Source organism: Diplotaxodon limnothrissa, linkage group LG14 (genome assembly GCF_057381915.1).
Source record: "Diplotaxodon limnothrissa isolate DT_005_m linkage group LG14, D_limnothrissa_male_GT1.1, whole genome shotgun sequence".
Classification (NCBI taxonomy): domain Eukaryota; kingdom Metazoa; phylum Chordata; class Actinopteri; order Cichliformes; family Cichlidae; genus Diplotaxodon; species Diplotaxodon limnothrissa.
The window spans coordinates 11,185,649-11,329,827 of NC_140609.1; positions in this window are offsets into that span (position 1 = coordinate 11,185,649).

Consider the following 144,179-nt stretch of genomic DNA (forward strand, 5'->3'; position numbering starts at 1 on the left):
AAGCTCGTGGAGATTAATGCATAGACATTGATTAAACCTGGCTAAGAACACAAACATACGCAATGAAGATCAGCTTGCTATTTGTATGAGTGACAGAATGGTGTGAATGTTTAATAAAATACATATGAGTTTGAAGTTGAGGAATAACTCAAAGAAGCTATATGACAAAGGGAGTGAGTTATGGAAAAAACAAAGAAGTGATTAAAGTAGTTTTAAAAGCGTGACTTAACCAGTGATCACCATAGAAAGAAATAAAATAATTTAATAAGTTGGTAATGTTTAAACATATGTTTCTCTTACAGATGGTTTGAAAGAGGAGTGAAAGAAGCCATCTATGTCCACTGTGAGCGACCATCTTTGAACAGAGGCGGGGGTTTACGACACCAACTCTCTGCCATCTATAATCCAGTTTTGAGATCCCTTCCCAGACGCCTTAACGCCCACTCACATCCTTGGCCATCTGACCTCAGGAATTCGCATGATAAGGTGGGGCCAGGTTTCACAATGAACTCACCCGAAACTCTGGCTGATTGGGACCCACACCCAGTTTCACACCTTGGCTCAGGCGATTAGAGGATCATCAGGGGGTCCTTTTGTCCCTCTGTGGGGGGTTACTCCCACTAGGTTTATATCTGGGACTCTCCACCATTTGACCTTAGAACTGAAGAAGCTTCTCGGATGAGAGGTGAAACATCTTCAAGTAACTTAAAGAAGTCCAGACGCTTTTCTTTGCAAGCTTCTTTGACTACGATGACCTGGATGACTGAGAACCTTCACAGACATATGTTTCTCTTGTTACGGCAACTTATTGAGATATGACTCAGTATGCAAATTAGCTGGAGTGAGTGGTGACGAAGAAGCTTCCTGTGTGTGTGTGTGACTGAGGCTTTCAGGGGAGGAAGCATAGCAGAAAAGGTTTGATTTCTTTTTGATTTCTAGAAGAAGTGGTTATAATGTAGGCTTACACATACAGATAGTACATAGATTTATTTTAGGATAAAGGGGAGAGCTTATACGTAGAAATGATTTTTATACATATTGCATTTTGTGCCTTAAAGGAGTTGTGGCTCAATTCGTCTCTTGAGGGTCACGAGCCTTTGGCTAGCGCTATGATTGGCCAATCTACTGTGAGGATGATATGAGTTATTGAAGGATTGCACATGCTTACAGACATATACTGTATATGTCCATAAACACACATGACAGTATTGATTCCAGGCAAAAGGCCTCAAATTCATTTAGCATTTAACTGAACTTGAGCTGGCCCTGTAATAAGTGACAGAAAAGAGGAACTGGATAGGAGTTTCTTGCTTTAAAGAAGGACCAAAGGAAGGAAAGCATATATTTTGGTTAAGTCTGATAAACTAGAATTAGAAGGTATTGTTACATTAAAAGGAGCAAAATGAAGTAAAAAGGCTATACCAAAAACAGGTTATAACATAGGAAATGTGAGGTTTAAAATGAAGTTAGTGTTAACACACAGGAGTTGTTTCAAGGCAGCGTTTAGCTATGATGAAATTTATGCATGAGTAATTGCTTATATGCTTAAACTTAATTGATTAAAGTGGTTGTTTTCTCTTGGATCCTTTAGTAGAATAGGCGCTTATAATGATTTTCTTGTGAAAGGTGACTTTAGATCAGAGTTAAGGAACTTGCAGCAGCGACAGTTTTGTGTACAGGATGTTGATGATCAGATAAGGCAACAGGAAACGTATGCAGGGACGTGAAAGCAGCGCTTTAAGAGTTTTAAAATGATGAGTAACGTTGAAGAATAAATACAAGTCAATAAGTCAAGAACATAAAGAACAAAATGGTGATGGTTAATCAACTGGACATAGTTGTGGTAAACAAACAGGAGAAGACGGCCATAATGATCGATGTAGCGGTTCCGAATGACAGCAACTTTAGGAAAAAGGAACACGAGAAGCTCAAGAAATACCAAGGGCTCAGAGAAGAGCTCGAGAAGATGTGGAGGGTGAAGGTAATGGTGGTCCCAGTGGTAATCGGAGAACTAGGTGAGGGGGCTCCCAAGCTAGGCGAGTGGCTCCAGCAGATCCCAGGAACAACATCGGAGATCTCTGTCCAGAAGAGCGCAGTCCTGGGAACAGCTAAGATACTGCACAGGACCCTCAAGCTCCCAGGCCTCTGGTAGAGGACCCGAGCTTGAAGGATAGACCGCCCGCAGGGGCGAGGGGGGAAATTTTTCTTCTGTTTATACATATATATATATATATATATGTGTGTGTGTGTGTGTGTATAAGTGGGTATTTCACAAAAATTGCGCTCACCAGGACAGCTTCACTAAAAGTTTGGAGTCACAATTTTTCTAATGTATACTTATAAAGAAATAAATGTTCAATGCTGATAAGTAGTGTATGTTTTGTGTTGTGAACCAACTGACCAATTGCTGTACATACAGGACAAATTTAGATTCAGTATAACACAATTCTTCCAGAATTATTGTGATTATACATTTATATATTAGTGAATGTGCAGTGTATAAATGTTTTTAAATCCACAAGACAAACCTCATCCACAAAGGGTTTTGTGGATGGGTTTCTTCTTTTCTTTGGGGGTGGTCATCATTAAATAGATGGGAACATACTAGTGGATGGTGTGTAGGATGAATGTTTTGCATTTGCAGACAAAAAGTCCTTTAGAAAAGAAAGGGTGGCTGAACAATGGTGGATGCCAGCTGGCTTTAATGACACTGGCTGCTACCCCCGCTCATCCCAGTCAGTTTTTGGCACATGCTCATCACTCTGACTCCACAAAAGGAGTCAAATGAAGAAGCACCCATCTGGAAGTTCTAATTCATACAGCTTTGGATAATGACTGCTACCTGCAGGACACAGACAAATCCACCAGCCTCTTGACTTACCGAATGTAGCATGAAATATTAATATGGATGCACATTTGTTTTGTTTTTTTGCTTTTATGATATGTTTTTACTTCCATACTATATTGTTATAGAGTCACCAGACTACCACCCACTGACCACATAATCCTTTAATTTTTAAAAATCATTTTACACTGTAAAATAAATAGAACACTTGAGCGATTACAAAAAAAAGGAAATCTGTTGCATGCAGTTCTTCCTTTTCTTTTCTTTTTTTATTTACATGAACTTAAATTAAGATTAAGTAGGTAAGTTCCTTTAACTTTTCTAACTTTGTAGAATTTAAGATTACATTTCAGGTCTAACCATTTAGTCAATTATACATACTCAGGTTGTTAAAACCAACCGTAAGAACATCAGTTCAGACTGATATTAGTATTTGAACTCAAAACCCACTTTTCACAAGTTAAGGTACAGTGGAGACTTTACCTTGGAAGCAGCACACTAGTCTAAAAAGGTATTTTTAATCATTTATTGTAATGTGGACCGGAAACATGTCAATTTATTAAAGCAGCTGTCCAAACTAGAACAACAGTCATGACAGGTAGTGACTGCTGTTGCGCTGATTTGACTGACAGCTGCTTCAGGTCTGTTCAGATACGTCTGTTACTCAAAATCTTCTCTTCTAGCACGACAACAGCACTGCAACTGTCATCGCTTCGATTGACTTCCTTTCACTGCAGTCTAAATTGGATATCCTTGAAAAAACACAATAAAATTAAAATGTAACCTGATATTTCTCACATTTTCATTTTTAAAATCCACAGCAGAGGGCAAGACAAAACACCAAAATTTGAACTATGAAAGTATGCACGTGTCTTTTTTCATCTCTTCTGTTTCTATAAAGAAATGTGAAATATAAAAGTGACTACAAACAGCTCATTACTTTAAAGTGAAGACAAAGAAATCACTCTCTGTAGGTATAGCTCATCTATGTTGGGGAATACACTGTGAAATGGTCAGTGTTTCAATCTGTCTTAAGGACTAAGTAAAGCACTATACAAATACAGCCGATTACATTCAGAAATGTTTGGATGTTAAATGTTCTGAGAACATTTATGATATTATTGCTTAACTTGGGACAATTCAATTCATGAAGTCATTACTAGTTAACATTAAAGGAATGGTTGGCTCAACAGGGCCACAGTGTTGAAGAGAAACCTAGGGTTGTTCTTATTTTCTTCAACCATTGAAGATTAGGGAGATGTTATAGCTTTACAGAGGGATTTCTTTATAAAGCAGCAAACATGTATCTTAAAAAATCAGTGAAGCTCCTGAAAACATTTGAATCAGGAAATATTTGTCACGGACCCAGCTCTGGAGGACTCGGGGGTCCGTGAGCAGTTTTGACTGTTATTATTATTATTATCGTTGTGTTCCACTCATTATATGTATGGGCAGGATGTGGGTGTGTGGCTGGAGGATGGAGCACAGCCACCTGCAGACCTGATGGGTGTGGCCTCTGCGGGGGAGCTACTTGGGAGAGTGTTGGAGCTCCCGCCGGTGTGGGATCATTGCGTTGTCATCCCAAGTTAGTGTGTGGCAGTGTATAAGAGTGCAGTTTGTGTATGCCCGCGGGGGTCAGTGTTGACGGCTGTTTCTGTGGTTTTCCTGCAGGTGGAAGAGTGGACCAGAAAGGCAGCACGCACGGGGTGTGCGGAAACATGACAGCGGGGAGCACGAGCACAGACGTCGGAGGGGAGCACACACACGGGAGTCAAGGGAGCAACGGGGATTTATTGTGTTTACAGCTTTCACTGTAAATAAATTACACTGGGTCCTCATTCCCCATATCCCCACGGTCTGGCTGGCAGACCGTGGGGATATTTTAATCTACGGTACAGTACATGTATATACGGTTAAAAAATATTCAGCTCTACAAAGACAATGAGAAAACAAGTGAATCTGTTGTAGAGATTCATGTGTTTGACTTGATGTCATCCGGACATCAGGAAGCCACACAAGCCTGGATGCTGAAATTTGATGTCCTATGAAGCAAGTTTATTATGTGCTAATCATTCAGACATTCAGATCTTAGTCTTCTTTTAGTCTTAAGAAAACGGGGTTTCATGATTAATGGCTATTTGTATGAGTGGCTTTTGATTAGGTGCTGAAGCACAGGTACATTTACACTTACAATAAATAAATAAATAATTTAATAGGATAAATAATAATTGAACCTCACTTCATTTTAGGGTCCACCAACCACACACTGTAAACATTTCACTGTATGATACAGTTTAAGTAGAGACATTAATTCTAACAACAATACTACAACAACACTAGTTTAAGTGGACTGGAAAAAAAAAGATCCAAGAGTAATTTGTAAATTTGTGTGTCTGTGAGGCTTTACTGTAAGAGGCTGCTTATCGAGACACTTTCTCCTCTTTGTAGCTGAGCAGAGACAAACAGTTGCTCCAGAGCGCAGGACGGTACGCTACACAGGATTTAATTTTAGATTAGAGGTGGGTAAGGACTTTAAAAAATGATCATTCTTTTGGGGAAAAAAACTCATCAAAAGCAGATTAGTTACATCAATTCTTAACGTCTTTAGCTGAATAATCCCTTTTCAATGTAAGCACTGGGGTAAATTATGTAGTAGCATTTTATCCCCTTTCAAAGCCCTAAAATGAAACACTAGAATTAGTTTTACTTTAAAAGGGCACATCATATTTTTTGTCTCTTTTTCAATTAGTTCTTACCAGACATTCGTTAGCTCTATTCAAGATGAAAACATCAATATCCGCTGAATCAGGAATAGAGCATCTGTAAATGGCAGTCATTTTTCAAACTGTCCCTCACAGAGTAGGTGCTATAAAAAATTGCATAACTGTTGCTGTTTAAACTTTAGCTGAAGATGAAAGTGTGGGCTCTACAAACATCTCAGACAAAAGGACTTAGAATCAAAACACAAATGGTAAATGGCCTGTATTTGTATAGCGCTAGTCCCTAAGGACCCCAAAGCGCTTTACACATTCAGTCATCCACCCATTCACACACTGGTGATGGCAAGCTACATTGTAGCCACAGCCGCCCTGGGGGCGCATTGACAGAGGCGAGGCTGCCGGACACTGGCGCCACCGGGCCCTCTGACCACCACCAATAGGCAACGGGTGAAGTGTCTTGCCCAAGGACACAACGACCGAGACTGTCCAAGCTGGGGCTCGAACGAGCAACCTTCCGATTACAAGGTGAACTCCCAATTCTTGAGCCATGATCGCCGATGTATAAAATAGACTGGTATCATTATTATTATTTTTCCCCAAAAAATAACAATATACACAGTGCTCAAATGGACTTCAGTTCTCATGTAGGAAACCATAACCCGGTTTTCTCAGGCATGGGATGCAAAGCTATGCATTTGCTTGGTCATCATCAATAACAAATTTTTGATTCAGAGGCTTCTTTCATCTTCCATTAAATATCTTTTTCATATGTATATTTCTACAATAAACAAAGCATAGAAAAAAATACTACTCCGCACGTATCTGTCAGTATTTATCCCAATTTATCCCAATGCAAAATCAAATAAATTCATTAGTGCTCAATAAGTACAATATGTTTGAAGATGGAAAGATTGTTTTCTCAGAAATGATTCATCCATAAACCTTTCCAATCCGAAAGAGTCAAATGTCAAGAAGTTAAAAATGTGAGCATAGAGCACATTCATCACTTCAACGGTGATTCTCCTGAAAACAAGGTTGACATTTTCAGGGTTGACACTCAGTTCTGCTGTCAAGAACTGCACATAATATTTTGGTTTTCAGTCTGGTTTTCCATCCTTTTAATAGAAATCTTCAGAATATACGCTTTACACCTTTATAGTCTCCCTTTTCACCGATACTGAAGTTGGAATTTTGACTCCCTGAGGTGCAGTCAGGCTGTGCAAGACAAGGACACACAACTATTACAATAAAAACAAAAGAAAACAATTGTTTTTAAAAATGGAACAACACTAGCTTTAGTTGCTTTTTCCCATTTCTCGCTGCAGAATTCTTAAAGATGCAATCATTTATAATCTGTGTTTCTATGTCTACATGGTCCTGATTTACTAAGTGGAGCAAATTAGCGTGAGGCTGATATTAAGCGTTACAAAAAACAAGCAGACCTGATACAGAAGCGAGTTGTCTACTAAGAAAAAATTAAACAGTGTCAGAGCAGATTTCAGAGATATGGTTCTCATTATCAGTGAGAGGTAATATGATTTTGACATGAAGCTGTATTAGATGTTATTGTTGATGTATGTGATTAATTAATAATAATACTGATCATAACTTCATGCTGCATGATAACACACTATTCCAGCATATAAACCTGAAGTCCATGCGTAACCGCCAACCGCTGAATGTGCAGAACACAAAAACATACCATAAGATCCTGACCACATATATTAGGTTTCTGAGCCGTGTGTGTTTGTTCTGGATGCCATTTCAGGCTACGGGAGTTTGTTAAGGTTAACATATCTAATTCCCATTAACTGCTGCAAAATTAACCGTATCAAACACTTAAAAAAAAAATACACAAAACATGCACTGTGTAGATATGTGACTGAAAAACCTGAACACTGTACCTTCATCATCACTGTATAAAGTAACTTGGCTGAATGTAATACCCAATGCACCTTTTAAAGAGCCTTCAGACAATTGTTAAGAAATGACCATAAGAACTTGGGTGCCCTAGCATGTGGACACAAGGGCAGGAAACGATTGGAAATATAAATCATTTTGAATGAAATAACACATTTATTTTGATTAAAGTGATCCTATCAAGAAACTGAATGAAAGTAAAGCAAAACAGGTACATGGACTGTGGTCTACCTGTTGTGATTCTGGTTTATACACTAACACCACCTCTTAAAATGTCTTATCAACCTTCTCGGAACCATGTGCTCTTCCATTCAGTACAGCACTATTGTCACAGCCAGTGCGTGAAGGAATCATTGTGAAATTTCTGCAAATCAGAATCAGAATCAGAATCAGAATACTTTATTAATCCCGAAGGAAATTAGGGTTACAGCAGGCAGCACGCTAATGGCGCATGCGCACTTACAAAGGAACCTTCTGACCAACTTTACACAAACATCACATTGGGGAGACATGTCAGAAAGGTAGGCTGATAGGAAAAAAACAACGAAAATACATAACATGAGGTAAGAGGAGGAGAAAAAAAAACTCCACTCAGACTGAGCTCCTAGTGGGAGAACAGTTTGATAACAGAAAAAACACCTCAGCACAAAAAGCACATGACTATCAATACACCATAGAAACACAAGACAAGCAACAGGGGCGGGTAAAGGGTAAGAGAGAGCCGGCAGCATGTCTGCGCTGGTCCAGTCGACTGCCATCTTCCCCGGTAGGGCACAAGCATCGAAGGCGTTTGGAAAGGGAGGGGGGATCAGTGTGTGCATATCAGTGTATGTGTGTGTGTGTGTCCAGAGTTCAGCTGAGACAGTGTCCTTCGCCCCACCAGGCTAAGTAAACAGTCTTCCAGCCAAACCAGGTGGCCTTGCATGGAATGGGGGGAACAGTCTAAACACAGTCGTTATCAGGGTGTTTTGTTCAGCTCCAGCCTTGAGACCGCAGCTGGCGCCGAAGGGGTCTCCGCATGAAGTGATGGTGCTTTTTACTTTAGTACGAACAACTCATATGAATTTCAAAGCTGTTCTAACAGTCCAACACTGGTCTCTCAATCTCCCGTTGGAGAGCCGTGAGCTTTCTATGATGTTATCCAAACTTACGTTCCGTGATGTTGTCATTCTTTCTGCTGAAAGAGCAGGTTCTGAGAACTCACGACCGCAGTGCACTTCCCAAGATTTGATCCAATTTGTGCTTAAAGGTGTTATTCGAGCTAGCCCCTCCAGATGTAATCCAGTTTTTCACTCAGAGGCCTTGTTCTGAGTATTCACGGCAGCCGTGCGTTCTCCAAGATCTTCTCCGTGCTGCACTCAATGAGCCCATTTTGAAAACTCACGCCTCATCCCATCCTTTCAATCCCAGCGGGCAGCCTTGTGGGGGTTTGAACAGCCGGTTCCGCTTCCTTAATTCTTCGATAAGCCAGGGCCAAGCCAGCTCCGATCAGCAAGAACCCTGTTATCATGGTTCTGAATAGGTAGATTTCTTCAGCAGTCAGGCTCACCCGAGCCCAGACTTCTCGTTGAGAAGGGGTGTCAATTGCATTCAGAGACCAGTTGATCAAATCCATAATTCCTCTTTTAGGTTTTAGAGAACAGATTGTGAGAGAGTGTTCAGGGAAAAGTAAGTAAAAACACAAGACAAGGACATAAGAGGCTAAGCAGGGAAGATAAGGGCGGGAGAGGAGAAAAGTGTGACCGCCTTCGCTGAGAGCCAAATCACATTGAATGCCAGCATCTTTGACAAAACAGCAATATTACACACCCCAGAATGAGAACTAGATGCTACAAACTCCAGCAGTTGTCTTCACTCTACCTCTTGGTTTGATGTGTCCGGATGCATGAAAAAAAACAAACAGGCTAAAGGTCCTAAGCAACACCAGCTAGAAGGTCATTTAGTAATTAATCCAAGTTTGAAATGTATGACAGCAACAAAAGGCGATATGATCTACAGGAAGAACTTGGTCAGTGGGTAGGTGTGTTCATGAACAAGCCACAGTACTGCAGAGAGAAAGCCAATGACACCACAAGAGCAATGAACTGGCATGAGTGGGAAAAGCATCTATTTTAAAAGCAAACCTTTAGCAAAACAAGGCTCAGGGAAGGCATCGTTCTGTTGGAGGTGAAGGAAAAGCCAAACAGACACTGCATTTGTCATGGTTAAGATGAAAGGTCTATTGGCTATATCCCAGATGAATCACGGTGATTTATTATAACTTTTACAATTATATAAAAGCTTGAAAAACTGTTGAATAAGCTGCTATGCCTTAGTGACCAGAAAGGTTCATCCATCCTGTAAATCTCCAGTGACTTAGACCGACTTAGGAAAATTGTGATACAAAAACAAATGTCATTCTATGAATCACCAACTGTATTCTGAAAGTGTTGCAATTAGAAGTCATCTTCAGCATGTGAAGACTCAAGGTGTGTGAGAGGGTAAAAAATAAGGGAAGAAGAACAAATTATAAACAAAAACAATGTTATATAATTATTTAAAATAATAACTACTGTTAATCAGTGTCAGAAGCTATTTATCAAATAAGGCTATATATATATATATATATATATATATATATATATATATATATATATATATATATATATATATATATATATATATATATAAGCATATATCAGGCAACTGATACAGACATACAGAAAAAGACTACATTAAGTTACTTCCAGTTATCGTAGCTGTTGTGGAAGTTTTCCATTTAAATAAAGCCTGCAGATGAGCGGTGAGCGGTAGCTAACATTCTTTAATCAAAACAAAAAGAACAGACAAAACAGGCTTGTGGAGAGCCTGCATGATCGCGGGGCAGACGGTCAGCAGAGTCCAAAATGGCTCTCAGTTAAATACCTTCTCCAGGAACAAAAGGCAGTACACAGCTCTTTCACACCTTAAGGTTCACACTCCCTTGCTACCTCCCAGAGTCCTCAAAGAGACAAAAGATTCTTCCTGTGGAGTTGTCTGCTTCCCCCCAACTTCCTTACTAGACCCCCACCATTTGTCTTACAGTATGAGTGTGAGACATGTTAAAATCCAGTGGCACCAAGGCATTATACAATAAAATAATGTGATTAATATATAAGTAAAATAAATTCTTATACAGTAGCTAAAAGAGGTTCTGCGAGCTATTAAATCATTGGGATGTACTCGATATTTACACCTTTGAACAACAGCTTCAGTACTCACCATTACATGTGTAAAGTACTTAAGATTACAAGGCAGTAAGAAAAAAAACGCTGATGTATTTCAGCAGAAGACTTTCCTCAGCATTTCTTATACACATGTGGGTGCAGCCATCCTTAAAACACCACTGGGACCCAATCTCTAACAGACACAGGTGGCATCAATCCATAGTTCATCAACATGCAACACTGACAGTGCGCATAAATCACTGAGATGTGTATGAAACAACACACCGCTAACACTGTCTGCAACACATTCGCTGACAAAAACAAACAAAACACTTGAATAAACTACTTTATCAAACTAATCATATAATAAACAAACTGAATGTGAATAAAAAATTCATTATCCACCAAATCGTTGCACTGAAGCATGAAAATCAATTATATAGCTTAGAATCTTTTTGCTTTGTTTTTGACAGAGGTTGTACTTTCTTACTTTCTTTTTAACATGAATATACATTTATTATTTACCTCTCATTCTCAAAGTTTTTTTTTACCCATTTATGTTGTTTTATTTTCCTTTATTTATATAGCTTTCATTTTAAGAGTACCAGCAGCTGTGATCCTTATTCACAGGAGGAGAAGAAAGGAAGTATAAATAGTTAAGTAAAATAGACAGACTTTGTTTTCAACTGCTGGTGTAATTGTTCAACTTTCTGGAAGAACAAATTCAAATTCAAATTCAAATTTTATTTGTCACGTACACAGTCATACACAGTACGATATGTAGTGAAATGCTTGGACAACTGCTCGGGACCTAAAGAAAACAAAAAAGGAAAAGGCTATGAATAAGATAGGAAATAAATATGAAAAATTAAAAAGGGTAAATTTAACTAGGAAGGAATAAAATATAAATTAAGGTTAAAAATGAAATAACTGTACAACACAAATTAGAATGAAGGGTAAATTTAACTGGGAGAATAAGATAAAATATATAAATTAAAGTTGAAAATAAAATAACTGTACAACAAAATACACAATATAGAACTATATAAGAATGTATGAAGAAATATAAATAAATATATACACAATAACAGCAGCATATACACAATAACAGCAGCGTGATTTAAGTAATGAAGTGAAAACAATGTCCAGAAAGTCCAGTGTGTGTAAGAACTGTATGTGTGGGTCAGTACTGTGTGGTGGTGTGATTGAGAGACCGTATCGCCTGCGGGAAGAAGCTCCTCCTCAGTCTCTCTGTGTTGGTCTTCAGGGAGCGGAATCACTTTCCTGACCTCAACAGAGAGAACAGTCTGTTGTTGGGATGGCTGAGGTCCTTCACGATCTTCCTGGCCTTGGTCCAGCACCGCCTGCTGTAGATTGAGTGCAGGTCAGGGAGCTCGGAGCGGATGGTGCGCTCAGCTGACCGCACAACCCTCTGTAGAGCTCGTCTGTCCTGCATGGTGCTGTTCCCGAACCAGGTTAAGATGTTTCCCGTCAGGATGCTCTCTATGGTGCAGGAGTAAAAGTTCCTGAGCACCTTGGAGGGCAGTTGGAAGTCTCTCAAGCGTCTGAGGTGGTAGAGACGCTGACGGGCCTTTTTCACCACGGTGTTGATGTGACAGGACCATGACAGGTCCTGCGTGATGTGAACTCCGAGGTATTTGAAGCTGTCCACTCTCTCCACTGGGCACTCGTTGATGACGGGGGTCTGGTAGTTCCTCTCCTGCTTAGTGCTGAAGTCCACTATCAGCTCCTTTGTCTTACTGACGTTTAGAAGGAGGTTGTTCCTCTGGCACCAGTTCTCCAGATTCCTAATCTCCTTCAGGTAGGCCGTCTCGTTGTTATCAGAGATCAGGCCCACCACGACGGTGTCGTCAGCAAACTTGATGATGGTGGTGGAGCTGGTAGTGGCCACACAGTCATATGTGTACAAAGAGTACAGCAGGGGGCTCAGAACACACCCCTGGGGGGCTCCAGTGCTGAGAGTGGTGGAGGCTGAGACATGTCCGCCCATCCTTACTGCCTGTGGTCTGCCAGTTAGGAAGTTGGAGATCCACTGACACATAGATGAGCTGAGTCCCAGATGCTCCAGCTTGGTGGTGAGTGTGGAGGGAATTATGGTGTTAAATGCAGAGCTGTAGTCTATGAAGAGCATTTTAACATAATTCCCCCTTCTAGTGTCCAAGTGAGTGAGTGATGTGTGGAGGAGATGAGAGATGGCATCGTCTGTGGAACGATTTGGACGGTAAGCAAACTGTAGTGGGTCCAGTGTGTCTGGTAGTGAAGAAATGATGAAGTCTCTGACCAGGCGTTCAAAGCACTTCATCACTACTGAGGTGAGGGCTACAGGGCGATAGTCATTGAGAGAAGCAGGGTGGGGTTTCTTCGGGACAGGAACAATGATGGACTCTTTGAAGCATGTGGGGATCACCGACTGAGATAGAGAGATGTTGAATATCTCAGTGAACACAGGAGCTAGCTGGTATGCGCAGTCTCTTAGGATACGACCTGGGATGCCGTCTGGTCCTGCTGCTTTCCTGGTGTTCACTCTCTTGAAGGCTCTCCTTACTTCATGCTCGGAGATGATGAGCACGTTTCCGGTGCTGGCAGTATCTTCCTGTCTGCAGCCGTTAGCGCCGCTAACACTAGCATTGTTGGAGTCCTTAGCTGCAGCCTCGAAGCGAGCATAGAAAGTGTTCAGCTCGTCTGCCAGAGTCACGGCCGCGTTCGTCATACCGGTTGTTGGTGCTTTATAGTCCGTTATTGTCCTTAGTCCCCGCCACAGGCTCCTAGAGTCACTCTGTTGGAGTTGTGACTCTAGTTTCCTCCCGTAGCGCTGCTTCGCCTCTTTCACCGCCCTCCGCACGTTATATGACGCGGCTTTGTACGGGTCCATGTCCCCCGTCATGAGTCCCGTGTTGTAGGCAGCGGTGCGGGATCTCAGAGCGTCGCGGATGGTTTTATCCACCCACGGCTTCTGGTTGGGAAACGTTGTGATAGTCTTTGTCTCCACGGTATCATCCGCTAGTTTCCCGATGAATCCCACAACCACTTCCGTAAACACGTTGACATCATCATCGGAGCTGTTTCTGAACATGCCCCAGTCTGCGTCATCGAGTGCGTCCTGTAACGCGGCCACCGATTGATCCGTCCAGCGCGCGACCTTCCTCTGAACCGGAACTTCCTGTTTCAGCCTTTGTTTGTATTTTGGGATGAGGAAGATGGCGGCGTGATCAGATTTGCCAAAAGGAGGGCAGGATTGTGCCTTGTAGCCGTCCTTGACCGTAGTGTAGCAGTGGTCCAGTGTCCTTTCACCTCTGGTGGGGCAGGAGATGTGTTGATAAAAGTTCGGTGCTGCGCGTTTGAGGTTGGCGCTATTAAAGTCCCCCGTCACAATAAGCGCAGCGTCCCGGTGTTGTGTCTGGTGCTGTGTGAGTGCCTCATGCAGCTCGCATAAGGCGGTGACCGTGTCCGCTTGTGGTGGAATATAAACGGCACTTATAATGACCGATGTAAATTCCCGAGGTAGATAAAAAGGACGACACATGATGGACAGTAGTTCCAGATTTGGTGTGCAGGAGCGTGTGAGAGGAACAACATTCGCACTGTTGCACCAGTTGTTGTTCACCATTAAACACACGCCGCCTCCCCTTGACTTCCCCGAGTCCCGTGTCCTGTCCATGCGGTGAACCGAGAAGAACTCGGCCGGCTGGATGGCGTGGTCCGGCACCGCTGGGTTCAGCCATGTCTCGGTGAAGCAGAGGAGATTGCAGTCCCGAATGTCTCTCTGGAACTTTACCCTGGCCCTGAGGTCGTCAAGCTTGTTCTCCAGTGACTGGACGTTGGCGAGCAGGATGCTAGGCAGAGGTGTGCGGTGTTCACGAGCTCTCAGCCTGTTCCTGACGCCGGCTCGCTTCCCTCTAGGCCACCGCCGCTTCCCTTTGTTCTCCCTCAAGATCTCACTCGGCCAGCTCGGATCCGGAGTTAAAAACTTCGAATTGTGAGTACATTGTAAACCAATAGAAACAAGAGTGTCACTGTCATACCTAATGTACCCAATGGTGGTGATTTTGCCGATTTAGAAACGCTGAAAACTAACTTAAAAAACCAAGACAAAGAAAAAGTGGTCGGAGCAGTCGTGACGGCAGCCGACCTCACCGGCGCCATCAAATCAAGTGATCAACAATGATTCATGAGAAAATACAGTAGAAATAATTAAACACGGAGTGCTTTGATCCCTGATGTAATTATGTTAGCAGATAAAAAAAAATAAAAATCACAAAAAATTACCACAGGTTAGCAAATGGATCACAAATTCAGGATACACTACCAATGGACCCCTACAGTCACTCTCATTTATATTATCATGTGATTTATTGTTAATTTTCAGCTCACCATCTGCTGGAGCATAATGGAACGGAACAATGGAATAAATGGAATAATAACAACCATGACAGTCAATACAGCTTATAAAGAATAACAAAAAAAACCCAAAACAGAAAACCCCTTTTGTTTAACAAAACACATTTCTTTGTATTTGTTCTGGTTATTTATTCTTACTGCTGTGGCAGTTTAATTCTTAATAACGTATTTAAATGTGTAATTAGGGTAAATATGACAAAATATGTGAGTTCAGCAATGATAACACAGTAGCCGTGCGGTTCTGAGGGTTAAAATCACTGTTCATATGAAGACCTCAGTCTTGACATTGTACTCACAGGAGCCAAAGGACCTGCTCCTAATGTCTCATTGCCAATGAGATGTTATATTTTCTATATTCACATGTTATGTTCTTCCTCTCTCTGTCTCGTTCTCTCGCTCTCTCCTACTCACACACACAAGGAAACAGTTACCCGCAGAGAAAACCATCAAAGTGTTTCCTCTCCTCCAAGATGCATCCATCTGCTGTCTCAGTGGAGCAGAAAGTGTTGGTGTGTTCAGTGCAGGAGAATGTTATTGATGCAGTCACAGATGTCACTGTACCAAGCAGCTTGGATTAGTGTACAGAAGTGGGTGTGAGTTTCAGCTTGTCCTGACGATACCAGAGTTCAAGTATATAGGCAGCTCCTTGAGTTTTCTGAATCACTAGAGAATTTCTGATTTGTGATATTTGTTATCAAATCAGTAACTTTGATAGGAGTGGCAGAAATGCAAAGTATAGTGTGTGGGTAGGCAGGTGGGGGGGTAATTGGACATACCCTCACAGGAAATTGCTCAGATGTAAAACATTGCAGTGCAGGATACAGAAGACTGCATGTATTGCATCAATGTCGGAGTGTCTCAGAGCATTGGTGACACTTGTTCTATTTTTTTTTTAAATGCACCTACAAAATTACAAAATGTTCACTAGACAAAAGAGTAGATTTTGAATTTGGTTTTGCCTTCTGTGAATATGAACTCTGGTGCATAAACTGAGCAGGATGTTGGTGATTAGCACTCATGCCTCACAGCAAGAAGGTTCTGAGTTCAAATCGGCTGGCTGAGAACTTTTTATGTCGAGTTTGCATGTTCTCCATGCGTCTGCATTGCCCTTCTCTCGGAACGCAGCATTCCTCCCACCATCCAGAGATGTACATTGTTCGGATAACTGGTATTTCTAAATTGGCTGCAGGTCTGAATGTGAGCACGAATGGCTGCCATTGGCTCAATTTTAGCGCTGTGTAAGACTGAATTGGATGAGTGGAACTAAATGGATGGATGGATAAACAAAATGACAAAAATATGAAATATGTATGAAATTGGGTAGCTGGAAGTTGTGCAAAACTCACAGCTCCTTTCAGAATTAGGCAGCAAAGCAGCTCTGTGAAGATGATTTGTTCTTGGATAAATATAGTCAAAGAAAATGTAGAAATGTTTGCAGCTGTTTTATACTTTCCATAAAAATACAGTTGCTAACTGACCCGCCTTCTTAAATCGTTGTGTGCTGCAAGTGCCACAAGGCTTCTGAGGGCTTATCTGACAGGTGTTCCTGAGTGGGGGAGATGCAAGCTCAACACCAAAACTGACTTGCTGAGGCACTCCCATCTTTTTTTAAGATAATGTAACAAGTTTATTCTGGAAGTAATTCAGCAGGAAAAAAAAACTAATTAACGCGTATCAACTCCAAGTCTTCGTCAAAACTTCCTCTGTTCTTCTTCTACCTTTGTAATGCAAACATTCTACACTTCAAAACAACATCGCTAACATTAACGGATGCAGTACACGCTGCCTGCATCTACTGACAGAAATGTGAGGAGGGTGCTTTACTGTTTTTGCTGAAAAGAGCTGGAGAAGGACAGCACCTGATTGTTATTCAGCCATGATGTTCACTTTACACAGAGTATTACCCCCCAAAAAACAATGCCTACACAAACACATCTCTAAACTGTGATTTTATACTGTACACAAAATTGACAGTGACACTGAGAAAACACTAGCACAATCACTGTTTCAGTCTGAAGGTATCTCCAGTGCATATGTCCATCTAATGCTGTTTGATGGCACAAAGGTTCACATTTCAGCTACAGCCCAGTGTCAGTATGGGGGCAACGCTAGCACAGCTATCTGGCAGTTTCTGCTGTCATAGAAAGTAGGAAGCTGATAGGCTACAACAGGAATACAAAAAAAAATGAACAGCAAGGTCATAACTCTCAAAGTCGCATTGCACCAGTATTTATTTGTTCCATGTTTGGTCTCGTTATCGCTATTATCATAGGGACTCATAATCTTCATCTCTCACAAAGAACTGCTGACATTATAACCAGGCAGACCTGCTGTTTCTCCTTATTAGAATTCTTCTAAGTTGTTGAATGGAACGACAGACAGACTTATCTGTGAAGAAACCCCATGTCCAATCTCATTATCATCTGGAAATACCAAGCAACCCTTTGGACACACTCACTTCTTCTTTAAAGAAACAAAGAACAGCAAACCTGCTGAGAATAAGTGATGGAGATACTGGAGAATGTTTTTAAATCTATCTTTATTCTTTTTTCTGAAGAAAGTCACTAGACTTACCTGCAAGAGAAACAGAAAATACATGCCCAGTTAATACACGCATAATTAAATGTTATGGGAAGCGTCTTAATTATTTGCGCATATTAGTGTTGTGATGGTTTTTGAGAGAAATTTGCCCGAAATCTGTGCTGCAGCGAAAAATGTAAATAAATAACAAGGATGATAATAAAGTCAGCTGTGATCTTGTCTTTCTCTATTCTTTTGTTTTGTAGCCCGAAAGACTTGAACATCAATTTGCTTCAGTAATGTAACATTGATTTGAATTATTGTTACTTTTGATGATAGGTGCCTTAATTTAGGCTGGTAGTTGGATCATTGCAGAGATGTTTTAGCATAATGCACACAGAAAATGGCAGACGATGTAATCATTTCAAAACAAAGACTTTTTTTGCTTCTTTTTTCTTTTTTTTTTCTTCCTTTAAGGTAAAGAACTACATCAGACAGAGCGATCATACAAAGCGAGCCATTCGACTGTCAGATGCATTTTGAACAAAAAGTAATACAGCCTTTCTCACCAGCGCATAGTATTTATTACACTTTTATGTCAGTCACCCATGCCTGAAATAGACTGCAGAAATTTAAACAGAATTTATGCTACACTGAAAAAAGAACATGACCGCACAGTGAGCTTACAATCAGTCATGTTTAAAAAAAAATGCAAACTAATATATAGTTGCATATTAAGATCTAAAAGCAAATGAGAAACGGATGTTTCTCCTTTCATTAAATGTTCCACACCAACAGTTTTCTGCCCTTTGACTGGATGCTTCCACTCCACATAAAGCCAGAATTTCTAGCATCTGAGCTGCATACCTCAGCTAGAGGGTGGAGTCAGTTTTCATCGTTAACACATTGAAAAGAAGCTCATGTAAATTGAGCCAAATTAAGTGGATCTCTTACTCTGAACACTGTTTTTTGTAAAGTGCTTCATAATGAAATGCTCTCAGGGAACAGATGTGTTATTGAAGCGACTGAATCATTATAAATGGTCCAGATTTAATGGATTCAGCATATTCACAAAGAAATCAGCATTTTCTTCACCGAGTTCCCTGCTATGCTTGCCTAGCTTTCTAGTGAATGTGCTATGCTCACCAAAACCACCTCCTCTAAACACCAAATTTACTTCGGTTCAGCCCCTTACTCTCCCAGAGTGGAGAGAATGGTTACGCTTTCAGAGGTCTTTCTCTGATGAAGGTGAACATGCTAATAGCATGGGTTTAAACACCGCTTATCTGCTTAAGCTTCCAAGTCAAGTCAAGTCAAGTCAAATTGCTTTATTGTGCAGTAGTACAGTACACAGTGAAGCAAGACAACATTGGTGCTATATATATAACAGGCAATCAAAGCAGGACTACATGCAAGTGCAAGTGCGCAAAGGACTGAGCACTGTGCAAAAAGTAACATGATGTATGAAGGTGTGTGTGTATGATATTGTGCAGATTCCCTTTGTATGAGTGCATTCATTGTGCATTGGTGACACCCTCTTGATAAGTGCCTGCAGTACCTTCTTTTTCACCACCTCATCTGTGCTTTAAACATCCTGACTCCAACACACTTTTTCAATTTTTCTCTCAGATAACAATCAAGATGTCTAAAAAACCTCCTCTGCTGTCATTGTACTTGGGACATATCTGTAAAACAACAAATCCTCACACAATGATTATGACATGGCAAAATGAGCAAGGAGTAGCCCCATTATCCTTCCTGTAGGATGAAGTATATTGCATATACACCCTGTGCATGTCACTGGACAGCAAGCATATTTTCACTCTTAGCACCCCAGAGTGAAAACATGCATCCGGATAAAATATTTTATCTCTATTAGAAAAATATTAGTACCAAATATCGGATGCACGTAATCTACCAGCATCTTGATGACTGGTAGTGGTACACTAGTGGGCAATGAAAACAAAAACTGACAATCATTTCTGTTTCAGACAAAGACTCATCACCACACTGACAGAGAAAAAGGACTTCATAAAGTATCGGGCTGTTTCCACATGAGCCAATAACTCACTCATAAAGTCCTGAGTGTGGATCTGTTGATGGCTAACTCAGAAGTGTTGTGTCCCAAAGCAGATGCTGTTGCAGACAGGACACGAACTGCTTATCTATGACTCAGCTTGGTGCATTCCAGGACTGCCATTGCCAATGGTCTAACAATGTTTTTAGTGAAGCGTAACCTCTTCAAAGTGGATGGAGTGCTACTGCTCTCATCATCGGTGGATTCATCACTGCCGTTAGATGAGGATATCCGCTCGACGGTCTCCTCTTGTGCTTTCTGCTCTTTCTTGTCATGCCTCACCCTTTCAATCGAGAGCTCACAATGCACTAGTCATGCATCTCAGGTGTGCCACACAGTTTGTGAATTATATAATCCAAAAAAAAGAAAAAAGTTATAGATCAGTCCACACATTTACACTGTTTTGTTTGCCTGTCTTAGCTGTGTTCACACTGATGTTTATGTGCAGATTATTATAACTACAAATTTTGCTTACAGCAGTGAAGTTAATCAACAACTAGAGTTTAAAACTTAAAATGGGCTATGCTGGAAGAGCTACTTGGTTAAAGTCAAAGTAAAAAAAAAAAAAGGTCTACCATGTGGTGACAGATGCCGCGGCAGAAGATAAATGGCTCTTCGCATAAGAAGCATATCATGAAAGCGTGGGACCATTAACGTCGTAAAGATCACATTTCATACTGTAACCTGAAGTGAGTCTCCCTAAGGGAGGCACTGCGAGCTGTCACCCACACAGCTAAAGAGCAGACACATACTGCCTGGCAGAGACTGCAGACTACGCACCTCTCTCACATCATCCCTCTTTCAGCTTCATTCACCTCCCTAAGAGCTTCATTTCATCTTTATCTTCCTTCTCCGAGAGGAGAAACACTCATACCACCATCTCATCTCATTTTCTCTCCTTTGCTCCTGTACTGACCTTTTCATATCTCTGCCAAGAATTCAAGTTTTATTACTGTGACTCTGAAAGAAATGCTTTTCCACTAACAGTTTAGTGAGGAGGCTTTATTAGACAAAAACAATTACACTCTCATATTACATTACATTGCGTAAGGTCTCGTTTGATGTGGCAGTGAAAAAGAAAGGCCAATAACAAATGCATCTTTAGCAGTCACTAGCACACTGCTGACACTAGTGTGACATCACTTCATGTAACATCAGAAGAGTGACCAAGAACGTCATCTGTGACACTGAAATCTTTGAAGAAAATACAGTTTTCATGCTGAAGCTTCTCAGGTTTATGTTTGGCCAGCCCACAGGCTGGAAGGATGAAGGATATCATAGAAATAAAGCAAAATAAATGGGAGGGTTCACAAGGGTTATCTGTGAGACCACCTGTATGTGTGCCCGAGCTTGCTTAGATCTCTCTATCTATCTAAGAGGCTCACTCAACTTTCATCTAGTACTCTGTGTGAGTTACAGTCTAAGTTTCTTGAATCTCTGCTGTGTTTGCGTCTCTCTTATCTTACCTTTGGGACTGATTTTGGCTCATTGCTTGCTCCCTCCTCCCACCCTGGCCTCTCATGCTGTGGCAGCCCCCCCCCCCCCGTTCTTTACAACTGCTAAAGGCCTGAAAACTAGTTCAGTAGTAATAATCTTGCCAACTAGTTTACTAACTTCCGGAACTAAGCCACGGTGTGTCGCTGGCTGTGTAGATGTGCTGGCAGGGGTTGTGTTGTGTTTTTGTTTCTCTCTCATGAACTCCTGCCTGTAGTTTGTGTGTTAACCTGTTTGTGGGCAGGATTCAGTGCTGGAGCCTATCCTGACACTCCCAGCGTGACATACAACATCCAAACAAACAAATCATAATGGCTTACAACCTGAAAATTTGTGTTGGTGAATTTACTACAATGTTGAAAACAAAAAGTGAAAATATAAATCTGCCACACAAAAACATGACAGCAGGAAAAAAATCTTTCTTCAAATCATAGACAGAATGTAACACAATATCAGGATATGCTGGGAATCCAGAGAGATCGGAATTTGATCCCAAATCTTATTTGTGTAATTAGTTAGACTTTGCCTTGTCTTTTTTTAAACAGTGTATGAAGCCGTATGAATGAGGGGATGTAAAGAAAGTTAATGTTTTTAATAGATTATTTTCATTTTATAGCAGTTGGTATGCTTCCTAACTACATTCATACACATTCACACTCCTGACATCCAGAATAGAGGAGCCAGGGATCGAACCACTAACCTTCTGATAAGTAGGTGACCTGCGCTACCTCCTGAGCTACAGCCACCCAGTGGTAAACATAAGTAAACCGTCACTAGGTTTGGGATAAAGTGTACACTCACAAACCTGTCAAACATGCACTTAAAACATTGGCTACCATAGCAGTATAGTCAGCCCGCAGTGCCAGCTTGACACCAGATCTGGGCCAGACCTGTCTGCTATGTGGGTAATGTCTTTGATATGTTGCTAAGTGACGTTGGCATAGGCAATAAGCACAATGAGAATCAATAAGAGAATCGATAAATGATATCAATAATGGAATCTGAATCACTAGACTCATATCAATTCCCATCTATAGTCACCCCCCCGCCCCGCAAATCTCCCTCTTCCTTCCACAGTCTGTCTCTGCACCCTCACTTTCTCTTTTAAAAAGCTCTTCTGTGTGAGCCAGTGTACTATAATTGACTTATTAATATAAAGATGAAATTTGAAAAAAATTATAAATAATTAATCACCAGTATCTCTTGATTCCTGCTTCTATCTTTGAGAGAGCATCTATTAGAGCCATTTCATACAAGATGCTCTTTTTCCTCTCAGTGCAACTGACATCCTCCCTCTCATTGTTCACTGTATTTTCAGTTTTCATTTTTGGTTCATTGTTGGCACAGTTAAGCCTTTATTACTGGATTGTGTGTTTTATAGCTTAACCAGAATGGCGCTGTTGGTCCGGACACTGGTGTGAAAATGCAGCAAACAATGTGTTTGGTTATTGTGCACAGCATTGTTTACCAAACAAAGGATGTAATTACAGTTTCAAACATCATGATTGTCTTCGTTTGAATGTGAAAACAGAGAGTAGGGAAGTGGGTGAGGGAACATAAAAAAAAAAGGACAAAGCCTCATGTATCAAACAGGTGTCCGATTAGAGTAAATGGCCAACTATGCTTGGGTTGAGGCTGAAGCTTGTAAAAGTCTACTGTCTATCTCTCTCCTGATTTCATTATTGATCGTGTAAGAGGCATAGGATCGGCATAACTGTTAAAATATAGCCACCATTTAAAATAAGAAACCTCCTCAGCTCAATATACCTGTCAGAGAAATTACAGATGTCAATGCTGGTGATCATTAAAAACAATCAAAAAAAAAATCAAACATTATATAAGAGGAGGTAATGGTAAATGGCCTGTATTTGTATAGCGCTTTACTTAGTCCCTAAGGACTAAGTAATGGTTAACAAACAATGAGTTGTACAAACAATGAGTTGTACATAACTGGACACAATAACTTGATCTGCACTATAGGGAACTCATTTTCTAATAAAATGAGGGTTAACGTGAAATATGTAAATTGTATAAGTGAGGTCAGAGGTCAAATGCGATGCAAACTATAGTGTGATATTTAGAATTCACATATACCTGTATTGTTTCCTAATTGTTGCCAATACAAACAAAGGCAGCAGAAGTTTAAGCATAGTTTTAAAGATAAAGAAAGTTTGACCTCAACCTTGAAGACGGGGTCAAAGGTTCAAAGTAACATGATGTTTAAAAATCCCCACATATCATTCCTCATATTGTTATATGTAGTCCGTTAATAATTCACACACGGCTTGCCCCGGCAACCCGTGACAAGATCGATCTACTGACGTTGAAGGAGAGGTCAGAGGTAAAATGTGACATGATATTTTAAATCTTTATATGGTAATTTCCATATGTTGACAATGCTCACCACACAATTACAAGACATTTTGTCAACTCTTGACCAGGAAATCATTAAGTTGGCCTTGAAGACCTCGGTCTTCAAGCCAAATGGATCATTAACATGACTCCACTCTACACCACAGTTTTATTGGATTTCAGCCTTCATTATTTAGTCTTTTTGAGCTATTGTATTCATGGACAGATAAGAATTGAAACATACATGGATGCACAACATAACTCCTTGAGGGAGGTAAAAACCACTGTATAGAGTCTCCTCCAAACTTTATATCTGCTGTCTCGGGGGATACATTTTTTGGGAGATGGATTTAAAAAAAGAGTGCAAAAAAATAATGCATAACCCTTCATGGTCGGAAATGTTTCTCAAGGGAGCCTTTATACCGTAGAAGGAAACAATTCAACACACCTGCAGCTTTTACCCTGCATCAGAATCTTTCTTCTGCATCACTGACTTTAAGTGAAGAAAAACCAAGCCCACACTGCTAAAGATCCTGATGCTACCATTATGTCAAAAAATTACTTCTTAGATAAATAAACCGCTGGAAAAACTTCTGAACTGAGGACTACATTTGTCTCATGACACCAGCTTGCTCCGACACATAGCTTAGCCACTGCATTTTTTCCCCCCAAGTGAAACGAGCATCAGCGACATCATTCAGTAAATGACTAAATCAAATCAGATCCTTTTATCACCTTAAAAAAAGACAGACTGCAGCTTCACAATGCAGAGCAATAAAGTATTTTTTCATATGCCTGAGAGTACCAAGTTCTGATAAAAAACTCCACAATATCACATATTTATGTTTGTAGTGAATGATGGCTTTATAAGAGGCAACCTATTATTAAAAAAAGAGCACAGGGGAGGAAAATAAACTCGTAAAAATACAGCTGAGAACAAAACTGTTATATATGAGCAGCAGAGTAACAATATTTGCTGTTAGAGTCCTGCTATTACATGAATCCTTTAATAATGTATACCATGCCTTGGAAATTCTAATTACCACTCAACCACTAAATTAAAGTTAAGATGAGCGTTTTACCAGTAAACCGTCTGCATCCAATTCATTCATATCGAGCAGAGTTTTATCTTCTAATATGCAAAATCTACAGTATATTTATATATCCCCCATGGACTGTGATGATAAATATTGTAAATTTCAATTAAAGGCCCATTGGCCCACTCATAGTAACACTGTGAGTCTGAGAAGCTGAAGAAGAAGTACTTTTATGGTTTGGTGAGCGCTAGCTTTGCATAACCATCAGAACCCTACTCCAACTCTAACTAATGTTCTTCACGATGATGATCAGACACACACTGTCCTCTTTAAACATTTCACTGTATAAAAAAAATGTAAAGATTATTCTCATCTGTTCAGCAACTTCACCTTAAAAGTCTTCAAGAGAAGCATAAACTAAAAATATGTAATTACCCTTAACGGTTTCAAAAGGACCCTCCTTGAATCGCTACCTTATCGTGGTGGAGGGGTTTGTGTGTCACAGGGATCCCAGGGGCTATGTTGTCTGGGGGCTTTTGCCCCCTGGTAGGGTCTCCCATGGCAAATTGGCCCTGGGTGAGGGACCAGACAAAGAGCGATTCATAAGACCCTTATGAAAAGGACATCGAGGGAACAGTTTACCCTGCCCGGGATAGGGTTACCGGGGCCCCGCCCTGGAGCCAGGCCCGGGGAGGGTGCCCGAGGGCGAGCGTCTGGTGGCCGGGCCTTTGTCCATGGGGCCCGGCCGGGCACAGCCCGAAGAGGAGACATGGGCCCATCCTCCCGCAGGCCCACCACCCGCAGGAGGCGCCATAGGGGTCAGGTGCATTGTGTGCCGGGTGGCGGCCAGGAGCGGAGGCCCTGGCGGACTGACCCCCGGCTGCCAAGACTGGCAATAGGGACATGGAATGTCACCTCTCTGGTGGGGAAGGAGCCTGAGTTAGTGCGTGAGGTTGAGAGGTACCGGCTAGATATAGTCGGGCTCACCTCTACACATGGCTTGGGCTCTGGAACCAGTCTCCTGGAGAGGGGCTGGACTCTGTCTCAGTCTGGAGTTGCCCCTGGTGAGAGGCAGCGGGCTGGGGTGGGTATCCTAATATCCCCTCGGCTTGCTGCCGGTACGTTGGGGTTTTTCCCGGTGGACGAGAGGGTTTGTTCCCTGCGCCTTAGGGTCGGGGAACGGGTCCTGACTGTCATCTGCACTTATGCGCCGAGTGGCAGTTCGGAGTACCCAGCCTTCTTAGAGTCCCTGGGGGGGGGGGTGCTGGAGGGTGCTCCACCTGGAGACTCTGTTGTCCTGCTGGGAGACTTCAATGCTCACGTGGGTAACGACAGCGAGACCTGGAGGGGCGTGATTGGGAGGAACGGCCTCCCTGATCTGAACCCGAGTGGTGCTCTGTTATTGGACTTCTGTGCTAATCACAGTTTGGCCATAACGAACACCCTGTTCGAACATAAGAGTGTCCATAAGTGCACGTGGCACCAGGATGCTCTAGGCCGTAGGTCGATGATCGATTTTGTAATCGTATCAGCAGACCTGCGACCATATGTTCTGGACACTCGGGTAAAGAGAGGGGCTGAGCTGTCAACTGATCACCACCTGGTGGTGAGTTGGATCAGGTGGCGGGGGAAGACGCTGGACAGACCTGGTGCACCTAAACGCATAGTGAGGGTGTGCTGGGAACGTCTAGCAGAGGCCCCAGTCCGCGAGATCTTCAACGCACACCTCCGGCAGAGCTTCAACAGCATTCCGAGGGAGACTGGGGACATTGAGTCCGAATGGACCATGTTCAGCGTCTCCATTGCCGAAGCTGCTGCATTGAGCTGCGGCCGCAAGGTGGTTGGTGCCTGCCGTGGTGGTAATCCCCGAACCAAATGGTGGACACCAGAGGTGAAGGGAGCCACCAGGCTGAAGGAGTCCTATCGGGCTTGGTTAGCCTGTGGGACTCCGGAGGCAGCCGACAGGTATCGACAGGCCAAGCGGAATGCGGCTCGGGCAGTGGCTGAAGCAAAAACTCGGGTGTGGGAGGAGTTCGGAGAGGCCATGGAAAAAGACTTTCGGGCTGCCTCGAAGAGATTCTGGCAAACCGTCAGACGTCTCAGGAGGGGAAAGCGGTGCTCTACCTGCACTGTGTATAGTGCTGGCGGAGCGCTGCTGACGTCGACTGAGAAAATTGTCAGGCGGTAGAAGGAATACTTCGAGGACCTCCTTAATCCCACTGACACGTCTTCCGAGGAGGAAGCAGAGTCTGGGGATGAGGGGAATGACCCGCCAATTTCCGGGGGCGAGGTCACTGAGGCAGTTAAACAACTCCTTGGTGGCAGAGCCCCTGGTGTTGATGAGGTCCGCCCCGAGTTCCTGAAGGCTCTGGACGTTGTAGGGCTGTCCTGGTTGACACGCCTCTGCAATGTTGCGTGGAGATCAGGGGCAGTACCTGTGGACTGGCAGACCGGGGTGGTGGTCCCCATCTTCAAGAAAGGGGACCGGAGGGTGTGTTCCAACTACAGGGGGATCACACTCCTCAGCCTCCCTGGGAAAGTCTATGCCAGGGTGCTGGAAAGGAGAGTTCGTCCGTTAGTCGAACCTCGGATACAGGAGGAACAATGCGGTTTTCGTCCTGGTCGCGGAACACTGGACCAGCTCTTTATCCTCTCCAGGATACTTGAGGGTGCATGGGAGTTTGCCCAACCAGTTTACATGTGTTTTGTGGACTTGGAGAAGGCATTCGACCGTGTCCCTCGGGGTGTCCTGTGGGAGGTGTTGCGGGAATATGGGGTGTCTGGCCCATTGCTACGGGCCATTCGATCCCTATACAACCGTTGCAAGAGCTTGGTTCGCATTGCCGGCAATAAGTCGGACTCGTTCCCGGTGGGTGATGGGCTCCGCCAGGGCTGCCCTTTGTCTCCGGTTCTGTTCATAATTTTTATGGACAGGATTTCTAGGCGCAGCCAAGTGGCGGAGGGCTTTCGCTTTGGTGGCCTCAGAATCTCATCTCTGATTTTTGCAGATGATGTGGTTCTGTTGGCTTCATCGGGTGAGGGCCTCCAGCTCGCACTGGAGCGGTTCGCAGCCGAGTGTGAAGCAGCGGGAATGAGGATCAGCACCTCCAAATCTGAGGCCATGGTTCTCAGCCGGAAAAGGGTGGAGTGCCCACTCCGGGTCGGGGATGAGTTCCTGCCCCAAGTGGAGGAGTTCAAGTATCTCGGGGTCTTGTTCGCGAGTGATGGCAGAAGGGAGTCGGAGATCGACAGACGGATTGGGGCTGCAGCTGCAGTAATGCGGACGCTGCACCGGTCCGTCGTGGTGAAGAGGGAGCTGAGTGTAAAAGCGAAGCTCTCAATTTACCGGTCGATCTACGTCCCTACCCTCACCTATGGCCACGAGCTGTGGGTAGTGACCGAAAGAACGAGATCGCGGATACAAGCGGCAGAAATGAGCTTCCTCCGAAGGGTGGCTGGCCTCTCCCTTAGAGATAGGGTGAGAAGTTCGGCCATCCGGGAGGGGCTCAGAGTAGAGCAGCTGCTGCTCCACATCGAAAGGAGCCAGCTGAGGTGGTTCGGGCATCTGACAAGGATGCCCCCTGGGCACCTCCTGGGTGAGGTGTTCCAGGCATGTCCCACCGGGAGGAGGCCCCGGGGCAGACCCAGGACACGCTGGAGAGATTATATCTCTCGGCTGGCCTGGGAACGCCTTGGTATTCCCCCGGATAAGCTGGAGGAGGTGGCTGGGGAGAGGGAGGTCTGGGCCTCTTTGCTTAGGCTGCTGCCCCCGCGACCCGGCCCCGGACAAAGCGGATGAAAATGGATGGATGGATGGATGGTTTCAAAAGGATGATGTAGCATTAGCTTATATGACCTGAACACAGCGGGTGAGGATAAATGAGGAGGCTGTGGAGAGACTTTAGCTTTCAATTATGTAACACAGGAAAAAAATCTAGAGAGACGTGCTTTATCACTTATAAAAAGTTTTCCTCTGATAGCTAAAATTGATGAAAGAATGATTTAAGGAATATAGAGATGAATGAAAATCTAGAGTTGCTTGATTAATTAAGACTGGCAGACCAGTTTAGTGATTGTAGTCACCTGTTACCCCAATTAAAGCATCCCAACTGCTTATTTGCCAGTTTAGCATCTTTACCCTGCTTTGTACTTGTACCCTTCTTGAGTTGAGCTTGGGTGGTTGGTTAATGGAACTCCAGGTGAAAAAAAGTGTAGGGTAATGTGTGTGTATGTTTGTGTGTGTGTGTGTGTGTGTTGCTCCTGGTGACTCTGGAGGAAAAATGCTAGGTCCTGCTAATGTTGGATATGACTGGCATTCCTGATGATGGAGGATAATATCACAGAAGGTAGATGGCTCAAACCTTTTAAAAAGGGCCTTAAGAACTTTAGGGTGTGTGACTCTTTTTACATGTCACTGAAGATGAGCCATTCTGCGTCTTCCATTTTATTTTATATATCGCCATATATCAGTCTACAGGTATGTCAAATATCATAGGCCTTTTTTCCCTCTGAAATTAAACAAGAAAAGCCTTTTTCCATTGAGACAGACGTTGAGTGATCTGTAAGTGAGAGTATTTTCACAACACAAGTCACAGAAAAGTAAATTTTTTTCTCATAGTTGTTGGCGTTTGACCCAAAAATGAAATGGATGCAATGTAATCGCAGTGTCATTCCTACACTATATGTTTCTAATCAAAAATGTTTGCAACAAAGTCCCCATGCTCTACCTTTGCAAGACCACATGCAAAGAATAGTGAGACGAAATGACCCTGGCATGTTGGTTCATAAAAGACAGAATGACATTTAAATTTATGAAGTCTCTGCAGGTGGATGCAGTTTGAGCAAAAACAAAGTGAATTTTGGAGCTGGAGCGGTTGCAGCAGACTGGAGTGTAGACTGATACTCTTGGCAATCTCTACAGACATTCTAGTGAAGTGGAGTGATAATTATTAGAAATGCTCTATAAAGGCAATAATGAAGGCTTTTTTTTCAGGAAATGTTCCCTGAGGCAGCGTGGATTATCCAGATATACTTCTCATTTCATAAACCTGCCAGAGCTACTTGGCAAACCAAACAGGGTTAACATTTTTTAATGTAGTCGAACAACATCAACACCTTTTCACTAATTATTCAGAGAAAAAACTCTAAATTTTCAACATTAAAGTGGCAATTTTTTTAGAAAAAAGCAGCTCCTTAGTGCTGTAGCCTACTGCCGTCGCCTAAGACACTCGGCTCTTTGAAGCTCCGCAACATGAGGATTGATTACTTTAATAATCTGTCAGGTGGTTTCCTGCTGTACCACAAATCCCATTTGAATAGCCCAAAGATGTAACCAGCAATATCCTTGCATCTCTCCATTGTGCTAGTTCTTGATACACTACATCCAAATTAATTTTCTTTTGAATAGACTCAGTTCGTGATAATGTCTTGAGACTGCAGTGTAAGGTCCGGATACTTACAATAATGTGAGAGCTGAATCCAAATATAATGGAAAATAATATAATTCAATTAGGTCATCTAATGTGGCCATAGTGCACAACATACCCAATGTGCAAATCGATGCATTTCCTGGACTAAAATATGCTGTTTTCTGAGTTGTTACTGGCAAACTTCTTTTCTCATAAATCTCAAAGGCTTGACATTATTTTGTTGTAGTTTGCCACAAAATTGTTTATTTTCTTCTCAGAATTTTATACCCCCACTCCTTGCCTCTTATTTTTTTCTGTCTTCAGTGGTAGGAACACTTCATCTATAGTAATTTAGTGCAGGCTATCACTATCTGTTTATCTCAGCTGTCAAAATGCTGGGTGTGTCCAAATCTATTTCCTGTTGAGGAGGCTGTAAAACTTTGTGGAAAAAAAGCTGATGTAAGCCAGTGTTACAGAATCTGTCTTTGTGGAGGTGCTAATGTCATGAGAATCAGGCAATTAGAAAATAAACTCTCGTATGACATGACAATTTAATCGAACTGCTCATTAGAAGTAAAGTGTGGCTTTTATGACATTCAAGCCTAATGTTAGCTATTGTACCATTAATCTATAACCAGCTGTTGTTGTTAGCTTGTTGTCAGCTCTCTAGAGACAGCCTTAGGTAAGGGTCTCCGTCTAATCTGCAGACAATAATTAACTGTGACAATACCAGGAAAAAATAAGGTTGTTTATGCACAAATTATATTTTAGAGTCTGGATTTCAGTTCAGGCTTCAGGTGAAGAGAAGGAGGATGAGGTGGAGATGAGGTAGGAGAGAGCAGTGGTGGAGGATGCAGATAAAAAGGTTGAAGGGAAGAGATGATAAAAGATAAAAAATGTATAGAAGTAAAAGGGGATAGCTTTGCCTCATCTTCACACGAAGCTTTCTGAAAACGTCTCAGTACTGAACAGGAAAAATCTGTTTTCTTTACGCCACACAAACACTTAAAATCTCAACATGCTAGCAATGAGTGTGCAATGGGTAGTCTGTAAGTTGTTTCTTCTTAAACTGCCATATATAGTCTGAAAGCCTTTTGTGATCTTTAAATTAAAAATGACTTGTAATTAATACTGTTTAGCTAAATCAAGGTGTTTAGAGTGTTTCAGAGTCACCCTCTTTTTTTCAATTGGGGATGGAGGGTTAAATGAGCCCAACAAACGCACGAGTCTGTAATAATATTTAAAGTGAAAACAAGCTGCAGTGCAGCAGAATGGTTAATTGGCAAGATGTCAAAACAATTAATATTATCTACTGTTTGTTTTAATAATGAGATTCCTGCTGTTGTGCCCTAAAGCAAGGCACTCAACCTAGTCACTTCAATAAACATACACCTGAGGAGATTAATAAGAATTAAAATTCAAACTGTGATGAGAAGCCCTAGGTAAGGGCATCTGTGGGGAGGAAGACGCAATACAGCAGAGCTGACCCGCTACGAGCGAGCACTTGGTAACAGAAGGAAGAAAAAATTCCTTTTCAAACAGGAAGAAACCTCCACCAGAACCAGGCTTAGGGAGGGGCAGCCATCTGCCGCAATGGGTTGAGGGTGAGGGGGAAGAGAAGAGTTAGGTTGGAGGCAGGACAAAAGACACACTGGGGAGAGCACTAGAGTTTAAAATTTTTAATAACTAATTAAGGTAAGCAATCATTTGTAATCAATAATAGTGATATATAAACACAGAGTGAAAAAGAAGGGAGTGAAGAAGAAACGCTTAGTTCTCCATGGGAAGCATCTCCTTGTGACCTCATCATGGTTCCCGTTGACCTGGGGGATAGCCAGATACTTTTAGCTTTGCTTTATGTCTGTTGTCCTATAGTGGTGCTTACTTAAGTTATTTAAGATGATTTAAGATCCAACTTTTCGCATCTCATTTTGTTAAAAGCCTGCAGCCTAAGCTTGTTTAAACCAAAGAAATTGCTTTCTAAGAATTAAATATAGAAATTATGACATAAATTCCTCCAGAGATCATCCATCATTAAAAGTTAATAACCTATTTTCTGTGACGTGAAGGAACACTAACTGCTGCACAATGACGAAAAACACACATATGCAGACTTTCCAATCAGGTCCCATATTGTTATATTTTAACATGTGAGTCCCTGTGGCTCCTGAGGGTGTTTTCCAGAGTAAGTACCACAGGTTTTTAGCCCTATTTTGTATGGGAGTGACCCGCCCAAGGGGTAAAACAAGTATAGCTACTGGATGGATTTATTAATGTTTTATAATATGACTGCGACACTGCATGAAAAGTGGGATTTATGCCAGTAAGCAGTCCTGTAAATTGGTGTGGAGAAGCAGGTTAATGACTCTTGACAGGAATTTGGAGTAAGCACAGAGAGCTCCCACTGGTAATTCACCCCTCTTGCCCTGAGGCCAAGGGGAAGCTTTAACATGTAAAATCTGTGTGTAATGCAGTGGATTATACAAATCCAAATTAAGATAGCATGAAGGCCGCCGCTATTGCAGAAATCACACAGTTTTTTAATGATATACTGATTAAAGATTACATTTATAAATAAATAAATTAAGCTGATATTATTATATTCTCATAAACTGTAAGCTAAGATTAGATTTGCCTGCACTAACTCTGCTGTGATGAGTGCTTAACCATTGCTACTTAAAAATAACAATGATCAAAAAATCGTTATGGATGTTGAAAGAAAAATGAAACTTGGAATGAAAGGTATGTTTGTGTGGCTCAACATCAATGCTATCCTTTGACAATGCTGTTTTTAAGGGCACGGAGCACAACATCCCCAGGCTTCCCAACATGAAAGGCTCTGGCTTCTGTGGGGCAGAACAAAAAAACATGCGAACACACACAAAGATACCTGAGTCTTACAATAACCTCTGACACTGGATTAAACTGCCAACTTCTTCTGAGCACATCTGACATTTGGCACATTACTTCTGTTAGTCATTAAAAGTATCTGTCAGTGAGCTTTCAGGGTCACTGACATACGGGCTGTATTCAGTCAATACGGATCTGTTGGGCTGAAGTTACCTGAATTCTCCGCTGAAAAGAAATCAAGTAAAAAAAGTAGACCTGTAGATCTTTGCCACATTTTGTAAACACAGAGTTAAAATTTAACGTTTTCGGGTGCACTCGTGTGAGGCTTCCATTTTTTTCCGCTTGTCTGCTGCCGACAACAGAAAAGAAAATGCTTTATGTGTACTCTGGATGATTCTTCTGTGGAGTCTCTGCAGACTTGTTAGCTTGTTCATCGCCTCTTTCCTGAACACATCAAACACATTTCTGACATATTTACCAGTATCTTCTCTGTTTGTATGACATGAATCCTTCAAAAATCCAAGCCAAGTATGGAAGGACTGGAAAAGTGTTTGTCAGAGAGAAGAATGGGATATGCTGCAAATATATATAATCATAACTATACAGTTTTGTACAAGACAGACTCTTTACTTTTTTTTTTACCCATTTAACAAAAAAAGTGTTACTCTTCTTTTTAAACCAGATAATTTATTATACAATCAGAATTTATTATAAACACAAGCTGACCACATGACTGCTACCTAACACGAATGGCCAATTGGATCCATTCCTCTTTTTTCCCACTACCGCGGGTAGTGACCGAAAGAACGGGATTGCGGATACAAGGGGCGGAAATGAGCTTCCTCCGAAGGGTGGCTGGCGAGGTGGTTCGGGCATCTGATAAGGATGCCTCCTGGGCGCCACCTGGGTGAGGTGTTCCGGGCATGTCCCACCGGGAGGAGGCCCTGGAGCAGACCCAGGACACGCTGGAGAGGTTATATCTCTCGGCTGGCCTGGGAACGCCTTGTTGTTCCCCCGGATAGTCTAGAGGAGGTGGCTGGGGAGAGGGCGGTCTGGGCTTCTCTGCTTAGGCTGCTGCCCCCGCGACCCGGCCCCGGATAAAGCGGAAGAAGATGGATGGATGTAAAATAATGATGAATAAGCTCAATTTACTTATGCATTTTTCTTGTTCAAGATTTCTTAAATATTTTTGAGTTGTATGGGGTGTCTTGGAAGTGTGTGTGTTAATTAATTAACTGTATAAATTAGTTTTTCAGTTTATGTGAGTGTAGTAAAACGTTATTGAGAAATGTGGTTTGTTTTAAGCTTTTTTATTGATCAAAACAAAATCATACACCTTCAACCTATCAAACCAATTCAAAACATCAAAAAAGCATGAAACATGGCTGCTATTAAGAATTCCCGTTTCTCACATCCATCAAAACCTGATTATTTTTAAGACCGGATCCACGGTCAACATTTTGATGTTCGCTCTATTCTTCAGGCATTTTACTTCGAGCCTGGCTGTGAAATTCCTGCCACAGAAGGGGCACAGGAAGTGAAAAAGAATGCAACATCAAAAATTGAAGAGTTGCAGGGAATTTTGTCACTGCTGGTATTGTGTGACTCCTTTTGATTGGAGGTTTTAGGTCATCGTTGAGTAATTCATTGAGTAAATTTCAAATTAGGTGACATGGTTAATAGTGTTAGTAAATTTGGCCGTATATGACCTGCATATGCACCGAGTATGGGTTCCCCGTTCATCCAGGGAAACCCACGCTGTGAACCTCTGGGCACACATTTTTTGAGTGGATGTTAATGCCAGGGAAGATTTGTAACTGCAGCAGAAAACAAGAATGTGCCTCAGCACTAGGCAACCTCCCTTTGTAATGGATTGCATTTGGATTGCATTTATTTAGCGCTTTTCGAGACACTCAAAGTGCTTTCAAGCAATTTCAAGAAATTTCATGAACTGGCTTCTTGTTGTGGCATCCTATTACAGTGTCACGATCAAATCCAGGGAGCTCTTTAGAACTATTCATTCTTTCACAAATGTTTGTAAAGGCAGACTGTATGCATAAGTGTTTGACTTTATGCGCAGCTAACAAAGAGACTGAAAATAGCTAAATTCAAAAATTATGAGACCCTATGGACCAATACCTATGTCCAAATAGTGTATTAGCTTTTCTGCTATGGCTGCTTTTCATCTTCTTGCCATAGAAAAGATCAAGCTAGAATTTGCCAAGTGTCACTTTAGCATCATTGTCCTAAATGTAAACTGATCTCTGCTACCTTTTTCTTCACCATTATCGTGCGTGGAATGTACTGTACACTGTAGCACATAAAACAAAGAAATAAACCCAGTTTCTATTTACATTATGAAGTCAGTATGAAATTATATGAAAACACTTTACCATTAAGGGGAAATCAGGATTTTTTTGTGGAATATGCTTTTCTTTTATAAAGTAACTTTATGTTGTAACTACATTGTGATTTAATACCATTTACACACACACACACACACACACACACACACACACACACACACGACTATAAATTTTGAAAGAAAACTTAAAAGTGTTGCTTTATAAGTGGAATGGGGAATATCAGGTCATTATTATAAACAAGTCAAGACAATGCAGTTTTAATGATTAATTCTTCTTTTCTCTCATCTTTCTACTTATTATACATTGTTTGATTGAGGTGCCATTTCCTAACATTAAATGTACTGCACCCATTATTTTAGCACCATCTCACAGATTCCACACTTTCTAAAGGTAGCAGTGCATGCAATATTTAATAAGTCTGAAAGCCTTACAAGTATATAATTAGGTGTCAAACAAACAAATTGAATTTTTGCACAGGAGATACTCACACACCCACACACACACAGACTGTTCTGGCTGAAGAAACTAAGTATTTTGTAGTGCCAGTAATTCTCCAAGGGGAGAAACAGTTACTGTAGCACTAGACACACACATGCACTCACACAGCTGCTGCAGCAGTGTTTTACACATGGCAGCTCCTAAACTGATTAATTCAAAGTGAAGTTTCAAAGTGAACTTAATAGACATGGCGGGATGCTGCTACATGAGCGTGTGTGTGTGTGTATGTAACAACACATCATCCTACTACTGTTCCTACTGCTGAAAGCATTGTCACAGCAAAACAAATGAAATTCAATCAAACTCTTATCTCATTGGTTTAACTCAAAGCTGGTTATAGCATCATCATCGTGTCTCCAAATAACATCGGCCTCAAATTTTAAGAAGCATCTCTGGAGAGACTAATTAGCCAAAAAATGTGGTTGATTTCAGAACATGTTTACACAGCTGAAAAATCTTTCTGTTTCTGCCTGGTGAATATTTATTAAGGCTGCAAATCATTTCACTTTTCTCCATATTGAAATCATTAAAAGCCCTAATGACGAAATCCTACAAACCTCAGATTTATTAGGATTATTATGGAGAAACTCTTTTTTTTTTTTTCCCGTTTAGTTTTCTTTTCAGAAGCAAACCACAATGCTAAGTACAATACAATGCAGTCTCAATAACCCGGTAAATATTCTGATTTTTAAGTTCTATAATAGGACAGCCTGAACTCAAAATAGTTTACAAGTAGTGTAATAATGGAGAGACAAAGTACTTTGCATTAATGACAAGTTATAGTATTTGGTTTGAGTTCTTCCCTAGTGTGGAAGAAGCAGAGAGGTTCATTTTTGTTTTCCTGCCACTGGTTGATGCATAATTGTGTCGCTGACTTCCTTGGATGATGAGGCAGAAAGAGTGATGCTTTGGTGTGTATATGAATGCACAGATGCAATCCATCAAAACTCACTGACATTTCTCACTAACACAAACATTTGCGAAGTCGCCGTGCAAATGAAATTTAAGCAACATCTACACACACTGTGTTTTCATTCCTCACGTCCTCCACAGAGAGGCCATTACACAAGACACAGTGGTCATTTTCAACCCCTCTCATAGGCAGACACACAGTATGACACAATAATTTGTGTGCTGCAGCGCAGAAAAGAGACAAGCTTTCACTGGGAATAATCTCTGCTAAAATGACTTCCTTCATTAAAGAGGGATATTAAGGTTTATTTCTCTTTCTGGGATTTCCAGATCTATCTTTTTGTGATAGAGCAAATTTTGTTTTCTTTTATAATGACGTTATGCTGTGTAACTATTTATCAGCCTTTAAGATCTCCCAGCATGAAGTGTATGCATAGTACAAGGCTCTGATTACAGTCAAAGAGAACCAAATTAGAAGTTATTTCTCTTCAGGAACATAGAAGCATTCATTAGTGATAAAGAAGAGCTCATGAACTCATGTTGCTGTAAAATTCATGAGAATATTCATGATGGTTTGGTTAATATACAGTGAAAAGAGAAAAAAACAAAGAAAGATTGTTGAATTACATCCGCAGCACATTTTTCTGTCTTTGTTGTCAGTTGACAGGTTCCAGGTGTTTCTCTCTCTAATATCCATTAAGTAAAGTCAAATTTACTTCACCACTCATAAACGTAGTGATTCAGATTGCAGCATCAGCACTATTGGCAACACAAGTTTACATGGACAATCCTTGCTGGCCTGTATATCCAAGTATAAGACTGACAACAATATGTTATTTCATTTTTTTCAGACAGACACACACACACACACACACACACACACACACACACACACACACACACATTTGTGTATTTGTGTGGGCTATCATTGCTACTGGTTTCAATTTTGTTTTCCTTTCATCTGAATTGTCATTCAGAAGTTTAAAGAAAGATTCAAATTTCTTCTACAAACTCCAAGATAAGAGAATAGCATAATAATTCATTCTCTACAGCAAAACACTAACATCTCTGCACCGATGAGACTATACTTTAAGAGTGTAATAAAAGTGGATGGTTGATGATCTGATCACAGGGTTTTATGAAGCCTTTTGCTCTGAAACAAGGTGACAGTAAAGTCTCCCGAGACAATAAACAGCATTGTGTTAAAGTCTGGTAAAGGCATGCCTGAAAGGGGGATATGAGGCACACCTGAGGGTATAAGCCTTATCGTCACCACAAAATAGGAGAAAACAAGAACTTCACATATGACATTTCATGCAACACTTACAGCTAAGCACAAAGGTTTTATTTGTATATCTGCCAGATTTAGCTGGTAAAAAAAAGAAACCATAATCCAGTGACAAACTGTTGGACTGAAGAAATGTGGGGCTTTTAGCACCTGCATAACAATGAGCAAAAAACTCACATTTCAGTCTCTTAGCCCTTTGAATCTGGCAGATTTACTCATTTACTGATTTAACTTTTCTACATGTCTGTCATGACGAATAATGACAAAACAACAACATTTGACAACTGAAAATAGAAAATCACACAACATGCCAAAATAGAATCTTGCTTGACATTTGCCCCCAACCCCCCTCCCCCAAGCCCTTCCATAACATTTGTTATGAATCACTAAATATTCATAAGACTTTTGTCAGTCAAATATTAAAGGCTTAAAATGTCACTGCGGGTGGTTTATTACGAGAATCAGGATTAATTTTAGTGCAGTTAGTGCATTTATTATCCAGTATCAATGCAAAATGTGTAATAGACACACAGGTTCACTGTCTCCACTGCACGTTTTGGAGAGGCAAAGCATGAAACAGACATGCATGCTAAACTGCATTAAACTGCAGTTTCTCCAATCTTGCAATATATTGCAAATAAAGGATTTAAAGTTTTTAGTGAGCAAAAAACATATGAAGTAGATTCCGGGGTCCTTAATGGTCAGAAACGATTCAGGTAGCTAATATGTATATAAATGCAAATGTTTTAATGATGGCTTTTTAAACATTTTCCTGTGATTATTTTGATATTGGCTTGAAATAAAATAGTTCTCTCTGCTGTTACTGCATATTACTGCAACTTCTGCATATGTGTACATTTAACGTTTTGGAGAGGCAAAGTGTGAAATGGAAAATTTTACTGTTAATTGACAACCAAGACAGAAAAATATGCATGCTTTCTGGGCATCTGTTTTGCTACAGTTAATGTTGTTATATTCATTTAAACATAAATATTCATTCACACAAATATATATCAATAATTTACGTAAAATTTCACTGAATTATTTCATTTAAATCCCTTTCTTTCCCATAGGCATGTTAAAATAGCATCACAGTGTGATGCTATTTTAACATGTCAAAATTAAAAACCCCCTTACATTATGCCATTAAGCCAGGCATGGGCACTTAAATAGGCAGGTAGGGTATATTTCTACACGTGAGCCCAAACAAAGAAACAAAAAAATACATCTAGAAAGTTTCCACATTCAGCAGTCCATGATTCCCAACTAAACCAAATGAAATATATTAAGTGGCAGATCTCAACTGCATAGAGTTCTGTAGATAATCAGAAATTTCTTGACATGAAATTTAGTCCCCACTGGATATGTTGTATAAATTCAGCAGAGGAAGGGATAAACAGAGCCCCCACATCACCCTCCAGCAAACCCCCAATCTAAACTTAACCAAAAAACAAAAAGCAAACCAAAACAAATCATTTAAAACCAACCTTTTAAAATATTAATTTCAAGACTTAAACTTGGTTTAACAGCACTGAGAAAATCCAGGTTCACCAACACCTACAGGGCCAAGCTGCTATATCATGCTTCAGTGGAGGATGATCGAGGGCTAGCACAGCATGTTCCAATGGGAACAACAGTGATCGCAGCATATCAATCTGTACAACTGCAAAGTGCTGAATAAAATATCACCTGTACATCTATCCTCTGGCTCTGCCTCATCCAGCCAGTTTCTCCCCTCTGGGGCTGATTCAGCTCCAGAGCACCAGGATATTATTTCAATACTTCCTTTGCCAGTCTCATATCTTACCTTTGGGACAGATTATGGTTCTTTTTTCCTCAACGTTCCCATCTTGGCTTCTTTTTCTGTGACAGGGTGCTTCTTTTCCTTGGCTATGGATAAAGGCTCTTTATGCCAGTCAGCTGGCTCAGCGGTGGGATTCTTTTATTTGTTGGTTGCTGTCAGCCGGCTGAGTAACCTCTGGCAAAATAGCAGCATTTGTGTGTGTGTCTGTGTGTGCGCGCGTGTGTGTATTGTGAAGGTGCGTAACCTTGGCAGTACACTGAGATGTCTTTGTGTCTCCTGGACTCCTGCCTGCTGTCTCTCCCTATTTGTGGGTCACATCCACTCCTGATTCCTTTCCTGACACTGGCGGCATAACACATGACATTAAAACACCAAACCCTGATGCCACAGAGCCCGTGGAGAGTGAACCTCGAGCTGTCACCGTGTCTAATGTTTGCTCTCAGCTTACAGAACTGACATTTCTGTCAACACACATAGATTATTTTCAACTTCTGTAAAAAGGTAATATTTTAAAATAAATTGTCTGTAAATCAATAAATCCAAACATTTATGCAAAAATGTTTTAAAAGATGTTTACTTTATCACTATTACAAAAAATACAGTACATATGTGAAGCTGATATTTGGTATTTATCTATGTTAGAACAAATTTATAACATTTTTGGGGGGATAAAATAATAATGTATACTTTATTGATCCCCATGGGGAAATTACTCTCTCTACATTTGCCCCATTCACTCAGTGAAGCAGTGGGCAGCCACTAAGCAGGCGCCCGAGGAGGAGCAGCGTGTAGGGACAGTAACTTGCTCAGGGGTATCTCAGGGTAGCCGTTCAGTGGATTCAAACTCCCGACCTTCCAATCACGGTGCAACCGCTTTACCTACTGAGCTATCCCTGCACCAAAAAATTAAAAAAACTGTAAAATGTAACATAAAGAAAGATCAATGTTAGTCTCACAGGCTACCATAAAAACAGCACCTACAGTGCCAACCACGGGAGGAGATTAATATGATGATCGGCTTGGAGCTCCCAGTCAGTTCTGAAACATCTCCAGCACTGGCTCAAGGTGATTTATAGAAAAAGAGATTTCATATTCTCCTTAATCTTCTTTGCTCTCTGAATATTTTTGAAGTGTCTTGCATAGCATTTTGATCCATATATTAAAGAGATTGATTTGGTTGGCTTACATTTCAAAACAGTGTGGGGGAAAAATGGCTGAGCAAAGGAGAGCAGATAGAGAGAAGACTGGGAGGAGTTAATCATCCCCAGTCTAGTCAGTGTGAATATCTATGGGACTCTATATTTGTCTCTTTAAAACCATGTTAGTACAGAGAGGCCTCAATTTATCAACTTACACAATATAAGTTTATACATTTTTGGCTTCCAGAGAAGTGTCCAGAACAAGTTTTCAAAAATCCTGAGCATCATCCAGAAAGGACGGCTGAATATGAAAGTATTCACCTATTTGTTTATTAATCTTTCCATAAATATTCACCAGAATTGTTTGATGTAGTACAGGCTCCACGTAGGCACGAATTCAGGGGTGTTTAAGATAATACGCTGACCACACATATGCACTGGGAAAAAATGAAAGGTGGGAGGGAAGGTGAAACCTTCGTAGATGGACTCCTGTCAAAGCACATCACTATCACTGCAAAGAGCCAGAGAACCAAAGAGTCAATTACTGTCTGACCCTCAGAGATTTTCCTGCCTCTATATTTAAAATTCACTGTTTCCAAACATCCAGCTCTATTGAATTAGGCAGGCCCTGCAGAGAAATGTAATACTCGAAAGCTGACAGTTGGGTCAATCATTATGTGGAACTAACTCCTATTTCCTTACTCCTTTACAGGGTAACACTGCATACCTAGAGAACCACAGCTTTCACTTGGTTTCACATGTCGGGGGGGATAGCATGCCAATGGGAAACAAAAGTAAGCAGAGGATGTTGGAATAAGCTAAAATAAAACTGTTATAAACACCGAACAAACATGACAAGATGAGGAAATGTAATTTAATTTTTATTTTATTGACAGTAAAACATAAAACAATATTGTTGGCATAAAGGCAACAAAAGTAAGTGATACTAAAAAGAAACAGCCAGAGTAAACAACTAATTATATTACCTGGCAACCGGCCACTAGCATGATTGAAAAAAGGGTCTTACAACAACTTTAAATACAAATTGTGGAAAAACTGTATAATATTTGTTCTCAAAATAAAGTTGTAAAGACTAAGAATATCTCATTATCAACATTGCATAATATCATGAAAAAGATGCAGAGAAAGAGAAATCTCTGTGCACAAAGGCTGAAAAATCAGTAAGTGGATGCCCGTGATCTTCACATCCTCAGGCATGAATATATCAAATATATAGTTATTTTTAGTGAGACATGGACACTTGATTCTCTGCAACAAAAAGGGACCGTACAGCTTGTTATTAACACTCAGCTCTCAAGTCAAACACTTGCATCTCTGATGATATGAGGGTTCGTTAGTGCTTATGGAGTGAAAGAGTCGAAGTGCTGACGTGGCCTGCCTGCGGTCTAGATCTTTCACCAATTGAAAGCATTTAGCACACCATGAAGTAAGAATGGGACAACATTCCTTCTCTAAAGTCCAGCAACTAGTCTCCTTAACTCCAACATGTTTAAAATTCCAAGACTGTCTATCAGGTGACCTGTGTATCTGATATTCTTAGCTCTGTGTTTAGCTATAATTGTATGTATACTACTAATTGTCCTACTATACACATGCATGTTCCTGCTACACACTATGGAAATGCCACATTCATATTTTACAATGATTTAACATAAGAGGCCAAAGACTGACTATTTAGTGTTTTTTCTGAAATTGGACACTAATGTAATGACAGAACAAATCTCTGCTTTAGGGGCCCTGTTTTCATACACAATAAAACCTCACATGACAAATTTAAAATGGGTGTTTTGAATTCATGGCTGTTGCAAGAAAGCAGCAGTCTTTGTTTACTGTGGATTTTAAAAATTGCCTCAGCTTGGACCTTTCTGTGTGGACTTTTGGATGTTCTCAATGTCCCTCCTTTCAGGTAATGCGGTTTCGTTCAACAGTCCAAAAAACATGCAAGTGGGCTTTCTTGATGAGTCTAGACCAAAGGTGTGAATATGATTGACTGTCTGCCTCTTTATTTAAGCCCTGTGATAGATTTGTGATTGGCCCATCTTTTGGTCAATGTCACCTATAAGTTCAAATAATTTAAAAGAAAAACTAGCACCAAAAATATCTTAAGAATGTTATGGAATATTTTTCTGTCCACGAAGTTGCTGCCAAATACACTATCAAAAAACATATACATTTTAAAAAGTACAACATATGAACATAAAAAGAATCTTCGCACATAGGAAAAAACCATCTAAATGGGTTACCAGTTCATCTCTGTGGCATTTGGGCCATGCACGTGGGTCCTCAATCTAAAGCCCTGACAGTCCGCTGCCAAATTGGTTCTCCTCCAAACACAGCAAATGATGATAAATTAACAGCTGGCCTTGTTTGTGAGACAGAGTAGTCAGAACAAGCAGCTACCTGCCGCAACTGCTTTGACACTCCACAGAAGAAAAGCTGCTCATACAGTACTTCAAATGATGAAAAACCAATTTAATTCAAATGAAACATTCCTGGGGTTTATTACATTATTAATCCTACCAAAACTGGAACTTCAACAAAAATAAAATAGAAAGAAAAACCAGTGTGAAAAGGCTTTAACTGGCAAGTGATAATATATCCCTTGGAACTCTGAGTAACTGCAAACGCACACACACAGACACACACATATGAATGCATTGTAGGTGGATAAGATGGCAAAGACTGAAACATATGCAGAAAGAGGACATAGAGGCACCAGCTGAATCCTAAATGTAATAAACTTCTAAGAGATGCACTAAATCCATAGCTATCATCATCATCCTCACCCTCTAGCAACGAGGCACATCATGAGCCAACACAGTTCACTGATTGTGTTAATTACTCTGTCAGTACACCAGCATGACTCCGATTGTTTTGAGTTTTTAAAATTAGAATGACAAAATACTCAAATGAGAAACGTCTCTTGGTTCGCTAGAGCTGCATGCAAAAAGTGGGCAAAAAATGGGAGAGAACTCGTGGTTTTACCGAGTTAAAAAGCAAAGTCTTACTGGTTTAAAATTCAAGACAGACAGAAAGCTCTATGTGTGACCTGAATAACAAGAACACACTTTGGCAAAGAAAAGAGAAAGAAAATAAAGAGATACACAATGATAGTTAGGAGAAACCCAGGGATAGACAGGGTATCACTATCTGCTCTAACACCATGGTATTACAAATATAAATTCACAACCTTCTGGCCAATCGATATCTGCTTCACAATGGAGAGAAAGAAACAGGGCAAGTTATACTAGAGGTGGAACAGGCAGATGCTGAATACCATCACTTGTTGCTGATATAACATAACAAATGATAAAAGCAAAATAAATGTATGTCCCTAATATAACCCTATTCCTGTTTGCTCTTGCTCCCTACATTCAAACATTTTTAGTGCATACAGACCCTTTCCATTTTCCTCCCTGCAGTCCAGTCCTCCTCCTCTCTACCTGTCTCCCTCCTAATCTGGTACTTAATATCAACCAAGCTGCTTTTTTGTTGTCAGTGTTAAAGCAAATCCAACATTCTTGGTCAGGCTGTATGCTTTTCTGGGTCTTACATTCTAGTGAAGGAGAAAAACAGCTAACTGAACTCAGCTCCTTGAGAGAAGCTCAATCAGCCCTATTAGTGCAGTCATGGTTGGAGTGAAAGAGCGAGAGATCTGTGAGGTCAGGCGAAGCTTTGACTAAACAGTGGGGCATTTTATGGCCAGGCTGAGGTGTTGTTGGGTGCTGCCAAAATGCACTAGGGTGAAGAAAGCACATAAATAACTTGATTCATGGGTTCATACCCACTGTGCAAAGTGACATCAGTGTGACGTCTTTTTATAGGTCATTTTTGGACCTCCAATTTTGGTCAACTGAAGAGGTTTTTTTGTAACACCAGGTCTTTTTTTTTCAACATCTGCTGAACGTCTAGTGTTGTTGTCGGAAGGATCTTCATGTACAGACTATTTATAGTCCAAATGCGGTTGTTGTGGATGTCCTTTCAATAGCTACCACCTTGGACTTGTTTTTTTTGTGGGGGGTTCAGGAGGGCAATAATGTGCAATTAACATTCGTTCTTATTATTCATACCTTTCTTGCAAAAATCTATATATTTTCCTATCTAAGTTTACTGTTTTGTAGGGATGGGTATCGTTTAGGTTTTATCCGATACCGGTGCCAAATCGGTACTTTTGAAACGGTGCCGGTGCTCAAACGGTGCTCAAACCGGTGCTTAAAGAATGGAGAACACAAAATTGGTCCAAAAACCTCTCGTGTTCAGCTGGTTTTTGTAAAAAGATAACAATGTTAGCCTTTTCTGCAGCTATAGGGCATATATGGTATCACTCTTGGCTGGAAGCAGTGCTTAAACAATGGAAAAAACACAAACTTTATCCAAAAACCTCTCATGTTTAGCCGTTTCTCTCTTTTTCTTTGGTCATTTTAGCCTTTTTGGCCAGGGTGAAGGGAGTATCTGCCATCAAACAAGAAGACAGCCGCATGTAGCTATGATGATGTTTGCTAGTTCACCTTACCTGCATTAATGTAATAACGTGGTTAGCCTACTCAACGTAAATTACACACGAACAACATTAAGCTACTCACGCAGAGAAGAACGGCTGCTGCTGCATCATCATCCGTCATCATTTCTGCTACACTGGCAGGGCTAGGAGCCAGGACTCTCCTCTTCGGGTTTTTGGGGGATGTTGCTAACTCCAGGTCTGATAACAGGCACCACACCGGCAGTAGATGCGCTAGGTGTGAGGTCTCGCAGCAAGCTATCAAATACAGCGCATTTCTTGGCTTTTAAAAAAAAAACGCTATGCGTCGCCAGGTGTTTCATCGGATTTGAGGTGTTACCTCCTTTGACAGTATCACAGTATCAGCTTAAAGCACTTGTTGCAGGCTGCTGAGTTTGCATATTTTGCTGTGAAGTACAGCCAGACTTTTGACCGCTTCGCCTTGGGCATTTTTAATCTGTAGCTCTGCTCTAAAAGAACGTACGTACCTGGACCCGCCTACTATCCTCGGAAACGTAAAATGATTGGCTAGAAGTGTATCACAGCTCAGGAAAAAAAAGCACCGAAATAAAGCACTGAAATATGCGCTGCTTTTCGGTCTGGTTACTACCGTTTATGTCAGAACCAGTGCCATCATGGCACCGGACACCGGTACCCATCCCTACTGTTTTGTGTGTAGTTGTGTTTAGTCCTGACGTAAGGCAGTTTCCCACTTTCATTGTACCATTGTACTAAGTATGACTGTGCAGTGACAATAAAGAGTTATCTCAATTTGAAAAACAAAGTTTACCAAATTATCAAAAATTAGTATTTGCTGTGCTGCAACTGTCATTGGTTTACTTTACTGCTCAAGAAATATTTTAAACCAAAGGCAAGTTCTGAAGACTTGTACTGCCGTCCCATTACCCTGTTGTACAGTATTACAGCTTCTATTATTTAAAAAAATTAATCATCATAAAAAGAAGCCAGCATCATTCCTACGAAAAAGGAACATTTGGTTCTTAATCAATTATGTTAATTTTATGAAATGTGTTTATGTTGCTACCAATAAATGTGGTCACTCAGTAAAACAGCTGTACACATCTGGCTGCAGAGATCCACTCACTGTAATAGCTCATTCACATATTTCAGCTTCTTCGAACAGTCTGTGGAGTGGACAGGAGAGAAGGATGTGATAGGCTTTGGTAAGTAGCTCATTTGTCTGAATTAGTGTCTGATAAACAGTTCAGGTTGTTGCTATCATGCTGTGTAAATCTAAAGGGTTTTATATCTATATTACACACCAGTGCTTTCATCTGCTGCGTGGTAGGTGTGCTTAGTTTTTATGCTTTGTGGTTATTTCTGTGCAGCTAACCAGCAGATTAACTTCAGTTATGCCTGTTGATCCATCACTCTGGTCTCCAGGCTGGTCCAGGCAGACCACAGGGAAACACCACACATCTGTCTGCTTTCTCCTGTCAATGCTCAAATATATTTTTTGTACAATTTCCTTGATTTTCTTTACAGTTTAGTAAAGTTTATATATTTGTTTATTTACAAATCGTAATAGTGTTCATAAAGAGACTAGTTGATTTATGTTTTATATTATTCTAATTCTGCTTCATGATATTAGAGTTTATAATGAAATATTTGCATATGTATAGTCAGTATGAAAGAGTTGTTCTGTGCTACACATCAGTCTTGAGGATTTGTTGACTTTTTGAAAGTTCAATTTGCCCATTTACCTAGAGCTGTTGTTTCTATTGCACAGCAGTGGGTGTACTCATTTATCACTGGTTTCACTTTAATACTGAAAAGCATCTTAAACACGGTAGAATTCTAGAGCACGTTTTGATTATGGATTATGGTTTCGACTGCACACTTGTTATGACATAAATATCATTCCATAGAATTCCTGCTTTCTTTATTTCATGTTTTTGTGTAATTCATGCTGTTTATGTGTATCTAAAGCATGTTTAATGTTATAACATTAATTAAAATGACCTGAAATTGCATGATTTGAGGAATCAAAATTTCATATACTGTAGTTTTGTCTTAGCAACTGTTTTCCTTTTCTATACCTTGACATCATTTTGTATCCTTCAAACATCTCAAATAATAATTAAAGAAAAAAAAAAACTGAAGTAGCATTTAGTAGCTGGAACTCATATTTCTAATTAAATATGAGGTCCAAAGAGATATTGATTCAAGTGAATTTTACATTGTCGTTGTTTTATAGTAAATTATGTTTGTTTGGCTCCAGGTCAGCACACACTCTTGAGAGCTGCAAAAATGATCAAGGCTAAAAAGTTACAAATATGAAAAAATAATTAATATCAACACTCTCTGTATTCATAAAGTAACATAACCCCCACTATAATCCCGAATACAGCAATGTGTGGCAGTTAGTCCTGTTGCTCATGACACTTGTTTTCACAATGTTACTGTCAATTTGCTGCAAACCAATTAGGACTATCGGAGAAGTTGCAGTACAATCTGATATATGTTCCCTTCCACCTAGAGTCTAGTCATTTTTGCTCTGCTGCATTAAATCTTCTGACAACCGTACAGAAAAGTACTTTGTTTGACTATCAGTGTTTCCGATGTGGAATGTGGTGAAACACTGGGGGTGATGTCTTTTCTGGTGTGCTGAATACTAATTGTAGGCAAAATCTCTTGGGGGTTAGTTAATTACTGATGACTGTCACCTATCTGAGGAAGCAGGGACAAGCTCAGCGAAGTAAAGGCTGCCATTAAACACCTGGCTGGGGACTGAGACAGACGGAAGACTTTTTTAACCTGTTGACAGGGCTGTCGCACTCAGAGGGAGGGTGCTGTTCACAGCTTGTAGTAAGACATAACACTAATGTTATTTTTTAAGCCTCTGTTTAAAAGATATAAATCTGAGCACAACAGGATCTGGGAAGAACAGCAAAGAAATCACCATGTCAGTTAGAAAGAGAGAGAGCACAAGAGACTGCTTGTTCACGCTCTCATGTGGCTATTAGACGTCTTAATATATTCGTATAACAAATCAAAATAACATCAGCAAAAAATACAACATGCTTTTTCTCTTAAATGGCCCATCTCACTCTGACATGCATTTTTCAACTAGCTTGTGGTGCAAAAGTTCCACTGTACAATTACACTTAAATGAATGAAAACAAGCATTTGTCCATACTACTGTGGGCCATATCTGCTTAGGAAGGGGCACAAAGAACTTAGACACATTCTGAAAATGACATCTGCTGTTTAAACATGATCTTTGAGCTTGGCCTTTATGAAGAACCGAATGCCTTCAAGTCATCATAAAATCAACTGTACAATAAGGCAACAGAGCACAACAACACAAGTGTGCAGTGAAATTCAAGAGCAAGAGTGCAAGAGAAATCTGAGGAAAACAACCAGCAAGAGACAGTAACCCATGTTTAATTCAAAATCACACCAAAGAAAGTGAGGAAAGGTCAGCAAATCAAAATCAAAATAAAGAAAGAATACAAAAACTTCCTCATGTGTCGTTTATATAAGAAAAAATGTGTTCTACCTGTATTCAAGGTCCATGAAGGTTCAAAAAGGAGGAGACCAACAGCATCCCAATAAAAGAGAAAGAAAGAGAGAAAAGGACAAATAATTAACAATCAAAGACAATAATCTGATCGATTGAAAGGTAAAGTAAAAATAATCAGTCAATCAGTTAAGATAAAAGACAAAAAACAAAACATTCAACATATTTCAAAAGGTGCAAATTTTACTTTGGAGGCGAACCTTCTCCATTACACATGGTTAGTGGTCATTTGTTTGCAAAACTTCAAATAGTTTCTCCACCAGCAGGTCTGCTTGGTTTCCTACACTTTTCAATTTATTTAATATCCAAAACTGGTTCTGTAGCAGAAACAGTGCCTGTGTTTACCCTAACAGAAGTTCCCAGAAATATCTATTCTGTAAGTTTTGGCAATAAAATGTCATATCCAGGTTTAAAAAAAATCCCAATTAAACTCAGAAGCACCCCCAGAATAGAATACAGTTGCATTAAAAACTTCCTCTAATGTGCTCTTTTTTTTTTTTAGAAGAAACTCACTGGTGGCTCAGCATCAGACGAGAAAACCTCTTTGATTTCTAAAAAAGAAAAAACCCAAAAAACAAACCAAGGAAACTTTGAAAAGACAACCTAAGTGACAGAGATTCCTGTTTGCCAAGCTCAGGTACTCCTGACTGTGAGGGAACATGATGCACAAAACATGCTCCATAATGAATGATACACTGAATGTGCTCACAATATTACATTTCTTCTTTCGATTCTCATATTTCCCTTAGTGATTTTCCATTTTTGCCATTATTTTATGAAATGGCCTCAGTCCTTAATCTAGTTCACTCTCTCTCTCTTCTCTCTTTCTCTCTCACACACGCGCGCGCGCGCACACACACACAAACACGCGCGCGCGCGCACACACACACAAACACACACACACGCACGCACGCACACACACACACACACGCGCGCACACACACACACACACACACACACACACACACAGGTTACCATGACTGAGAGAGCAGCAGTCTCTCCTTATAATCTGTTTTGTCCTCTGCTGCTCTTGAATCCGCTTGAAAAACTAGTCAGTATTTATGTATTTCTCTTAACATCAAAAGTAATGCAAATTCCTTAATCGGGAATTTCATGACAGAATTTAGAAGTACTATAAAAGGATAACACAATAGGTGTGTACTAACAGAAGAAAAACAGTATTATTACTCAGCCTACACAGGGAATAAAACTTCAGTGCAGTTTTACCATACATTACTTCTTGCATCACAGTGTGTCACACGTTTCGCTTTTTCAGGCAGGAAAATTAATGTGGTGGAAGATTAAAACAGAAAGCTGGTAAACTCCCTGGACCCAGTAATGACATATGAAGATAAGATAATGCCAAAGCTTATCTGATTTCAGACTGCACACCTCTTTCACCAACATCTCTCATGTAATCAGTTTGAATATTACTGCTGTGTCCTAGGGAAGCTATGTGAAATTCAATTCATACATCCATTTGTTTCCTTTATAAAAGGAAATTATCCTTTTATGTAAAAGCCTTGAAGCCTGAAATAATGGTAGAAATAAGGTGAGTAGCCTGTCGCTTTTGAGCTCAAATGTATCTTATTTGAGATCTAGCCAAAAACTAAGATTAGCAGCAAACTCCTGAGAGTCACAAACTGACTTTTAAGGCCATGATAAAGCAGGTAGGTGAGGAAGACACAGAATGAAGGGTCAGTTACAGAGTTACTGTCTGGGAACACGGTGCCCAGATGTTTCCAGTTGGCACATAATAAGTGCAGCCCTGCCCATCAGGGTGTTGGGACACATACAGATGAAAAAAGGATGAGAGTATAGAGCAGGGGTCATTACTCCCAACAAGAAGGTTCCCACAGGGATACCACAAAACCCAATTTAGCAGTCAGTGTGTCATATCTCATATCAGGGAAGCAACATTATTACCTACACTGTCGAAACACTCCTGCACCTAGGCAAATGGATATGAAAGCAAATTATGACAAGGTTAGTGGAAAACAGGAAGACATTGATGGGAACTCCCCTCACCCCAACCAAAGCTGGCATAAAAATCTACTACAGTAGTGCACAGCATAAAGCATTGGGTACAATATTGTCTTTGGCCTTAATGTTTTTCATGTCCAATCTATAGGACATAAGCAATAAGTTCAGAAAAGTCAAGGATACTGGTCTACAGTGGCTTGCAAAAGTATTCGGCCCCTTTGAACTTCTCCACATTTTGTCACATTACAGCCACAAACACGAATCAATTTTATTGGAATTCCACGTGAACGACAATTACAAAGTGGTGTACACGTGAGAAGTGGAATGAAAATCATACATGATTCCAAACATTTTTTACAAATAAATAACTGCAAAGTGGGGTGTGCGGTCAGTTGCCCATAGACATTGCCTGATGAGTGCTAATGACTAAACAGAGTGCACCTGTGTGTAATCTAATGTCAGTACAAATACAGCTGCTCTGTGACGGCCTCAGAGGTTGTCTAAGAGAATATTGGGAGCAACAACACCATGAAGTCCAAAGAACACACCAGACAGGTCAGGGATAAAGTTATTGAGAAATTTAAAGCAGGCTTAGGCTACAAAAAGATTTCCCAAGCCTTGAACATCCGACGGAGCACTGTTCAAGCGATCATTCAGAAATGGAAGGAGTATGGCACAACTGTAAACCTACCAAGACAAGGCCGTCCTCCTAAACTGACAGGCCGAACAAGGAGAGCGCTGATCAGAAATGCAGCCAAGAGGCCCATGGTGACTCTGGACGAGCTGCAGAGATCTACAGCTCAGGTGGGGGAATCTGTCCATAGGACAACTATTAGTCGTACACTGCACAAAGTTGGCCTTTATGGAAGAGTGGCGAGAAGAAAGCCATTGTGAAAATGGCTTTCTTATGGATTATGATTTTGATTGCACACTTGTTATGACATAGAAAACCATAAGAAGTCCCGTTTGCAGTTTGCCACAAGCCATGTGGGGGACACAGCAAACATGTGGAAGAAGGTGCTCTGGTCAGATGAGACCAAAATGGAACTTTTTGGCCAAAATGCAAAACGCTATGTGTGGCGGAAAAATAACACTGCACATCACTCTGAACACACCATCCCCACTGTCAAACATGGTGGTGGCAGCATCATGCTCTGGGGGTGCTTCTCTTCAGCAGGGACAGGGAAGCTGGTCAGAGTTGATGGGAAGATGGATGGAGCCAAATACAGGGCAATCTTGGAAGAAAACTTCTTGGAGTCTGCAAAAGACTTGAGACTGGGGCGGAGGTTCACCTTCCAGCAGGACAACGACCCTAAACATAAAGCCAGGGCACAATGGAATGGATTAAAACAAAACATACCCATGTGTTAGAATGGCCCAGTCAAAGTCTATATCTAAATCCAATCATGAATCTGTGGCAAGATCTGAAGACTGCTGTCCACGAACGCTGACCATCTAATCTGACTGAGCTGGAGCTGTTTTGTAAAGAAGAATGGACAAGGATTTCAGTCTCTCGATGTGCAAAGCTGGTAGAGACATACCCTAAAAGACCGGCAGCTGTAATTGCAGCAAAAGGTGGTTCTACAAAGTATTGACTCAGGGGGCTGAATAATTACGCACACCCCACTTTTCAGTTATATATTTGTAAAAAATGTTTGGAATCATGTATGATTTCCGTTCCACTTCTCACATGTACACCACTTTGTGTTGGTCTTTCACGTGGAATTCCAATAAAATCGATTCATGGTTGTGGTTGTAATGTGACAAAATGTGGAAAAGTTCAAGGGGGCTGAATACTTTTGCAAGCCACTGTATATAAATGGCTTACGTCGAGTACCACTGAATATTTGGCGTGGAGTCCAATTCACAGAACAGTCGAGCTGATGCAAATCAAATTTATTTAAGAAGTAGCAACACAATTTATTAGTAATATTCTCAATATCCTATAGCAAAACTGCCCGACCACCCAACTTACTGGCATCCACCTGGAGCTTAAAGGACTCATAGAGAAGTGGAGGAGCCAAAACAGGAGCCAAATACAACAGATTTGTGACAGTATTAACCTCCTAAGACCCAAACTCTTCCACGGCATTCATTTTTAGTTTCTCTTTGATATTTGGGCATATTGGGGTGCGATGAATGTAAAAACAAAGAATTACCAGATTTTATTTTTTTACCTTATTTTTGTTTTTAAGAAAAATAAGAGCCACATATGAGGATATTTGTTTAAAATTTTGATAGAACTGTAGCTGTATAATGTCCTCGTAGGTGGATATCAGGCCCTTCTAGAGCAAAATTGAGTATTTTGGTCTAAGTAACCCAAAATGTGATGTCCACATATGTGGACGCCAGGTCCTGGGAGGTTTAACGCACTCTGACACACAGGGGACCACAAAAATGTTGCAGTGCTTTCAAGCAGATCCATCAATGGTACAAGCACAGTGGAGAGTTTTTCTGCCACTGAAATCATCATCTCCTGTCCTCAGGAAATTTCGTACACTTGGGTGCAGTCAAATGCTCCACCAACACGCTGCAGAGTTTTAAAATTCTTCAGGCAACCATGTACAATGGGGTAAGCCACGAAGTTCTTCAAAATGTTCCCCACTTGTTAATCTATCTTCCCTTTAAACATATTTATGGATTTGTATAAAGAGTGATTTTTGTAATGAACTAGGACCATTATAACATTTGCAAAGCGACCTTCTGAACCGAACATAGGCAGAATTTCCACCTTTTAAAAGAGGGCAAACTATTTTTTTTAATATGGTTAAGGCACCAGTTAGGAGCTAAAGATTATGAGCTAAATGAGGCGCTTTCAGAACACTACAAATGTTAGAAGACAGACCTTGTTTTTTGCTTTTTTTACAGTTAAATAATAATATTAATAAAAGGACGTTTTCTGTGACTAAACAAAAACATTCTGCTGTATAATTACAGGACAGTCTGAGCAATGAGCTACATTTTATGTCATTTTAAACATTTATCTCTTTTCATTTACTTTTCATTTACTTGAGCAGCATTTCTCTTTTAAGCAGAAAAACTGAGACGCGCTGCTGAAATTGCACTTCTAGTATCTAGTATTAAGACATCTCAGAGATTAAGTGTGTTGTTAAACCTCTTTACACTGACAAAAGGGGAGTTTCACTGGTCTGACTTACACTTAAGATCAAAGTGGGCTATGTGTGGTCCGCAATGGAAAATGAGTTTGACATGCATATCTACGCTGTTGTATAGGATGATATCTGATTAAAACCAAACACCAATTGTTTCATTTGAATTCTAGATTATTGTTTAAACATACAAATCTGATTACGCTCCAACATCCCAAAGTTAGTGTCTTCTGGCAAATTTAATTCATTCAACTATTTCACTTTGTGCCTTTTTTCAAAGAAATATTCCAAACCATGATTGCCTCTAATGCCGTTTTTGTGTCAATTATTGTTAAGCAGACATATTGTTAAGCTGTTTCTCCAGCCTTCAAATCATCTGAAAGCACTGATTTGATCAGATGTATAACAATGAACCTTCACTGAATGGATGAAGTATGGCTATAAATTAGAGAAAAAGAAAGGACTAAGTTCCCTGGGTGAACCAGGAGAAACACAGCAGGCACAGAGGGATAATTACTCTGGTTGAAAAGTGAAAACCCCCACAGTTTGAAAGCCACTTATTCTTAGTGTGAGTTTCGCTTTTCTATCATTATTACTTTTTTTCACTAATATATTTTGACCAGCTCCCAGAGCCCTTTTTTTCTTCTTCTTTTATTCTCATCGTGTATTGCTAATCATGATGCAGCCAACTTTCTGAGATCCCAATGAGATGTCATTATGTAGCCATCTGGTTCCACTTCAGAATGAAACCACTGGCTATCTCTTTCTAACAGTCAGAGGTAAATGTTAAAAGAATGTGATTTAAAGTGGAAAAGATTTTGTGTAGTGGAGATGAAAAAGAATAATCAGCTAAGATTAGGCAAAGTATTTATTGAAACAATCCACCATCACTGCAAGAAAGCATTTTGGAAGGTTTAATGTTAAAGGTATATATAGAAGCAAAAAAAAGAAAAAAAGAAACCACAACAGATTCATCCAATATCCTAATGTGCAATCTAATCAAGATCTGAGCTGTTTCATCAAGAAGAAAGAAATGCGTAAGATGTTCTGTCCTGAATTTATTCACAAACTCATCTTGCTTATTGCCTTGAGGTGACTTTTGTTGTGAGCTGGCACCATATAAATAATGCTGAACTGAACTAAATTGCTTATTCCTAAATTAACTCATTCACTGCCAGCCATTGGCAGTGAATGAGTTAAACCCATTGACTCATTCACTGCAATTGACGGCTATAGACGTCAATGGCAGTGAATGAGTTAAGATGATATTTGTACAGATGAAGAATAAGTGAAATTAACCATAACTTGGGGCCTATCAACCATTAAAATTAATTTGCGTTTCTGTTAATATGACTCATCTTGGATTCCACTGTCAATTAAAAAAACAACAACAGAAAAATCACCCTATTTAAGAAGAAGTCATACATATGCTCTGAATTTATCAAATAAAAAAAAAGATGGAACACCAGTATGCTCCACCTTGATAACTACCTATGCCAGTCACATCTTACCTTCCTGTTGCCATGGCCAGAAAATGGAAATGGAAGGTATAAAGTAGTCTAAGGAGCTTAGAAAGAAAAGCGTCTGGACTTCTTTAAGTTGGACCATCTAATGATCTTTTAACTATTCACATGCGCCAAGATGTAAAAATGGGTGTAGGTAACAATCAGCCAAGGTTTTTTGGTGAACTCATTGTGAAACCTCATATCGGGGGAATGTTTTGGGTGTGTTTGGGGTCCATGTCCCTCCCATAGGGCTTAAATCTGGGACTGGGACATTTTCAACAGGATGCAAAGGCCTAAGACGGCAAGAGACTGGGTGTCTCCTGCTATGCTTCCTGTTTTTCCCACCTTTTAAAACCCTCCACTGTAAAGATGAACTTAAACCTTTTATAATTCCTATAGCCACATCTGTTTGCTCTTACTACAGTGACGCTGATCTTTTCCTGTGAAATCAAAGGGTTAGAATCTAATGGTTTCAGTGAGGCTTGGTTTTTATCAGAAAGATAAGTGAAAACAGATGTCCCTCCTGGCAATAACATTTGAAGGACATTTTAACACAGAAAAAGATTCAGCAGTGGTAACATGCTGGATTTAAAATTGAAATTATGTTTGTAAAAATATGTCAGAGCTCTTTCTGTTGGTTTGCAAGCTTTTGAACTCTGTGTGTCTTGAACTAGATGAATGGGCAGCTTTGGTTTGGGTCAGATGCTTTCCACCCCCAAGATAAGTCTGAGTTTCTAAGTCAACACCTGCACCTAAATAACAATCAGCAACAGCAAGGCATGCTCATTCTTGCAGTGTTGTTTGTCCCTTGCTGTTTTCTTGGTAGTTTTCTTCATTAATTCCAAATACTATAACAGTGTGCGTGTGTCGGTCTTCTAAACAAAACACTATTATTAATAATACATTCAATAAACAGACATTTCATGTATGAGAATAACTGGCAACATCTTTTGGCCTAGCTCAGCAGCTTTTGAATTAATCATTAATGGCTCACATCCATATGACTTGCGGTTCTTTGATCACCTGCATTTCATCCTGTCATGCTTGTAAAATATGAAGTAATAGAAAAAGAAACAATCTGAGCGAGAGCTCTGCGCAGTGCAAGATTAGCATGTTGTTATTTGCCTGTAATAATGAATGAGAGAGAAAAATGAAGACCGGTGACGCCAGTTCAGTTACTGTGTGACTTCCTGGATTTAAATCAAATGCATCTGTTTTTTACTGAAATCAGATAAGCTTGTTTTGAAGTGTTGTGTTTGAAGATTAATTTGTAAAACAAAAAAATAAAAATATAATCATGAGACTTTGAATGTGCCGTATTTTCTGCACTATAAGGCGCACTTAAAATCCTTTCATTTTCAAGCGAGCAGGGAGTTTGCTCGATAGTTTCCACCTAAACATGGTATCAGAACATGATATACCATGTTCTGACTGAGAGATTTCTGAGAAAATTAAAACATACAGCTCTGCTATCACTTCCAACATAAATGAAGACAGAAAACTAAACAGCAGTGACTTTTGTAGGGTTACTGAAGTTGGGCTAGCTGGTATATAATGATGTGCTACGTGATCGGTAGCGACACAGCTATGTTAGCATAAGATAAACAGTGAAGCTGGAGGATGAACACTTTTTTCCACTTGATAAAAGTTTATGTGAGAGTTCCTGATGGTTAGGGACAAACGCAATTGCATGGCAGGATGCTGTAAACGGACCAAACTTCAGTCAGGAGAACAACTGAGATATATCCAGCCACAATACGAGGTTAATCATTAATATACTGCAACAACATGGGAATAGAGCAGCTGACCCGTTCATTGACATTGCACCTTATAATCAGGTGCGCCTTATGGTCCGAACAAAATACGGTAAGCTTTATTGCACAGTGCAATATTAAATAAGGCTGATAAGAATTGGTGGGTCTTTATGAGACATCTGCAAAATGTTAAAGGTTGAAAAACAGACAGAATAGAGATAGAGCTTAATCTCGCTTGGCTTAGAGTAGAGAGACCTGGCACATGGATAAGAAATGATCTAATCTAGTGGGAGATTCAGCAACACTGGTATTAATAATGGGGAATTTTAGTGGCAATGCAGTATAAGTGAGGTTAAAGGAAGGTGTACAGCCAAAACTTTATTGGAAAACCTGGACTCATTTCTATGCACCACAGTTTGTTTGTTTGTTTTTGTTTTTAATTTTCATATATTTAAAGTTGAGGGAAGGCCCAACGAACAACAAAAAGACAAAGATGATCACTTGAACTGGAGAGTTATTGGAAGAGCATATTAAGAGGCTGAAGAAATATCTCTCTCAGTCTAGACCTTACGATACAGTAAATGAATTTGAACACACTGTCATGCAGAGAACATCCACAAGAAGCTTAAAAAGTGAGAGAAATATTTTGGGTGCTATATCTAGAAGGATATCATATGTAAAGTCAGACATGAGTGTTAAAAGATCATATAGATTCTGCAGAAGCTTTGATTAAATCCTAATCAAGTGTTGTCTAAGACAAGCTAACCTGTATTCTGGTACCAGTACTCTTCTGCATGCTCATGTTCTAGACTCTGCTCATATTATTATTTGTTTAGATTTATCAGTGGCATTGCTGTATGCTGTACTCCCTGTGCACTGGTCCCCCTCAACAGCCAACTGTTTTTCCAGATGTCACCGTTTTTATGATCATCATCCTGTGTGTTCCTGCTCCATCATTCCATCTATCCCACCTTCCTTTTTTCATTCCTTCCTTCCTTCCTCTTTATCTAGTTCGGGGTCATGTGGTGGTGGAGTGTATCCCAGCTGCCATAGAGCAGGAAACAGGGTACATCCTGGACAGGCCACCAGTTTGTCGCAGGGCTAACACAGATAAACAGCCAACCATTTCCACTCGGATTCAAATCTGTGGGAAATTTAAAATCACCAATTAACCTAACCCCTTGAAAATGAATTTTGGATGTTGTTCCTGGGATCTGCTGGAGCCACTCACCTAGCTGTGGGGTGACTGCACCGAGTGCTCGAATTACCATCTTCTCGAGCTCTTCTTTCAGCCTTAGTGCTTCTCCGGCTTCTCGTGTTCCTTCTTCCTGATGTTGCTAACACTCAGTATAACCTCTGCTTGTCCACCACTACTGTGTCCGGTAGGCTAGCCATCACCAGTTTGTCTGACTGTACCACCCAAGGGATGTGTCACATTTTGACCTCAGGACTTCAACGCCATACTTGGCACAGATGTTTGTGTGTGTACTGTATATAGCGAGTTAACTCGTTAGTGAGTTAACGCGGATCGCCCCGTGCGAGGGCTGCACGGCGCTAATGCGTTCACGACCTAACAGCGCTAACCTGTGATGCCACAAATCCACAAATGAATCCTGACAAGGCACACCTGTGAAGTGAAAATCATTTTAGGTGACTACATCATGAAGGCCAAGGGTTTGTAGCGCTGTCAACAAAGCAAAGAGTGGCTACTTTCAGTAATCTAAAATAAAAAAGTTATTTAGTAAAATTTTTTTGCTACATAACTCCATACAGTGGCTTGCAAAAGTATTTGGCCCCCTTGAACTTTCCCACATTTTGTCACATTATAGTCATTACATTACATTACAATCTGTCCATAGGACAACTATTAGTCGTGCACTGCACAAAGTTGGCCTTTATGGAAGAGTGGCAAGAATCTGTGGCAAGATCTGAAAACTGCTGTTCACAAACACTGTCCATCTAATCTATCTGAGCTGGAACTGTTTTGCAAAGAAGAATGGGCAAAGATTTCAGTCTCTCGATGTGCAAAGCTGGTAGAGACATACCCTAAAAGACCGGCAGCTGTAATTGCAGCAAAAAGTGGTTCTACAAAGTATTGACTCAGGGGGCTGAATAATTACGCACACCCCACTTTTCAGTTATTTATTTGTAAAAAATGTTTGGAATCATGTATGATTTTCGTTCCACTTCTCACATGTACACCACTTTGTATTGGTCTTTCACGTGGAATTCCAATAAAATTTATTCATGTTTGTGGCTGTAATGTGACAAAACGTGGAAAAGTTCAAGGGGGCCGAATACTTTTGCAAGCCACTGTATGGAGTTATGTAGCAAAAAAATTTGCAATGTAGAAAGTAGTGAAAATAAATAAAAAACATTTAATGAGAAGATGTGTACAAACTTTTTACTGGTAGTGTAAATCCAAATATACTTCATATTCCTTTAACATATTATGATTAGGCAAATTTACAATTAGCTGAGGCTACTGGGTGTGTAGTAGTAGAGCTGTTGATAACCTGGAGTAGGTTCAGTCTAATCTTTCTGCCATACTTCATTTACCCTTTTAATTAACACTTAATCTCTTAACGTCAAAGACCTCATAACCAAATTCTGAATTTGATTGGCTGCTTTGAAGGTTATGTATGTTTTTAAGACACTGACTTTGTTCTTCCCTCTCATATGCCTGCAGAGAAGAGCATGAAGCTCCCTTGTTGCAGTGCATTTGCGTCCTCGTGTCAAACATGTGACTAGAACCTAGTGCCATTTTTCTTTGGTCTTTAACAATGTGTTAATACACATGACAACCTGAATGCATCATAATGAATGTGATTAATTAGATGAGACTTTGGTAAGACTGAAGAAAGTAAAGGTGATTTGATGCGCCTATTGATCACTATGAAGGGCAACAACTTAATAATAATAATAATACTCAACACCGTTTTCTCAAAAGCGGAAAAACTTTGCTTTCTAAGGTTGGAATAACATTTTGTTAATACTCCTTCACATAATTTGTATTTAGCTTTTAAGCTATTTACAGCTTGTTGTAATGCCCCTGATGTTTTAGTTTTGCTTTGGTGCTGCTCATCTCTTTTTTTAGTCTTTCTGTAAGCATGACATTGGATTGATAGGGTTTCACACTGGGTACATATTTCATTATAATCCATCATGTGAGAAACCGAGTTCAGGACATGCAGGATGCAGCACCCATGGCATCTTTGACTAAAAGCTAAAACCAGTCAAGGTATTTGGATTCACTTCTTTATCCACTGGCCTTTTATGCTTTCATTATATTCTCCTGACACATTTTTTCAGACTTATTAACAGCTGAACCTCTTATGTGAAGAATGAAAGCGAGTTCAGGTTTCAGTGACATCTAAAATGTCAGCATGTGTTGCTGGGATTCGTGTCAAAAGTGGTGTTTAATATGCTCATTAATCTTTGATTGCTTGGAGGCTCTCAGATATGAGCAGAAATGTCAGATCAGCCAGGTTACATGACTAACATCATTCAATCCAGGCTGTCTTTTTGTGAAGACATTTAAATCAACAGTTTGCAAAATGGGAAATTATTATCCAACCAAATTTTTTTTTTTAGGTATAAAATGTGACCCAACATTAAAACATTGTCCTGCTCCACCACATACGTTCGTCAACCCAATTTATATACTGTACCTAGAAGATGCCTGTACGTATGGTAGAGCATGTGACCCTTTCAAAACAGTAAGCACATGTTATTAACTATTAGGTTACCAAATATTACCAGAAGAGTCTGTTCACTGACAGGTTGATTCTCCCAAAGACAAGAACCAACAGACTTAAAAACTCCTTTGTCGCACACACACTGTTTAACTCCTCTCTGGAGGGGAAAGGGTGGGGAAACAGGAGGACAAAGAAGGGGGGAACAACTAAGCTGTAGTGCCTCTTCACTTCACTGTGCAATACTTTTTGTTAATAGTCAACGGTGCAATAGACTTCAATACTTGAAATGCGTAATTCCCTTGTATTCTTATTCCTATTTATTCTATTTATCCCTTTTGTATATTTTATTTATATATGTCTCTCTATTTATATATGTGTATATGTATGATATTCTGCTCACGTTCTGTAACTTCTGTCGGTGCTGTGCTTTTGGAAACCGGATTTCCCAGAGGAACCCACCCGAGGGATTAACCCTTTAAGACCTACCATAGAACCAAGTCTGCCAGAGCTTATAGTATATTTTTACATGCTGTGGAGCCATTTTGGGGAGCATTTCAAGTTGCTATACATCAATACAACCATTACAGCCTAAATTTTAATGATATGCATGCATTAAGTGCATAGTAATTACATAAATTGCAAAAAAGTGCAATAAATAAAGATTGAAAATCGTTTTTGTTTTTTTAACATATATTTCTAGTTAGAGAAATTTAAGAGGCTTATCCCTCAAAACTGTAAATACAAAAAAGTTGCACAAACTAGTTTCCCACCACAGGAACTTTATTTTGAGTGTCTTCATAGTTTTTGAAATACACCAATTTCTATACACTGCAGGAAAAACGAAAATAAATACTATGATGCAAATTTGCAAAAAAACGGCATATGCATCAAAATAAATTATTTCCAGCACTGCAATATGAGTCCTAAGCATCCCAGAAACGACACAAAAAGTCATAAAGTCAAACATAACTTTTAAAAACACCAGTATAAGCTCATGAGGCCTTGATGGTAAAAAACAACATTTCCGCGAAAACGACGTCACTTCCAGTTTCGGGCAGGTCATGGCGGACATGTGATAGTTCGCGCTGATGGACGTAGGAAGTGTTACAAACAGCTGATCGGATCGGCAAAGCGTGTTCCTGGAATATTATGTTTTTGTTGCTGCAAGTGCTTTTTATGCAGTTTTTGCAAAGCTGTATGTGGAAGGAAACTGTGACCTAGGACAAGCTGATGGCATAAGATGTAAGTACAACTCCTCCGGTTTCATATACAAAAAAATTATTGCGCTAGCTAGGGATGGGTACCGGTATCGGCACCGGTTCTGACATAAACGATAGTAACCAGACCGAAAAGCAGCGCACAATTCGGTGCTTTATTTCGGTGCTTTTTTTTCCTGAGCTGTGATACACTTTAGATTCTAGCCAATCATTTTACGTTTCCGAGGATAGTAGGCGGGGCCAGGTACATACGTTCTTTTAGAGCAGAGCTACAGATTAAAAATGCCCAAGGCAAAGCGGTCAAAAGTCTGGCTGTACTTCACAGCAAAATATGCAAACTCAGCAGCCTGCAACAAGTGCTTTAAGCTGATACTGTGATACTGTCAAAGGAGGTAACACCTCAAATCCGATGAAACACCTAGCGACGCATAGCGTTTTTTTATAAGCCCAGAAATGCGCCGTATGATAGCTTGCTGCGAGAACTCACACCGAGCACATCTACTGCGGGTGGGTTGCCTGTTATCGGACCCGGAGTTAGCAACATCCCCCAAAAACCTGAAGAGGAGAGGCCTGGCCCCTAGCCCTGCCAGTGTAGCAGAAATGATAACGGATGATGGTGGCAGCAGCAGCCGCCGTTCTTCTCTGCATGAGTAGCGTAATGTTGTTCGTGTGTAATTTACGTTGAGTAGGCTAACCACTTATTAAATTAATGCATGTAAGGTGAACTAGCAAACATCATCATAGCTACATGCGGCTGTCTTCTTGTTTTATGGCAGATACTCCCTTCACCCTGGCCAAAAAGGCTAAAATGACCAAAGAAAAAGTGGAAAACAGTTAAACATGAGAGGTTTTTGGACAAAGTTTGTGTTTTTTCCATTGTTTAAGCACTGCTTCCAGCCAAGAGTAATGCCATAAATCCCCTATAGCTGCAGAAAAGGCTAACATTGTTATCTTTTTACAAAAAAACAGCTGACCATGAGGGGTTTTTGGACCAATTTTGTGTTCTCCATTCTTTAAGCACCGGTTTAAGCACCGTTTAAGCACCGGCACCGTTTCAAAAGTACCGGTTTGGCACCGGTATCGGATAAAACCTAAACGATACCCATCCCTAGCGCTAGCTTATGTGGTTGCAGAGCTACCGGGATTTAAAAATAGTTACGCAAAACGCAGCGTGCCTGCTCTGACCGGTTTTAAAGGGTTAATAAAGTTTTATCTTATCTTATCTCTTATCTTAAATACTTTACCTCCCAAGGAAATCCTGATAGTTTATTTAAATAGAGTTAAATTAATTTTAAAGCCTTAAATGAACACCTTTTGTTTTGTTGGATTTTTTTTATGTTGTCCATTTCCTGTGTTTGTCTTGTTGAAATGTTAATTGAAATGAAATAAAGAAAGACAAAAAAGAAAGAATGAAAAATTTGTTGCAAGGAAACAGGAAGGTAAGCAAAAGAAAGTAGAATGGTTCAAAAGTAGAGATCATCTGTAAAATGTAGCCATCGCATTTGCTGGGTAGGTATTTGGTTTTTACCCCTCATTGAATGGGGTATTGTCGTCACACCCCATTTTGACCTAAAGGTCAACTTTTATGAAAACTAGTAAAGCAAATAACTTGAGAAGGAAGTTGCATAGGTTCTTTTATTGATACCCTGAGTGACCTGAAGGGTCAACAGTCAAAGGTGTCTGAAAAGCTAGTGAATACAATAGCCGTGTCCAAATTCATAGGCTGCATCCTCCTGAGGACTCGTCCTTCACGGTCTACGTGGGTCCTCAGAAATTCAGGTGTGAAATGTTAATTGAAATGAAATAAAGAAAGACAAAAAAGAAAGAATGAAAAATTTGTTGCAAGGAAACAGGAAGGTAAGCAAAAGAAAGTATAATGGTTCAAAAGTAGAGATCATCTGTAAAATGTAGCGGCAAAAAGGTCTAGCCTTCAGATTTGCGTCACCGCTGACTCGGTGGAGTTTAATAAACTCGGCCGTCTGCTCCTTGTTATCTAAAATATAACAGGACACTGGAGTAAATTCTCGACCATCTCACACTTCTGTTTAATAAGTTCTGTTTGACGTTTATTCAGCTGAGTGAAAACCAAGGAGGAACCCACCAGAGGGATTAATAAAATTCTATTTTATCTAATCTAATAACTTTAATCTCAGCCAAACCGATTTACTCATGAATAAATAAAACACTGAAAAAATAATAATGAAATAATAATGGATTGCATTTATATAGCGCTTTTCGGGGCCCTCAAAGTGCTGTACAATTCCATTCACTCTCACATTCACACACTGGTGGAGACAGCTACAGTTGTAGCCACAGCTGCCCTGGGGCAGACTGACAGAAGCGAGGCTGCCATATCGCGCCATCAGCCCCTCTGGCCAACAGGTGAAGTGTCTTGCCCAAGGACACAACAACCGAGACTGCCCAAGCCAGGGCTCGAAAAGTTTATTTTGTGACCCAGAAAGAGTAACAAGAGTAATATTAAAACTTAGTAGCGGCCGTTGTTGTTGAAAACTGGAATTGGCTGGGCCGGGATATGAATTCTGGGATATGGTAGGCCATGAAGGATACACTTCAAATTCGGGGAAAAGGAGGACGCATTTGTTGGCTGAATTTGTCGGGGTCTACGAATTTGGACAGCCTTCGTTGCATCGCTGTGACATAATCAGTCTACAAATGCAGCCTCAGGATGATGCAGCCCATGAATTTGGCCACCCCCAATAACTTCAGTTCAAGGCAACAGAAGATGTTCAAACTGATACCATAGGTGTGTCTACTACAAGTCTGACGAGTAGCACTGACAGTTGCCGGTATTTTTAATTTTAACATCAGGAAAGTCTTTCATAAATGTGTTCACACGTCACACTTAATTTAAGACCTTCTGAATATTCTTTTTAAAGAAAAAAGCAAATTTGTGTATAGTTTTATTCTGTGGCCTTGTGCACCCACCGCAGACACAAGCATTTTTATTCATGTTGTTGTCTTTTATATTCCAATTTATAGTCTAATTTACTCTGTGGAGGAAACAATACCAAGATTATCATGCTGTTTACGCAGCAGTCAGTTGCACTGCTGATAGCAAGGAATTAGAGCTGGTTGAAGCCTTTTTGTTGTGGGCCTGAACTGCCTGGATAAATATGTTTGATATTAATTTATTTTGCAGGTGTAGTGAGTGTATTCCCATAGTTAAATCCCAAATGAGGAGGTGTGATGTGAAGACCTGTGTGAGAGAATACTGCAGGGATATGTAGAATTTTCTTGTTGCAGTTTAAAATATGACGAGAGGTTGTGCATAGGTGAGTTTAAAGCTTCAGGCTGAAAGCTACCTAATATCATTGCTACTGTATAACTGTCATCCCTAGCATTAGACAACTTAACGCCCCATGAGGCAAAGTGTGAGAGAAATGACTGACAGCTTGGAGGCTGTCAAAACAGACAGATGATGAAACTCAGGTTGTTGACTGACAGCTTATAAAACCCAGGAAGATGTTGAATCAATCCACTGAGCCACTACATTTCACAGTCCACTACACATGGATCATACCAATTAATCATATACAGTCACATTCAACAGAAGAAACATGGTCGTCTTTCATCTGATATTGAAAGGATATTCTACTCATTACAGTGTCTTACACAGTTAATCTATTATTGCCAAACAATAACATTTCTCAGGTTAGCAGTGTCACATCATGTTTGCAAACAGCTTAGACCGCCATTGACATTGGGCTAATGTTGCACAAAGCGAATTCTGCAACACATTAGATAAACTGTGATGAATAGTGATTTGACATCACTAACAAATATTTCAGCAAAGTGTTTTAGTTGAGAGAAAAAAACAGACCATAATCGCCCGTGTCTAAACCCAATACTTTGTTTTTGAAATATTTATGTGTGGGAGGCAAACTGGCAAATGGACCCTATCACCCACTGAAGACTACAGTAATTATCTTCTCAATCTAAGCAAGGTCTAATTAATGCCTCCTTTGTTGATCCATCAGATGTTCAACATTTTAAACATACCAATTTACTGTGTAGTAAGGTGCTCAGTTATTGGATATAAATCAATGTTCACCTTGTCTAATGACAGAGAAATATTTAGTAGAGTCTGAGTGATTTATAGCATTAAAAAAAGGTTACACAGCTTTATGCGATTAATGAAGCAATTCTCTTTGGGCTCTTTGGGTATCACTACTCAAGCAGCACCCCCCCCCCCAAAAAAAAAGAAAAAAAAAAAAAAAGAAAAAGAACAAAAGACCCTTAGTGCCAACAGAAAAATCCAATTTCCCCAAATCCTAAATTGACTCTATGTTGATTGTAAAAAGTTTATGCATAAAAACAATAGCAAAAGCAAATTAGATCAAAACCACGAAATGGATTTGCAATTTGACTTGTACAGAGTTTTCTCAGTCTGAACATTTGAATCGTATTTTACATGTGAGATATAAACAATGACAATCTCAAATCAATCAATCAATCAATCAAGGCTTTATTCGCCACGTGCAGGTTGCCCTTACACACACAACACAGACATCACATGTGTGTGAATGTGTGTGTGAATGGGTGGATGACTGGATATGTAAAGCGCTTTGGGGTCCTTAGGGACTAGTAAAGCGCTATATAAATACAGGCCATTTTACCATTTACATGAGGATACAGGTCGGAGATCGGTAGCGTTACATAAAAAACACTGAAATATACACTACAATGGGAAAGTACAAGAGGAAAAAAAGAGACCTCTACTCATGCTGGGCTCCTGGGAGGACAGCATGAGGACAGGAAACAAAAAAACTCCTCTGCACAAAAAAAGCACATAAATGTCCACAGCACAACATTATGGAACACATGACAAGCCACAGGGTTGGGTGAGGAGTAATCCGAAGCAAACACAGCAGCCATCCTGCCCAGCACTACCATTCCAGCGCGGGCTCAGACCCGCCGTGATCCCCGGGCGGGAACAAGCATCGAAGGTGTTTGGAAAGGGAGGGGGGATGAGTGTGTGCATATCAGTGTACAGTGGGGCAAAAAAGTATTTAGTCAGCCACCGATTGTGCACGTTCACCCACTTAAAATGATGACAGAGGTCAGTAATTTGCACCAGAGGTACACTTCAACTGTGAGAGACAGAATGTGAAAAAAAAATCCATGAATTCACATGGTAGGATTTGTAAAGAATTTATTCGTAAATTAGGGTGGAAAATAAGAGAGTTTTGCATGTGGGTGTAATTCAAATGAGCTACTTTTGAATGGCACATAAACTGAAGAGATGTTTGGCTATAGTTATCATGTCCTCCGTATCCTTCAATTATTAATCAGGTAATTATCTATAATCATCTTCTTGTTCAATTTTGAGTGGTAAAAATGACTGCATTGGCTCCAAGGAGCAGAGGTGGTATTTTATGAAGTAAACGTAAAGAGATATTTACCTTGCATTTAATTAGGAACTTTTGTACCTTTGCCTTTGGCGATCTTGATCAGACATCACATGGTAAACTCTCGATGCAGTTTAAACCCAGATTTTATAATTTTTGAAATCATATCATGTAGCTGTTTGTACAGCTGGTAGTACACTTCAAACAAATTCCAACATGAAATGTTTACACAGGTGAGCAGCAAAGATTGGACATGAAACTAATCTCTACATTTGGCTTTAATCTTTGCAATATAGGGTATCCTGCTGAATTTAGAGCTATTTCATCAAAGACATGTTCACAATCTTGACAAACTGAAGCAAAGCCAACATAACTCAGGAGCCACTTGGACATAACAACTGCATATTGCTCTTCCTGGCAACTTAAAGAACGTTAGATGACAGGCCACATCTACTCATGAAAGTATAGTCTACAGAATCACCATTAAGGATGAAACAAGCACAGGGAGAATGATAATGATAAAAAAACAAGCTTTACTTTTGTTAGTTTTAGTAAAATGGTCTCTTTTGTTAATCTTAGAATCCATTCATCTTTCACAAATATGCGACAGACCCTTAAGTCTAAGAGGAATTCATTAATATACAAATCCACACACATGACACAGTCATTATTCACAACTGGATGAACCTGTTTAAATGAAGGATTAAGAGAAACTGAATATCTGGATGTTTTATTGAGTAAATACTTAAAGCAAGCAAAGCTTTAGTCCTATAATCCCATAATACACTCACCTCTTTTTATTGACTTCAGTGACTAAGAAAACAATCATTTAGTGATTATATGGTTGGTGTAACAAAAAAAGGGTGACACTGTCAACAACTGTGCTGTTTTCCTGACCAAGATGGGGTTTGGCATTTCATGACACTTCATGACAATCTTTACAGAATGAAGGTATAACATGTGTTAAAATTGCAGATTCAGATATTAGAACTAAAAGTGTATGGGTGTATTTTAAATGCATGGAAGATGGGAAATTAATGAATGTACTGGCCAGAGGCTTTCATTCAAATGCACGAGCTATATGATGCAACAATAATGTTGCTTATTCAGCTAATCAGCAAATATATGTAGTTCTAAAGAACAGTCAACTCATCATTTCACTGACTGTAAAATGTCACTGAAAACAGACAAAACATTAAAGCAAGAAAACTTTAGAGAACTTTTAGCATCTCCAAGGAAATAACAAACAGATCTGATATATGAAGTATAACCTAAACAATCAATGAATATCATAACAATTATTCAGAACAATTATTTTATATGAACCTAACCACGTCAAAATATATCTGAGATGGAATAGTATTAGACTACACTGCAGAAGAAATAAATAAATAAACAAACAAACAACAACAATAAAAAGCTGATCAGAGTAGGAAGTTCTACAAGCAATTTCATAATAAGTGACCAAATGTATGTACACACATATATTTAATTCATATCAATATTAGCACAATCCACCGAGAGCAGTTCAAATTTGGACTGCACTCCAAACAGGTGCGAGTGATGGTGAAGTGATGGTGAGATTAACATGACATCTCTTAACGTAAACAGTTTCTTAGACCCATACCTGCATAGACATTGTAGACTGTAAATCCAGGCAATTCAGATAAAAAAAAAGAAGCAGCATGAGGAAATAAGTATGCTCTGATATACTGGCTTACTGTATATCTGAAAGTGATGGGGACTGTGTGAAGTATTGGAGTTGGAGGCAGCTTACTCTGGACAAATCTGACAGCTCAGGGGGAGCCCGGGAATTTTCTAGAGAGGCGCAAGCAAGTCTGTTATATAAACCTGAAAACCTCAATGAATAACAGGTGAGATACAGATTTACAAAAGAATCTCACCACTTTTCATGAAGAGTTTTTCCAAATTACTTTGAATGACACATTAGCAGCTTATTGCAAGGTTCAGAAATTCTACTAACCCTGACAGAAGGAGTTTGTTCATTTGTGATGCTGCAGAGCTCTGTGTCAGTGCATTGCTGGGTAAAGACACACAGAGGCTTTAGTGTTATTTGCAGTTCTGATTGTCCTACTTGAAGTCGAAATGAGAGCAAAAACTCAGAACACTGAACTGTTCCACCCACTGCAAACGGTAACACTGGCATTAATACCTCCATAGCCCGCATGAATCTTTTATTGAGCAAGTATTCTTCCCTCCCTGTGTCCACCTCATTGCCTCCTGCAGTATTGAATCATGTTTATATTTTCATTTCAATATTGTCCTTGCAAAATGAATAAATAATAAAAGGTAATATCTAAGATAGCTCTACCGTAGCCTGCTCTTAGAGAGGCAGAAACAAGGGAGCAGCAGAAGAACCTGAAAGTCCATTTTGAAGACAGAATGATGTGCAAGTCACAACTGGAGACTCACTGGAGCACACAAGCTTCAGCTCAAATGACAGGCTCTGTCATGCTAAATTAACCATAGCAGAACTAGAAATTCAATGCCCTCATTGACTGAGATAAAATACTAGATTACTGAAATAATCAAAATATATATACCGTATTTCCCGGACTACAAAGCGCACCTGAATATTAGCTGCACAAGCTAAAATCAGGGGAAAATCCTGTTTTGTACATACATTAGCCGCACCTGACCAAAAGCCGCAGGTGTTTCAATGTTGACTTATCATATGTAAGAGAATATACACAAAGCGAATTGTCAGGAAAGAGATGGCTGTTTGGAGACACACCCCTTTTATTAATATTTTGAAAAACAAGTTATGGGTACATATTTGCATAACTTTTTAGGTATATGTACAAGTAGCGGTAATTACAAGTAGGACACATGTACTGTGCTTCATAAATGAGTAACAAATGTAGTACATAACAATAACCTGCAGCACACCAGAAAAATAGATTCAGACTACCTTTTAGGTAGAAAAGTCAGTCATTCACCACCATCTTTCTCTTCTTCCTGCGCACTAAAACCACCAAAGTCCTCTCCTCCAGTGTCGGATACGAAAAGGCTCAGGATGGCTTCGTCATCCACTCTCAGCTTCTTTCCTTCGTTGTCACTTTCAAAACCAAAGAAATCCTCGTTGTCAGTGTCGGAGTCAAACACCCTCAGAAGGGCCGTGGCGGTGTCTTCCTCTCCATCATGCAACAGTCCAGCCCTTTGAAATCCGTTGGTGATCGTGTATGTTTTCACACTCTTCCACGCTGTCAGAATCCACCGGTGGAATTGAGCATAACTTGCTTTTCGCAAGTTTATCGCCGCTCCTCATCCACGACTCCCGCTGAACACATAGCGCTACTTTGAAGTTTGTTTTTCGCACTACTTGTACGGCACTATGTTGCCTGGCGGATGGACATGTGACCAACATACCACTCTTGAACCCCGATACTGTGTGTCTGATCACATGCCCTTCCGCCAGGCAACGTAGTGCCGTACAACAGCGGAACAAACAAAACAAATCGTCTTACGATATGACAAAAATCATGGACAATCCATAGAAAAGGTTCAAAGCTTGTGCAAAAAGTAGCGGCTTATAGCCCGACAATTACGGTATATATATATACACAAACATATATCGATACTGCTCTTCCAGTATTGTTCCGTCTCCAGCCTTGGTGGTACTGTTCTCTTATTGTTCCCTTGCCACTGAGAGTACACCTTGGCTGGTTCCGTGGAGAACAGCTGGTTTATTCTCCTGCCTTCTATCTCTCTGGTGTACCTCCTCAAGCGGCTGGCCAAGGCTGTGAGTCGTTGCTTGGCAGTTTCCAAGGCCTCAGGTATGGACAGCTTTCTGTACTTCTTAGGCACCTTCCTCATTGCGCCTTCCTCATTGTTGGCTAACCTCCCTCCATGCTACCTTGATCTTAGCCTCTAGCCTCCATGGAGGATACTGCCCCTTGTGGCTGTTCAACTTGTAGCCAAGCACCTCACTGATCACTGCTGCCGTATTGTAGATCAGCTTGTTAGTGTCGGTAATCGTGGCTGTAGGTATCGTCCGTAGTGCTGCATTAACATCATCTAGCAGACCTTCTGAGGGTACTTCACGTAATCTTGGTAACTGGCTACGCGGGTTCCAGGTTTCAAGCTTGGCCATGATCCTATCTTTCAGGTCAGTTCCTCTCGCACTCAACAATCCTTCTCCTATCGCACTTGGGGCTTGGTACCCAATCTCGGGTGGGGGTGATGATATCTCCCCCCTGACCTGGCGTCCTGGCTCCCCCTTGCCGTAGCATTTATGTTGTATCTCGTCAATCTCTAGCTGTGATAGCAGTCCCTTCTTTCAAATGTTGGAACACTGAGCTACTAGTTGTTTTGCCGTCATTGTGGATGTTGGGTATCGAAGAATCCATAGGTCCCTCATCCTATTCATGTAACCCCTTCTGCCAGGGTTACTTGCGTAGTAGCATTCCAAAAACGCCCTGTTTTCATCTCTTGCCCATCGATGCCTTCTTGTTCCAGTAGCCCACTTCTCGTCAGGGTGCCCTGGTTCCTCAACACCTGACGCGGACCTTGTTGATCCGGGCGACGTCCGAGCCGGCATGCCTTCATATTTATATATATCTATATCTATAGATATAGATAGATATATTAGTGCTGTCAACATTAATCTCGTTAAAATGACGTTAACGCCATAACTGCATTAACGCGTCAACGCATTAGCGCCGTGCAGCCCCTCTCATGGGGCGATCGGCATTAACTTGCTAACGCAGATTTGCCACGCTAATGCAGTTATGGCGTTAACGTCATTTTAACGAGATTAACATTAACGCTGACAGCACTAATATATATATATATATATATATATAAGCATATATCAGGCAACTGATACATACACATACACATGTGTAGCCATGTGTGTGAATGAATAATTATTGAGTTACAGTTAACATTAAATAAATGATTATTGTCATAGAGCTAATGTAGAATTGTTACATACATCTCACAGATCAGTAAAATACTTTACAAATGTGAAGTGTACATATTTGTTCAGTAGCGCCTTTGTGAAGCAGGATTATATTTTTATGTTTCACTTCATTCAAAAAGAAAAAAAATGTTACTTGGAGCAACACTTTTAAATATTACAAGTGCATCCTTCACATGGGTTTACAGTTTTACTTTCCATCTGTGAAGCTTCCACCCACAAGACATCATGGCACTGGTGGACTGTGCTTGCAAGGTTTATTTACATCCCCCACCTGCTTCCATCGCCCTGCTCATTTGTGTTTTAGACTCAGGGGACAGAAATACTGTTTCCATTATATTATGCCAGCAGCAAGACAAACAAAGGAAAGGTCTGTGCACCAAACAACAATGTGAAATAAGTGAGGGTGTTGATTGCCAAAGTAAGGTCAATTCTTGTTCCATTTTTCACTCAAATAGCCAAACTTATGTTTGGTGGATGAAATATGAAAAGTGATTTTTGCATACATGCTGCATGTAATCATGCATGTTTTAATAACCGTATGATATCAGTACTCTCTGTGTCTGGCTCTGTGCATGTGTGTGTGTGTGTGTGTGCACTTCGGGTTGGTGTGAGGGTTAATGTTCAAATTTTTGTAACAGACTCAAAATGCCAGTCTTCAGTTTGAGCCAAATGAATAAATATTCTGCAATGGTTTTGCTGCTGTTGTGTGAATACGTTTGAATTACATGCACAGCAAGAACCCATCAACCATTATTTCAGAGACACATTAGCTTAAATGTGTTTTGAGCTGCAGATTTATGCAATAAACAGCAAAAAAAATATGCCAAACTTCCCGCAGCACAATCACAGTCAAACAATCATAATCACATGATGATTGCTTGCGACAAGGCAATTTCAGACAATTTCTCCAACTTCATCGATAAGAGAAATAAAAATCACAGCAGCGGGTCAAATGAATCCTCATTATGTTCCATCCATTAAACAGGGAAATTCAGATTCATTTAACAAGGTCCAGAGCACTTAAAACTTAGGTCAAAGCTCCTAATGCCCATGTGTCTTGATTCATAATACATTTCCATTTTACTTTTTTCCCTGTGGTCCAGCAGCCCTTTGCATGTCAGTGTGAAAGCACGAATTTGCCAGATGAAGCTGGCAAATTTGTGGCTGCATTGACAGTAAGGAATATATGCGAGATTTGAAGCAAAAATCAGGGGATATTTGTAAAGGTTCTCAGAGGGTATCATCCCAAACACAATCTCAGAGTATGTGGAGTACGAAAGTAGGTGTTTGGAAGGGAGAGCTAAGAGAAAGAAAATGTTAAATAAACCAAGGGCTCTCAAAAGTATATGAAAAAAGCAAGAAATGAATATATAAGATCTTCATCGGAGGGTAAACCCAGAAGAACTGTTCACACTCACTTCCACACCTAAAGCTAACATAACAACAACATAGTTCTATTCTGACATGTGGAAGGAACTCTACACGTATACGATGTAATGAAAAGTCATCAGAGTGTGCGACACATAACAGCAGCAAATCAGTTTAAACTGGACTAATGTGAACTGAAATATAGTAACACAATCTGCAGACACAGCCATGTTGCTCAGGCATCACAACAGCCTTTCTTTCCCATGCAGGAAGAAAATAATACAATTAGCTAAATCTCGCTGATTCTCTTTTACCATAACTGATGACCACTGTGAGACTATAGAGGAGTGTGATGGACCGAGTTGAAAAACAGGAGGAGTCCCAGGAATTATTAGAAAAATATGGTTTTCATTTATTTAACCCCCCAAAATTATATTTACAAAAGCAATAAATGTCTAGCTCATAAAAGAGGTCAAAGAAACAAACTGAACTCTGACAAAGACTGCAAACTTAACAAACCAAATGACTGCCCAAACAAACATAATTGATCTAAACATGAAATGACATACAAGGGTATATATAATGGCTGATCAGACCATTGTGACACATGAGGGGTAACAAACAAAACACAATCATGAATCACAAATGATGCAGTACAATCTAGTTTGTTAATAAACTAAACACCAAAGAAGAAAATCAAAACCCATCAAACCCTAAACCTAAATATTTAATTAAATACAAATACTTTTTTTTTAAATCAAAGAAAACACACATTCTCCCGTTCTGCAGGAAGTGGTGGTGTGGTCCAATTATCCCCTTTGCATTTAGTGGTTTCAAACCCTGGCTACCATCTTTTGTCCAGCAACTCCCAGGGATGATAGCAGGTAAGAAATAAAAGGACATGGTTAGTCAAAAATCAAAGCAATGAAGTGGTATGAATACATAAGTAAACTAAATGTGCATGCTTACCAAACCAATCAATAAAGTTATTGGAAACTAAAGTGTATTACTATGTTCAAATGAAGAAATTAAAATACAAGAGTTACCGACTTTAGAGTGTGGCCACGGGTTTGGCCATCACAAGGAGCATAGAGCATAATGGGTTTACGTTGCCCATGATGCACTGATCTGCATCTCTTTTTGGCTACAGTGTGGGTTTGTTCATAGCAGAGAAGTTTCTTATTTTAGTTATTCTGAAAATTCCAGCATCTTCACTTTCCATCAAAGAAGACACATCAATAAAAGTTGTGCATTGATTTAACTTCTGAATATGACACCACTTTACACTGTACTCCCTCTGCAAAAGTGGATCACTTCACTTATTGGAAAACTACTTCAGTTTTGTAGTATTAGTACTACAAATGTAGTACTCTGATGCTAATGACTGTCAAAGCTTTAGTTTCCAGCGTCCTGCACCTTTGGAGATTCTGTCCTGGATAAAGAGCTCCTCTCTCTGTTTCTAGTCATGTCACCCCAGTGATTTCCACCACACCAAAGTCCTACTGACTGCCATCAAATCTACTGAGAATGTTTGATTTTACGGCTGTTTTGTTCTTATTAGGTTTGAGCTGTGTACTGCAACACTCAATTCTCAGCTGGCATGAAGAATCTATTTTTTCCAAAATACTCTTCGGTTCCCATTAAATATGATGGATTCTGCACTGGACCTTTACTCCAGAGAGAGCTGAATGTCACTATTCATAGTGAGATCTATAGTATTCATACTGTGTGTATAAGACTTCCATATGCTAAAGGTTGTATGACATGTCTCAGCTGTTAAAGAGAGGAATGAGAGGAAGTCCACTGGCAATGACAGAACAGGAACAGAAAAATCAGAAAATCTATTTTTATTGATCTTTATAGATTACTGGTTATGACTTCTTACATTATTTGGTCATCCAAACATTTCTTTTTCTGTACAAAGAAATGCATATACAAGGTAGTGGTCCAGCTGCTTTCTTTTGAATGATAGTAAGCAAAAACACTGTGACTCTCAAAGGGAACTTAAAATATGTGTGAAAACCAATGACTGTCACTGGTGAAAACTATAAGATTAGCATACAACAAGGCAGCCTACATTATTGATGATAGCGGGTTGTTGGTTCTCACACATCATCCACCTGCAGACAGTTAATAATGTTATGCGGCACATTATATTGACAAAAACACACGCATCGCTCTTATCCTAAGATCTGGCACTTCCTGTTATAGTACACGCAGTACTATAACGTTGCAATAAAAATATCTCTCAATAACAAAAATGACAAATAAGAGAACAGAGGAAAAATACATTCACTAGTAACTCAACACCGACAAAAAGCTTTGTTGGCCAAGGAGATGTTTGCACACATTATGCACAGAGTTGATATTCAATTAACCATTTGCTGTAATTGATTGGTAAACACACACACACACACACACACACACACACACACACACACACACACACACACTAAAGTAAAACTCTTTCAGCATGTCCCAAAAATCAAGTTCACACCTCGACCTCATGGCCCCTAAAACAGTTCCTCAACAGTGTCACGGTGAAGTGGACTCAACAAAAGGTGGGCCATTTTCACCAGCTGTCTAAAGCACTCTGATTCTGATGAACCTGATGACAGTTAGACAAAGAAAATCACGTAAATGCACATGGGACATATATGGAGTGATGTGACAAAAATCATTCTTTATTCTCATTATTAAAACATCAATTGAGGTAACTTTTTTTTCCTTTCAGGGAATGTTCTGTAGGGTGGCTGTAGCTCAGGAGGTTAATGCAGATAATCCAGTAACTGGAAGGTTGCTGGTTGCTCCAATCTACACGCCAAAGTATCCTTGGGCATGAACCCCAAGATGCTCTCAGTTGCGTTCAGTGGAGTGTGAATGTGTGTGAATGTTATACACAATAAGAAAGTGTTTTTTGTATGACTAGGTCAATGTGCTTTGAGTGCCCAAGTAAACTAGAAAAGCGCTATATAAGAGCAAGTCCTTTTGCCAAGGTAAGCTGTTGGCTTTTCCATTAATTTGTTCCCCATCTGTAACCACTTTGCTATGTTACCATAAATGAAGCTCAAATGTCAAACACCTTAGCGCTACAAAACAGAATACTTAGCTCCGCTGATTTAAAGCCCATCTAACTCAGCTTATCAGGTGATTTAATGTTCATTTCATTTCTTCATTACTAACAGTCGTCTCCCCACCATCTGCTAAGTTACAGTCCTGATCTGCTCAGAAGACACGTTGCAGTCTAATAGGATTAGACAAGTGGGGAGACGTGCTGAATAAAAACAGTTCTGCTCAATGAGAGTAGCTGAATTAGAAACAGAATGCCAAGTAATCATACACCACTGTGCTGACATGTAAACAAATCTGTCTCCCTAGTAGGAGTAGGTTTAGTGCCAGGACAAGGAACAAAACCGCTTTTGCAAATTAGAAACAAAGCAAAAGTTCCAAGTTGTTTTAGAAGTTTTAGGCCTGGGTAAGGAACGCTCCTTGGTTGTGATAACTGAAAAAAGTTTGGTCAACGTTGAAGAATGGATGATAAAAAAAAGTAAAAGATTAACTAGGGAGAAAAGAGCATTTATGGGTACTAAATAACTAATGATTTTGTCATTTCCGATGAAAAACATTTCCATTCTTCAGTAATTTCTCTCTGTTCTTTTATCTCTCTCTAAGATGAATCAATCATAATAATTAAAACTCACATTTAAAACAATCACCTGCTTCTTAAATTAAATCAAACACAAATGCATGTATCTTTTCACAGCCAAACACAGTACTGTTGTTGTGTACTGTCCATGATTAAATTAAGAGTTATTCCAATGCTGATCGGAACTGCAACCAAACTCACCTTAACTTTAAACCACATGTGCACTAACATTTATGATTCACAGCAGAGAGACTGCCTGTTTGTCCCTAATACACAGGAATGTCCCAGCATACTGATTCTTCCCCAGAAAGGTTAAGAGGTTAGCAATAGCTGGAGCTTCAACCAGACATACATTGATGAACAATGTGAACTTTATGACTTATGAGGAAAAATGTCAACAACCTGAGTGACTTTGATTCTTCAGATTTCTCAGAATTCAACAAATCAAAATGTGTTTTTCACTTTTACCAGCGTCCTTCAAAAAAAAGTTCAATTTCAAGGTTTTATTGAATATGAGAGATACTTTTTTCTGGTAATGATAATAATAGGTAATAATAACACAAAAATATATTCTCAGTACCAAATTACCTGGACACTACCACACTCTGATGGAAGTGGACTCTGACACTGATGTTCAAGAACAGGGGTGATGTGTAGAGCTGTAGCATCCACAGCAGTATAAATATGATGAACCATATCATGAAGCTATGAGAAAGAGCTGACAAAGGTCAAGGAGAGAGCTGATGATCTGTGAGCAGCAGTGTGGCTTCACGTCGAGAAAGAGCACTAAAGATGCAAAGTTTGCTTTGAAGAGCGTTGATATAGAGAATATAGAGAAGTTCAGAAGGAGTTGAACTCTGTCTTTGTGGATCTAGATATTATGACAGAATGCCAAAAGAGTAACTGTGACACTGCATGAAGAAGAAGAAAATGTGAGGACAGTGTCCGTGGATAAACAACGTCGCAGTGGTCAAGTGTGTGGTAGGAGTGACAGATCAAAGTGAAGGTGGAATTGGCTCTGACCCCTTTCTTGTTTGCTGACAGATGAGGTCAGCCAGAAGTTTCTGTAGACTCTAGTGTATGCACATATGATTGCGATCTGTGAGAGTAAGGAGCAGGTGGAGGTATACACTGGAAAGGAGATGCATGAATATAAAGCGTCTTGAGGCGACTGTTGTTGTGATTTGGCGCTATATAAATAAAATTGAATTGAATTGAATGAAAATCAATTGAAGCAAGATGGAATACGTGTGTGAATGAAATAGAGATAGGTGGAAAGGTGAATGATTTTAAATGCTTGGGGTCAACCATTCACAGCAACAGTGAGTCCACAAAAGAGGCGGAGAAGAGAGGCATATGGGGTGGAGGGGATGGAGTGTCAGGGGTGATTTGTGACCGAAGCATAGCAGCAAGAGTGAAAGGGAAGGTTTACAAGATGGCTTAGAGATATTGGTATTGACAAAACGACAGAAGCCAGAGCTGGAGGTGACGGTGCTGAAGATGTTAGGATTTGTTGGGAGTGACTCGATTGAACGGGATTATAAATGAGTATATCAGGGGACAGCCCAGGTTGAGTGGCTTGGAGACAGAGTTAGAGAGGTGAGGTTGAGAGGGTTTGGACCAGTGCAGAACAGAGATAGTCCAGGGATGTACTGGACCTGGACAAAGGATGTTATAGATGGAGCTGCCAGGCAGGAGGAAACAAGGAACACTACTTTATGAATGTAGTGAGAGAGGACATGCTGACGGTTGGTGTGATAGAAGATGATGCAAGGGGCAGCGTGAGATGGAGGCAGATGATCTGCTGTGGTGACTGCTAAAGAGAGTCTCTGAAAAATGATGAAGAAGAAGCACAAGTGCTTACAAATGTAAACAAAAGTTTTCAAGCGGAGGGTCCTGTTTCTATTCTAGTCTTCATTTCCTTTCAGACTGTTTGGGCGAGGATACAGTTTAGCACTTCGGAGAAGGTGTAAATGTTGTGCAGCTGCCTCTTGACTGAAAAATATGTAGGAATGTAGCCTTTTTTAACTTGTAAGAATCTTTGCTTTACACCAGTGTTTGAGTGAAAACTAAAAAAACAAACAAACACTCAAGGTACTGCCAAAAGGAATAAAATGAAAAACGTTTTGAGCGGTACCCAGTGTGCATGTAGATCCTGATGAAATACAGCAAACATTTCTTTTGATTCAGAGTGCAGGCATTAATCTCATTATGAGTTCTTTTGATATATTATCTTACACTTTTGCTAGTAAAGTGAAAAATTTCACACACTGCCGATTCAACACCACATTTGATTAGAGATTACGTCTTGACTCTTTGACTGAATGAAACACCTTTGAATAATAATAACAATAATAATAATAACCATCATTATCATCATTTTAGAGGAGAAATCAAATCCTGATTAATCTAAGCACGCAGATTCCCCTTCACAGCTGTTACCATATTAATGACTGGAGTGGTTTGCCTGTTATCTGACAGAATCGCACTTTCTTCCTATGCCCTGTACCACTTTCCCCTTGATGTTGCTTTCCAAACAGAAATGCAGTATGAAATTATTCAGAGTGGAGCCACTGAATCAGTCTATTATCCAAAATTACACCCTGAAAAGCTGCAGAGGGAATGATTGCACTCAAAGAGGGATCTACATTTATGTAAGAAACAAAAAGGGACCCTGCTTGATGTACTTATTCAAAGATCAATGCATCTCTAAAGACAAATATCTATTTCTGTATGCCCCTCTGATTGGTGGTTAAAAAGCTAGGTGCTATAAAGAATGAAAAGAGTCACAAAGAAAACTTGGGTCAGTCTGTGTAAAATTGAAATTGATATTTAAATTTCCCTAAACCTATGCTGAAGTGGGAATCTTGATCAGTAAAAGAGGAAAACATGCAAGTGCAGCTAGATGTTTGGAAAACCGTCTCAGATCTTCTCTCTCATACTGTATCAGTCCTGCCCACTCCAGCTGTGACGGGCACCTCCCGGTAGTTTTCTGAGTGTGTAACCTTGGCAGTGGCTCAGAGATATGCTCCAGAAACTAAAAAGAAAAACATAAAGGAGTTACCTGCCTAATATTATGTAGGTCACTGCTGCCAAAGCAGCTCTGACCCACAGATGCGTGAACTCCACAACACCTCTAAAGGTGTCCCTGTGATACCTGTGATCAGGCACCAAAAGGTTAGTAGCAGATCTTTTAAGTCCTGCAAGTTTTAAGGTCTGATGAACTGGATTTTTTTTCCCCCACCACATCCCACAGCTCATCTGGATTGAATTTACATGTTAAACCCATGGACCGTTAAACCAGTTGCCAAAATTTTCACGGTGTGTGAAATGCAGGAGTAAGGACCCACATGCATGACGGGTGAGGAAGACGGAGTAAACAAAAAGCCAGCCATTTTTATTCAGGTGGATGCACAAAATCCAAATGGCGAGCAAACTGAAATCCAGAATGATCATAGGAATACACAAAGGGAACCACACCAGTGAAATAGTTCAACAAAATTAACAAACAGAAAGTAAAAGTGAAGACAAGATACAAGAGGTACTAAGTGGCAAAGATAAACAGGAAATAACCAAAAAGATACCAACTAAGTACGGAGACACAAACTCACACTGGACAAGATATGAAAGGAACCCTGGGAAGACTAAATAAAGAACAAGACTAAATCAAAATGGTAATTAAAAAATACAGAAACACAAAAATATAAACTATAAATACAACAGGAGACAGAAACTCCAACTCAAAAATTTTAGCAAAGAATTCCAAATAGAAAACAAGGATTTTACCTCGGGACCATGGCAAATTATTTTTGCAATATGGCACTACAGTGCAATACTTTCTGAAAAATAACACTGGGATCAGGGAATATTGTTGCCATGAAGGGGTAAATGATAAATGCTGTGGCTGATATCTGTCAAAGTAACACCCACATAAATGCCAAGACACACGGTTTCCCAGCAGAGCATTACCCAAGACATCAGACTGATTCTGCCAGCTCACAATCTTCCCATAATGCATCCTGCTGCAATTCCTTCCCTGGGTAAATGATGCACTTATACTGTGCCATCATTCAATTCAGATGCTCACATGCCCACTGTGCCTGCTTGCAGTAGGCAGGGTCAGCAGGGCATTCTGATTAGTCTGCAGTTAAGCTGTGATGCACTGTTTTGTCAGGTACCTTTCTATGATAGCCAGCATTAATATTTTCAGCAATCTGTATGATAATACTTCTGTAGTATCAAGCCACACAGGTTAGGGTTTCATGATTTCATTTTATCTTGTACTTGTTATACTTTGATCTGATGCACTGGCCCTTGATCTATCCGGTCGTTAAGTCTGACGTCACTAGCCGTGTCTGGGCCTAAATGCCGCTGCAGGTCCATATATCAAATGATCACTATGGCATTACTGAGAGTTGAAAAACTGTCTAAAGTCTTTCATCTTTAATAAAATGATCAGCATTTTGCTCTACCAGGTGTAACAATTGAGTTTAACATCCAGGCATCCATGAAAACGGAATTTATGACATTTAACGGAGTTAGAAGTTAGCAGGAAACAAATGAAAACGTAGAGCTCTGTTATCACTTCCAACATAAATGAAGACAGAAAACTAAACAACAGTGACGTTTGTAGGGTTACTGAAGTTTGGCTAGCTGGTATATAATGATGTGCTACGTGACCGCTAGCGACACAGCTATGTTAGCATAATATAAACAAGCTAACTTTTTTCCCACTCAATAAAAGTTAACGTGAGCGTTCTCGGTGGTCAGGAACAAATGTAATCGCAGGATGCTGTAAAAGGACCAAACTTCAGCCAGGAGAACAACTGAGATAATCCATCCACAATACAAGGTTAGTCATTCATATACCGCTGCATGGGCTGGGCTGTAGTTACATCCTAAGGTTTTAAAAACTGAGCTTAAATAAATGATTAGCAGTAATAAAAGCCGAGGGAGGTCAACAGTGATCACTGACTGTTTTAGGAGCTTTTTGAGATTAAATAGAAGAAAATACAAAACATTAAACATGTTAACAACACAAAAGCCATATTAAACGCAGACTACTTTAGGCCCGGAAGTAGGATTCGTCACATCATCACTTAACGACCGGATTGGATTGTTTCTCTACTTAACATTATAATTTTAAGTAAAAGGTAAAAAAGGCGTTAACCTGAGTCAACTGTAAATTATTCAGAAAAAAGAGGCAGGTTATTTTAAAATGTATGCTCACAACTTTGGTAATCTATATGCACTGGTACTGACACACTTTATTGTGAGCAGTGATTTTAAGCTAGCATTACATGGCAGCAGATGGTTTGCATTGTTGCTGTTATCCATTTATTTATCAGACATTAATTTATTAATTTTTGTACCACATCTGCACATTGGTGACAGAGAGTCTAGTAGTTCTTAGAATCCACTTAGATACTTGACCCTTCATTAAATGACTCTAAACTTAAAAAAGAACCTTTTCATTTTATTCTAAAATACAATTGTTCTTATTCCTCAGAAAGCTGCAATAATGCAGGTAAGAGTTATTTTGGACTTGACATTGAAAACAAAACTTGGAAATTTTACATTTTTCACATTTCTAACAGGCTTGAAATTCAAAATTGAATATGGTCACCTTCATTTTTGAACACAGCCTGAACTTCTTTGGCAAGCTTTTATATTATTTCTTTAAGTAAGTAGGCTTCTTGAAGGACACTTCAAAAGCTCTTCTTTAGATCTTTTGTTCCATTCTCTGTCATTTCATTTCATTTCATTTATTTATTTATTTCACACTTGGTACAACAGTTTCCACAGTTAGTTCTTTCAGACAAACCAACCACACTTTCTATCAGTAAAGCACTGCAACCATGTGTGAAAAGGAGCAGGCAGAAGAAAATATTCTTATTAAACCCTGGGTTTCATTCTCTGTCAGGATGATCCCACACTTCTTCAATAATGTTGACGTCCGGGCTCTGGGGAGGCCCTTTCATGACTAATGGTATTCCATTGTGTGTTTTTCTATCAAGGCTTGCTTTTGCTGAATTGGCAGTGTGTTTGTGATCATTGTCATATTGAAAAATTAAGCCCCTGCTAATCATATGTTTTTGAGATAGTACTATGGTTAAAATGTGAAGGTAGTTTTTCACAAATCGGTAACTTTTTAACAAGATTCCCAAAACTGGCTGAAATGAAAAACGCTGACAAAGCTTCCACCATGTAGACACTCATTGTTGTATCTCTCTCCTGATCTTCTCTGTACATACTGATGGAAGAGACCATACATTTCAAATTTGGATTCATCAGTCCATAAGATATGTTGCCACTGATTTTTAGTCCAGTTCTTCTCATCTTATTTGGCACACCTTCCCTAAGAATGGCTTCCACCCTTCCACTGAGACCAATTTTGATGAATTTTACCATCAGAGCAGCAGACCCTGAGACTTCCCAGTATATCATGTAAAAGTGTGTAAGAGAAAGAGAGAGTGCAGTACTGGGAGTTGTTGTATGTATCTAATTAAAGTCTAATTCATTGTAGAGTGCTACTGTCCAGCTAAAAAGCTCAACAGCAAGCATTATTTACAATCTGTCTGACAGAGGAGAGGAGAAATAGAAACACAGCTTCATCAACGCTGCAGGGGAAAACAAATCTACAATGAAAGCTTAAGGAACAAGCTTGTGCTGTTATTGTTTTATGATTCATGGGTCTTATTTATGAGCCAGAGTGAGACACTTTGTATTTATCTGTATGTATCTGTGGAGAAAATGTCCACTGGCTCAAAGAACACACAAGACAAGGGCTAAGTCCTGTATTTATTTGAACACACTGATTCATTTCCTGTTCTCAGTGCTGCCCAATTGTATCAGACGCATAAATCAAGTGTCAACAGATTTATGTATCAGACAAATCAAAGCCACAGTAGAGCTGCGTGATTCAGTTACTCTAAACAATCCTACAGTTTAAAGGACATGAAGTACAGAGATTTCCTAGCAGTTTTTTTCAACAAGGTTAAAGATCATTCTCAACAGAAAGTGACACTTTCAGTATGATGAACTTGATGAAAGATGCCCAACAGATAGATCCCTACTTCAGCTCAAAGAGAACAACAACAACAACAACAACAATAACAATAGTAATAATAATAACAATAGGTAATGCCTGATTACTGTAAAAGAATCTGGACAATTGCATTATAATATCAATGATAATGACAATAATTAATGTAGCAGCACATGGTGTGTTCAAAGTCCAAAAGACGTTTCAAGTACACAAGTATTATCCCATTCAAATTCCTCAAATTAGCTCTTTGCTCCCACAAAACCATTTCCACCATTGACAAAATTTTATTTGTTTCTAACAGCAACTGGGGATACGCACACTCTTTACAAGTTAGCTTGTAGAAAAGTCAAGCCTAATTTGGGAGCTCTTTCAAGCCTGCACTATCCACACCTCAGCCAATAAACTGGTGCAAATGTATAAAGGTTCAAAGACAACCGTCAAAACTGGATGACTATACTTCTGGTCTGTTAGGCCTACTCCATTTCCTCCTTGCTACTAACTAATACATGCTACTGACTCCGCTGAAGTGGAATTCTTGCATGAGTACAAAGCTGGTTTCAAGGTTACAGTGAAAAATAGTTTTTACTCCAAACATCATTAAGAATGCAGTTGTGTGGGAATGTAATTTTGAGTAGACCGTGTCCTCCGGTGTCCTCTGTTTGTCGACATTGAAAAATACTGTAGGCCTGTTGTACATATGTTTCAGGCAGATAAACCATGAACTTCACTAAGTGGCTATGATGCTCTTCATGAATCTATAAATCATCTCGCACACTTATTTAGATTCATATTGAAGGCAGGCTTACATTAGTTCATCGTTTACACTCAAACACAATCTGACTAAGTAGCATTGTACCCAGTATACCTATTTAAACATAGATTTTTTTGTAGCAAAGGTAAAGATTTGTAACAAAAAAGACCACTCATAGGAAGAAAGAAAGTTTTTCTTTTACCTTTAGGCAGACTAAAGTGGAGATTTACTCTTTTCTTTTTTTCTTTATTGCTTGGTATATCTATCTTGAATCCCCTCTTGCATACTCATTGATTGTTTTTAAAGTTCTCATTAAATGTGGAAGTAAATTAAAAGATATGGACGGAGCCCTTCACTAGCCACAAACAAACAACAATGATAGATGGAGGAAACCAATTTCCCAAAGTTCAACAGATAGGTGCTTCCTTGCCTTTAGCAGAGAAAGATTCAGCAAGAAGGAATACAGAAAAAACAACTTTCTTTCTTCTCTGACCACTTCTACAAACACTGCTCACTTTAATTGAGTTTGACATTCATTTACGAATAGAAATGCTCATCTATCAGCAATGGAATTTCCCTTCAAGAAAGGACCCCAAAAACAAGGGATCTACACAATTCCATCCTCAAGGATATCTAAAGACGTATGGCTGCCACACCTTCTTTCCTCACATTTCATTTATGTATTTTTTAACGCATCTGCTGCTGATAAGCTCATAGATGTGTCTTGGATAAACATTGGTACACCACATTTAAGGAGCATGGAGGTCTGGGGAGAATTTGACAATTTTCTTGATTTTATTTATCTTCATAGTTCCACATTATTGTACAGAAAAAACCCTTGTCATAATATAAGGAAGCACACCTGCATGGAAACCATGAACAAACTAAATTCTCACAAAATGCAATGAAAAAAATATACATTTGCTAATTAGAGTAATTGCACAGTTACCCACAAACTATTTAAAATAATATATGAAAGTGTAATCTGAATGTGCCATCTGACCAATAAATCACCCTCTTACACTGATGAGAAAACTGACTAATGACGGTTCATCATTCCAAAACTTATTGCTGCTCCATCAAGTTAACTACAGATAAAATCTGATTTGAAGCACAAAATTAATCTCAGACGTTACAAAGAAGAATGATGAGATTTTTTTCTTTTTTTGATTTAGTTAAGTGGGAAACATAATAATGGAAAAAAAGGTTCATTTTGATTTTTGTTGAAATGAGCACATATTTTCTTCAGTTTTCCTCCACTGAGGTGAAGCCTCTTTGCAGCCCTTGCTGGATGATGAAAGAGTAGGTGGAACAGTGGGCTACTGTTGCTCTGTGATTGTAATGATACTCAGGAGATGGTGAACACTTACAGAGTGAATCATGTAAAAGACTGGAGCTCAGTCAAATGCACAAACTGGATCTTGAAACATGGTAATAAATAAAAGATATAGGCATTGTTGTTGCATTTGTTCTTAAATGTGTTGGATTTTGTTTCCATCAACTTGTATGTGATTTTTGCCAGATATGACATAAAATGTGCTGTATTATATAAGGCATTAGAAATCCTCCATAGGATTCTTAGACCCTGGGTTAAGAATAATTTGTTATGCTTAGTTCAAAAAAGCAAAAAACAAGAACACCACGCAAACTGAAAGTCTTGACCCACTACATTGGAACAGAAAACTTATCATGAAAACATTTTTTAACAAAGTGAAAAAACCCTCATAGCCTCAGTGTTTGTTGTACAACTTGCTGGAATAGCTGCACAGCATTCTGTAATGACTTTCAGCCAACAAATGTTAGTACATGACCTTTCAGAGGATGTGAAATTGAGAAAGTGTAGTGATTTACAGTAACTGCAGCTCCTGCCATGTTCAGCAAAGGCATAGGGTCATATTTCAAGTTTAATTCTCAATTTCAGCGCTTCCATAGAAGATAACTGAAATATCCTTTGCCTATGGAAAATAACAGAATACTTTTAAGAGAAGACAGTTACTCACACACCAGTTTCATTTTACAAAAGTCAACCCATAAATGCTCTATGAACAGCAACATCTCCTCCACACTCATAAATACATGTACTTCATTGTTCAATATTTTGTCTCTTTTGATTTAGATGTAACTACCATAAAAATAGAGTCTGTTCATTTCTTTTTAAGTGAGCAAACATAAAAAATGTAGTATGGGAGCAAACAATTATTTTATTCACTGTAAAATCTCTGGTTGAATAGATCTCTGGAAATATATACTTGTTATGGTTAAAAATAGTCAACACAAAGCTTCATAAATGGACACAATATATACAGTGGCTTGCAAAAGTATTCGGCCCCCTTGAACTTTTCCACATCTTGTTACATTACAGCCACAAACATGAATCAATTTTATTGGAATTCCACGTGAGAGACCAACACAAAGTGGTGTACACGTGAGAAGTGGAACGAAAATCATACATGATTCCAAACATTTTTTACAAATAAATAACTGCAAAGTGGGGTGTGCGTAATTATTCAGCCCCCTGAGTCAATACTTTGTAGAACCACCTTTTGGTGCAATTACAGCTGCCAGTCTTTTAGGGTATGTCTCTACCAGCTTTGCACATCGAGAGACTGAAATCCTTGCCCATTCTTCTTTGCAAAACAGCTCCAGCTCAGTCAGATTAGATGGACAGCGTTTGTGAACAGCAGTTTTCAGATCTTGCCACAGATTCCATGTGTTTACAAAGAAATGTGTGGTTGTATGTTTGTGATAGCTTATTATTGTACTGTTACAGACAGAAATGAGCAAGAGGTTTGAAGAGGTGCAATGTTTACTGATTAAATATAAATTTTCAATTAACCAATTCCAGTCTACTTCATAATCACAACAATTTTAAAGTTGGCACTGATGGTACCCAAAAGGAAAGTGCCATGTGCCGTGCAGCTAAACCAATGACAAGTTTATGTGTATCAATAATTAATCCAAAAACCAAGTGCCAACTAAATATTTGGACAGCCTAATATTTCTGACTTCAATCCAAGTCTGGTCTCACAGTGTTGCATACCTTTCTTGTAAACCTGATTAGCCATCTGATTGTGTGATAGTGGACCTTTTGCATCTCAAGTCACAAAGGGGTTGCCATTTGGTTTCACTTAATACCAGCTGGAGCTCCCAAAGGCCAGTCGGTGCTCTGTGCTGTTCTTCCAATATTAAAGACTGATTAAAGGTCAACTTTTAACCTTTCGAACATATTACACACATTCCTCCCCTCCACAAAAAAGCACACTTTCTCTATTTATTTACTGACTTACATTCATTCTGCCTTCTATTGTGTCACAGAGTTCACTTATACTGATTCAGAATCCAACATGGACTTGGCACTGACTGCAAATTGCATGTTGAAACAGAAAACAATCAACAAGACCGAAGGACCTTTGTCTCGTTTTCCTAGTTACTTTAATATTGTGTATATGTGTGCATTTGTACCTGTGTATATCAAATACATTTCTAAGGGTAAAACTGTCTGTGAAATAACACAATAATACCTACTCAATGCCTCCCCCTTCCCCTTTCTTTTAGCATTTTACTTCACCAAATTAATAGAATGAGTTATAGGTTTTCCAAAAACAGTTTTAAGAAATTTACAGTACAGGAATTGCAGACATGCATGCAACACAGATAAAATTATACCTTTTTTATAGTTATATCTAGAGATGGACCGATACGATATTACGTATCGGTATCGGTCCGATACTGACCTAAATCACTGGATCGGATATCAGAGAGAAATAAAAATGTAATCCAATCCATTGAATATCAGAAAAGCACCTCACAAAACTTGCGACACGGCGTAAGTCGGCTCATAACCGTAGCACGTTGGAGCAGTATGCGTCAGGTGATAGGCTGTGTGTATTTGTAGTCTCGCTACCAAACCAGCATTTCATCTCCGAGGAAGTTATCCCAGAGAGAAGTAAAGCAAGTGTGTAAGTTCATCTCTGAATGTTTGTAAAGCATTCCCACGTTAAGCTTAACAACTGATATATGGAGCGACTGCCTCTTCTCTCTCCCTCCCTCTTCTTGCTGCTACTTCAATCATGAAACTGCTTAATGATCAGCTGATCGGCTTTTCTGTTGGGAGTCCGTCTCTCTTCTTTGTTTATCGCTCACTTTGCACCAGAAAGAGGAAACCAGTGGCTGAACAACAGCAGCACGTTTAACCTTGATAAGCTGTTGTTAGAATTTATTTAATATTACTTTCTGCACCAGGATCTTTTTCTACGCAGCTGACGGCTGGTAACTGTGCAGGGGCGGATCTAGCAAAGTTTAGCCAGGGAGGCCGATAGGGCATTAACAGGGAAAAGGGGGCACAAAGACATACTTTTCTTTCTTATTCTCATTTAAAATGTCTAGCTTTTATTAAATAATTATCTGAATCTTACACCCAAATTTTAATCTGATGTATAGAAGTCCATTACTGTATATAGTAACTGTTAAGTCTAATATACCCTTTATAAATACAGGCCATTTACCATTTACCATTTACCCTAGTAAGCTATACTACCTTTTCCTTTGGGAAGATACCATCTGTGCAGTCTGCAAATCTGTTGAAGAAAGATGTTGAATCTATTTAATATTTCTTGAAAAATAATTGATTTCTGTGCATTTTTTCCCACACTGCATCAAATTAAAGTTGATTACGTCGATTAAGCATCATGAGGTGGAGGGTGGTTCCCTATTTTTTTTGCTGGGAGTTTGCAACCCTATTAGTTAGGTTGGTTAATATTTCTGCTAAGTACTCTTTAAAATACCAGAATAGGGAGGATGGTGTAGGTTTAAGTTTATTAGATTGATCAGTATTGCTGAACTATGAAATATTTTGTTTTATTTTTTACATACAGGTATAACAGTATAGCTTTAGTGTTGTTGTTTATTTAAACTTGAGTATGAACTTATACAAAATGTAGCAAGATATTTAAAAAAAGAGTTTTATTGATTAAAAAACACACTATATCGGATTCCTATCGGTATCGGCAGATATCAAAATTTATGATATCGGTATCGGTCATAAAAAAGTGGTATCGTGCCATCTCTAGTTATATCCCACATCAGCTATTCACAATGTGGGTACATGCCAGACATCATCTTTGAAAAGGGTCTGCACATTCTTCCCTCTTTACCAGGTTATGTTTAGAGAAAGGCATAAAGGTTTTCATGAGTATTCATTGTTTATCCATCCAGCTCCAGGTGTTTGCACATTAGCTATACACGTTCAGCTCCAAATGAAAAACACGGATGGCACAATTAAAAAGTTCAGCTGCTATTAGCAGTTCCACTGAAACATTAGTTTTATATTAGATCAAGTCCCCCTGTGTCTCGCTGCATCCCCCATTCAATGTAAAACCCATTTCTATTCAGCGCAGCTGCTATAAGTTAATTGATAATAATAGACTCAGCATGTAATTTGGTGACCAGTCTTTTGAACTTGTTGATTAGATGACTGCTTTCCAACTGATTACTGCCAATTTTCTGTTTTCATCAGAGATGATTAATGACCTGTAATCAAATAATTGAAGCTGTGAACGTTAGTAAAATGTGGGTGAAAATACAAGTCTGTCTTCTGTGAACATCTCCATCCATTTCCTTCCACTTATCCGCTACAGGGCCAGATGATGAAGAAAAGCTCCAGCTGAGATTCAAATGAATTGACCTTCTTGCTGTGAAGTGACAGTGCTAAACACTGATCAACTAGATTGTTTTTTTAAATGTAAACTTAAAAGTTCTGAGGCGGTGAGGATTATTATTAGAATGTTACCGAATGCTGCTACATTGTTTAGCTAGCTCTACAAACTGACACTAAAGCACAAACTTATAGAGACAGCAAAATAATGCAAGATCAGCAGAGGCACAATTGGAAATTAAGAAAGAGTAAGTGAGCAGTTCATTTTAACTGTGCCAATTACTGACAGAGCTATTTACTATTTAAAAAATAAATGTGTAGCTTATTTGACTCCAACATGGCAGTTCATACATCCTAATAGTGCTGTGAGATTATGTGCTTCATTAAAGCGGCTGTGAAGAGACGAATCAAGCATACGTCTCCCCCTTGCTTTGTCCCTGCTTTATAAACACAGAGAGCAAAGACGTCACTCATTAAAACGTCAAAGTTTAATTTGTTCTAATTAATTTGACCAGTCATTTAAAAAAGTTACCCTGATGTTAAGCTGATGAACAGTGACATAAAAGGCAGCAAGAGGGCATCTGACTGGAGAGAAACATTGAAGCATAAAGTTGCAGATTTAAAGAGAAGGGCTGCTCAGTGATGCTTGATGAACTGCAGATTTAAAGCTTGCATGTAATTTCATCATTTATACATGTATACATCAATCATGTATTGGGTTTGTACATGATGTGTTTTGAGAAATTATGTATTTTCATATTGTGAATCACTGGGCAAAACAAACTGAGCTATACTAACTTTGTGCTATTCAAATGTTGCATGAAAACAGTGGGTAGTTTAGTCCAAGATAAACAGGTTAGTTTGCAGTGCTGTGCTGAGTTGGACTGGTGCACAGTGACTGTGGCGCTCATGGTCAGATGTAGGTTACTGATGATGCTTAGATTCGTTAACTGAATTTCAACATTAAACCAACTACATACTTTCTAATATCAAGACAGTATAGGGGATGGACATCAGCCAGGATAGCTTGTCAAACCGCATACAACTTGTTGAGTTCAGTTGTGTAAATCCACAAAGAAAATCTACTGAAGCTCACATCAGAAATGATTGTGAGCTGTGAATCTTTTCCCCATGCAGAGCCACTGCACAGTTCTTAGGGTTCTCCAAACTGCCGAATCCCACTGTAACCCCTGACTGTACTCATTTTAATGTTTAAATTTGGAGGCAAAGTCACCCTCTGCCATGTAGACAACAGAAAGTATTTATTTTTTAAATTATCTTTCACTGCATGTGTCCTATATACCTAACCCTAACCCTAACTAAATACTTTCATTAGAATTAGAATTTAAACGGGACAGGCAAAAAAAAAAAGAATTAGAATTTAGATTTGAGGGATATTTGTATTCTCATGTGATATAATTTTATTATTATAATAATACAGCACAAAGTTCAGTTCCTTTGTACAAAAACGGTTAGCAGAATTTTTCTTCAAGGAGCTACAACTAAAATCTTACTTTGAGTACATTTCTAAGCCTGTACTTTTCCTTGAGTAAAGAAGTTGCTTCAGTACTTCAGCTTTTACTGAAGTACTTTTTAAAAAGAGGTATCTGTACTTTTACTTAAGTAAAGCAATTCTGTACTTTTGCCACCTCTGGTCATCGTTGATCAAGCACAATCCATTTGCAGGTTTGAGAGAATGTCCAACAGGAGGACATTTGTGGAGTTTGACATATACCAGTACAGTATATAAAAACTGCTGGGAGCTTAACTTATGTAATATAAACATTATTAACAATATTATCATTAACTATGTGGCTTTAAGGTCCATTAGGTGTTTTTGAATGGAAACACTATGGACAGACAGCAAGTCAACTATTATAAAAGATACAGATATTAATAGTTATTTTAAAGCAATGCGTACTTTTACTGCAAATTGGCCCTTTTTGAGTGTATTCATCAATGCATCACATACTCAAGTAAAAGATGACATGAGATATGTCATCCATGTGTAAGAGGAGTACAGGTTTAGACGTGGGAAGTATGAGGGTGAGTTTTTTTGTTTTTCGTGGAGCCTGTCAATATTAAACCAGGCACCGTTAAACTGAAGATGCAGTCTGTCTCAAGCAGAATGATGAAAAATCTTTGAGATATGGAAACAGAAATCCCTCTAGCTCTCATGAGAAAAGTAGGTGTGCATGGCTTTTCTCTTTTTTTCTTCAAAGTAGCTGCCTATCTTAAGATGCAGAGATATTTCTGGTCTTGTTTTTTATCTTTTAGGTTGGTGGTGAAACCCCATTCATATTAGCCTTGTAATTTCCTTGGTGTACCTGACTGTAAAAAAACGACATCATCCAGTTGTGCAGTATTTGTGATTTTTTTTATTTTATTGAAGCAACACTAGACCCGACACTGATTAATCACCTCTAACTCTCTACTCCAGTATATCTACCATTTTAAGCAGCTTCTTTTTAATAAGCCGCTTATGCAAGAAGACCCAGCGCAGTTTATGTAACAAGGCAGAAATGAACCAGTAAGTCATCAGTGGTTTGTCACTTTTAAATTAAACATACAAAGGCGGTGCTGTTATTTTTCCTTGTACTATGCTCATAACCATTTGTTTTTCACTGTTTCCGTCTGCGGGCCTAGAAAACCAGACCTCATGGTAGATTTTATTAATTTATATTCACCTCTTGTTTTAAGCTACTCATTTGTATTGTAGACTCACAAGAGACAGGACTGTGTTCAACATAATGTGCACAGAGTTGAAAACAACACAAGTTTAATTAATCAACTACATAAGAAAAATCAGGTTTCTGTTACAGTCAGAAAAATGAGCCTGCTGCTTCCCAAAGAGACGTGGCTGTTGGTCAAACTGTAAGCAATGCAATCACACTGCCTTTCTGTATATTCCATCCATCATTTTTCTAATTACTTGTGACTAAAATCTGTATGTTGCAATTCTGTTGTTTTACTGTGCATTTGTAAGCTCAGTGGTCAACAGAAGAATAATAACTGCGTCTTAGTCGTTGAGAAAACTTTTCAGGAACATTTAGTCATTCATTTTTTAAATAAAGCACAGTGGAAAAACAAAATTACAATAACAAGCAGGCAGCCGTCTGAACATCTCATTCTGGACTGCAGAGGTAAGAAAAACATTGTGGGTTATTTGAAAAACCAAAATGAAATGTGGTGGAAAATTATGCTTCATATATTTGCGCTTATAAAAGAAAACTATTGACTTGGCCCAGGCAAATTCCCATTTTAAATGGAACTGACTCAAAAAAAAAAAAAATACAGAAACTTCTGCCAGTTGCTGCACAAAAAATAGAGCTTTTTTTTTTTTTTTTTTTTTTTAACAGTACTGATAATTGCTGTGGAAATGCAAGTTAATGACTAGTGACAGCACTTCAGAACCATCACAAAGAAATTCCACCCCCTGCACCTCAGTTTAGACTGTTTGCGGGTAAATTCTATGAAGTGGCCCAAACAAACCTAAGAGCTACATCTCACACTCTACAGGTCTCCGTTAGCATGTTAAAATTCCCGACAGTATAATTTAAAAAATGACTGAGCAAGTGTGCCTTTGGAAGGGTTGTCAGGCAAAAAGCTTCTCTCCAGAAAGAACATGGCTTAGGTTAGCAAAGGTACATCTGAGCAAACCACAAGACTTCTGTCCTTTTGGGACCAAAGAAAAGATGTTTGGTCATAATGCACAGAGGTATATTTGACAAAAACCAAACACGGCATATTGGACAAACACCTCATACAAACTGTCAAGCAGGTGGAGGGGTGATGATTTTGGTCTTGTTTTGCAACCACAGGATCTACCTGGGCACTTTGCAGTTATTGAGTAGACCAAGAATTCCTCTATGACTAAAGTCAAATATGAGGCCATCTGTGTGAAATCTAAAGCCTGGTATAAACTGAACCATGCAACAGGACAATGATTCAAAGCACAGCAGCAAATCTACAAAAAATGTCTCAAAAAGAAAAGAATCAATGGCTTAGTTCAGAGTACAAAGCTAAAATGCTGTGGCTGGACCTTATGAAAGCTGTGCATGAAGGAATGCCCACAAACATCAAGAACTGAACTTAATGTAGCTGAACATCTTAAAGAAAAGCAAGCTAAAATTCTCCCACAATGATGAACGATACTGAGAGTCACACGGAAATCTTCAAGGTACTTCAAGTTACTGCTAGAGGTCTTTCTACAAGCTAGAGAATCAGGCGTGTTCTAAGATTTTCACACATTGCATTTTAATTGTTGCTCAGTTTTTGTTTAATAAACAATGACACCTGGCAGCGCGATGGTGACTTTTCATCCTTCATCGAACTCTCTCCGAGTGGGTACTCATTCATCAGCCAGCCTCGGATGTCGGGTCAAGGAGAAGGTGTCGCTGCGGTGTTTGGAAGCCGGTTTTACTATCGCGCAGTGTTGGTCAGACATTTTTCATCCTTTGAACTACAGCTGGTTAGAATTGGAAATAAAGATCTATTTTACTGCGCTGTAGTGTATCGTCCACCTGGCCTAAACAGTATGTTTTTAAAGGAGTTCAGTGACTTTTTATCCTCGACTTTGAAGCTGTCCAGACTGGTTATAGTTGGGGATTTTAATATACACGTTGATGATGACTCTGACCTCTTTGCTAGAGGTTTCCTTAGCGTCATGGATTCTTTTCATTTTACTCAGCATGTGTCTGGTCCCACACACACCAAAGGGCACACACTGGACCTCGTTTTTACTTTAGGTTTAAACATTGATTTTATTTGTACCGAGGACATTTTTTGTCATGGTCCACGGCCCGGAGTCTGGGGTGCTGTTGGGATGCCCACGCCCACGGGCGTGGCTGCTAACCCCACACCTGCATCCCATCCCAGGCGATCACCAGGTGGACTATTTAATCCTGCCCTACCTGCTGCTCCACGCCAGTCCGTAGTCGCCTCTCAGCGGTAACGTACACCTGCGGGAAAAACCCTTATGACAAATTGTCCATTGGAACTGACTCTGTTTTACCCTGTGTACTCAGATCACAACTCGGCGTTTTTGCGAGCCACCTGCCTGTCCACCTGTCCGCCTGAGATTCGGAAGCACTATCAGCCTCGCCGTCTCGACCCTTTTGGAGCCCCCCCCTCTGGTTCACTCAGCCCGGCTACCTCCGTAAGACGCATACTCCACCTTCCCTCGTATGCTGCCTTTTTTCCGCACCCCAGTAATCTGTTTCTCTTTTGTTTTGCAGCTTCTCACAGCCCCGCTCTCGGCGTTCCCTGCGCAGTTCACCTCCCCAGTCCCTCGGTTTCTTCTGGTTCCATACGTTGTTTTTTCGGCTACCCTCACGGGACACCTTTAGTTATAATAAATTTGCTTTCTTTATTCCCTCCTACCCTGGTTTGTGTGTTCTGCTTCTGGGTCCAGCTTGCGCACGGAACTTCGGTTCATGACATTTTTATTTCAGATCATCATTGTATTCTTTTTAATCTGTCTTTTCATTTGTCCCTCTCTCCTATTCGACATGTGGTTCGCTCTCGCATCTTAACTTCCTCTACTGCTGTTAAATTTTCCGATGCTTTTAATTTAGTTTTATTTCCTTATAAAGATGTTCATTTTTTAACAAATCTTTTTAATAATTATTGTCTTTCTATATTAGACAATGTTTGTCCTGTGAAAACTAGACAAGCTCCGGTGTCCTTACCTGAGCTGGTCAAGTTAGTTAATTCAATGAAAGCATCCTCCTGCTCTCTTGATATTTTATCTGGATCTTTGTTTAAAAATGTCTTTCAGTCTATTGGTCCCTGTGTGGTCACAATTATCAATACCTCACTGGTTTCTGGTCAGGTCCCTGTTTATTGTAAGAATGCTGTTATTCACCCACTGTTAAAAAAAACTAAGCTTGATGCTTCTCTTCTCAGTAGCTACAGACCGATTTCAAAATTACCGTTCATTGCTAAGATTTTAGAAAAGGTTGTGGCTAAGCAGCTTATAGCTGTTCTAGACGAATACAGCATTCTGGATAAATTCCAATCTGGAATTTCGTAGAGCTCACTCTACTGAAACTACACTACACACTTAGAGTCTCCATCTTTGGTGAGATGTGATGCAGGAGAATGCTCCATTCTGTTGATGTTAGACCTGACCTCCGCCTTTGATACTGTGGACCATCATATTCTGCTAGATAGGCTGAGACACTGGGTGGGTATATCAGGGGCTGCTTTGGACTGGTTTGAATCCTATTTGCATGAACGATCCTTTTCTGTGGCTACCTCTAAGTACAGTTCCTCTTCTACTTTTCTTGCCTATGGTGTGCCACAAGGTTCAGTTTTGGGGCCTTTATTGTTCTTACTGTATTTACTTACTCTTCAACACTTATTGAGCACTTTGAGGACATTTCGTATCACTGCTATGCAGATGATATTCAGTTATATATCTCCTTTAATCCCCATGATGTTTCCAAGCTACAGATTTTGCATAAGTGCATAGACTCCATTAGATGGTGGATTGCTGGAAACTGTCTTCAACTAAATGAGGAGAAGACTGAAGTTCTTGTTTGTGCTCCTAAAAATTTTGTACCTAGTGTTATGGAAAACTTGGGTCCACTTGCTACATTTGCAAAGCCTTGGTGTTAGTATTGACTCAGCTCTGACTTTGGATGCCCATGTAAAATCTCTGGTTCGCTCCTGTTTTTATCACTTGAGAAACATTGCTAAGCTGAGTCCCATTGTATCGCGCTCCGAATTAGAAATTGTCATTCATGCATTTGTTTCATCTCGTCTGGACTATTGTAATTCTTTGTTTACTTGTTTATGTAAAGCCTCTTTGGAGCATCTGCAAGTTGTTCAGAACGCTGCTGCAAAGCTTCTGACCAAGTCCTCCAAGTTTTCCCATGTCACACCCCCGCTGATTCAGCTGCACTGGCTCCCCGTTAAATTCACAATCCAGTTTAAGGTTTTGAACTTGAGTTTCAGGGCTCTGCATGGACAAGCACCAACATATATAAGTGAACTTTGACATCCATACATTCCCAGCAGGTCCCTGAGGTCATGTGACCAGGGCTTGCTTGCTGTCCAGCACACAAGGCTGAAAACAAAAGGCGACAATGCTTTTGTAACTGTGGCCCCCAGATTGTAGAACTCTCTCCCTTTGAGCCTGAGATCTGTGGACTCAGTGGTCGCTTTTAAAAAACAGCTAAAAACTCATCTTTTTAAACTTGCTTTTGGTTGATTTTTATTTTTAGGTTTTAGCTTCTGTGAAGCACTTTGTGATTTTTATCTTGAAAGGTGCTATATAAATAAAGTTTTACTTACTTACTTACAATATGTGCTGTTGTTTATCTGAGGTTGTATTTTTCATTTGAGGTTATTTTCTTGTCTTTTCCTTTTTATTATTATGTCTCGATTGAAAAACCTTCGAATTGAAAGCGAGGGTTCTTTCTTTCTACCATAGCTGTTATTAAAAATTACTGTATATTTTAATTAAAGCATTAACCCATTTTAATTAAAACACGAACATTTAAATGATCTCTAACCCTTAATAGATTTTCTTTGAGGCTGGGAACTAAAGTGACAGAAAAGAAGGAAAGACAACATTTATTGGGTGAGTTTGTTGGTCTTATATCGAGATATTACCATTTTCATTCAAGATTCTTCAGCATGATGGCAGTTGTGTCAAGGACAGCAACAATGAAAATCAGATGTACTGAACTGACCTACAAATAGATGGATCCTTGGGCGGTAAAAAAGGGCCCTTTGCATATTAATCAGCAAGATAGACAGAGAGTGCATAAAGATTAAAGATTGCATTGAGCAATAAGTTAGCCCGTGGGCACGCCACTGCAACCCCCTCTGACCTCTGCTCCGTAGCTGCGGGGTGACCTCTCCTTTGGGGCTCTACTCAGCTCTTCCCAGGAGGGTGGCACGGTTCCCCCCCTTTGGTGGTCCTCCTCGGGTCCTTGTACTCTGGGGCCTCTGGATATCTGGGGCCTGGATCTCCTCCATACCTGCTTCATACCCTGGTGGACGGGGCTATGGCTCCCCACACTTCCTAGCAGATCGTTATATGGAGAAACCTTTGGAATACAAGCATGCTGATCCACACAGGTATGCACACAGGTGTACACACGGGTGTTCACAGACGCGGACTACAGCTTTCTTGGCTGCTGCCTCAAAGCACACTGTGCGCTGTCTATCTTGCGTGCTGGACAATATCGTTTATTATTTAGTATCTACTGTTATCTACTGCTAGCTAGTTTATTGTGATGGTGCTGTTCTTTTTATTATGTTGCTCTTTGTTGTTTGCTGTCTCTTCTGTTTTTTTTTCTGTTTTGTTTGTTTGTTTGTTTGATTTTCTTTCTCTCCCTATCTTTCTTTCATTCTTTCTCCCTGTCCTATCCCCCAGTCATGTCTGTCCCGTTTGTAGCAACTGAAAATAAAATAAATTCATAATTATAATAAAGGTCAATCAAATGGACCAATATGGCAAGGCCATGATGATCCACTTGGTAAAATAAATCAGCTTGGCATCTTTCTTGGCCTTAAGACAACAATTCTGATGGCTAAAGATCCAAACGGGACACACACAAAAAAAAAAAAAGTTAGCCATTCACATCACTGTAACAGGCATGCTAATCCCCAGACATTCCAGCTGATAAACTACCTAAAATAAATAAATGTAACAAATCCTAACATGTCGCAAATATGGGATCAAAGAAAAAGTGGTCACAGACTACCAGACAGCTCACATGATGCAAGGACAAAGGCTCTCTGGCACTGCAGCTCTCTTTTCACTGGCCTGAGTGCCTACAGTAATTGCTGATTGGAGTCAGCTGCCAAGGGCAGTTCCATTCAGCAGGATAGAGCGATAGACACGCCCACAGGGGCACAGAATCCTTCTAGGGTTGTAACATTTTGAAAGCCATATTGTTTTCTAGATGGTACTAAACATTGCATTGTGAAAATGTCACAATGCAACACAAAAATGATTTAGCCAAAGGCTGATGTTGTGTGTTATTATATAATAATACTATGATGAAGTCTTGTTCACATGATTTGACTCATAAATATATTTTGACATTTTAAATCGTTACCTGCTGATACGTTAATTGAAATTATATATGTGGCGCAAAGCAACTCTTAAATAAATAATATAGATTCCACCCAACAAATGTGTGATAGGATGTTCTTCTTTCTGAATTCAGTATCATATTCCTCCATCCTCCCGGCCGACCCGCTGCTCTCGATCCTTCTCTCACACTTGTTTTCTCTCTCTGTGTCTCTGTTTGTGTGCAAAACTCAGAACTTGTGTTTTAGAGGTGGGTCTCCCTCCAGCTCCTGCCTGTCAGCACCTGGGCTGATTACCTCACCTGTGAGTGATTGTGTGATCAGCTGTTTTCTACTTAAGCTGGAGGAAGCCGTCCATTTTGGATTGTTAGCTAAAAGCTAAAAACATTTAGTGGAATTGGCTTCCAAATGTCTGCACTTGTGTCCACTTTGGCAAGAGATACTGCAGCTAACCTTCTGTTCCATTCTGCACATGATGTCTGGCCCTGGGTGTGAGTAATACTGTGAGAGTGATCTAGTGGAAAGAAGGATTGAGGATCCGTTTAAACTGCAGATGTCTCATGACTGTGACTGGGAAGTTGTAGATCTGTCTGTTTAGGAGCTTCAGCTAACCACTAAATGCAAAGTCTTTCTGTTGTCATTTTTTATTGAGTCATTCACTGTAAATAAATGCACTGAACTTTGCATTTGCAAGTCTGCACTCTACGTCTACCAGAAAACCATCAACATGACATCCAGCTTTGTCCTCTTGTCTAAATATCGCTGGTTGATTTTGAGTTTTTTTTTTATTTTTAAATATACCAGAACTCCCTCCCACACACATTTTTACACCCACGCACAACCTACACAAGTGACCTTACTGATTTGGACACCTCATTAACTTTGTATTTAAGTTTGGTTAATAAACTACTTCCTTGAACTGCTGAATAGTATATCCATCCCATTATCACTGTCTTACGAGCAAGGTTGTGACATTGCAAAATGTAGTTGAACACGTGTGGATAGAGATAGAGATATCTCTCTCTCTCTCATATATATATATATATATATATAAAACACAAAAAACACCCAGCACGCCCCTGCGGGCAGTTTATCCTTCAAGCTCGGGTCCTCTACCAGAGGCCTGGGAGCTTGAAGGTCCTGCGCAGTATCTTAGCTGTTCCCAAGACTGCGCTCTTCTGGACAGAGATCTCTGATGTTATTCCCGGGATCTGCTGGAGCCACTCGCCTAGCTTGGGAGTCACCGCACCTAGTGCTCCGATTACCACGGGAACCACCGTTACCTTCACCCTCCACATCCTCTCGAGCTCTTCTCTGAGCCCTTGGTATTTCTCCAGCTTCTCGTGTTCCTTCTTCCTGATATTGCTGTCATTCGGAACCGCTACATCGATCACTACGGCCGTCTTCTTCTGTTTGTCTACCACCACTATGTCTGGTTGGTTAGCCACCACCATTTTGTCCGTCTGTATCTGGAAGTCCCACAGGATCTTAGCTCGGTCATTCTCCACCACCCTTGGGGGCATCTCCCATTTTGACCTCGGGACTTCCAGGTTATACTCGGCACAGATGTTCCTGTACACTATGCCGGCCACTTGGTTATAGCGTTCCATGTATGCCTTGCCTGCTAGCATCTTGCACCCTGCTGTTATGTGCTGGATTGTCTCTGGGGCATCTTTACACAGCCTGCACCTGGGGTCTTGCCTGGTGTGATAGACCCCAGCCTCTATGGATCTTGTACTCAGAGCTTGTTCTTGTGCTGCCATGATTAGTGCCTCTGTGCTGTCTTACAGTCCAGCTTTGTCCAGCCACTGGTAGGATTTCTGAATATCAGCTACCTCCTCTATCTGCCGGTGGTACATACCGTGCAAGGGCCTGTCCTTCCATGATGGTTCCTCGTCTCCTTCCTCTTTCTTGGGTTTCTGCTGCCTGAGGTATTCACTGAGCACTCGGTCAGTTGGGGCCATCTTCCCAATGTATTCTTGGATGTTCGTTGTCTCATCCTGGACTGTGGTGCTGACACTCACCAGTCCCCGGCCCCCTTCCTTCCGCTTAGCGTACAGCCTCAGGGTGCTGGACTTGGGGTGAAACCCTCCATGCATGGTAAGGAGCTTTCTTGTCTTTATGTCAGTGGCTTCTATCTCCTCCTTTGGCCAGCCTATTACCCCAGCAGGGTACCTGATCACGGGCAGGGCGTACGTGTTGATGGCCTGGATCTTGTTCTTACCATTCAGCTGACTCCTCAGGACTTGCCTGACCCTCTGCAGGTACTTGGTGGTTGCAGCTTTTCTAGCGGCCTCTTCATGGTTCCCATTCACCTGCGGGATCCCCAGGTACTTGTAACTGTCCTCTATGTCTGCAATGTTGCCTTCTGGTAGTTCAATCCCCTCAGTTCTGACTACCTTCCCTCTCTTTGTTACCATCCGACTACACTTCTCCAGTCCGAACGACATTCCAATGTCACTGCTGTATAGCCTGGTAGTGTGGATCAGTGAGTCGATGTCTCGTTCACTCTTGGCATACAGATTGATGTCATCCATGTACAGGAGGTGGCTGACAACTGCTCCGTTCCGTAGTCGGTATCCGTAGCCAGTCTTGTTAATGATCTCACTGAGGGGGTTCAGGCCTGTGCAGAACAGCAGTGGGGACAGAGCATCTCCTTGGTAGATCCCGCACTTGATGGTGACTTGTGCTATGGGCTTGGAGTTGGCCTCTAGTGTTGTACGCCACATCCCCATTGAGTTTCTGATGAAGGCTCTTAGGGTCCTGTTGACATGGTCCAAAAAATAAATAAATTGTGGCCACGAAACACTATTTCGAGGTCACGAAATAGGTATAACGTGCGCACAAAATGCTAAAAAAGAGACATTTTTATTGTTAAGGAAACTTTGTTCCAGTAGCTACCCAGAGAATAAACCCACTCTTGTGAATGTAAATGTGAACGTTTTTCATCTATTGTGGATTATGAGGAAACCTCAAAGTTACACACTCCAATAAAACCACAGTCATGCTCCAAGAGTATGGCTATAGGGATTGTGCATTGATTAGATTACTTTCTGAAGAGAAACTAAAGTCAGTTTTATTAATGTTAGATTAAATGTCTGTCACAAGTTTGTTTCTCATTGTGTTTTTCAATTTAATCACCAACCTGCTACTAATACTGACTAGTCAGGGACATTATTAATACAAAGCTCTGGAACTGTTTCTCGTTCGCGTCTCATCTCTCGCTAACCTGCATACAAGTGTGCAAAGATGCACAGCGCTGGAACAACTTCTTCCATTTGATCAGCAGAACTGTATCTGGCCTGCTAATTTACAATAGGTTACAACAGATTGCATTAGAAACAGTAATGGATGGCATCACTGTGTCTGAAGACTCAGAACGTGTTAGCACTTGATACCCAGAAAATGGACACTTAAGCACAGGTACTTAACTGAAAAGACAGGAATGGAAGAAGAAGAAAGGATAAACAGAGAGAGAGAATACATAACAATATTCTTATGTGCTCTGACTGCTGAGAGTCTATTTTCTCTAAAACAGGGACCACAGCTTGAATCACAATTAGCTTCTTTCCACGTTCATAAACCACAACATCAAAGTGCCTCCATCCTGCAAACTCAAATGAACTGAAGGTGGATTCATAGTGACAGCGAGATTATGCTGGAGTAACAAGCAGCAGGAGAATGTTTGTTCAGAATAGGAGTAAAAATAGTCCCATGGCTGTGCTGATACACTCCAAAGAGCAGTATCCCCATAATATTTAGCATAATTAAGATTTTAGTTTTAAGAATACCAGTGTGAGTGACTTTAAGTTTAAAACAACAGCCTGTTGTGATCTACTTCATATGTTTTTATACACCACTGCATTTAAACATTAGCTATTATTAATTCCTGGCTCTTTTCCACAGTGTGCTTGTCCTGTCTTCCTCCTCCTCACTCCAAACAGGTGTCGGTGGATGTCTGCCCTCCCTGACCTTGTTTCTGCCAGAGGTCTGTTCCTGTTAAAAGGCAGTTTTTCTTTCCCACTGTCGCCCAAGTGCTTGCACATACAGTAGGGAGTCATGTGATATCTTACACACACATGACTCAGGTACAGAGGATGGAATTATTGCTCTAAATCCACCAACCTATATCTCCCTTTCTTTTGGAATTATCAGCTATCTGAAACATTCTAGTATTCTTCTATTGGCATGTGGAGGGTTAATCTTTTTTTTTTTTTTTTTTTTTTTCCCCGCCTGTCCCATGTGGTTCTTTAGCCATCAGAATTGTTGTCTGAAGACCAACAAGGATACCCAATGGATTTACTTTGCCAAATGGATCATCGTGGCATTGCCGTATTGGTCCATTTGGTCGATCTTTGTTTTTATTATTTATTATATTTTATTTTCAGATGTTACAGACGGGACAGACATGAGTGAGGGATAGGAAAGGGAGAAAGAAAGAGGAAAGAAAGGAAAAACAGAAGGGGAGAGGGACAGTGAGAAAGGGGGGGAGGAAAAAAAAATAAAAATCTCCTGGATCACCTGTTGAGAGAAGAATAGAAAACAAGCAAAAAAAAGACAAAAAAAACCCAAAGCAACATACTAAACACAACACCATCGCATTAATCTAGCTAAGTGTAAACAGCAGTAAATACTAAATATTCAATGTTGTTGTGCAGCACGCAGGACAGATGTGCTTCGAAGTAGCAGCCAAGAAAGGTGTAATTTGGGTCTACGAGCAGTGAACACCCGTGTGCATACCTGTGTGGATCAGCGCGCTTTTATGTTATCACTGTGCCATCATTGTGACACTAATCAGAGAGACTGATGAGTAGACACATAGATGAACTGATTTGGTTGCTTTTCTAATGACTACCAGATGTTCTAGAATTCATGCACTTGGTGCAGCATTGTGGGAAAATCATAACCATTTCTAACCACTTCTTCAATCAGCGGAGTAATGTGTGAGTGTTGAATGAATAATAATTACTTATTTGATGGAAGAATAATCGCCAGAAAGACTACTTTTTCTCAAAAAGCATCGAGTAATTTCTCTTTGGCCTTTGAAAAATTTTCCACATGAAGCGTGTGGGTGGAGTCTAATTACTTGTATGAGATTAGATGATCAACATATCTGAATTAAACAGTGCACACTGGTTACCATTGCAATGTTGTATATTTCATACCTCACACATATTCAGCTCTCTCTCTTACAGGAGTACGCAATCCAGTTTAATGTCTACATACAATTGCAACCTTCCAGTGCAAAAGTTCATAGTGCACTCAGGAGTGTGGCCCAACAGCCACTGATGCATAGCATGTATATCCATGTGATCATTATCCTTACCGTCAAGCCAAACAGCCAGACTGAGCCTCTTTCGTTGTTGAGTGTCAGGGCTGTAACGGACCAACAGACAGGGGCGTGGGCTAAGACAACTGCCATAAACAAAATACAACCCAGCAGGAAACCAACCAAGATGAAAGTAGTCTGAGACACCACTTCTGTTCCCACCGGGGTTCTTAAACTTAGAAAGGACAGAGTAAGAGTTACATGTTACCTGCCTTGCCAGTTCATCTAGCATCTAGCACAGTGGTGGGCAACTCCAGGCCTCGAGGGCCGGTGTCCCTGCAGGTTTTAGATGTGTCCTTGAACCAACACAGCTGATCTAAATGGCTAAATTAGCTCCTCAATGTGTCCTGAAGTTCTTCAGAGGCCTGGTAACGAACTAATCATGTGATTCAGGTGTGTTGACCCAAGGTGAGATCTAAAACCTGCAGGACACTGGCCCTCGAGGCCTGGAATTGCCCACCCCTGATCTAGCATGTCACCGGTGTATGAAAGAGAAACCATGGTGCCCAGAAAAAAACTACAGTGCATATGCATAGGAATAATATGCAAACACAGAAAGCCTTAGGAAGATTTAAACCCAGAATCTTTGAGATAACATTGCATATTTCTCTGCTGATGGTTATCCAAGAGCTGCAATGCCACTTTATTAATCAGGCAGATTAGGTGAGAAGACAGTTAAATAGCCAGTTGAATCTGAACCATGAGATTTTGGTGTGAGTGTTCATCTTTGTAAAGTTGTCTGAAACATGTCAGTCATCTAATGTTTACAAATTTTCATAAAGCTGAGTTTGAGAAATTCTCATCGTTACAGGAGAAATTGTCACAAATGACTGAAATTATTATAAAGTTCTCCCAGATTGCCTTATGGAATGCCTAAGTTCACTTCAGCAATTAGGATACATAACTAATCTTAGACTGGTGTCCAACACTAGGACTTCACGCCAAAATAAATTCATTTTTACTTGGAAATTGATACTTTGCACCTCACAGTAGGCTAACAGGAAATGTGTAAGACACACACACAACTGGGCCTATTGGCTATGAATTACTGCATTAATGCAGCATGCTTCAATAGAGCACTCTTCAAACAGACAGCCTTTTCAGGAATGACATTCTGTGGCTTGTCCTCGTTGTGGAGGGTTTTAACAAGTTAAAACAAGAAGCTTGAAATATTTCACATCACATGTAACGTATATAGAAAAATTTTAAAAGTGTATCTTTTTAAATCAAATCAAAATAAAGAAGTATTTCTTAAATTATATTCTGATATATTTTGAGAAGCACTGGTATCACACTTGCTGTTTGCCTTTGGCCTTATTAAGCTCACCAAGTTTCTGAATATTAAATACCTCACATTCCCGTTTCCCATCGCTGGAATGGTTTCATTAGTAGTGCAAGATATAAACAGCCTTTATGCAAGCTTCTAAAATTTAATCACAAACATATAAGACCAATTACCTCTAAAAATGATTGTAAACTCATACAAGGAGGATGTATAGTGGCAAGACTTGATTTTCATGTGTTCATGTTTTCTCTTTCTCATTGGATTCCCTTCACCACACATAGTGGAGGCAGATGACCACTCTAATTCACTTTTAGATAAATTACTTTATTAGTAATAGATAAGTAAGTTCATCTTACTTAAAGTATATGATCCTAAAGTATATTGTAATAAATAGTTTTTATTTCCCTTCATAGGTATTGAGGCGTGATCACAGTACACAGAGCAAAAATGTGTGTTTGCACATCAATAAGTGTTGTTTGTTTGTGAGCTATGATGATTTAACTTATACCATCATTCACACTTTAAAGCTGTATAAAAATTATTTACTTACAAGTGGTGTAATATTAAGTAACCATAACACCTATGTTTGAGTCACGATTATACCATTCATGTCCATAGACACATTTTCTGGTGCAAATAAGAAATATTACAATGAAATGTAGCAGAACCGTGTAGTTTTGCATTTTAAGTCCCTCATTCCTAGTTATTGCATGTCAACTAATACATATCTTTTAAGGTAATCAGATTTATTTAAGATACCTTTGATGGGTTAGATAGGAACTTCCATGTTTACAGTCATTAAGTCCCAATATTAAACATTGTTACCTATAAACTAAGAAAAATTAAAAATGCTATTTGGTAGTATTAATTCCATCATCATAATATGATAACAGTATCCTAATATTTTAAAGCATCAGCAAATATTACCTTTTTATTATGAGTTTACTACCACAAGTCAGTATATCAAAATGTCAATGCATATATATTACCCACTTATTGTTAGGTTATCACACTGTTACTCATATAATACTATATCAAGAGCTATTGATATATGATCATTACTTGGATATTATTAATTGAGTGGTAATAACTTGCTATTTTCATGTTATTACTTTGTTTACATCAAATTACCCCAATATTACCACATCATTAACAAGCTGCAATAGGAAATATTTCCAAATCCAATGAGAGTTATTAACTTTATTCTGTCAATGAACATTTCTATCCTGATGGGAGTGTCATCTTTCAGGCTAACTATGTCCTCAACCTCAGAGGTGAGTGTTTTAACAAGCATGACAGCGATGCAAATTGTGAACTTTAGCGTTTACAGTCACCAAAGCTCAACCCAGTTAAATAGCATTTGGCATTGATGTATTTTACAGCCCTCTCCTCTATCGTCATCAAAGCACAAAATGAGAGACTGTAAGAATAAAACTCACTCTCTGCAGTACTGTTTCATGAAAACGATGATCTTGTACAATAAATCCCAGGTGACAGTAAACATTGTTCAGGTGGCACGTGTTGGCTGAACACCTTACTCAGACACTTGGGGTAAGTGGATTTTCAGTAGTTGTGTTATATATTACAACAGTCTATCATGTGGCAGGTTGGCTGGATTAACCAGAGGGGGGAAGAAAAAAAAGAACTTGAGGTTGGGAATAAAACTCTTATCACTCTGCACTGCATTATTTATCAGTAGGCATCGTGCAGAAAACAATGTATAAATCCATAAACGTTGCCATGAGCAGTTTCATATAGGATCTGTTTTCTTTCTGCTAAGTTTACAGCAAGCTGTCACTACAGATCAGCTAAGAGGGACAACATTAATGTTTGCAACCTGTACACTGTCACAGAGATGAGCCTTTATTCACATGAGAATGCATGTTTCCTTTACAGAGTAAAACTCAGGCTAATAATTTTATCAATATTACTATTATTATTATTTAATCTTTTTAGAAAACTTGACAATTTGAGCATCAAAAAGGAATTATAAAAAAGGCAAGCATAATATTGTCTGTTCCCAGGAATGTGTACTTTAGTGTTTAACAGTGTTGGGCAGTCTAGACTGTGGACACTACAGACAAATTTATGTACATTTGTTTTTAATGAACAGCATTTACAGGCCAAGGAGCATACACAATTTCTACAGAAAATAGAACAAAGAATAGAAGAGAAAGTTTGAAGTGAGAAGAGTTTGACTGAGGTTTAACAAATCTGGGTTACATATGTGAGGTCAATGAACCTCTGCTTCTCTAATACCTGGCATTGTCATTAAAAGCTCACAATATTTTTATCTTCTTCACTATTTATTTATATTGTTTTTCTCCAGCATTTGGAACAGTTAAATGAAAAATCAGGTCCAAATGTGAATTTTTATAATCCAGCAAGGACAGAGTCCTCATACAGGGCAGCATGGTGGCACGGTGGCTAGCACTGTTGTCTCACAGCAAGAAGGTCCTGAGTTCAATTCCCCCACCAGGCCGTGGTCTGTCAGTGTTTGCATGTTCTCCAGAGTACATATACTCTGTGGTAAACATGAGTCTCTGTTTTATGTCAAATATATATGAATGTTCTTCTTAAGTTTTTATTGTATCAGCAGCAACAGACCATTATGATACAGAAAGTCAAGAGCATCATTATGATGACTCATCACGAAAAATTTTATTCTTATAAGGAAAGTAATTTCAAAAGAATAACACATTAAACTCTAGTTGCATCTTCAAGACCATAAAAAAACATTAGCAGAAGCTTCTCTCTCCTGTTGACCTATAATTGCAGAACAAAACATTAAAATGATAATCTCACTTGAAATTATTTTTATTTGTGAGAAAGAATAGCTCAGCTTTTGCTGTGAATAAAGACATTTGTTTTACACTTAAGAGCCTGGGAGAAGTCTATATATATAAGATCTATAAGCAACAGTTTCTGGGGTTTTTTGCTAAACCCTGAGCATCTGACCTGGGGCCCGTTCTTCGTACCTCGCTAAGTAGGTTAGCCGGATTAGATTGTTGACGATTTCGCGTGATCCTGGATCAGTCGGTTCCCCGAAGCTCATCCGGGACTTGCTGTCATAGCAACAGAGCCGTAAGCGTAAACCTGCTCGGGAGCAGGTTTACTTTATGTAAACAGGATTAGATCGCGGCCACGCAGGTATGTCCGCGTCATCATACGAAAGCAACAGCGACATTCCGCCACCGTTTCACCACAAATAAATAACATCAATGTAACTAAAGATAATGCAGCACTTGATCCTTTTATTGATTCCACACAGATACATACAGGTCAGTCCCTAAAAAAAGGGAAATGTACGAGTAATCACGCTATGGCATGTAGGTGATCACGCCAGATGCAACACACATTCCACAGTAGAGGAATAGCAAATTACGTCGTGTAATCAAGATGACAGACCACGGCTATAAAAGCGAAGGTGGAAGTGGGAAGTTTGTCGCAGCCATGTCCTGTCCGTTTCTACGCGAGCCACCCATTGCGGAAGGTGCAAGAGTGATAAGGAGAGTGTTCAGAATCCAACGTATATTGCGGGATAGACAGGATCCTTTAGCACAGCGCGACAGTGTGCTCATAGAGAGATACCGATTTTCCCGTGAGGGTATCATCTACCTAACCAACTTGCTGGATCCCCATGTTAAGAGTACCACCCACCGTAGTCGGGCATTAACAACTGCACAAACTGTGTGCATTGCCTTGCGCTACTTTGCGAGTGGCACGTTCCTGTACACTTGTGGAGACGCAGAGAACGTTGGGAAAAGTGCCGTCTGCCGGGCCATTCGCAAAGTGTACCTGGCACTCAAGCATTTCCTGGGTGTGTTTGTGGTTTTTCCAAGCCACTTAAGACCACAGGTCGTCAAACAGGGCTTTTTCGCCATTGCAGGTACAGTAAATTGGATAGTGAATGTGATGCAATCATGACCTATGTCGGTAACTGTAGCTCCAACGTCCGCAGGCTTCCCGAATGTGATTGGCACCATAGACTGCACACACATTGCGATCAAGGCCCCCCCAGGCCCCACTGAAGGGGACTTTGTCAACCGAAAGGGGGGCCACAGTATAAATGTGCAGGTGAGCAATACTAACACTCCAGATGGCAATATACGATGGGAGGAGTGTGGTCACACATAATGGAATCCCACAGATGGTGTGTGACTCGATGTGCCATATCACAAATGTGGAAGCAAAATGGCCCGGATCAGTGCATGACTCACGGATCTTCAGAGAGTCAGGGTTATGCACATCATTTGAGCGTGGTAAGTAAAAGAGGCTTATGTTGATGCTACATACTCATGTCGGGCCTAACATAACAGCATTTCTTCATTACACAGGGGCCTACGATGGGATCCTCCTCGGAGATAGAGGTTATGCATGCAGGCAGTACTTCATGACACCGTTCCCTGACCCCAACCCTGGGCCACAAACCCGCTACAATGCAGCCCTAGCCAGGACAAGGGCACGCATTGAAATGACCTTTGGGCAACTGAAGGAACGATTCCAGTGTCTAAAACGCCTGAGGGTTGCACCTGACAGGGCATGTGACATTATTGTTGCATGTGCCGTACTGCACAACATTGCCACCATCAGAAGAGAGAGGACCCCCGTGGTGGAGGTGCAGCCTGATGATGACCTCCAGCCAGTGCACCTGGACCAACCTAGTGGCAGAGCTGCACGGGACAGGATTGTGCAACACAATTTCGCATAATAAAAACATGACATGACACATTTTCTATTGACGTTTATTTGAGCATCGTTGTCTGTCCCACCACACACAGGCCAGTCATCAGTTGCCTGGGAAAACAGAGCATGTATACTGCGTCACGCAGGGTCAGCAATAGTGCTCCGTATGAACATGTATTCCTACTTACTCTGGAGTTCCTTTTGAAGCACCTCGATTTCCAATTGTAGTTTATGCCTCATTAGGGCTTGTAGTTCGATCTCACCTAGGAGCTTTTGTTTCTTCAGCTCAGTGTACTCTATTTTCTGCTGGAGACTTCTCTTGTAGAGCAGACGTATGTCACCCTGTGTCAATTGTGGTGACAACATTTAACGGGGAATACATGTCATATAGGCAGTATAATTGATCACAACACTGCCCACCTCTGCATCAGCAGGCCTCTCTGCCGGCCTCTTGGCCTGCAAATCATACTGCAGTCAGACACACATGGCAGTACACAAGTAGATGGTATTTCAGGCCAATTCATGCATGTACTCACAGGGTCTTCCGCCACACCACAGCCATCTGACAGGGTTGCGTCACTGTCCTGTGCAATGGTAACACAATGGTGTTACTAAGGGGTGTGGTACAGCCTATAGGTCTGTACAATTGGGTGGGGACAGATATATGTATATCTCCCAACTTACTGTGCATGTTCCAGTCACCCCTTCCATGGGAACAGGTAAAAGTGATGGTGTGTCATGTAACACTACACACAGAGAAAACCCACAGTGCCAATGAATGAATGTCACAGTTCGAATAGCATTTTCATTTAGGCAACAACCACATATTTGACATTGTGCACATGGAATCATGAGCCCATTCACCAGTTATGTAGGTGCTGCTGCTACTGCACCCCGGCTTCTGGTCTCCGGAAGAGCTGCCCCCAGGGATGCCCTCAACAATGGGTCTGGTGGCATTCAACCTTAGGGCCAGCTCCTCTGCTGGGGTGTGACGAGGGGGTGCAGGACCACCACCTGTCTTTTGTTGCTCTGCCCTTTTCTTGGTTGCTGTTATACACAAACACAGGGATTGTTTCAGGGGTGTCTTTTCAAGTGACTGACAGCAATATGAGTGTTGGATATTACCATTCTGTAGTATGTTCTTGTATTTCACTCTTACTTGTTCCCATGTTCTGGTGGGTCCGGTTGTGGCTCTAATGTGTAAGAGGATATCATGTGGTATGATTTGATATGATAAAATATGATATGGTATGGTGCCATGTAATATGTTGCATTACTTACGCGTTTACTTTGTCAGCAACTTTCTGCCAGCCCTCTCTCCTTGCTTTTGCAGCCTTCGCACTGTTACCTTGCGTTTTAATTTCACTCTGGTACTCCTGAAATCCCTCAATCAGGAGTTCTTGCTCCGCTGCGGTGAAGTACTGTGCGCGCTCCTTCGACATTTTCGCCGACCAATCAGAGGCTTGCCGATCACTGTTTCTGCTATCGATGCGTAGCCCCTTTTACGGCACCCAGTGATCGCGCATTACTTCATGTAGTAATCGTCAACAGCAGGTGTGTTCGGGGAACCGGATTAGCGAGCTCACGGTTAGCGCGATGATTTGATCTTGGATGTGTCATTTGATCTTGGATGTAGTAAGCGACGTACGAAGAACGGGCCCCTGTTCTCTTGTGGATTGTAAATATTATTATGAGGTTGTATTGCCTGACTTTTATGCTACCTACTATCATATTCGAAATGGACATGGAAATAGACTGTGTTTTCCACAGATTAATTCTGATTAAGTGATTAACTTCTCAAGTCTAAAAAAAAAAAAATTCTAAAAGTTCTGCTGTGTGTTGTATGGACACTGTTGTAGTGTTAATTCAGTGCGGAAACAAATAACTTTGTATCACACGTCAAACTTTACTGTTTATCACCAACTTGTTATTCAGTGCACACTATAATTAAGCTAATTGAAAATCATTGCCACCACCCAGCAAGCAACTGAGTGGTCAGCTTTTTAAGCTTGTTGATTAGAAGGCTTATCTGATTGCCTACAACCCCCTGGTTTCCTCAAACAAGGAATTATCTTGTTGTTGATCTATGGTCATTATAGAAAAGAAACATATCTGAAGAAACTTCAGAGGGTTTATTTTTTTTAACAAACACTGTTCATATATCCATATATCTATTTATATATCTGATTATATTTGTGCTCCAAGCTGATTATAAAAAATGAGCTCAACACATTTGCCTTTAGTTTAGGACATTGGGATTATGTGCAAAATTAATTTACTTGTAGGTTTTAACATTATGTTGTTGTTGTTTTTTTGTTTCTTTTGTTTTGTTTCAATCAGGAGAACTAAGGTACCCAGCTTCATTTAATGAATAATCCATCTAAATCTGCAGACATGCATTAATTTGAACAGAAAACACATTGTTTGGCTTATAATTTATCTATTATGCCATTTATTTTGCAAATATCTTTCCTTCCAGAAAACAATTATTTGTTGAAATTTTAAATGCAATGTACTGACCTGGTGTTTAAAATCATGACAGAATAAATACAACATTTCTTATCGATCATCTGTCTTGTACATCAGAGCTGTGACTTTGGGAGACCTTCTGCATCTTTCTCCAAACGATATTGTGCCAGTACTAATTACATTAGTATTATGAGGTATTATGAGTCCAATCCATATTTTTTCATTTTTAAATTGATTGTAGTTCTAAAAGAATGAGACAAACACTTAAAAAAGAAAAAAAAAAGATAAAGATTGTTTTTACAACCCTCTGCTTTAATAAAACAAATATGCTGCTAAAACTTAACTTTCCTCTTGTCTTCTTTTTTGTCTTTATTCTTTCCTATATTGTGTTTCTATTGGACAGAATCAGCCATGTCTCATCCATCAGGCATCTTCCTTTGTCTAATGACTAAGTGCATGTGAAGTAAGTAAGAAAATAAGTGAAGTCTATTTATATTGCACATTTCACTGACAAATGTCACAAAGGGCTTCACAAGAAAAGTAATACGATAGAAAGCAAAACACAACACAAGCATAAATGCATTATAAAAGCATTTAAGATCTGGTCTGATTAAAAGCTTTGTGAAATAAAAATGTCTTTAGCTACTTTTTAAAAGTCTCCACCGAGTCCAAACTAGAAATAGAGACAGTGCATTCCACAGTCTGGGTGCAACAACTTGGATCGGTCTCCTCGAGTTCTGAAGCGTGTGTGGAGGACCACTTAAAGGTTTTAGTGGACTAACAGGGGTTATATGAGTTCCTCTGTTACATTGAGTCAGTAGTCTCACGGCAGAGATTTGGACAACCGGTAGACTAGCAAGCCCTTTCTTGTTGAGCAAAAGTAAAAAGATCATTACAATAGTCCAATCTTGTAGAGACAAAAGCATGAGTTGACACCATTTATCTAAGCTTTGAGATGTAAATGGTAAATGGCCTGTATTTGTATAGCACTTTACTAGTCCTTAAGGACCCCAAAGCACTTTACACATTCAGTCATCCATCCATTCACACACACTGGTGATGGCAAGCTACATGTAGCCACAGCCACCCTGGGGCGCGCTGATAGAGGCGAGGCTGCCGAACACTGGCGCCACCGGGCCTTCTGGCCACCACCAGTAGGCAACGGGTGAAGTGTCTTCCCCAAGGACACAACGACTGAGACTCTCCAAGCCGGGGCTCAAACCAGCAACCTTCCGATTACAAGGCAAACTCCCAGCTCTTGAGCCACGATCGTTCCACAAATGAAAAAGGCTGTTTTTTACTACCAACTTAATCTGTTTTAAGTTATGCTCCAAGGACAAATCTTAATCAAAAGTTGGTCTTTAATATCGGATATTGCACTGTTCGACACGATAATCAAAGTTTCAGTTTTATCTGGGTTTAGCTTTAAGTAGTTGCTATTCTACCATTGCTTTACGTTTGTAAAGCAATTAATCAAAGCGACCAGTTTGTAATATTCAGAAGGCTTAAAAGAGCAGAATAACTGAATATCATCGGCAAAAAGATGACAAGACATATCACTAAACTGCTGTATTATCTGGTCTAACGGAAGACTATATATGAAAAACAAAATAGGTCCCAGCATGGAGTCTTGAGGGACTCCACATAGTAGCTCTCTAGATTCAGTCATAATCTAGTTTGCAGCCACACTAAAACTCCTACCAGACATGTAGGATGAAAACCACTCTAAACAGACCTGAACATCCCACCCAGATCACTCAGTCTGTTTGTCAAGGTAATAAGATGTGTCAAAATGTCACCTCCTTATTAGAGAATCCCACATTCACAAAAACACTGATCTTCCAAGAATTCAGGTAAAGCATATTAGCGTGATGATTCCTAGATGACCGTATTGCAATGAGAAGCCTTCTTAGGACAGTTACTTCAGTAGTAATATGTCTTGATGCATGCTCAATCATCCAGGTAAGTAAATCCCAAAAGGTTGATTCTGTTCCTCTGGGTTTTCAGTGGGAGAAACGTTTCGCCATCTTACAATGCTGTGATTGCAGCCATTTCCCAACTCTCTGTGAATTCCACTCATTAGTACCAAGTCTTTGATCAATGGACTTTGATCAGTAATTCAATGGTCATCTGCATATTGATGATCAAGGAACTGACCTCCCAGTCCATTGTTCAAGCAGTGGTGATAGTTTCAGTCATTTTGCAATGTACTCTTTATAAGGTTGGGGAATTATGCAGTCAGCTGAGACTGAAGAAGTCACTTGGATGAGTGACGAAACGTTTCTCCCGCTGAAAACGCTACGTCCAGATGAACAGAATCAACCTTTTGGGATTCAGAAGTAATATGTTCCAGTCAACTGAAAAAAATCACTTAAAGGTAAAAGAAAAATAATCCATTCAGCTGTTCATTAAATGTTAAAATCTCTATTTTAACAACTCGTTCAGCAATCTCAGTGGACTGGATAATGACACATTAGCAGGCACAGCCCTAAACATGTAAAACAGTGGTTTCTGTGACTGCTGTAAGAACTCCCCAAAGCCCCTCCCAGTGACTTCCAGTTTCAAACAGCCAGGGATTTTTCACAGTGCCTTTTTCTTCACTTTCACAGTGCTGGAAGTGTGGTTTCCCATTGTCACCTATTAAGTTATTAACAACAGAACAAGTTTTGTAGCATTGGAAAGTATAACGCATATTCTAATACTATTTTTGTCATGCGCTCCAGTTGGAATAGTTTGTTAAAATACTAAATTAAAAATGCAAGTATGATCAATTGCTAAAAAATATCATTAACTACATGCCATCGGTGATAACACTGTAAGGCTTTAACATCTGATTTAATATACTCTAGATTGGTGTTTTTTGTATTGTTTTAACAGTCAGAAATTCAACAAAGTACTAAGACTGCATGTTTTGCTAGTTAGCAAACTTTTCATTATTTGAGATAAGATAACATCGAGTGAAGGTTATGTTAGGACTTGCATTAGAATGAAAACACAATTACAACTGGAATAACATCAATTTTTCTTTTTTTCTTTTTTTTACTGTTTTTCTCTTGAAAGTGACTTTGAGACAAGTTTTCCTTTATAAAAGTGAAATAAATAAATATATATATATATATATATATATATATATATATATATACATACATACATACATACATACATACAGTGGGGCAAAAAAGTATTTAGTCAGCCACCGATTGTGCAAGTTCCCCCACCTAAAATGATGACAGAGGTCAGTAATTTGCACCAGAGGTACACTTCAACTGTGAGAGACAGAATGTGAAAAAAAAATCCATGAATCCACATGGTAGGATTTGTAAAGAATTTATTCGTAAATCAGGGTGGAAAATAAGTATTTGGTCAATAACAAAAATACAACTCAATACTTTGTAACATAACCTTTGTTGGCAATAACAGAGGTCAAACGTTTACTATAGGTCTTTACCAGGTTTGCACACACAGTAGCTGGTATTTTGGCCCATTCCTCCATGCAGATCTTCTCGAGAGCAGTGATGTTTTGGGGCTGTCGCCGAGCAACACGGACTTTCAACTCCCGCCACAGATTTTCTATGGGGTTGAGGTCTGGAGAATGGCTAGGCCACTCCAGGACTTTCAAATGCTTCTTACGGAGCCACTCCTTTGTTGCCCGGGCGGTGTGTTTTGGATCATTGTCATGTTGGAAGACCCAGCCTCGTTTCATCTTCAAAGTTCTCACTGATGGAAGGAGGTTTTGGCTCAAAATCTCACGATACATGGCCCCATTCATTCTGTCCTTAACACGGATCAGTCGTCCTGTCCCCTTGGCAGAAAAACAGCCCCATAGCATGATGTTTCCACCCCCATGCTTCACAGTAGGTATGGTGTTCTTGGGATGAATGACAGCAATATCAGGAAGAAGGAACACGAGAAGCTGGAGAAATACCAAGGGCTCAGAGAAGAGCTCGAGAGGATGTGGAGGGTGAAGGTAACGGTGGTCCCCGTGGTAATCGGAGCACTAGGTGCGGCTCCAGCAGATCCCGGGAACAACATCGGAGATCTCTGTCCAGAAGAGCGCAGTCCTGGGAACAGCTAAGATACTGCGCAGGACCCTCAAGCTCCCAGGCCTCTGGTAGAGGACCCGAGCTTGAAGGATAAACCGTCCGCAGGGGCGTGCTGGGTGTTTTTTATATATATGTGTGTGTGTGTATATATACATATATATATATATATATATATATATATATATATATATATATATATATATATATATATATATATATATATATATATCAGCCTGAGCAGAAAGGGCCAAACCTCTCTCCCTAAATATAACATGTTTGTGGGAAGTGATGACCTCTTCAATGTAAGACTACAGAGGGGGGAAAGGTTATTTGATCCTCTGCTTAAGTTTGCTCACTTCCAAATAAATGAACTGTCTCTAATTTTTATGGCAATTTAATTTTAATGGAGAGTCAGAATATCAATCAAAGACTGATTTGATCCCCAAATAAAACATTTCTTAGTTCTTGGTGGAGAAGCCTTTGTTGGCAATATGTGTCCTATTTCACCACTGCTTTGTTGTCTTGGAAGTGTGTTTTGGGTCATTATCATTCTGCAAAACCCATTCACAAAGCATCTTCAGTATTGTGGCTAAGAAAAATAGATTCTCATACAAGACTTGGCCTATCAATGCAGAGAAGTCATCCTGTACCCTTAGCATGAAAACAGAATCAAAGCATACTGGTTTCACCGCTACCCAAACACAGTAGGTTGAGTTGATGCCAAAGAAAGATTTTGGTTTCATTTAAACATAGCACTTTCTCCCAATCCTTCTTCGAATCATTTAGAAGGCACCATCTAGCTCCAGATTGAGGGTGAGTGATAGACATTTTATATTCCTTTCATTTTGGAATAATAGCAATTTCTTGTAGCCCATTCCTGCCTTGCTCACGTCTACAATTTTGTCCCTGATGTCCTTTGACAGCATTTTGGACTTGCCCATGTTGTATACCTGTACTTTATATGCATGATGAGTTGAGATCAAGAGTATCTTTAATTGATTGATTGATTGATTGATTGATTGATTGTAATCAAGAGCCAAGAGTCGGCCTGGGCTGTAAGTGCTTAACTGTAAGTGCTTAAACACTTATTTCAGTCAATAACATGCAATCAATTCATACCTTTTATGTAAGGTGTTTTTTTTCCCCTTGGATTTTTTGTTGAAAGTTTTTCTCCAGTAACATCATACTGCCATAAAATTAAAGACTCTTTATTTATGTAAGTGAGGGAACTGACAATTTCAGCAGGGGACCAAATAATTATTTCTCCCACTGTAATTGGAGTCTTTTTCTATAAAATATATTTCAATATATATAAAATATTGAAATACTAATGCCCTGTTTCAGAGATTATGTTTTTAAGGCTATGTTGGGTGAATGGATAGATGTATGAATGAAAAATCAATTTGCATTTTTTTTTATTCCTTTCTTAAAGTGAAACAGGTGACTGAATAATTTGTTAGTAATTCGTGTTTGTCAGTCCAGTGAGAAATTCTGTTTTGGGATAAAGGATAGAGACATCTGAAAAAGTAAAGAATAAAAAAATGTGTTACTAACAACTTCCATTCTTCCCTGCAAACAATTTATGAATACTGTACAGTGCTCCATTTAAACATGTATATTTTGAAATTACATTGAACTTTCCTCTGTATTTCAAAATTCATTTAGGGGAAAACTATTTAAGGGAAACTAAGGTTTATTTGTTTAAAAAAAACTGTGATAGTTTCAACCCTTGAGCAACGTAGTAATGGGATTTAGAAACTAAACCAAACTGAGTCCATGACCATCTGAGCCCCCAGCACTTTAATCACATAAGCTCATTCTGCTAGAGACAATGGTTTCAAAAGGACAATAATAAACACTAATTAGATTTTCTACTATAATCCTCTGAAAGTACATTAGCTACTGTCTTTACAAATGTAAATGAAGATGTGAGCCATCTTGAATAAACTACTTTACCTTTTACTGAGAGTAATATATAGTTGTTCTGACAGAAGGCATTACTATCCCTGAGGAGACCTGCACCATCTAAAGCCGCTCTGGGAGGTCTGTGTTTTCTATAGAGGGGAGACTTTCTTGGTACTTACTAATTATAAAGGGTGACTGACGCCTGAAAGCAGGACACAGCATAGACTGAAAGAGAGAAAAATCTCTCAGACAAACAGATTAATTATTTAAGGTGTGTGACATCTTTTCCCACACTGCTTCCATTTCTGTCTGCATTCACCCTGATGTGTAGAGTTGGTAATTCCAAGGTCTAACTTTGTCAAGATTAAGATTTGATTTTAATAATTAATCAAATAAATGTTTTAATTTATATCTAACATTAATCTGTAGAGAATTGTTAAAAAAAATGTCTCTTTACACCAACCCCAGTCTATCACTGCTGACTCTCCAGTTTTACAAGTTGAATTAAAAGTATGTTTGGAATTTGACTTATAGGTATTTGTTGTTTGTAGTAGCATTGTTATGTATGCCATCTGCCAAAAGCACAAAGGAAAAAATCATGTTAGAAGTTAACACTCATTTCTGTCTGCATGTTATTTCCAAAAAGTGAAGAAATGTAAAAAAATTTTCACATCATGGGGCAAAATAACTTTCAGGAAAAAAGAGAGTTGTAAAGAAGTAAAAAACAGGTTTATGTACATTGGATTATGGCTCCTATGTCAGCCGCTCGAAGGGAAGCAACATTTGAGATGCTATAATATTGCTGCACTTCAATTATGTTTTTTTTATGTAATGATGTTGCGGTTATGATTATATACACAGATCAAAACAGAAATATTGTTCTCAAAATAAAGAGAAACAGCAGGCCATTGCATTCAGGCTTCTCTACAAAACGAATGTAAATAAACTGAACAAATGAAACTGAAATTGGTATCACCCTTTTTAGAAAAGAAAGAAAAATAAAACCCACAATGTAAGCTCCACCCCCCAAGTTTCCATACAATAACGTCAACCTGGTATCATGACCTTATCAGAAAACAATAACTGGGCTCTAATTTCTCTTCTATTTTCTTAATAAATTGCAATTAGTAGTAGATGTGATGGCAGCTGATGACATAGAAGGAAAATTAACTGTGATGTTGAATTTAATAATAATAAAAAAAGAAATTGCTTTTTTAATGGCTTCCACCTTTTTCTCATCACTGCGTTTGGCCATCTCAGGATCACAAAGGAGGTCATTGTGTCTCAAATTCTGACAAAAAAGGGGAGATGCAATCTGGACTGCAGATTTGGCAAATTCCATTTTTTCTTTTGAACACCTTGTACTTTGGGGGACTAAGATCTCTACCACCCACGACTGTCTATTAAGGTATGCCATAGGGTATAACAGTGACATGAGGTTACATAACACAAGCTTACAATGTCCTTGACTTTGTAATTAGTTGTTAAATTATTTGCCACATCTGAATAAACATTTGCTCAAGCAGCTAAGGCACACAGAGGCTACTGATGCAAAGAACCTTGAAAACACTCCTACTGTCATTTGAGATGGCTGCAATCAGCTAAGCAGTGAAAAAACTTGTGTTCAGGGTCTTCAAAAGGTCACTTGGTTATTATCCTAATAACAAAAATTGCTAAACCAGCTTAAAAACCTAAATTAAACTTTTGTTACTGTAAAGTCACAATTGAGAAGTGATAATGAGGAAATCAAAGAGACAAAACAAATCAGCTATTTTACACTTCAAGACACCAAGATTGTCTGAAATAGAAAAAGACAGTTTTCGCATGTATTTTTACCTGCAGTATTAACACAAAGACGTGTTGATGCCACCTGGGAGTTTCTGTTCTTGATGAAATATGTTGCAAGAACATTACTGCAGCACACACTGAATACAAATGGAATAAATACGTCTTGAAACACATTCAAGGTTACTGGAAGGAATGATGGAATAAAGAAAGCAAAACTGTACAACACCCAGTTCTCTAATACAGCAATCAGTCTTCTTTAACAACACCCTTTTCCCCCTTTATTGGGCTATTTTTTTTTATCCCCTAGTCTTTCAGTATTGACCAATGGGAGTCATGCCAGAAAGATTTATTCTACAAACTGCCCACATAAAAAATGTGTTCTTACTATAGAGCAAAATTGAAAGAGAAAAGTGTATAAAAATATCTGCCTATGTCTATGCCTTGTAGGTGGGTATCTATCACACATCTATTTATATATATATAATCCATGACCTACCTATCTCTCACACACGCAAACACTTCATGGTGACTTGTAGCATTGCCATACAGTTGGCCTCTATTGTTGTCCTCCACAGTCCCATTGAGTTCTTATGGATGTTATTGTTCTCTATTAGCATTGCACAGTGGCAAGCATGGATGGAGCATTGAGTTGTTAGGCTTACTTGGAGTCAATCCCAACGGCTCCTGGTCTTGAGAGACTGAGTTGAACTGTCTAGATTGTTGTGCCTACTCAGCTTGGTTGCTATGATGACATGTTGTGGAAAGCAGCTATATGTGCATTCCCACTGATTAATTACATAAATGAACTAGAGATGGCACGATACCACTTTTTTATGTCCGATACCGATACAGATATCATAAATTTGGATATCTGTCGATACCGATATGAATCCGATATAGTGTGTTTTTTGATCAATAAAACAGTTTTTTAAATATCTTGCTGCTTTTTGTATAAGTTAAAACTCAAGTTAAAAACAAAACAAAACACTAAAGCTATTCTGTTATACCTGTATGCAAAAAATACACCAACCCAAAATACCCAAAATATTTAATAGTTCAGCAATACTGATCAATCTAATAAACTTAAACCTACTCCATCCTCCCTATTCTTGTATTTTAAAGAGTAAGCAACCTAACTAATAGGGTTCTAAAACTTCCAGCAAAAAAAAAAAATAGGGAACCCCCCCTTCCACCTCATGATGCTTAATCAACGTAATCAATTTTAATTTGATGCAGTGTGGAAAAAAATGCACAGAAATAAATTATTTTTCAAGAATAATTAAATAGATTCAACATCTTCCTTCAGCAGAATTGCAGACTGCACAAATGGTACCTTCCCAAAGGAAAAAGTACTATAGCTTACTAGGGTATATTAGACTTAACAGTTACTATATACAGTGATGGACTTCTATACATTTTACATCAGATCAAAACTTTGGGTGTAAGATTAGAATAATTTTTTTATTAAAAGATAGACATTTTAAATGAGAATAAGAAAGAAAAGTATGTCTTTGTGCCCCCTTTTCCCTGTTCATGCACCCCTGGCTAAACTTTGCTAGATCCGCCCCTGCACAGTTACCAGCCGTCAGCTGCATATAAAAGGATCCTGGTGTAGAAAGTAATATTAAATAAATTCTAACAGCTTATCAAGCTTAAACGTGCTGCTGTTGTTCAGCCGCTGGTTTCCTCTTTCTGGCGCGAAGTGGGCGATAAACAAACAAGAGAGACGGACTCACGACAGAAAAGCCGATCAGCTGATCATTGATCAGTTTCATGATTGAAGTAGCAGCAGGAGAGGGGGAGAGAAGAGGCAGTCGCTCCATATATCAGATGTTAAGCTTAACACGGGAATGCTTTACAAACATTCAGAGATGCACTTACACACTTGCTTTACTTCTCTCTGGGATAACTTTCTCGGAGATGAAATGCTGGATTGGTAGCGAGGCTACAAATACACACAGCCGCTCTATCACATGATGCACACTGCTCCGACGTGCTAAGGTTATGGGCCGAGTTATGCCATGTCGCAAGTTTTGTGAGGTGCTTTTTTGATATTTAATGGATCGGATTACATTTTTTATTTCTCTCCGATATCCAATCCAGTAATTTACGTCAGTATCGGACCAATACCAATACGTAATATCGGATCGGTCCATCTCTAAAATGAACACATAATAGGTACAGGTCCAACAGTGGGTTCACACAGTCATAACTGTGTGCATCAGATTATTTTTTCCTCCTTCCATACTGGTTTCCTTTGTTCTTTGGTTGTGATTATCTACAGTTAGATATCAAAGTGGAAGTTCTCGTGAATCCACAGCAGGAGACAAAAACACAGCACATCTAAGGTAAAGAACAGTTGCTAGGTAATGTAGAACTTAATCTTAATTTAAGGCAAACACCACATGGATACAGATCCAGATACAGTCCGGGAAAATAAATCACTGCTGCTGTTCACGCAAACTAAATACTAACTTTAAAGTCTTTGCATGAACAGCAGCAGTGATTTATTTTCCCGGAGGTCTTCTGAAGTATCTGATTACTTGTACATACATCTCTGCTGTGTCTGTGATTTTGTCTACTCTAAATTTTCACTCCCATTGTGTAAGTAAAATAATGTGCTGCCCCAAACGCAGTAAACAACGAGCACAAATCGAATGTGTCCTGCATTTATTTGATGACTGTGTTTTCCGTATAAATGACTCACTGTACTATCCCTGCACAGTCTAATAATGCCGTTTACAGGATTTGGTCATGACAGCACATGCTCTCATACTTCGAGATAACCTGAGTAACTGCTTACACATAGATGGCGTACCAGAATAAAGATATTTTACAAGACACAAAATGTTACCAGCAGCATGTTACCATCCTGTAATGACACAGCTACAGCTGCTTTGCAATAAGGACATTCAGATAACCAAGGGCACTCTAACAGCCTCCTACTCTACTCAGACCTTATTACAAGGATCTGTGAAGCAGCACAAATCACCTCTGATCCTCATGCCACAGCAGTCATAGAGGAAGACTGTAGAGCAAGTACAAAGTAAAGCAAAAAAGCGACCTCTGACTTCATACTCCATACATTCTATGGCTTTAACAAGAGACTGAAAACCTAAGAAAAGAAAAAAAAACAATGTTCCAGAAGAGAAAAGAGGTATTTCAGATATTAAAATTGATACTATATAAAGAGTACAAAGACTACAAATAGCAGAATTTGTAGTCTATCATAATGTATGCATTATTTTAATTACAATTTGCCTTAATCTCCAGATTATGGAGGAATCACCAATATCAGACAGTCGACTTTTATAATAAAGACGCCTTAAATTAACAGAAATGTGGTTTCAGGCTTTACTTCTTATTACTTATGACAGATCATGTTTGTTACATGTGCATTTCATACCACCAAAATAATGTAAGTTGTAACAACACAACCCACAACACAACGCTTACACACACTACAATGTAAGATTTATTGAGTGTATATAAAATATGTACCACAGTTTAAAAGGAGTGTTGTCACTTTCTTTGCACAGAGTTACACATGTGAATGAAATTCATGATTGTACCATGTTGAATAACTAAAACAAAACTATATTAAATGGTGATTATAGCCACGCCACATGTTTTTTATTTAAATCTAATTTAATCTAAGAAAAGTATGGGCTGTGTCTCAAGTTCAGACCCTGGGAGTTCTGTGGATGAACTGCCCTACAGGGAGGAATATTTATGTCACTACTTCCACTAAATTTTCATCTCCAATACAGCTGTGATTATACAACATAAAATAGTATGACATGTTTATACATAAACCTGCTGGACTCATTGACATTCTCTTGGAAGGGGGCTCTGTTATTATGCCAACGTCGATGAGTTTCTATCTAAACCCTGAAACCACACTCCTGGGAAAAGTTTGATTAACCTGACCGTGCTAACATAACTGAGTACCCTGTCAGTAGGGGTGGGTTTTAATAATCGATTCATCGATTAAAATCGACTCTGGCTTGGATAACGTGATATTGATTCATTAAAATCCTGAATCGATTTTTATATAAATGTCTTTTGCCCAAAATTCCAGAATCTCAGGTGAAACGTCACAAAATTTTGACAACCACCAAACATTTAAAACAGTAAATGAGAGCAGGTACACGACTTCTGCACAAAGACGTAAACACAAAGCGCGGACCCGCGGATCAGAATCAGTGAGATGTCGCCTTTCTCACCCGATCAAGCCGACAGCTCGCTGATTCTGATGTTTCGGCAGGTCCGCGCTTTGTGTTTACGCCCTTTTTGTGCTGATTCTAAAGCTGTTAGTTTTATCTCTCTCCAAACAATACTGACTGAACCAGCAGCAAAAGAAGATCCAAACTAAGCTTCACATAAACATCGTCATGGACTCCCTCTGACTTTTGCTGTTTTGCTTCCACCGTGATAAAATCACACTTCATACACAGCTCTCTCTCTCTCTCTCTCTCTCTCTCTCTCTCTCTGTACTTCAAGAACAGTTTCCCGTCTAAAAATCTGTTTTATTCATTATTTGCTTGCTTGTTACGCACAAGTCTACCGTTGTTTACAGCGCTGTCGGCCGCTGTTTTTTTTTTCCTTTTACTGACTTCCGAAAAGAATACCTAATTTCTGCTGTTCAATAGGCTGCTGAACAATTTTAAACTTTTTAAAATTATACAAAATTCAAAACGCTTAGCCGTGTCTGTAATAAAACCGCTGTAACTTCAGAGGTAATGTTCATTTGTTGATTAATGGTTTTCTTTCGTTTTTGATGTACTGCAGAATATTTTTATAAAATCCCAGGCCAGGAAAATCACCTTCATGTTTTTTCTGTGAATTATAATATTTCTGACTGTCTGAGGCAAAATTTCCCAGATTCAAATCGAATTGAATCGAATCGAATTGAATCGAATTGAATCGAATCGTGGATCGAATCGATTCAGGACCTTGTGAATCAGAATCAAATGGATTCTAGAAATCAGTGATGATACCCAGCCTGTCAGCTTACAGCATACCTGTCAGCATCAGCACTTCACTGACATATCAGGTCAGCAGACTGTGTTTTTTTTTTCTTCACAGCACAACCTGAAGAGAACAGAGACACTGAGCCGTTGGTTTATTTAAGAGCAGAGGTCTCAGGCAAGTGAGGCATGCGTGTGTCTGTGTATTGACATTTTCTTGATGCCGCAGTGTCTGCTGGGAAAAGACACCAACTGAATGACAAAGATTCTCCAGGGAAACAGCCCCTGTTTGTATTATTGTGTACGTGTGTAATAAAAACGCATAAAAACAATTTCAAAGTATCCACCATTAAGCTTTTTAACCAGTTATGCATACATTAATATGCACACACACAAACAATACCTAATTGCCCTAGCAATACAATCAACAGTAGTGTTGGCATTTGTTAGAGTTGTACAAATACACAAAAATCTGCAGCTGTTCAGCAAAACAAGCAACAGCTGCCTTAATGTAAACAGCACCAGAATATAATTACAGTCGTCCTGAACAATGAACTGCACTGTCTATATCTGCACATATTCAGCAGAGCAACACCTTTTCTGTTGCTGCAATAATAATCGTTCTCCCTCTATTTCAAGAGTGTCATAATTAGTTACTTTACATGTTAACATGCTTCACCTTAGCCAAACTCACAACCTGTTTATTCAAAAGATGTGCCACTACGTCAGCCTTTAAACAATTCAGGATTCTTCACACTATCAACATGCACCAGCACTTCAAGGCTGCTTAACATGTCATTGACTTGATAACAACCAGAAAAAAAAAGAATGCACACATAGTTTAATAAAAAGAGATGATTCTGTTTTACCTGCATTTCCAGACCAGTGGTGGAAGATTCAAGATGGAGAAGATCAGGAGTCATGAAACATTAAGCAAAGAGAAAATACAATTAAAATATAAATTTGTAAAGTTTTTAAACCACTTTAAGTGTCCCACATTCTTTCATGATTCAAAACTGGAGATTAGAAAAAATACTTAGTTTGAATTGATTAAAAAATAAATAAATAAAATAAAATAATGAAAGACCTACAAGCCACTTTTCTAACTGTGTTCAGTGAATTCACCTAGTCCAAATAAATTGTATAAGCATTTCAAGAATCCTGTATAGCCACATATAGAGTAACTTCAAGTCATTGTAATTTTTTTTTTATTATTTATAATTAGTAAAATTATTTATAATATTTATAAAAAACAGAAGCTTATACAAAAGTGAAGTCAGGAGGATCTGCATTCGCTAGTCTTCCTGCATCCCTGAGCATTTGGGATGCTAGCCCATTCTTTGCATCACTTTCACTTTCCACGCCAGTCAAGCTCCTTTCCGTCAGTGCTCTGATCTAGTAATTTTCTTGTCAATCAGCCTCTGTTCCCTGTGCTTTAAATCTGAGTGGTTTCTTTGCCATTCAGTCTTCCAGATTGTCACTTGTGCTAACCCTCTCCTCCCTATCTCCACAATATCCTGGTCAGTCATAGAGTATTATCCACGCCTCCTCCTGCTTCATTTCCACCAGCAGCAAAATCTCAATTCCAGGGGGTTTTGCCCTACTTCCTGCCACTGTTGGGACTTTGCTCTGCTGTTTCCCTTCATTGGAGTCTAATCACATTTTTTTTCCAAATGCTCTCCCCTTATTGAAAATACTTTTTGGAGAAAATACACACACACTTGGTTGTAATTTAAAAACTCCCAGACTAATCATATAATGTTCTGCTTTGACATTTTCTTCACATATCATCTTTTAAGTTGACAGCTGTGACTATTACTCCACGGTGTGCATTTGCAGCTCATATTTTAACTTTGTGAAATTGCTTGAGCTTATCATTAAATTAAGCAACAACACAAAGCACCAAGTGAGAGACAGGAAGTTATAGCGCTCATCTCAGCCACACAATTTTTAAGAGCTCGTGGTACAAGTGTGAGCCTAAGGGGGAAAAAGTAAAAAGATATAGAATTGATCGGCTGCTGGGACATAAAAAGCAGATGAAATTGGATACCGCTCTCATGGGAGAGTTATCTGTAAAATTACAATTTAGCTACAAATTAGACATCTATAAACTGACAGGGCTTTTGGTTCAGCTCACAGACCATCAGCTCTGTTGTGTTTATCTGCAACCACAGCCTTTGTCACTGACTCATTAACTATGTGTCCTGTGGTAAGATAGGGTAAGAAGATGTGGTCCACACATGGTTAAGACTCTGTCTGATTATCCCGGCAGGTAAGAGTAATGATTTGTTTTCTAATATTTTAGAAGAAGTTGAGTATTTAAGATACAGTCCAACAGTACCCAATGCTAAAAAGTACACAAATTATATAAATCACTAACAGTAATAGGGTAATATAGGTTATAAGTAATAATAATAGGAGTGGCCTGTGAATCTGGAACTATCACTCTGCTCTTTCAATAAAGACACGAGCAGCTCACACAAAGATAAATAAAGAAACATTTTTAATTACTGCATTACATCATCCAAACTTCAGAAATAATGGACACACACACACACACACACACACACACACACACACACACACACACACACACACACTTCTGAACTGGTTCTGTCATTTTTTTACAGATAGATGTCAGGCTACTTGTGCAAATTGTATTTCCTACTACAATTTGTAAATGAATAATTTAAAAAAAGGTGCAACATGTCACTGAGATCTCACAGCACAGTGGAAGAATAAAGAGGGAAAGAAAAATGACAACTTTAGGTTCAGAGTGACTCAACAAAAATTTGTAAAAAGACAAAACTTAAAAATTGTAATGCAGAACAATATATCATGGTTTAGCAAATCATCGTGATGGGTTTACCTACCACACCAGGTCAGAACAATATTGCATTTTTAGTGTTGTTTATATATTTATTATATATCTTATTACAAAGTTTTAAGATTCTCTGTAACTCTTTGGATGGAGATGTTCACTTAAAAGAAGAAAAAGAGTAAATAAGTGTTTCTTTTTTATGCTGATGTTTGAAAGATGAACTTGCTTCTTTGTTCTTTGAAAGAGCTATGAGAACAGCTCTTTGTAGGAAAGACCAGTGTCACTGAGTGAATATCAGTGTCTTTACTGGACAATAAGACCCTTTCCACTAGTGTTAATAATTAATATATAATCCAGATGGTATTATACTGCTGCTAAATAATGTAAATTAAATGTGATATGAGAAAGTTATTCTCTAGTACCGACTTGATTTTTGATGAGTTTGCACTACTAACAAATACACAATCAGACTCTCACACACTCCTCAGTGAGCTGTGACATTATCGCAAGAATCCTGCAGAGTCAGAGAATCTGTCTGGATCATTGCAGAGTCAATTATAGTAGAAAAACTGATGCTCTCTGTATTATGTCGTGCTCTCATACACAATGAAAAGTCACAGCACCCTGTGAATTATTCATTCATGCTGTATTCATGGAATTCTTCGCAGCTCTATCAGCAGGGCATCATTATGCAGCTTATTCCACACGATTTTCACTTAAAACAGAAGATTTGCCTAGCGGATGTAAAACTGAAAAAAAAGAAAATTTGACTACTTATTGAAAGGGAGGCTGTTTGATTTGAAAAGCCAAATAACAGTTACAGTGGCTTGCAAAAATATCCGGCCCCCTTGAACTTTTCCACATTTTGTCACATTACAGCCACAACCATGAATCAATTTTATTGGAATTCCGCGTGAAACACCAACACAAAGTGGTGTACACGTGAGAAATGGAACGAAAATCATACATGATTCCAAACATTTTTTACAAATAAATAACTGCAAGCCACTGTACTAGAGTTGAGACGCTATCAGCACGGTCACACAAAAAGAGCAGCACAGCTGGACACAACATGAACACACTGTTCAAAGTATTGTAATAAAAAGTGACAGAAGCGTCATTAATGTGTACAGAGACTGTAAAAGAGACAAAAATTACTGCCTCCCTGACCACTTACCAGCAAGTGAAGTTGCAGTGTGCATTAATTTCTATCCAGACTCATAACTGCTTCACACACGCAATACTATCATCAGTTTTAAAGTGGAACTTACGGTCTGACCAAATGTGAAAAATGTGCATATTATTAGCATAACATGAGTTATAATATAATATTGTGTATGTGTGTAAGTGGGTGGGTGGAGGGTGGTTTAGATCACTGTGACCTTTGACCTGCAATAACTCATTCACAATAACTCAAGTGAACATTTGTATCAAATTTGAGGGAAAAAGCACTGTGGTGGACTGGTGCACAGCAGCTGTGATGTTCATGGTCAGTTAGGTTACATCAGGTGTAAGCTGATAATGTTTTGATTAATTTACTGAATTCAACCTTTATACCCACAAAGCAGACAGGTCTGGCCCGGATCTGGTGTCAAGCCGGCACTGCTGGCTGACTTCTGGCATGGTAAGTGGTATGTCATCCAGATATGGGCCAGGTCTGGTGTAGATGGCACTGTTTACGTGATGGTATGCCACATCTGGCCCGATTGTGGTTTGGTTTATGTGGCCCAGGCTCATAGAAAATAGGTCCTCCCCGGATCTGGCATCATGCTGGCACTTCTGACTGACTGGTGTCATGGCAGGGTGTATGTCAACCAGATGTGGGCCAGTTCTGGCAATGTTGGTACTATTTATGTTCCTATTTATCTATTTTAGTTAGAAGACCCAAATGCCATGTTGAAATACTATACTGCTATGGTAGCCAACATTTCAAATGCAGGTTTGACAGGTTTGTGAGTGTACACTTTATCCAAAACCTAGTGAGGGTTTACTCATGTTTACCACTGGGTGGCTGTAGCTCAGGAGGTAGAGCAGGTGACCTACTAATCGGAGGGTTAGTGGCTCCTCCCTTCTGGATGTCAAGAGTGTGAATGTGTATGAATGTAGTTAGGAATCACTCAGTTTAGAGAAAGTGTCTGAATGTGGCATGTTGTATAGAGCACTTTGAGTAATCCAGGAGAGTAGAAAAGCACTATATAAGAATCAGTCTGTCAATAGGAAATTGTACTTAGTAGTCAGTATAATCTTTTAATGATATAAGTTTGCATATGGTAGAATACTGCATGTAATCATTTGTGTTTAGAAGTATATAGTTGGTAACATATTGAAAGAATGTCTCATCCTAGGGGGTCTGTAACATTCTAAGGTGTTCTGGCTTCACCCCCACATCCTAGGAGTATGAGAAGAGGTCGTACCTTGTCTTATTGTTTTACGGTAGGATTAACGTAGCTACAGTGGGGCAAAAAAGTATTTAGTCAGCCGCCGATTGTGCAAGTTCCCCCACTTAAAATGATGACAGAGGTCAGTAATTTGCACCAGAGGTACACTTCAACTGTGAGAGACAGAATGTGAAAAAAAAATCCATGAATCCACATGGTAGGATTTGTAAAGAATTTATTCGTAAATTAGGGTGGAAAATAAGTATTTGGTCACCTCAAACAAGGAAAATCTCTGGCTCTCACAGACCTGTAACGTCTTCTGTAAGAAGCTTTTCTGTCCCCCACTCGTTACCTGTATGAATGGCACCTGTTTGAACTCATTATCTGTATAAAAGACACCTGTCCACAGCCTCAAACAGTCAGACTCCAAACTCCGCCATGGCCAAGACCAAAGAGCTTTCGAAGGACACCAGGAAAAGTATTGTAGACCTGCACCAGACTGGGAAGAGTGAATCTACAATAGGCAAGCAGCTTGGTGTGAAAAAATCAACTGTGGGAGCAATCATCAGAAAATGGAAGACATACAAGACCACTGATAATCTCCCTCGATCTGGGGCTCCACGCAAGATCTCATCCCGTGGGGTCAAAATGATCATGAGAACAGTGAGCAAAGATCCCAGAACCACACGGGGGGACCTGGTGAATGACCTGCAGAGAGCTGGGACCAAAGTAACAAAGGTCACCATCAGTAACACACTACAATGGCAGGGAATCAAATCCCGCAGTGCCAGACGTGTTCCGCTGCTGAAGCCAGTGCATGTCCAGGCCCGTCTGAAGTTTGCCAGAGAGCACATGGATGATACAGCAGAGGATTGGGAGAATGTCATGTGGTCAGATGAAACCAAAGTAGAACTTTTTGGTATAAACTCAACTCGTCGTGTTTGGAGGAAGAAGAATACTGAGTTGCATCCCAAGAACACCATACCTACTGTGAAGCATGGGGGTGGAAACATCATGCTATGGGGCTGTTTTTCCTGCCAAGGGGACAGGACGACTGATCCGTGTTAAGGACAGAATGAATGGGGCCATGTATCGTGAGATTTTGAGCCAAAACCTCCTTCCATCAGTGAGAACTTTGAAGATGAAACTAGGCTGGGTCTTCCAACATGACAATGATCCAAAACACACCGCCCGGGCAACAAAGGAGTGGCTCCGTAAGAAGCATTTGAAAGTCCTGGAGTGGCCTAGCCATTCTCCAGACCTCAACCCCATAGAAAATCTGTGGCGGGAGTTGAAAGTCCGTGTTGCTCGGCGACAGCCCCAAAACATCACTGCTCTCGAGAAGATCTGCATGGAGGAATGGGCCAAAATACCAGCTACTGTGTGTGCAAACCTGGTAAAGACCTATAGTAAACGTTTGACCTCTGTTATTGCCAACAAAGGTTATGTTACAAAGTATTGAGTTGTATTTTTGTTATTGACCAAATACTTATTTTCCACCCTGATTTACGAATAAATTCTTTACAAATCCTACCATGTGGATTCATGGATTTTTTTTCACATTCTGTCTCTCACAGTTGAAGTGTACCTCTGGTGCAAATTACTGACCTCTGTCATCATTTTAGGTGGGGGAACTTGCACAATCGGTGGCTGACTAAATACTTTTTTGCCCCACTGTATATCTGTTTTAGCCTAAGTGCTTTTTGGTTTGATGAACTGCTGGACTTCGAGACCAGCAGGTTTAGGGAAATCTTTCTGGGGTCACACTCTGACCCCCCCCCCCCCCCCCCACACACACACACACACACACACACACACACACACACACACACACACGCACACACACACACAAGCACCCACTGAAGTATAAATAAAGACCGGGGCAGTTTCTCAGCGCGAGTCTCAGTTCTGGAGACTGCCCTTGCTAGCAAGAAGTTATGAGTGTTTCTCTTCTCTGAGTCTTTACTGAAGAAGTGTTTTAGAATATATTTCTTAACACAGTCCATTCACCCTCTGAACGGAGCTTTGTCATGTTATTTTTGCACTATTATGTTACAGCACATGTCGTTATTACATGGCTTGATTAAGGTACACATTAGGCTTACAGAGCAGCAACAGCAGCAAATGTCTGCTTATCACAACTTGTACACAAAGAAAATCTACTGGAGCTCACAAGAGAAATTGAGTGATCCTTCTCCCAAAATAGAAAATTAATTGTGCTATTACTCAAGCAGGAATTTGGTGCCCAGTGAAAGAACATATCACTTTGGGTCTCACTTTTTTTTTCTTTTTTTTTAACATTGATTGGATGGAAGAAATTTTAAATTTTGATCTTTTTATTCATAACATTAAGTACTGGTAAATATATCTTAAATAATTTGGATATCAAGTTTCAGAATATACACAACTAAAATATGTGTCTGTCTTGAGTAGAACTGAAATCAGGTTTAATCTGATTTAGTTAACTGAAAACTCTCACCATCTGCAACAGTCAAACGCAGTGTGGAAAATACGTCCAGACAGTTCTGTTTATGTGGATTATAATGATAATAGTGTGTTGAAAATAAATACATTTTCTAAGGTGCCTCCTGCAATTAGACACATTTTTTAATGTAAAAGAACTCACCTGCTTCTTCAGATATCAGTGGCGCTGGTTCAATGTTAAGAGTGTGAGTTTGGGGATTATGGGAGTGGGACAGCTAAGCCTCTGCCAGAGGTTTGATCTGTTTGGCCTGGCAGCAGGTCATTAGAAAAGTGATTCAGCATACATATGTACAAAGGTTGTGCCTGTACCAATTACTTGTTTGCTAAATGAAATAAGCTAACTACTGCTAGGAATATTAAGAATTTTCTTTCATCTGGACTTCACTATGAGTATAATATCAACCTGTCTCGCTTTTCTTTTTTGAAACACAGACCTTACTTTTAATGAAGCCATCCTACTGTCTTAACTGCTCCACTGCTCGCACTCAGAATCATCATCACTTTCCTCCCTCTTAGGTTCCTCTGCACTCAAGCGTTAGTTAATGTTGTTAAAAAATCTTTAAAACAGTTATTATTATATATTTGATTATATGACAGTACAGGGAGAAATTGGACTGGGGAGAAGATGAAGGTAGTGATGTCCTAGATCAAAATCAATAATAATTTTCCACTCAATATTTGTTATTTATTTTTTTGTATTTTTAGCTTTAAGTGAGGGTTATCTTTGTCTCTTAAATATCAGGATCTGATCTTTATTCCATGTGTATTGAAAACAAAGTGTTGTGACGTTTAAATCCAAACACGCAAAACCAGCAGGCTGCATGTGTTGGAGAACATCCACATGCAGCCAGCACTTGCCTGTGCAACAGAGCTTTCATAAAGTTGATATGTCTTTTTTTTTGTTTGTTCTCATCTGCCATAGCAAAAAACATTGTTTTGATTTAGAAACTTGTCAGTGATTTTCTCAGTCTGCAGTTACTTTCTCTTACTTTACCTACTTAAGTGAAAGCTAAAACTAGACATTCAGCTATGAGGGAGATGAAAATCCAAGATCAAACACCAACCATTGGTACTTTTCTGACAATAACTGTCAGCAACAGTTTCGCAGGAATAAGTGCAGGTCTTATCAGAACAGATACAGCTCCTCTAGTCTTTGATTATCTCTCTCTCACTTCATCTCAGCCAAAAGAATATTTAAAAACAATATTCATCAGATTTTCAGATCAAATCTGCAGCAGGATTGAACAGGATAAATAGTTAGATAAATTAAGAACTGGAAGGACAGCCTACACAGATACGGTGGTAACATAAAATATATGCATTTTAACAGTGATATGATTATAATATGACAACTAAAATAATTAATGTGGATATTGGCATAGAACTGAAGAAATGCAGTATCTACAGGGATCACTGAGCACATAGAATTAAAATTAATTTGAAGCTAGTCTGTTCTGCAAAATTAAATAACTAAAGAAAGAAAGAAAAAGGAAAAATATAACAGTTAGTCTTTTTAAAATATTTTGTATTGCAGACTATTTCACAGGCTCCTAAGACTAAAGCAAGACATGTTTTTTAACTATGCCCTGAGGTTTGCATATCCTGTGAAAGTTGTAGACATTGCAGCAGAGTTAAGCAAAAGTGATTTAGCTATATTCCTTTTGTAATGATCCAAACACGGACTTAATTCACAGAGAGTGCACAGATATTCCTCACCTGAATTTGTTCATGCTGTACAAACAGGCTTAAAACAGCCTAAGGAAGGAACACAGGCAAACAAATAATGAAAAGCGTGCGTGCATGTTTTTGCTATGAGACAATCGAGGCGGTTTCATTATCCAGACCAAAATAAGTCATTTATGGCCATTTATTTTTTCATCATAATAACTAGAGCTGTCAAAATGTGCAAAGACACTCAAACTAGGACTGTAACTTTTGGCTTTATAATATTTCAGTTTCAAAACAATATCCATGCAGAGCAACTTGATTTCTGCACCATGCAGCCTAATGCACAGCAGTCCTTTCTTCAGCAGACGACTACTTCAGGGTGACAGTGTGGAGAGAGTAGTAAAGCTGGTGAACTGTGACAAAGATCGGAACTCACCCTTCTCTTTGTCCACTACAATAAGTCAATTCTGCTTGAGGAAAGCATTCATTCAAGACACTTAAAGTGCCCCCATCAAAGACAGACACACTCTGGTCTCCCACTACTATGTGTGGGCTTTTTAAACCTAGTTTCCTCTACCAGGTTGGACTTGACATTACTGTAACAAACTAAAGTGATTGTAAACCAACTGGCTATAATATATGACACAACGCAGCAACTGAAATTACACAAAATAGATCCCAGTAGATCATGACAAGTCAAATCAAGTTAAAGTTATTTGTAAAGTGGTACTCAGACACATTCAGTGTTCTTGACATAGAAAAATGCAAAACATATCAGTGTACATGCCATGATATAAAGCATACACAGACAGTCATAATGTCATGATTCTGGGTCGTTGACCCATCGTTTTGTGTTTCTTTTTGGGTTCATCTTGTGTTTGGTGTTTATTCTGATTCTGTATTAATTCTTTGGGTTGGTTGTCGTGTTTATTATCCCTACCTGTGTCTCCCCTCTGTGCTCCGTTCAGGGGCCCGTTCTTCGTACCTCGCTAAGTAAGTTAGCCGGATTTGACTGTTGACGATTTCGCGTGATCCTGGATCGTTCGGTTCTTCGAAGCCCATCCGGGACTTGCTGTCATAGCAACAGAGCCGTAAGCGTAAACCTGCTCGGGAGCAGGTTTACTTTATGTAAACAGGATTAGATCGCGGCCACTCAGGTATTTCCGCTTCATGTATACGAAAGCAACAGCGATATTTTACCACTGTTGTACCATAAATAAATAACATCAATGTAACTAAAGATAATGCAGCACTTGATCCTTTCATTGATGTCACACAGATACATACAGGTCATTTCCTAAAAAAGGGAAATGTACTATTAACATTCTATTACATGTATGTGATTATTACAGATGTAATTCAGATTTCAGAGTAGTAATTGCAATTTACTTCGTGTAATCAAGATGAGAGACCACGGCTATAAAAGCGAAGGTGGATTTGGGAAGCCTGTTGCAGCCATGTCCTGTCCGTATACGCGAGCCACCCATTGCGGAAGGTGCAAGATTGATAAGGAGAGTCCTCAGAATCCAGCGTATATTGCGGGACAGACAGGATCCTTTAGCTCAGCGCGACAGTGTGCTCATAGAGAGATATCGATTTTCCCGTGAGGGTATTATTCACTTAACCAACTTGTTGACGAGGGGGTGCAGGACCACCACCTGTCTTTTTTTGCGCTGCCCCTTTTCTTGGTTGCTGTTATAAACAAACAAACAGATTATTTCAGGGTCTCTGTCCAAGAGACGAAAAGCAATATAAGTGATAGATATTACCATTCTGTAGAATATTCTTATATTTCACTTTTACTTGTTCCCATGTTCTAGTGGGTCCTGTTGTGGCTCTAATGTGAAAGGGGATATAATATAACATAATGTAATATAATATAATGTAATATAATATTGGATAATATAGTGTGATATGATAAATCTACCCTACCACCTACTGGTGTTGGCCAGAGGGGCCGATGGCGCGATATGGCAGCCTGGCTTCTGTCCCAGGGCAGCTGTGACAGCTACCAGTGTGTGAATGTGAGAGTGACTGAATAGTGGCATTGTAAAACGCTTTGGGTGCCTTGAAGAGCGCTATATAGATCCACTCCATTATTATTGTTATTATTAAATTACTTACGAGTTTAATTTGTCAGCAACTTTCTGCCAGCCCTCTCTCCTTGCTTTTGCAGCCTTTGCAGTGTTCCCTTGCATTTTAATTAGACTCTGAAACTCCTAAAATCCCTCACTCAAGAGTTCTTGCTCTGCTGCCGAAGAATACCGAGCGCGCTCCTTCGACATTTTCGCCGACCAATCAAAGGGTTGCCGATCAATGTTTCTACTATCAATGCGTAGCCCCTGTTGGGCCACCCAGTGATCTCACATTACTTCATCCAGCTATACTAATCGTCAACAACAGGTGTGTTCGGGGAACTGGAATAGTGAGCTCAGAGTTAGCGCGATGATTTGATCTTGGATGTGTCATTTGATCTTGGATGTAGTAAGCGACGTACGAAGAACGGGCCCCAGGTCCCTGTGTTTTTGTTGCAAAACAGTCTGGGTGTTTCCAGTTTTACTTTGTAGGTCTGCCTCTCATCATGTCCATTAGTGTCAGCTGTGTCCACCCCTGCATGTCATCTCCTCATTACCTAGTGTGTATTTATAGTGTGTGTTGGCTTCTGTTCATCGTCGGATCGTCTGTGTTTCTCGGTGTAACTACGTCTCTCTGCATTCTCCGCTCCCCGTTTCATGCTTAGGTTTGTTATTTAGTTTTCCCAGTCTAGGTTTTTTCAGTCATTCGTCTTGTCTCACTACCTGTTCAGTCGCTCCACTTCTGCAAATAAAACTTCATTCTCATCACCAGTCAACTGCCTGCATTTTGGGTCCTTTTCCTCCTACACCACACGGCTCACGCCGCCAGCCGTGACACATAATAAGAATATATTCATTAAAAAGATAGTTTATACCAGTGCTGGAAATGTTAGGAAAGTTTAGGATAAAGTAGATAAATATATATGTGTGTATTTGATGAACTGCATTCATATTTCTCCTCACATTATGCATACACTGCCTAATTCTGGTGAACAAATGATAATGGTCACTGATAAAAAGCCGACCTTACTTTTGTCTGTCTCAGCTGAATTATTCTCTATCTCATCTTCTAATTCTCTCCAGTGTATCAACTTTTTTTAGCTTCTTTATATTCTTGTTGCATGGTCCGTTACACTTTTGGGCTACTCCAGTCCTGCTGAAATTGCTTTCTTTACATATTTATGGCTGCCAAACAGCTTGAATCAGTCTACTGCCCCTGCAGCAGTGAGCTCACAGTGTCTCTCTGATCTGTTCGTAAAGGGAAAATAAAAATAAAGTAAACCCTCTTCTAAATTTGAAGGATTTGTGCAACAGGACATTTTTTATTAATCATCTCCATCTCTGCACGTTCTAGTACACGAAATAATCCTCTTTATTTATTTAACAAACTCACCAAATAACAGAAGCAGTGTATGAAAAATTAAAGTTAGCAACAATAATTCAAAATAATCATTTTCTAAATGACATCGTCGCTCTCCCATATAGTTGGTGAGATTGAGATTTTGCCCCGCGCTTGTTTATGGCATTCCTTCATGTCATGGAGGTTTGCGGACATTTGTTCATGCACAGCTCTCTGTGCTTTGGTCTTTGTAATGCTTCAATTAGTTTTTGACAATAATTTCCGCATTTTGAATCTGCAGTTCCTTGAATAACCACTGAAAACTGGCTTTAACATTGCTGATTAAACACCCATAAAAATGATAAGAAAGAAAGTAAAGTCTGATGTTTCTCATTGTAGCACTTTTTAACAAGTGTACAAATTTTATTTTATTTAATCATATTTATTTACTTTATATATGTATTGTGTATAGACATGTAATAAGGTTTAAAACTTTAATTATTTAGGGTTACAGAAGCTATAAATGACATTTTTCACTCCCTTCAACTCTAATTCAAGCCATGAAACAGAAAATATTCCTGTTAATGCATTTTGGAGCAATTTTAATGCAACTATCTGATATTAAATATGTTTTGCTATATAGTTAATTATACAAAGAGCCTGTCAAGTAAATCTGCATCATTTATTTGACAGGGGGCAGGGATAGCTCAGTAGGTAAAGTGGTCGCCCCATGATCGGAAGGTCGGCGGTTCGAATCCACTTAACGGCTACCCTGAGGTACCCCTGAGCAAGGTACCGTCCCTACACACTGCTCCCCGGGCGCCTGCTTAGTGGGCTGCCCACTGCTTCACTGAGTGAATGGGTCAAATGCAGAGAAAAACAAGTAATTTCCCCATGGGGATCAATAAAGTATCCATTATTATTATTATCATATTTCCTTGGATAGATTTTTTACATACATCATACATGTTATTTTCATATATAGTAATATAATACATATTCAATATGATGTTTTATAAGTTGTACACTAGGGTAAAATTGCCTTTCTTTTCAAACAGGCTAAATTAGATAGTAAAAGAGAAATTTGAGACCTCCGTCAATTTGAGACTGACCGAGGAAGACCCATCTGTCAAACATATTTCTCTTCCTTGACAGAGTACATTATAGGATGAATATTAGAAGCTAATATATTGTATATGTTGTTACCAAGCCTCCATCTGCCATTATGCCCAATGAAGCATAGATCTCAGAAGAGTAGAAGACTATTTTTCTGCTGTATTCATATAGAATAATATTTCAGCACAACACTATGCCTTTCAAATACAGCAGTGCTGTGAACAGATCAAACAGAGCTCCAATTTCTGTTCACAAAGATCAAATATAAAACCTGTATATTTATTTACACTATGTAGTTTTGCCAAGTCAGTGACCAGAGCGGGTTAAGTGAAAATCTGTAATATATAATTTTACTGACACCAGAAAAAACAGGCAAAAACTATCTTTGGCTTCACTGCTTTCCGATACAATATATATATAAAAAGGTTCATATATTTATAAAAAGTGATATTTAGAGGGAGTGAGAAAATGCTTGTGAGAAACATTGTATTGAGAAATTATTTTCCTTCCATTTCTTCACTACATAATAGCTTCCTCATGGACCATTGAACCTTTGTAATAACCAACCTGGAAATCTCATCATCATTGTGGTCAGTCATAAATGGCTGGAGCTGACATGACAGTTTTTCATGGTTTCAATGAACATCACACTTTGCATAACACAAGAGACACAAGTTTCCCCTCAAACAGTGGCATGTAAAAAGACAAACAAAAAATTCTCAATATTTTGAAAGAAAACCTTACTAAGGTGGGGTTCGAGCCCAGGCTCCTCTAGTCTACACATCCTTCGGCAAGATATTAACCTCCGATGCATCTATATATAAAATATATATACTATATATATATATAGTATATATATTATATATATACTAGGGGTGCAACAATACTCGTATCAATATTGAACCGTTCGCTACAGTGCTTTCGGTTCGGTACGCATATGTATCGAACAATACAAAATTTTTAATTTATTTTATCAACTTTCCTTCTGACGATGCTTTCTGTGTTGAGCGCTCAGTGGATCTGCACTCGACAGTGCAGCCTAGGCGGAGTAGTCGAACGCAGATTCACTGAGTGCAGGGCAAGCTAGCCAGACAGAAGTTAAGCACTCCTTGCAACATGGCAAATTGAACTTCCCCCACCTTAATTCAGGTCTGGTGTTTGGAACTATTTTGGTTTTCATATGACGTATGACCCTGAAGGTAAGCGCGTCATGGACAAAAGTAAAACAGTATGTTGGATGTGCCACGCAATGCTCAATTACATTGGTGGGAACTACTGCGTTAGTGCAGTTAGCTCGTTAACGTGTTGGCCGTCCAGCCCCACTCACTGGCACGCTGACAGCACTAGTGGGAACACAACGAATATGACTGCACATTTACTCCGACATCATCCTAGTGCAAAGACGAGTGGAAGCAGACAAAAACAACAAGCACACATGCTACAAACTTTACCCGAGTCATTTAGACAGCCGTTAGCACATGATTCTCCTTATACATGTTTAATATGCTGCTGAGAATATAGCCCAGAAGAAGCATATAGTATAGCTTTTATTTTGGAAAGAGCCATTTCTCTGTAATAAACTCTTTTCCAAAGATGAGTGATTTCTCTATCAGATAGATTTTTTTTTTATTATTATTTTGTTGTTTCAGCAACATTAAATTAAAAAACTGTACCTTTGAGTTAAAATATATATTTATAATTTTAATAAATGACAAATTAAAAAAGCCATGAACATTTTTTGTATCAAAAAATCAAAAAATATCGAACCGTGAGTTTTGTGTATCGTTGCACCCCTAATATATATATATATATATATATATATATATATATATATATAGATAGATAGATAGATAGATAGAATCTACAGGAACTTCGCTCAGGAAACAAGTGAGAGTTGTAGACAGCTAAAACCCACCACTTTATCATAACATAACATGTGTGCAGTTTGTCACACAGTATTGCTAGCTAAAGGTCCAACTGCTGTATTTCACAAGAAGACAAGAGAGTGTGAGATAATTTTACTCAGAGATGGAGAACGAAGGATTAGACAGACAGGAGAGGTTTAAAGAGAAGGATGTTCAGTGACACTTGATAAACTGCAAATTTAAAGCTACATGTTATGTCATAATTTTAATCAGATACTGGATTTTTATATGACGTGTTTAGATAAATTATGTATTTTCATATTTCGAAACATGCTTCAAAACAAAGCTGAGCTATACTAACTTTGTGTTATTAAATTGTTGCATAAAAATACTGAGTCGTTTAGCCCAGTATAAACAGGTTAGTCTGCAGTGCTGTGGTGAATTACAGTAAAGCATTGGGTTGGACTGGTGCACAGTGATGCTTATGGTCAGAGTTAGGTTACATCAAGTGAAGCAGAGATGAATTTACATTTAAGTTGATGGTGCTACTGTCAGTGTCAGTGTAGGGGATGGACATCAGCCAGCATAGCTTGTCAAACATCTTATTGAATTCAGTTGTGTAAATCCACAAAGAGCAGCAGATCAGCTGATCACAGCCAGTGCACTAAGAAAATCTACTGAAGCTAACATTAGAAATGATTGTGAGTTGTGATTCTTTTCCCTATGCAGAGCTACTGCACAGATCTTAGGGTTCTCCAAACTGCTCAATCCCACTGTAATCCCTGACTGTACTCACTTGTATATATAATATTATTTGTTTTATTTTTATATTAACACAGCCCAAGGTTCAGTTACCTTCTACAAAGGTACTAATCTAATCCCACAATGTAATCCCAGCAACAATGGACTATTACTAGTTATCTTTAAAGAAACCCTGTATTGTTATCATACTGTTATCATCCTCCTGGATAGTTTGCAGATGTTTAGAAATAATTTAGAACTGAATAATAACAGTTATTTAATTACATTGAAGAATAAAAGCAGAAATCATAAAATCAAGCACGTGTAGATTGTATCACGTGTCAACAAATCACTTAATTCCTCATTTTAAATTTTTAGAATTACTTTCACCACCCTAATACAATAATTACACCAGACCTTGGTAACACCCCAATTTAGTTTAAAACCCCTATAACTGTCAGAGAATGGAAATGATTACCTTAATAATAGCTATCCCCAGACCACAGAGATACTTAGTAGTTAGCGTAAGTGAGTAATTAGTGCTTGGAAAAGAAGACAGCTCCAGATAATATCTTTTAATCTAAAGCCGTGTATGTGTTGTACTCAATCCTGTTTCACATTCATAGTGCGAAAAATCACCAGAATAAGAAAAATGTTGAATATCAGTGTCTGAACTCAGTATGGTGTTCCATTAAAGACACCCTGGTGCACACAGAAAATGACTGAAAACGTGTTAATTTCACAGTTCTGACTCCAAATATCCATTTCTTTGTCTTTGAGTCAAAGGACACAGCCAGATACAGATATCATGCGCAGACACAGCCATTAGACTGATAGAGGAATTTTCATCAAACGGTATTGGAGCCATACATTATATTTCTTTCATGTAAATGCTGCCTTTATAGTGGTCACATAGCACCTGAAGCAGACAAGCAGTTTAACAGGTTTTCTGATATCAGGAAATCGTATTTGAGATCAATATTTTTAAAGTGAAAAACAGGATTTCAAGTTTGTATCTTTTTTGTTTCCTTTTTTTACATTACATATCTATAATTGTTGTACACATTAAACTGACATGCACACAATAATTGGCACAATAATTCAAAGATATTTGATGCCTTAAAAACACAAGCATAAACACAATTTTACTTTTCAACCTTAAGTTACTACCCAGGCAGGCAAAACAGTACTCACAGAGCTCCAGTTCAGTGACATCTATGTG